The sequence below is a fragment of the Schistocerca gregaria genome, chromosome 7, assembly GCF_023897955.1.
Source record: "Schistocerca gregaria isolate iqSchGreg1 chromosome 7, iqSchGreg1.2, whole genome shotgun sequence".
Lineage (NCBI taxonomy): Eukaryota > Metazoa > Arthropoda > Insecta > Orthoptera > Acrididae > Schistocerca > Schistocerca gregaria.
Genome location: NC_064926.1, coordinates 568,454,383 through 568,598,561, shown reverse-complemented (window position 1 = coordinate 568,598,561; position 144,179 = coordinate 568,454,383).

Genomic DNA, 144,179 nt, shown 5'->3' with positions numbered 1-144,179 from the left:
AGGAAGAAATGATGGAAATTCGCTGATGACATTGCTATCCTGAGTGAAAGTGAAGAAGAATTAAATGATCTGCTGAACGGAATGAACAGTGTAATGAGTACACAATATGGTTTGAGAGTAAATCGGAGAAAGACGAAGGTAATGAGAAGTAGTAGAAATGAGAACAGCGAGAAACTTAACATCAGGATTGATGGTCACGAAGTCAATGAAGTTAAGGAATTCTGCTACCTAGGCAGTAAAATAACCAATGACGGACGGGGCAAGGAGTACATCAAAAGCAGACTCGCTATGGCAAAAAAGGCATTTCTGGCCAAAAGAAGTCTACTAATATCAAATACCGGCCTTAATTTCAGGAAGAAATTTCTGAGGATGTACGTCTGGAGTACAGCATTGTATGGTAGTGAAACATGGACTGTGGGAAAACCGGAACAGAAGAGAATCGAAGAATTTGAGATGTGGTGCTATAGACGAATGTTGAAAATTAGGTGGACTGATAAGGTAAGGAATGAGGAGGTTCTACCCAGAATCGGAGAGGAAAGGAATATGTGGAAAACACTGATAAGGAGAAGGGACAGGATGATAGGACATCTGCTAAGACATGAGGGAATGACTTCCATGGTACTAGAGGGAGCTGTAGAGGGCAAAAACTGTAGAGGAAGACAGAGATTGGAATACGTCAAGCAAATAATTGAGGACGTAGGTTGCAAGTGCTACTCTGAGATGAAGAGGTTAGCACAGGAAAGGAAGTCGTAGCGGGCCGCATCAAACCAGTCGGTAGACTGATGACAAAAAAAAATAAAAATAAATTCTATCCTACCGACCGCAGGACATGACGGGGCCGGTGTGTTGTCACCAGGCTGTTGACCGACGGTGGCTCAAGAAAGCATCATCAGTCAGGCATTTTATTAGAAAACAAGCTGCAGCACTCGTAGTATTGTTCCCCAGTGGAGGCAACGCTCCGCTGGCACGAGCTGGCAGCAGAGAGCGCGCTGGCGCCGATGCAACGGGTGGCCTGCTGGCAGCTGGGCCAGAACGCTGGCGCGTGACCAGCTCTGGGCAGGCCATACCGGAAGATGTAGACACCCCCAATGGTTCTTGTAGAACAAGACAACCTCCACTAATAGAGTTCACTACGTCGAATGGAGGAGTACAGCATCAGTTTTCCTGGACAATGTGCGGGCTATGTTACGGCTGAATCGCCCAGGTCTCCGGCTGGCTTTGGCTGAAGCAAGCCTGGAGGTAGCCCACCACCTGGGAGGCGCCAAGTCGACAAACTGGACTTAGAAGCAGCAGCATGCTCGAAGAATGTCGTATTACCACCTTGAGCTACTGGCCAAATACTTTATTTATACAACCAGTTTAGGTCATCTGACCATACAGGTCATAAAAGTAGTCATACCATCATATTAGGTGAAATACAGAATCGTTATCGTCAGGTGTTAAAACTATGAATAACACACTTTTATCGTATCAGAACCGTACTAGGATGTGTACACATTTTTTTATGGACTGATCAAACAGAACACTATGGCCACCTAGGTAATAGCCAATATGTTCCTCTTTGACGGCGAGGATGCGTCGTGACGCGAAAGCAGTGGGGCTGGCACCACATCTGCTCACCCAAGTCACCTGATTGCCTTAAGTTGTGGAAAAGGGGGGGGGGGGGAGGCTGATGGGCTGTTAGGCCACGTTCAGTCACTTCCCAGATGTGCTCGATTGGGTTTAGATCTGGCGAGTTGGGGGCCAGGAAATCAACTGTGTTCCTCGAGCCTCTACACCAGACTCCTATCCTTGTGACATGGCTCATTGGCTTCTTGAAAAATGCCGCAGCCTCGGGAAATATGGTCGTCATGATGGGGTGTCAGTGGTCTGCAACCAACGTATGATACTCCTTGGTCGTCATGGTACCTTGCACTAGCTCCACTGGATTCATCAGATCGTGCAACGCTCTGCCACTGCTCCACCGTGCAGTGCCGATGGTCACGTGCCCATTTCAGTCGTAGTTGCCGATGTCGTGGTGTCAACATTGGCCCATGCATGGGTCGTCAGCTGTCGGGGCCCATCGTTAGTAGTGTTCGGGGCACTATATGTTCGTACTGAGTTGTACTCTGCCCAGTATTAAAATCTGGTGTTAGTGCCAACGCAGTTCGCCGCCTGTCCTGTTCTACCAGCCTAAGACCTCCGACATCTGTAATGAGAGGTGGCCGCCTAACCCCACGACATCCGAAAGTGGATTCACCTTAGTTTCGCCACGTTTGGAAGACACTCACCACAGCACCTTTCTGTCACCCTACAACTCGTGCAGTTTCCGAAATTCTCGTGCCGAGCCTCCGGGGCATCAGAATGTGCCCTCAGTCAAACTGATAGATCGCGCGCCTTCCTCGTTCTACAAACGGACAACACGCTGACTGATACTCCGTGCACCGCGTGTGTGTCTGACCAGGAGTCATTTCTCGTAAGGTGCCGCTGCTATCGCGTGGGCGGGTTTATATCGATAGGTCGGTGATCATAATGTTCTGGCTTTTCAGTGTAGATTGACGACGTACTTTATATTATAACCAGATAACAGTGTATTTTCCTGGTTTTATCACCTGACGATGACGATTTTATATTTCGCCTAACATGATGCTAGGAATAGTTTTATGATGATGGTCAGACTACTGAAACTGAGCCGAGTAAATAATTTTATCACCAGCTCGAGACGGTAATCTGACCATTTTTCAAATAAATAACATCTGTGGGACACCACCTCCTGGAAACATAGCAGCAGACTCGTCGGTGTGGAGCACAAGTGTCGTAGCGCACAAACGTGTTGCCCCGCAACCTGGCACAGCCCTGGCAGATGGTGCTGTGAGACGGTACGGCCGAGGCGCCGCTTCAGACCGAGCCCGCCCAAAGCGGGGCAGCGGTCAGTGTGTGTGTGTGTGTGTGTGTGCGTGTGTGCGTGTGGCAGCTGGCACGCCCTCCTGGTGTACCGTCGGTATTGCGGGCGCTGGTGGCCGGCTGGCAGCGTGGAAACAGGCTGGCGGTATTCCCGCATGTGACGTGATGGTGTCCTGGTCAGCTGCTCGCTCCAAGGCTTCCACGGCCCCTCTGCAACAGCTGTGGCAGCGCTGCTAGCTCTCTGCGTAGCGCCGAAAAACTAGCGGTGCCACTGTGGTTCGCTGCATGTGTGACACACCACCGAAATGTTGTTTGTTTTCCCTGTGGTGTATTCAGTGTGATATCACGAGAGCTGAACGGTGACTAACGGGAATTTCGGGTAATACTCAACCAGAGTTAAAAAAACATCATTAGTCTTTTTATTACACAGTTTTACTGGCCATTAAATTTAACGATTTAATCAGTGATTACATATTTTGCGCAAAATGGTCACTAAACAATTTCACGATATACAGAGATTCTGCGTGCAGTAAGTTAACATGGAAGGCAATTAAGAAAATAGGACATCAAACGGGCCGACTTGGAGCAGGAGAGGCACCACAGGACATTTTAATTTCCACTGTCTGTACTTTTACAAATAAATTCATAAAGCTTTGTCACCATGACGAGGAAGGATTCCGGATTCACACTCATAATAGTGTAAGTTTAAAAACCTAAGAAAATAAATTTTTTTACATATGAAAATTCATCATTTTTTTTACTTTCTGTTGACCGCATTTGTTGCCGTAGGTACAGTTTTCTTCATAAGTAAGAGAGAGAGAGTCGTCCATGAATTTTGCATAGCATACAAACCATAGTTACAGGTGTACGAAACTCTAAAATTTTCCAAATCTATTACAAACTATGGTAAAAATTGAGATAATTAACTGTAAAGTTTGAGTATTTTTTAAACATGAAGTTTAAAATCTAACAGCTCATTCGTATTTTCATAAATTGAACAAATTCTAGAGTTTCAGGCGCCTGTAAGCATGGTGTGTATGCTGTGCAAAATTCGTCGAAAAATCCCTCTTACTTGTGAGGGAAAGTGTACCTATAGCAACAAATGCAGCCAATAATAACTGAAGAAATGATGATATATCATATCTAAAAAAAATTATGTTATTATGTTTTTGAACTTCTACTGCTATGAGTGTAAATCCCGATTCCTTCCTGCTCATACTGACAAAGTTTTATAAATTTATTTGTAAAAATACAGACAGAGGAAATTAAAATGTCCTGTGGTGCCTCTCCTGCTCCACGTCGGTCCGTTCCACATTCTACACCCCCTTAAATCCCAATGAAAACAAACCCAATTAGTTAAGTATAATTATAATATCAAATAAATCTTTGGTAAAAACCTGGAACACAATTTTATCATAAAGAAACAGATCTTAAGGCTTCAAGGGGCTTACAGGACAAAGCAAGCTCTACACTTATAATACCACAAACAGCATGGCGGAACAATTCCTATTAAACAAACACTCAGCATTGCATGAATATTACATTGCCATCAGTGAACAGGATAATAAGATTGCCGATACAGCTCCCACAACAGGAATTTGAACGTACTGGAAGAACAAAGTAAATAGTGTCCCCAATAGAGGTATACAGTGTAATGGCTAAGTCCTTAATGGATCTCTTGATACATTAGGACTAGAGTATTTTTGGGGTTCTGAGACGCTAATGGCTGATGCCAAGATATATGAAAAATATTTGTTAAGGGAACAGGTGGGAAGAGTATACTGAAGGCCTATATGCCAGGGAAGATTTGTGTGGCTTGATATAAGAACAAGCAAGAGTAGGTTTAGAAGAGATAAGAAATGCAGTATCAGAAACAGAAATTTAAAAAATAAAGCCGAAGGGATATGCAACATTCCATCGGAATTTCTAAAAATCATTGGCGGAAGTAGCAATAAAACGACTCTATAATGAAAGAATCTGGCGACATACCATCCGACTTTCGGAAGAATACCATTCACACAATTCCGAAGACTGCAAGATCTGACAAGTGCGAGAATTGTCGCACAGTCAGCTTAACAGGCCACGCAACTAAGTTGCTGACAAGACTAATATATTGAAGAAAATTGATGATGTGTTGCATGACGACCATTTTGAGTTTAGAAAATATGAAGGCAATTCTGACGTAATGGAAGCAACACTAAAGAACAATCAAGACACGTTCATAGGATCTGTTGATCTAGAGAAATCGTTCGACAGTGAAAATGATGAAAGATGTTCAAAATTCTGAGAAAAATACGGGTAAGCTATAGGGAGACTCGGGTAATATAGAATATGTACGAGAGCCAAGAGGGATAATAGGAGTGGACGATGAAGAAGGAAGTTCTAGAATCAAAAACGGTGTAAGAAAGGGATGTAGTCTTTCTATCCTACTGTTCACTCCGTACCTCGAAGAAGCAATGATGGAAATAAAAGAGAGATTCAGGAGTAGGATTAAAAATCAAGGTGAAAGGATGTCAATGATATGATTCACTCATGGCATTTCTATCCTGACTGAAAGTGAAAAAGAATTACAGGATCTGCTGAATGGAATGAACAATCTAATGTCGGAGTCGAAGAAAGACGAATGTAATGAGAAGTAGCAGAAATGAGAAAAGCGAGAAACTTAACGTCAGGACTGACGGTCACAAAATAGATAAAATTAACAAATTCTATTACCTAGGCAGGAAATGACTAACGACGGACGGAGCAAAGAGGACACTGGCAAGAAGGGCATTCCTGGCCCAGAGAAGTCTACTAGTATGAAACATCGGCCTTAATTTGAAGAAGAAATTTCTCAGAAAGTACGTTTCGAGCACAGCGTTATATGGTAGTGAAATAAGGATTGTGGGAAAACAGGAAGAGGAGAGAATAGAAGCAGTTGAGATGTGGAGCTACATAGGAATGTTGAAAATTAGGTGTACTGATCAGGTGAGGAATGAGAGGGCTGTGCGGAGAGGATAGTAAAATGTGGAAAATACTTACAAGGAGAAGGGAGAGTATGGTACAAGATGTGTGAAGACATGACGGAATGACTTCCATGGTACTAAACGAAGCTGTAGAGGGCAAAAGCTGCGAAGGAAGACAGAGACTGGAATACATCGAGAAAATAACTGAGGACGTAGGTTGCAAGTGCTGCTCTGAGATGAAGAGGTTGGCACAGGAGAAGAATTCCTGGAGTGCGCCATCAGACCAATCAGAAGACTGATGACTTTAAAAAAAATTGCGTGGCTTAGTCCCAAGTTTCGCGACCGAACACAGGACCACTGAACTTCTACCACGTGCACGACTCGTCCACGTCATAGTCAGATTTCATTCGGCCAGTACGAAGGACCAAACAGGAAAGGAAATACATAAAGAAATTTGGTCGGATGATGCTCAGCAAATCGGACTATGACTAACGTAATCGTGAAGCGGCTACCTCGCATACAAACCACATTCAAATAATAACGTTAAAGATAGCATACAAAGACTAGATATAACAAACAAGAACTGAGAAGGCAATTTATTTATATGATTCAGCACCTTCGGCTACTCTGACCCACTGACTTATAATCGATCATAAATTCGAACTGAAACCTGAGAAGCAATATCTACTTACACATGAACACACAAGAACCATGATATAGTTAATAACAAGGCCTACTTCCGCACTAAGTTGAACGAAATGAAACATTATCTATATATTGTCAAGGCTTTAAGGGGACCGCACCGTGGTTCAAGTCGAAAAAAATCGATTTTCGGTTTTGATCACATTTCGATAGATTAAGGTTTTACTTAAGTACTCTGAAAAGGATTTTGCTGAAAAAATTTTTTTTGAGCATTTAAAGAGCGTTTTCCTACCACGTGTGTTTATGTGTCACGCAGACTTTTCTGTCACCCACATTTCTGCATATATTTTAGATCTTTATAGCCCCTACATTGCACGTCAGGGATTCTTTTTTCCTCCCGAGTGTGTTGGCTATCCTTGGATTGTTTCTGCTGTTTGTAAACAACACGCTTTCAAACATGCGGGTAGTTTTGTTCAAGTGTGATTGCGAGTAGTTGTTATACTTACGTTTGTAGTGTTGTTTACGTTTGTTTTGTTGTGTTTGTTGAAGATGACGAAACGTAAAGGCATTTTCAAGAAACGACAATTTAGAGGAAACAAGTTTAGAAAGCTTTCTGTACAAGAGGTTATGTCGCCTGGCAACGATGTTTCTAATTGTAATTCTTCAACAAGTGCATCATCAAAGAAGCTTTCACCATTTCAAGAGAGTTACAACGAATTTACTGTAAGTAACAAGGGGTGCAGTAACATTATTATAAAATTGAGAATATTATAAGATGTAATTTTTAAATTTGTACCATGTAGACAGTGTGGTGAGTCACAGATTGTGAAAACTTGTGAGAGTTCCAGTGGAAGAAATGGCCTAGCAATTTCTTTGGATTAAATTTGCACTAAGTGCTCATCTGTGATTTCATTTATGAGTTCTTTAAACCCAGATGCAAATGGCCCTTATGAAATCAATACTAGATAAGTTTATGCCTTAGGATGCATTGGTGAACTCTAACCCATATGCAGATGTCATTAATAGCAAAATGGAATCTGTAGGTCATGTTCAAACACGTTCGGGAACAAGGCTGAGAAAACTAACTGTTGATACAAGAGGAAAAAATTAGAAGATGGAAATTTGTTGATCGGACGGGGTCGGTTAACTAAAACTTAAATAGAAAACTTGCAGGTATACTATGGTCAGGCAATTAGGAGAAATAAAGAAAATCTGGAGACAATGAAGAGAGGTTTTTGGCCATGTTGTTCCTTAAGTCCTTTACTGATGAGGTAAGCTCAGGTAACTGGAGAATCTTATTCTTACTAGCATTCTCTTCCTGCTGCTGTTATTACAGCAATTAAACCTATTTTCAGAGACTTGGCTCATCCTGACATTCTAAGGAAATGTCTACATGGGCAGACACAGAACCCAAATGAATGTTTCAACAGCATAATTTGGAACCGCCTTCCTAAAACTGTATTTGTAGGCATGCATACAATGAAAATAGGAGTTCATGATGTTGTTATTACATTCAGTTGTGGTGATATTGGAAAGGTACTGATAAAGCTGGGAATTAATCCTGGTGAAAATATGATCACTGGGCTGCAACATCAAAGGAGGATAGTCGATGCAGATAGGACTGCATCTAATATGGCAACACAAACATCCAGGAAGGTGAGAAAGAAGCTGAAAGACCTCCTAGAGACCAAAGAAGGGCCATTGCATGCAGCGGGACAGTTTTAATTTAATGTAAGTAACAAATTTGAAATGTTTTTTCTTTAAAGTCAATTTCCCGCAAACTAAAATTTTCAGTACATATGTCCCATTATATCAGAAACTATCATAGATAAATTAATGAAATTTTCAGAGACCCTGCATAACAAAAAAGTCCACCTCTGGTACTACATGATTAATATTCCCCCGTTAGGAAGTTCACAAAAAAATATTTTCTGCAGAAAAACTTAATATTTTTTGGTAATAAATTTAAAAAGTATTTCTTAAAAACTATAAAATGGATAAAGTAGAGTTTATTACAGTTGACTCTATTAGCATCATGTAACATACAGTAAAAATATTAAGATCCTGCATCAAATGGTTTCTTTCAGAAATGGATAAAATACTTGCCTTAATCAACATGGGTTAGATAGGCAGGGTTTGGTCCCCTTAAGTCAGCGACGGGACGCCAGTCGGGAACGACAGGGAAGAGAAGGCTAAGAGAAGAAGCCAGCCAATCGCACGCTGACATCCCTCCCTCCAAGACGACAACGGGACACCAGCGGACCCCTACGTGAAAACGACGTAAGCGCCTCGCACGACTGGTGAGACCCACTGCGATAGCAGCGTCAACGTTAGCCACTTCGTTAGGGATCTCCATGTAGGACAGACTTGTACTTTCCTGTTCTGAAGTAGACCCCTTGATTGCGACACGTCTATCAAAGTGAAGTATTGTATTTTTTCTTGTAATAAAACTCATTAAAACGAGAACATATTAAGGTACATATTTTGTGTTCAGACATAATGACCTTTCTAGACTCTGAGAATTTCACCTGCAGAAACCAGCACGGTTTTTGGAAACAGCGGTCATGCGAGACACAGTTGGCCCTCTTTGTGCATAATATACAACAGGCTTTAGATACTGGCTCCCAGGTTGACGCCATATTCCTCCACTTTGGAAAGGCGTTCGACTCAGTTCCGCACTGTCGCTTGCTGTAAAAAGTGAGCGCTTACTGTCTAACCGGTGAAATATGCGGTTGGATAGAAAGCTTTATAACAGACAGAGTGCAGTATGTCGTCCTGAATGGGGTGACTTCAACAGAAACAAGTGTAACTTCAGGTGTGGCCCAGGGCAGCGTAATAGTGTAAGTAGGCTGTTTAGGATTTTTTATTGGTAACGCCGCCGCCACGTAGCGCTCTGTATGAAAATCACTGGATGTGCTGTGCGCAGTCTGTGTTTAGTTCGCATTGTTGTCTGCCATTGTAGTGTTGGGCAGCGGCAGCTGGATGCTAACACCGCGTAGCGTTGGGCAGTTGGAGGTGAGCTGCCAGCAGTGGTGGACGTGGGGAGAGAAATGGTGGAGTTTTGAAATTTGTAAGAATTGGTATCATGAAGTGATATATATATTATGACTACTAAGGTAAATACATTGTTTGTTCTCTATTAAAATCTTTCATTTGCTAACTGTGCCTATCAGTAGTTAGTGACTTCCGTAGTTTGAATCTTTTAGTTAGCTGGCAGTAGCGGCGCTCGCTGTATTACAGTAGTTCGAGTAACGAAGATTTTTGGTGAGGTAAGTGATTTGTGAAAGGTATAGGTTAATGTTAGTCAGGGCCATTCGTCGTAGGGATTTTTGAAAGTCAGATTGCGTTGCGCTAAAAGCTATTGTGTGTCAGTTTAAGCACATTCGTGTATAATTGTTCAAAGAGGACGTTTCACATAGACCAGTCTTGTATAATTTTTCTAAGGGGACGTTTCATATGTCGACCCTTAGCCAAGGATACCTCATTGGAATCTTCAGATTTTTTTCCTTGTAGTTTGTGTAATTAGTGTAGCTTTTGTTTATTGCTAGCGTGTAATCATAGAGAGAATTTCCTTTGTAGTTGCAGTCTTTCATTGTTGTACAGTAAAATAGTTGTGGCATGCATGTAGTTTTGCACGAAGTTTTTCTCAGCTGCACTTGCAATTAACTAGTTATTATTTTCAGTGCTATGTTAATGTGTTTTCTTATTTTGCTCTTCAAATTGTGCTTTTCTGTGTTGTCGTGTGAAATATTGTGACTATAATGGCGTGTAAAAAACTACTAGGCTCCAAAGTAAACTGAGAAATGACAGTGAAGACGAAAGCAGTATGTTAGCGCCACCATGTAATGAATTAACTAATGTTCAAAGTAGTAATTTGGTAATTGTACATAGGGAAATGGAGCGGGCTGCAAACAGTGGTTTAGACAGTGAAACAATTAGTGAACAGGGAAGCATTATCCATCGATCAGTTGGCAACAGCTCGCCTCAGGATTCCGAAATGACAGGACACATTCTTGCAAATACTGTAGATTCAGGTTTTGCATCCTCACCGTTTTCTCAAATAAGTCAAGACACATTTTCTGTTTTTCAAACTGCGAATATTGCCGGTTCAAATGCATTGCCAAATGGCACTGAGGAACATGTTTCAGACACCAGTGCACTGTTATTACAGTTAATGCAACAAATGGGACAAAAGCTTCAAAAGTTAGAAACAATGGAACAAAATCTTCAAAAGTTAGACACAATGGAACAAAATCAGAGACAAACTCAGCAACAGTTGGACATAATGGAACATAATCTTCAAAAGTTAGACAAAATGGAACAAAATCAGAGACAAACACAGCAACAGTTGGACACAATGGAACATAATCTCCGGAAGTTAGACACCACACTTGAACAAACACGTGAAGACTTAACTACTGAGTTATATAACATTGAATCGAAATGTCAAAAAATCTGTAATGACGTAAAAACACAAATTTGTGAGCATTTTCAACCTATGTTTTTGCGGCATGAAAATGCAGTACAGAATCATGAAGCAGCCATAAAAAAATTGCAGTTGCATCCACCGATTCGGTTACGCAACTTGCAAGAACTCAGGAAAACTTAAAGGTCACAGTAGATTCGATTTCAACACAAATGGACACTCTGAAACTTGGTTCAGAAAAACACACTGAGGAAATGTGTTTACTATCGGAGAAAGTAGCCGAACTTTCAGATCAGTTCACTAACTTATCTACAAAGGTAGATGATGATCTGAATGATACAGAAGAGTGCGAACAAATTAGGAAATTCAAACAAAATCAGAATCAAATTAATACACAACACCAAAGAGAAATCCGGGAAGTGCAAGATCAGCTGACACAGGTAATACAAGAATTACGTATTTCAGAGGACAGTCGCGCTCCAACACGGGAAGAGGGACTTATAAATACGGAAAAGCCACAAAATAATAACACAGGGCATTTCGGAAATTGTGAAAGAAATTGGCATGGTGCACCGAATTTTGAGATGGAACTGCCAACACGACGTAACAATGAACGATATGCTACCCGCCGACACGATGATTTTGACTATAAGCTGTTCATTACTGCACGTAAATTCAGAACATTTAAGAATTCTGGCAACGACATTCATCCACAAGCGTGGCTCCATCAATTCTCTCATTGTTCTCCTCCCAACTGGTCATTAGAGCACAGATTAGAATTTATGTGTGGCTACTTGGAGAATGAACCAGCTGTAAGAATGCGATCGGTCATTCACGATTGTCACAGTGAAGGAGAATTTTATTATGCCTTCCTCTCAGCATATTGGTCTCAAGCTACAGAAGACCGAGTAAAACATAGCATCATAATGATGAAACATTTCGAACAATCTGAATTTTCCAGTCTTGTCAAATATTTTGAAGACATGTTTCATAAGAATCAGTATCTTTCAAACCCATACAGCCCCTCACAACTCATCGGCATTTGCTTAATCAAATTACCTGAACATTTACGATAGATTATTTTAGCAGGACGATGCAAAGACGACATTGAAGCTTTTCAGGGACTGTTACAAGAACTGGAAATTGACACTGACAATCGCGGAACGCGAAAGCAGGAGCACAACAATTACAGGCCACACCTGTCACAATTCCACGATGACAGAAGTAATACACGACAAGGCTATTCGTACAACGTAAATCGTGACCAAAACAGACACCACCCGTATGACAACCGTTGGCAGAGTAGTAATTATTACAGGGAAAGATCACCTCTCCGCGGTAATGACTATCACAGAGACAATCAGAGAAACAGACAATATGGAAACCAAAATAATTATTATGAAGGGAGACGGAATAACTTCAGACGCAAGGGTCCACCACGCAGTGATAATTCAGGGAGAATTTCTCCACCACATGACCGACAAACAAGAAATTACATGAACTACCGACATGACGACAGACGATATAATCATAATGACAGACCGGAAATCCATCAGAACTGGCGAGCTTCAAACAGGGTAGGGCCCTCTCGGCAAGGTGAATTTTTAGAAGTTAGGTGGTCCCCTAATCCCATTAACGGTGCGCCCCAACAAAGAGACAGACAATGACTCGCACCGCAGGCAGCCGCGTGCGCCGGCGGGCTCAGAGAAAAATAATATAAGCTAACCTTGAGCAAGATTCCAGTGTTCTTTACTGCCGTGTACCACATGATGATTGACTTCAAGTTGATTTGCTGCATACTGAGGAAGGGTAAAGGATTGCAGCACATTTCACATGTAAAACCGTTTATTTAGAGATAATCTGTTTTTTTTTTTTATACTTTGTCTTTGCCATAAAACATTTCACTTCACATTTCTAGTGTGCTTTGTCACACTGAGAAACTGTTAACATGCAACAATGTCAAAAGTTTACTATCCAGTCTAGAACCTACGGAACATATTTAGACAGTATTTACGAGTGCATTGTTATAGTGAACAGACATCACTGTGTTATTGCGTGTGTACATTCTTGCTTGTTAGTTGCACGATTACGTAACGACTATAAGGCTCACATACTTAGAACATTTACCAGTATTGCTAACGAGATTTTAATGCAACATCTTGGTTTACTTGAAAATACATTCTGGAATTAAAGAATTTTCTGTGAGATACCAGATGACACAGTGGTTAGTTTATGTGACAGCTACACGATTTTATCACGACGCTACTAATGAGTGACAATTTACAATGTTGCTTTTGCAGTTTATCTGTTTTATATCTGCACAGTTTTTCTGAATTTTTCTGGAAAGTAGAACATGTTTTAGTAGTAACTTTTGTGGTATAGCTACAATGAGACAGCCTTTTCTGTAGCACAACAATACGTACAGTACAGTACTTACTTCATCATGGCAATAAGCGTAATAACTAAGATATCTATACGCAAAGCATTTCAATTTCGTTTATCATGAGGTAAGTACATTGACTTCTGCAGAACTTAGCTTTCAGAGGACAATAACTATGACACTTCCACAGAGATTGTCTGACAGCAAAACGCACATTTAGCACTACAGGGCACGCATTTGAATGATTAATTTGGTACTTAAACCATTTATTTATCAATATTGTTGAATTAAAAAGAAAGTTTTTTGTTATACATTTCATTCCATTGCTGTAATCTGTAACACCTGAGGATATAATTACATTAATCCTCAGGACGGTACACGACTACTTTGTGTACCATGTGTGTGGCAAGCACAAGGAGCCCTAGCTAATATGGTATTTGCTTATACAACTTTACACATCGGTACCATATTTCTCTAACACATAAATTACACAGCTATCTGAACATTTAACTGAGAGAAACAAACATGTACTTTACTACATCAGTGACAGATGTTTACGTAATTACACAGTTGGATAACTTCACACTTATGAAATTGTATTTTGTTACTTCGTGAAGTGTTCATACTTTTTCGGAACCATTGTGACACCATGAGATTTGAATGACGTATTTGGTATGGGATCATGATTTTTAATAGTACGGTTGATGTATATGACACTTTTGACATGAGCAGAGAATTTTTTTTTAGGTTTTGAAATTATTGGAGGAAGCTACGACGATTTTGAGAGTTGACTGAGGTGTTATGATATTATTACAATGACTATGTGTATTACGCTGTTGCGATATGTTTATAATGAATAAGCTGATGCTATATGAGTTATTTGATTATGCTACTTATCTGTTATGATGGAATATTGAAGAAGTGTCGACGAATAAGGTAAGAAATAAAGAGTAGAGGTTAGGGACTGGTTTGTGAAAAAGGTTGTTGGAAACCAAGAATTGTACTTTAAGAGTTATGAAATGTATGTAAATGCGTGAATGTATTACAATGCCGACGAAAATTTTTGGACACTGTTATATAAATAGGATTTTGTTTCTACTGATGTGTAACGCAAATTCTTGAACTGTGAATTTTTTTATATGAGACTGCCACTGTAGCGGAAACTGGTGTCGTAAATATTTCGGTAAGACAGTTAAGTGAGCACCTGCACGTAATGGGTCGTGGGCACCCAGCTGGGCGACAGCCACCTCGAAACAAGCCATTAGTGTGTGCCTTTCAGAGGCACAGGTAAAAAAAAAGCCATTATCCTCGCTATTGACATTTCTTTGTAGAAAGCGTCGCAAATACGACACCCTCAAACTTGAAAACATATGATTACACTTTGGAGTTCTTAATTTATGATATTTACTGAAATGAAATGATGAGAAACATTCCATGTCTATTGTCTTGCTAGTTAGAAGATTGTTTACTGCACTATGAAACGCCATGTGGCTAGCGAACGACGTTTCACGCCTTGCTTCTCCTATTTTGTTTAATATCTAGTTTCTAGCTGCCCTGCAGCATTGGTTAAAGTAAAATTTTATAGATGTACTAATATAAATATTTTATGCCTATAGACCCAGTAAAGAATAACTTCGTGATATACTTCCAAAAAAATGAGGGAGCACAAAAAGACATTTCCCTTCACAGGAACTGCATACATAATTTTCCTTTCAAGTACTTGGTAATTTATTTCATTAAATAAGTAGTGGTGCACCATTTTCATTACATAGACATTAAGATATGAATATACATTTCCCTTATCTGCGTTGTTGTCATTAGTGTACTATTTTTTCTGCTTGAGCTTTGTCATGTTTAGGTATAAGTTATAGCATTTGCTGCGGCTGTTTGCCATTCATAGTGCTACTGAATGTCACTTTGTAATACTAGGTTAAGCCAGTTTTATTACTGATTTATTTTTCTTGTTTGTTGCGCATTGCCTTATATTAGTTGTAATATTGCTACCTTTTTTGCCAATTTTCATTTTTTTATCATTGCTATTTGTATTAATTGTTTTGTGCTGCTGCATTGCCTCGTCCCTTAGTTTAGCATCTGAGCTCAGTAGGTTTAAGTTAGCTTAAGAGGGGGTAGACTAAATAAGAAACTAACTATGAGGAATTGGAAGAAATGCATTGAGAAGTTACAAGAAAATGATTTGGCCAAAAAAGTAGTGTATTGCAGTAGTTCGAGTAACGAAGATTTTTGGTGAGGTAAGTGATTTGTGAAAGGTATAGGTTAATGTTAGTCAGGGCCATTCGTCGTAGGGATTTTTGAAAGTGAGATTGCGTTGCGCTAAGAACTATTGTGTGTCAGTTTAAGCACATTCGTGTATAATTGTTCAAAGAGGACGTTTCACATAGACCAGTCTTGTATAATTTTTCTAAGGGGACGTTTCAATAGGTCCTCTGCTTTTTGCGATTTACACAAACGATCTGGTTGATAGTATTGATAGCAGCCATGGACTGTTTGCCTATAATGCTGTAGTCTACATTAATGTAGTATCACACGATAGTTGTGAACAAACCAACGAGGATTTGCAGAAAATAAATGCGTGGTGTAATGACTGGCAGTTACCTCTCAGTATTACTGCGTATAACAAGGCGAAAATCCCCATTACTGTACGAGTACAAAATAAATGCCCAGTCTTTGGAAGCAGTAACATCCGTCAGGTATCTGTGTGTGACTATTCGAAATGATCTCAAATGGAATGATTAGATTACACAAGTAACGGGCAAGGCTAACTCTAGATTGCGGTTTATTGGTAGAATCCTGAATCGATGCAGTCCTTCAGCAAAGATAACTGCTTACAATACGTTAGTTCGTCCAGTTTTAGAGTATTGTTCGTGTGTATGGGACTCTTACCTGTTGGGTCTGATTCAAGAGATTGAGGAGGTCCTGAGAAGAGCGGAAAGATTCGTGACGTACATTTAGCCATCGCGAGAGCGTTACAAATGTCACTGAAAGTTTGAAGTGGGACACACTTGCAGATAGACGACGCGCTAAACGGAAGGGGCTGCTCACTAAATTCCGATCTTCGCCGAGGATGTAGAGCGTATATCATAACGACCAAGTTTCAAATCGCGCAATGGTCACCATTCAAAGATAAGGGAAATTACAGCTTGTACTGAGGCGTTCAGACAGCCGTTTTTCACTCGCGCGATCCGCGATCGCTTGATCTAGTATTGAGTCATTGAGCTGAGGAAAAAATTACTGTTTCGAAGAACGCGCCGCAGCGCGTTGTGTGAAGCAGTCGCCCTCCGCTTCTGGCGGTGGCGCCGCTGTGGCAATCGCAGCCTTGGTGTCTCCCTGTTGTGGGAAAGGGGAAAGGTTGCGCAGCGGTTGGTCAGTCGGAGTGAGTCTGGGTCAGTCACACGTCACCAGTTGCTGGTCTGTCTCTCGTTCGCATTTGTCATGGAGTTAGTATCTGTCTGTCGTTCGGAATGTGTCTGTCGTTTGGATCAAACTTTAAAGCCGGCAAAATGAGATTCTTGCCACTCCGCCAGTAACACAACCCAGCTAGTGGTCGCCCGGTTGGAGCTGAGTTCTTGCATCTGAGTCTGCGCGTTTAGGCCGCCAGTCTGCTCGAGTTGCTCGGGCAACGGTCATTGGCGGTTGGATCGATCGGTTGGTCGGTCGCGCACTGAGACACAAGATGACTTGTCCCTCTTGAGCGTCGGCGCACGTGATGTCGCCACGTGAGTCCAGTGGACCGCGCCGTATAGCGAGGCGTAGTGGCTTCGCGGCCGACACGAGAGCAACAGGAGTCAACCCACGACGTCGGTCTGGCCGGGGCGAGCTGCGACGCCGTGAGACGGGAGATCGGCGCGCCTTCCTGCGTCCGTTGAAGCGGCTGGCAGTGGACGGTTCGGAGTGCTGCACCAGGTCTTCGCCAGAAATCACAGTTTATTAGAAGTTAAGTGATTGGAGATATGTTGTTTCATTTACTTGCTAAATTCTACTTGTTTTCTTGGTGAGGTCACCAGCCCACCAACGGGAAGGTGGTTATTTATGAATTGGGTGGTCTGTTTCTTCCTTGTTGAGTAGGGGTGCGTTAGAGCAATCTGCGGTGGGTTGTTCAGTAATCTCCCTGTCAATTTGCCATACGTTATTAGCAGCCTCTGTCATGTTTGTCGGATTCGGTGTTAACGAATTTATTGCTTGAAGTGTAACGGCCGAATTCCTGAAATATATTTTTATCTTGCCTATCATCTTGAGAGGCGGTATATGTGTAATGTAGAGCATGTTTGGCTAACCATGTATATTTTATGTAAGAATGCCTGTCATGGGTTTTTATTTAAATGATTATTATAGTATATAAAGTTGCCATCCTTCCACCGTAAGAGTTTTTTTTCTAAAAAATCAAGTTGCACCTGTGGTGGCAAGTTAATCTTTTTAATGTTAGTGTTTTCTACTATTTCCATTCCTCTTATGTGGTGCATAGTTTATGCGGCTGTGTGAGTTGTTAAAATTTTTAGTTTTAAGTAATCTGGTGTGTTGCAGATTTGCACCAGTGTAGTCTTTCAGAGGTTGTTGTGAGCGGTCGTGACTACGGCCGTGTCAAAAGGGAGAGGCAAGGTTCTCAGCCCGAAGGCTCCTACTGTCAAAAATCTGTTCTTTCTGCCTTTGAATAAATTGTAACTTCATATTTAGAGGGTGCTGTCTGATTATAATGTTAAATCAGTTTCTAAGAAAAAGGAGTTTTAGGAATAAAATTTCCATTTGCTGAAAGAAATTTAATTAGTTTTCATCAGTTACCTACTGGCAACTACTTTGACGCTCACATAGTGTGATTAAATGCGTTAATGTTCTTGATGAATCGCTAGCAAATAAAGTAAATTCTTAAGAAAACGTTTTGAAAGTAAATTCGCGGTTCAGTCATTTAAAAATATAAATATATATTTCAAACCAAACTTTGAAAACACTTAAAAGACCAGATTTGTTTATTATCCCAGCTTACTGCAGAGTCACATGAATGCCAAGATTAGTGAACTACGACTAATTGGATGCATACAGCACTTAATTTGTTATATTAAATAATACTTACGATAATTCCACACAAGGGGAGATATCACAGTGAAAAAGTTAAACCTCTGAGCAGGAGAAACAGATTAAGAAATATGTCAACTGCTTCCTGGTGCACAAAGTAGCCCGCAACAGACTAAACCAAGATTTTAGGGGAAAAACACTTTAAAAAACAAATTTGTATGATATAACATATAAATGGCGCATATCACAGGTAGAATTTTAATAGCGCGACAAATCACTTCGCGACACTGTCCGGCAACAGACTAACGGATCAATCACTTCTTGTAGCCGTCGAAACATACAACTAACGGTCTATTCAAAACGTTGCAGATACGTTAGAGACAAGTCCACTGCGGTAGAAAGTACGGAGACGAGAACATATATCACTAGAAACAGGAGAATTTGCCATCACTTAAACGTGTGACTTCGGCTCCACATCTAATATAAATAAAAATAAAAATTAAAAGTAAAAATGGGAAAACCAAGAAGCGACAGCCGCAGGGGTGGTGGCGGTGATGCGGGCGCTGCGGGAAGGCACTGGTGGCGTGAGTTGGAGGCTCCGCTGACGTTTGCCGGGGACCCCGTATCGGTGGCAGCAGCAGCCACTGGCTAAATCCAACATGCGCTTTGGCGTAATCTGGTCCGTGAGAAGGTTCTTGCGGAAAAATCTCTGGTGTGTGTGAGAGAGAAAACGGGCTCTTCTCGTCCACTAACGACCTAGAGCAGTGGTCATCAAGTTTTTTGCTCAAAAGCTAATGACGACATCGTGGAACACCACCTTCGGCAGCATATAACCGAACTTACAGTTAAGAGTTAACCTATTCAAATAAATGAGACCACCGCCTGTGTCGAAGTGCAATAATCACTCACTGTCTGAAGGTGGCAGCACAGGCAATAGAGGGTGAGTAAAACGTATGTTGGAAAGGGGGGGGGGGGGGGTACAGCACTGCAGTTGTGGCAAAGCGGAAACGGGGTGATTTATCTGACGTGAAGAAGGGCGTGAGCATAGGTTTTCGGACCAAGGGTACAAGCATTTCTGAAACGACCAAGTTTCTAAGTTGTTCGCGTGCCGCTGCGGTTTATGCATATTGTGAATGGCAAATGGAGCTATCCAAAACAGGTGTCGAGGCAACTGTGGTGGGCCGTAGAGGGTAAACGACGGCTGCGAAGATGTGTATAGGCGAAGAATAGAGGTGCAACCGCTCGGCAACTGACCACCCAGGTGAACCAAGGGGCTACCAAAAGCGTCTCCGTAACGACCGTTCAGCGAACATTGTATGTAAAACCCTCCACAGGAGGTGTCTGGTTCAAGCACCCATTCATTGGTAACGAAGGCTGGAATTTGAACGAGAATACCGCAACTGGGCGTCCACTGGGGGCGACCGGTGGCCTTTACAAACCAATCAGGTTTTATACTACATTGGACACGTCTGTATCGATCGTGGGAAGGTTTCAGACTCGAGGAGGTAGGATTGTGCTCTGGGTAATGTACTCGTGGCATTCCTTGGATGATCTAGTCATTGTGGAAGGCACAATGGATCTAGTCAAGTAACCATCTAACCTTGGGGACCATGGCCACCCCTACATGCAGTTTGTTTTTCCTCAGTACCATGGCATCTACAAGCATGACAATGCAACGTGTCACGTAACTTGCAGTATTCGTGCTTAGTTCGAGGAGCACTGGGATTATTTGGTTCAAATGGCTCCGAGCACTATGGGACTTAACATCTGAGGTCATCAGTCCCCTAGACTTAGAACTACTTAAACCTAACTAACCTAAGGACATCACACACATTCATGCCCGAGGCAGGATTCGAACCTGCGACCTTAGCAGCAGCGCGGTTCCGGACTGAAGTGCCTAGACTCGCTCGCCCACAGCGTCTGGCCGCACCGGGATTAGTTTACCGTAATCTCTGGCTGCCAAACTCTCTGGATTTAAGCGCAGTCCAGAATCTGTTGGACCACCACGATCGGCCTGTGTGCGTCGTGGGTCATCAACAGAGAAACCCAGCACAGCTTCCCACGGCACTGGCCACGGCCTGGCTCCACACCCCTGTCGCTACCTTTCAGAACCTCACTGACAGTCTCCATGAACGTCTCGCAATATTTCACTCTGCAGAAGGTTGTTATTTAGGCGTTTGACTGGTGGTCACATTGAAACGTCCCCTTAGAAAAATTATACATGACTGTGCTTAAACTAACACACAAATTTTTTTGCGCAACACAATCTGACTTTCAAAAATCCGTACAATGGCCCCAACTAACAATAACCTATACCATTCAAAAATCACTTACCTCACAAAAGTCTTCGTTACTCGAACTACTGCAATAAAGCGCGCGCCGCTACTGCCAGCTAAATACACTCCTGGAAATGGAAAAAAGAACACATTGACACCGGTGTGTCAGACCCACCATACTTGCTCCGGACACTGCGAGAGGGCTGTACAAGCAATGATCACACGCACGGCACAGCGGACACACCAGGAACCGCGGTGTTGGCCGTCGAATGGCGCTGGCTGCGCAGCATTTGTGCACCGCAACCGTCAGTGTCAGCCAGTTTGCCGTGGCATACGGAGCTCCATCGCAGTCTTTAACACTGGTAGCATGCCGCGACAGCGTGGACGTGAACCGTAGGTGCAGTTGACGGACTTTGAGCGAGGGCGTATAGTGGGCATGCGGGAGGCCGGGTGGACATCTACATCTACATCTACATCTACATCCGTACTCCGCAAGCCACCTGACGGTGTGTGGCGGAGGGTACCCTGAGTACCTCTATCGGTTCTCCCTTCTATTCCAGTCTCGTATTGTACGTGGAAAGAAGGATTGTCGGTATGCTTCTGTGTGGGCTCTAATCTCTCTGATTTTATCCTCATGGTCTCTTCGCGAGATATACGTAGGAGGGAGCAATATACTGCTTGATTCTTCGGTGAAGGTATGTTCTCGAAACTTTAACAAAAGCCCGTACCGAGCTACTGAGCGTCTCTCCTCCAGAGTCTTCCACTGGAGTTTATCTATCATCTCCGTAACGCTTTCGCAATTACTAAATGATCCTGTAACGAAGCGCGCTGCTCTCCGTTGGATCTTCTCTATCTCTTCTATCAACCCTACCTGGTGCGGATCCCACACTGCTGAGCAGTATTCAAGCATTGGGCGAACAAGCGTACTGTAACCTACTTCCTTTGTTGTCGGATTGCATTTCCTTAGGATTCTTCCAATGAATCTCAGTCTGGCATCTGCTTTACCGACGATCAACTTTATATGATCATTCCATTTTAAATCACTCCTAATGCGTACTCCCAGATAATTTATGGAATTAACTGCTTCCAGTTGCTGACCTGCTATTTTGTAGCTAAATGATAAGGGACCTATCTTTCTATGTATTCGCATCACATTACACTTCGCTACATTGAGATTCAATTGCCATTCCGTGCACCATGCGTCAATTCGCTGCAGATCCTCCTGCATTTCAGTACAATTTTCCATTGTTGCAACCTCTCGATACACCACAGCATCATCTGCAAAAAGCCTCAGTGAACTTCCGATGTCATCCACCAGGTCATTTATGTATATTGTGAATAGCAGCGGTCCTATGACACTCCTCTGCGGCACACCTGAAATCACTCTTACTTCGGAAGACTTCTCTCCATTGAGAATGACGTGCTGCGTTCTGTTATCTAGGAACTCCTCAATCCAATCACACAATTGATCTGATAGTCCGTATGCTCTTACTTTGTTCATTAAACGACTGTGGAGAACTGTGTCAAACGCCTTGCGGAAGTCAAGAAACACGGTATCTACCTGTGAACCCATGTCTAAGGCCCTCTGAGTCTCGTGGACGAATAGCGCGAGCTGGGTTTCACACGATCGTCTTTTTCGAAACCCATGCTGATTCCTACAGAGTAGATTTCTAGTCTCCAGAAAAGACATTATACTCGAACATAATACGTGTTCCAAAATTCTACAACTGATCGACGTTAGAGATATAGGTCTATAGTTCTGCACATCTGTTCGACGTCCCTTCTTGAGAACGGGGATGACCTGTGCCCTTTTCCAATCCTTTGGAACGCTTCGCTCTTCTAGAGACCTACGGTACACCGCTGCAAGAATGGGGGCAAGTTCCTTCGCGTACTCTGTGTAAAATCGAACTGGTATCCCATCAGGACCAGCGGCCTTTCCTCTTTTGAGCGATTTTAATTGTTTCTCTATCCCTCTGTCGTCTACTTCGATATCTACCATTTTGTCAACTGTGCGACAATCTAGAGAAGGAAGCTGAGTGCAGTCTTCCTCTGTGAAACAGCTTTGGAAGAAGACATTTAGTATTTCGGCCTTTAGTCTGTCATCCTCTGTTTCAGTACCATTTTGGTCACAGAGTGTCTAGACATTTTGTTTTGATCCACCTACCGCTTTGACATAGGACCAAAATTTCTTAGGATTTTCTGCCAAGTCAGTACATAGAACTTTACTTTCGAATTCATTGAAAGCCTCTCGCATAGCCCTCCTCACACTACATTTCGCTTCGCGTAATTTTTGTTTGTCTGCAAGGCTTTGGCTATGTTTATGTTTGCTGTGAAGTTCCCTTTGCTTCCGCAGCAGTTTTCTAACTCGGTTGTTGTACCACGGTGGCTCTTTTCCATCTCTTACGATCTTGCTTGGCACATACTCATCTAACGCATATTGTACCATGGTTTTGAACTTTGTCCACTGATCCTCAACACTATCTGCACTTGAGACAAAAATTTTGTGTTGAGCCGTCAGGTACTCTGTAATCTGCTTTTTGTCACTTTTGCTAAACAGAAAAATCTTCCTACCTTTTTTAATATTTCTATTTACGGCTGAAATCATCGATGCAGTAACCGCTTTATGATCGCTGATTCCCTGTTCTGCATTAACTGATTCAAATAGTTCGGGTCTGTTTGTCACCAGGAGGTCTAATATATTATCGCCACGAGTCGGTTTTCTGTTTAACTGCTCAAGGTAGTTTTCAGATAAAGCACTTAAAAATATTTCACTGGATTCTTTGTCCCTGCCACCCGTTATGAACGTTTGAGTCTCCCAGTCTATATCCGGCAAATTAAAATCTCCACCCAGAACTATAACATGGTGGGGAAATCTACTCGAAATATTTTCCAAATTATTCTTCAGGTGCTGAGCCACAACAGCTGCTGAGCCCGGGGGCCTATAGAGACATCCAATTACCATGTCTGAGCCTGCTTTAACCGTGACCTTCACCCAAATCATTTCACAATTCGAATCTCCGTCAATTTCCTTCGATACTATTACACTTCTTATCGCTATAAACACGCCTCCCCCTTCACTGTCCAGCCTATCTCTGCGGTATACATTCCAATCAGAGTTTAGGATTTCATTACTGTTTACGTCTGGTTTCAGCCAACTTTCTGTTCCTAGTACTATATGGGCATTTTGACCGTTTATTAATGAGAGCAGTTCTGGGACCTTTCTATAGACGCTCCTGCAGTTTACTATTAGCACATTAATATTGTTATTCCTTGTTGCATTTTGCCTACTCCTGCCTTGCCGCGTCTCAGGAGGCGTCTTGTCGGGCCTAGGGAGTGAATTCTCTAACCTAAAAAAACCCCATGTGCACTCCACACGTACTCCGCTACCCTCGTAGCCGCTTCCGGCGTGTAGTGCACGCCTGACCTATTCACGCGGACCCTACATTTCTCCACCCGATAGCGGAGGTCGAGAAATTTGCACCCCAGCTCTCCGCAGAATCGTCTGAGCCTCTGGTTTAAGCCTTCCACTCGGCTCCAAACCAGAGGACCACGATCGGTTCTCGGAACGATACTACAAATAGTTAGCTCTGATTCCACCCCACGAGCGAGGCTTTCCACCTTCACCAACTCCGCCAACCGCCTGTACGAACTGAGGATGACCTCTGAACCCAGACGGCAAGAGTCATTGGTGCCGACATGAGCAACAATTTGCAGTCGGGTGCACCCAGTGCTCTCTATCGCCGCCGGTAGGGCCTCCTCCACATCTCGGATGAGACCCCCTGGCAAGCAGACAGAGTGAACACTGGCCTTCTTCCCCGACCTTTCCGCTATTTCCCTAAGGGGCTCCATCACCCGCCTAACGTTGGAGCTCCCAATAACTAATAAACCCCTCCCCCCGTGTGCCTGCTCGGACCTTGCTGAAGGAGCAGCCACATGTCCACTCACAGGCAGAGCGGGCGATGCCACACGGCCAGCCTCCACATTGACCCTCCGCCTCGTGCGTCGCGAACGCCGCTGAACCCGCCACTCCCCTTGGGGAGAGGGTGGCCCAACCGCGCCCGGTACCCGCGAAGATGTCTCGACAGCAGGGACAGTGGGTGAAGCATCCAACACCTGGGGCGCACCATGCGACGCACCAGACTCCCCACTGCCGCTACACTCCGAGGCAGCAGCCTGAAGACGGCTGACCGCGGACATCAACACGCTCAGCTGTTCGCGAAGAGTGGCCAGCTCCTCCTGCGTCCGTACACAGCAGCCACACATCCTATCCATCCTAAGAAATCAATTTACTATAGAGTGTTAATCAACTTTTAACTAGACTGCTAATTCACTAAAGGCGGTTGATTATTGACTAAACTGTGATTTCTAACCACTTCTTGTAGAAACAACGAAAATAGCACTACCTGTCTCTGGACGGTATTGAAAACAAACACTAGCACTACTAGCACTATGGCTGACTAAAGGGACTCTCTGACTGTATTCAAAACAAACACGAGATCTATGGAACACTTAATAGCACTCTACTATTAAAGCTTCCTAAAAGCAAAAACACGCAGAAGAAGAAGTGACAAGTGAAAATACAGATAATACTTAAATTAAGGTAGCTCGCTGCACAGCAGACGTGAAGCAGACGGCGGTTAGGGCGACACTGATACCGCCGAATTGCTCAACACGTGGGGCGTGAGGTCTCCACAGTACATCGATGTTGTCGCCAGTGGTCGGAGGAAGGTGCTCGTGCCCGTCGACCTGGGACCGGACCGCAGCGACGCACGGATGCACGCCAAGACCGTAGGATTCTACGCAGTGCCGTAGAGGACCACACCGCCACTTCCCAGCAAATTAGGGACACTGTTGCTCCTGGGGTATCGGCGAGGACCATTCGCAACCGTCTCCATGAAGCTGGGCTACGGTCCCGCACACCGTTAGGCCGTCTTAAGCTCACGCCCCAACATCGTGCAGCCCGCCACAATCAGGACTGCATACGACCGAGGCACACAGGGCCAACACCCGGCATCATGGTGTGGGGAGTGATCTCCTACACTGGCCGTACACCTCTGGTGATCGTCGAGGGGACACTGAATAGTGCACGGTACATCCAAACCGTCATCGAACCCATCGTTCTACCATTCCTAGACCGGCAACGGAACTTGCTGTTCGAACAGGACAATCACGTCCGCATGTATCCCGTGCCACCCAACGTGCTCTAGAAGGTGTAAGTCAACTACCCTGGCCAGCAAGATCTCCGGATCTGTCCCCCATTGAGCATGTTTGGGACTGGATGAAGCGTCGTCTCATGCGGTCTGCACGTCCAGCACGAACGCTGGTCCAACTGAGGCGCCATGTGGAAATGGCATGGCAAGCCGTTCCACAGGACTACATCCAGCATCTCTACGATCGTCTCCTTGGTATAATAGCACCCTGCATTGCTGTGAGAGGTGGATATACACTGTACTAGTGCAGACATTGTGCATGCTCTGTTGCCTGTGTCTATGTGCCTGTGGTTCTGTCAGTGTGATCATGTGATGTATCTGACCCCAGGAATGTGTCAATAAAGTTTCCCCTTCCTGGGACAATGAATTCACGGTGTTCTTATTTCAATTTCCAGGAGTGTAAAAGATTCAAACTACTGAAGGCTCTAACTACTGATAGGCATAGTTAGCAAATGACAGATTTTGATAGAGAACAAACAATGTATTTACCTTAATAGTGTTCAAAAGTCATAATATATATATAGCAGTTCATGACATCCAGTCTTACAGATGTACTGTCTCTGATGGACACACGTCCAGATCATCCGCTCTCAAAATTCCGCCATCTCTCCCCCCACATCCACCACTGATGGCGGCTCACCTCCTACTACGCAACGCTACGCGCTGTTAACAGCCAACTACAATAGCCAACAACAATGCAAACCAGCCAGAGACTTCACGCAGCACAGCCAGTGATTTTCATACAGAACGCTACGTGGCGGTGGCGTTACCAATATAAAAACCTAAACAGCCTACTTTCAACATTAACGGGAATAGACAGTGCACTATGATATGAGCCGACAATAGAAAGGCGATAGTATGGGCGCGATAAGTTGGACGCCAGCTCCCAGCTACTGGCTGTTAAAAGTCAGCTACATTCGGAACACTTCGTGTTGACTGTTCTATGTTTCCGATTGCAGCCATCCTCAACGACTCCAATGTATAACACTGTATTTGACTGACTTCATACTGTTATATTATATTCATTGTTGTTGTGTTTTATTATGTGTTGGTGTTGGAACGTTATCTGGACGAGATTTTGGTTTGTATTGTTGGCTTTCAAGTGATGTAGTGTTAACTAAACTCGTCGTTTGCGTAATATGTTGAGTGACGAAATATTGGCAAAGCGCTGTTAACGCTATTTAATTGCGAGTTCTTGAGTCTATAAAGCATTGCCGTGTGATTGCAGATTCATTCGTCACGTCTCCAGCGTCTCTCCAGATGCATGTTGATGAAGATATCTGTAACACTCTAGATAATTATGACAACTTAATTGTAGAAGAATAATTAATTTCGAGACTCACCTATTAATCAGTTGTGATGAGCTCTTTTATTTCTTCTGATGCAGTACAATCTATCGATAGAGCTGCATTAGTTTCAAGATAATCTTAACGAGAACAGTAGTCCGAAGAAAAATAGAATAATTAACATTCCAGATAACGACAAAAATTATATATAAATCAGAAATGACAATATTGGTCATACCTCTCTGCAAGGTTATGCATACATCACACAGTGTCAAACAGTCATGTCACTGATAAAATTGTTCATAATAAATTTTGACATTACGATCTTGTTGCCGACGACTTCTGCATCTCATTCAGCTCAACGACTACAGGAGTCGCCGAACGCAGGCTGCAAGCAGCCATTCGCAAGGCGGCATCATGGGCTCTGACTCATGGATTTCAGTTCTCTGCGGCCAACACTCGAGTTATACACTTCTGCAGGCGTCGGACGGTCCACCCTCATGCGGAACTTTACCTCGACGGCCACCTACTTGAAGTGGTGGACACTAGCCGCTTCTTAGGACTCGTCTTTGATGCCCGGCTCACATGGGTTCCTCATATTACTCAGCTGAAGCAAAAGTGCTGGCGGCACCTCAACGCCCTCCGCTGCCTGAGCCATGCGTCTTGGGGTGCAGATCGCAGCACGCTGTTGCGATTGTACAGAGCCCTTGTGCAGTCCAGGCTTGATTATGGGAGCCTGGCCTATGGGTCTGCATCGCCCTCAGTGTTGACGTTGTTGGACCCCATACACCACTGTGGGGTTCGGCTTGCAACTGGTGCTTTCCGTACGAGCCCCGTGGATAGTCTGCTGGTGGAGGCCGGGGTTCCCCCGCTGCGGATTCGCCGCCACCGACTGCTCGCCGACTATGCTGTCCACGTGCATTGCTCACCGGGCCATCCCAATCATCGCCTGCTTTTCCCTGCCAGGGTCCTCCCTCTGCCCGACCGGCGACCTAGGTCTGGGCTTTCCATTGCTGTCCGTGTCCAGTCCCTGCTGTCGGAACTGGGGTCGTTCCCTCTTCTGCCGCCCTTCCGGGCCTGTGCACCCACGCCTCCCTGGTGTGTGCCCCGGCTGTCCGTCTGCCTGGACTTGGCACGGGAACCCAAGGACTCGGTTCCGCACGTGGCCCTCCGTCACCGTTTTCTTGCGCTCGTCGCCTCATTTTCAGGCTGTGAGCCTGTCTACACCGATGGTTCCCTGGTGGATGGTCGTCCTGCCTACGCTTATGCTCACGCTGCCCATGTTGAACAGCGCTCCTTGCCGGCTGGCTGCAGTATTTTTACTGCAGAGCTGGTGGCCATATTGCGCGCTCTTGAGCATATGCGTTCCTGCTCAGGTACGTCCATCGTCATCTGCAGTGACTCCCTGAGCAGCCTCCAGGCTATCGACCGCTGCTATACCTCTTCTCCTCTGGTATCCTTTATTCAGGAGTCTGTTTTTGCCATTACCCGCTCTGGTCGTTCGGTGGTCTTTGTTTGGACGCCAGGTCACGTTGGCATCCCGGGGAATGAACGTGTCGACAGGCTGGCCAAAGGGGCGGTCGACACCCCCACTTTGGCGATCGGCCTCCCGGCTCGTGATTTGCAGCTGGCGTTGCGCCGTAAGGTGCTTCAGATGTGGCGTGACGAGTGGCGTAGCCTGACTTCTCCGAATAAACTGCAGGCTGTTAAGGAGACGACCGATGTGTGGCAGTCCTCCCTGTGGGCTTCTCGCAGGGACTCTGTCATCCTGTGTCGGCTCCGCATCGGCCATACCTACCTGACGCACGGACATCTTTTGCGTCAGGAGGATCCCCCCCCTGTGTCGGTGTGGGTCCCAGTTGACGGTCGCCCATATTTTGTTGGAGTGTCCCCGCCTGCGCACCCTCCGGCAGACTTTCAATCTCTTGGGCACGTTGCCTTTGGTTTTATGCGACGATGCCTCCATGGCTGACGACGTTTTAAATTTTATCCGTGGTAGTCCTTTTTATGGTTCCATTTAGGGGGGACCTGTCCCTTTCCCTTTCTGTGTATCTTGTCCTCGAGTGTCCCACTGGTCGCAGATTTTAATGTGTGTATTCCCATGGTCAGTCAACCAGTCTCCGGCCCTCTTCTTTTCTTCCGTTTCTTTCTGTCCAGTGTTCGTCTGTACTCATCTTGTCTCTAGTGTTCGCTGCCACATTGGTGTTCTTTCAGTGACTGGGGGGAGGGGCGTCTCCTCTCCCCTTGGGGTTTTACCTGCTCCGTAAATTTTATTTCGCCGGTTTTTTGGAATGGGGGACTGATGACCTTAGCTGTTTAGTCCCCCTTAAAAATCCCAACAACAACAACAACAACAACAACGATTTTGTTGTCTTGTCTGTGTGATCAAATGATCAATTCATTAACAACAGTAATTGTACTTTCGTTTAAATTCGTTGTGAAATGTAAGAGACGACCCAAAATGTTTACCACAACCTCTGACTGATATTTTTCTTACACTCACTGCGTTTCACTACAACAGCCTCAATTTCAGTTCACATTCCTTGCTGCAAACAAGTACCCATTTGAAAATGTTGGTGTCTGTAATGCGCACTCGTGAACCCATGTTTCTTCCGTATCAAAATTTGAACCATAGCAGCCGAACAGTACGAGTTGTCGTCGCCCGTGAGTTGTCAGTACTGGAAGACAAACAATTAAACATTCCCGTCTCTCACATCTTCTGACCCTGCTGTTGCCGCGCTACTTTCCCCTCTGTTCCTACGATAAGCGACCAAGCTTACTTAGCTCAAGGCCGAATTCACCAACGTCAGTTAATATTAAGCACACGTCAAAATATTACTGTGTCTGACAGTATGTTTGTTTCATACTGAACGAGAAAACTAAACTCTTAAGAAGCTTATAACATTAGTTGGCATTTCTGGATTCGATTGTTATTTGCTAGATGCCTATTCCGAGCGGGATTCAGTAGATAATACAGCACAATTTTTGAGAAAGCAGGTTGGTCTTATTCAGGTTTCCAGTATACCATATTATTCCTCACTCTTTTGGCTAATACACCCTATTGTTCAAGATAATCTCCACTGAATGCGAGGGCCTACCACCACCTTACTTTGAGGGCCTGTAAGGTACCACTCTATTGCAGCCAGCGACTTGCTGCATCAATAACCTCCACATCGCATTATTCACTGGGCCAGACAGATGGAAGCCAATAGTTGCGAGATACGGGCTGTAGGGTGGATGAGGAAAAACAGTTAACGCGATCTTGTTTCGATGGTGATAGACGCCTCATCCAGTGACTCACCATGATTTTTTTCGTTGCCAGGTCTCTGTAGACATTATGTAAGCGCCTATGAACATTTGTGATGCTCTGGGTTTCTCCCAAAAGAAAGTCAATTACAGCTCACTGCTTGGAACGCACCTGTACTACAAACATCATTCTGTAGGCTACGCAAAGTGGCGCCACCTATCGGAACATCATGAAACTGAAGCTAGAGCGGAAATGTTCCATAATGTCCCACAAGAATTCTGCATGTTTTATCTCGAAATTGACGAGAAAAATTGTATTGGATTACTTATTGAACGCTCCTCGCATTATAAAATACGGGCTGTGAATCGCGTATCACAAGTATGCTTTACTTAGAGTGCACTTTGATGACCATTGAACAAGAGCAATACTATTCAACTTTCATAGTCCTGTCATCCACAGTTACGTATAATATTTCAGTATGTTGATAATATTTATTTTTGTACAGTCTAATTACAAATGAATGAAAAATAATTTTCGTGCCATACACGTTTCTCCCTTATTCTTTGCAAGACATCTTCAGTGGCAGGTTCTGTGAATGATTTTCTACATGTTGTGGTTTTGTGCTGGCGTATGCTGTCTTGATAACCACAGACGGGAAGGAGGTATCAAGAAGACAGATAATAGGCGCTTAATTCAAGAACGCTTATCAGGGGAGAGGCCAGACACAGAATCGCAAGCAACGCGCCGCCAACGCCCTCTCGACTTCCAGTATTTAGATCGCCGCCACGAACCAGAGGTTCAAATGGCTCGCAGCAGTACGGGACTTAACTTCTGAGGTCATCAGTCTCCTAGAACTTAGAACTGATAAATCTAACTAACCTAAGGACATCACACACACCGATGCCCGAGGCAGGATTCGAACCTGCGACCGCAGCGGTCGCGCGGCTCCAGACTCTAGCGCCTAGAACCGCTCGGCCACCCCGGCCGGCCGAACCAGAGGGCTGTGTCAGTCACAGACATTCAGCACAGTCGCAGACAGAGTCAGCGGCAGTCGCAGTCAGAGGCACCGTCTCTAGCTCAGTCAGTCAGTACCTGGCGACCAGAGAGAGTAGTGTACATAGAGGGACTTGTACTTCAGCAATAGTGAGGCTAACGTGGATTATCACAGAATAGCTTAAAGCTAAGTAGCTTCCTGTTTAGGTAAATAATGAACCCTGTTAATACATGTGTGCAGTTTTGTTGCAGAAAGAGGATACCAGCCATCAAACACCATCATCTCCCTCGCTTCCCCTTGTACAAGACTGTACAGTGTCAACTACCACGACACAAACGTTTTTGCTCGATTTTTGCCGTTGTTCTTCTTCTTGTAGCTACCATTTGAGTTTTTGTCATCCACACTTCACAGCACTAAACAAGTGTTCAGTTCCCAGTGCTGTGAAGTAAGAAAAACAAAAATCCAAATAGCAATTACAAGAAGAAGACTAGCGCAAAAAATGGAGCAAAAACACAACATGTAGAAAATCATCCACGGAACCTGACACTGCAGGTGTCTTTCAAAGTATAAGGGCGAAACGCTTATGACACGAAAATTTGTTTCATTCAGTTATAGTTAGATTCTACAAAGCTAGCAGATGTCAATAAACCTAGGCCCATATTCGTTGACGGCTGAGTGGCTGAGTGGCTTTTTGGAGGCAGCACGGTAGCTCAGCGTGTTCGGTCACAGGAATCGCCACCGTCTGCAATATAAAAAACAGAAATAACTGAGTGAAGCTCTCCACGATAGAATGTGAAACACGTCATGAGATACGCGAGAAGAACCACTGACAATATAGCAACAAAGAAACAGATCGAAGAGAAGGTGGTAAAGTGCCAGACTAGAAATCAATAGGTCTCGAGTTCAGCCTGTGGTATATCCTAGAATTATTTTTATCTGTCACTGATCGCTCTTTTCACGTTTGGCAATGTTTGTTGAAGCGAGAAATGCGCCCTGGGTCGTAATCCACGTTAAACTGTAGGTCCTCCTAGAACTGGATGGGTAAGTCAGTTCAAAGGTCGGAGGAAGCGAACCCCTACCTCCTCCAACAGGACCGTACCTAGTAAAGCACTATGGCCTTCAAAACAGTACTCGAGCCAATGACTGCTTTCTTATTTACTTTACCAGGAAACTGATTTGCTGCAGAATTCTTGAACATATTCACAGTTCGAATACAATAAATTTTTTTGAAATGGAGAAGTTTCTCTGCACGAATCAGCTCTGTTTTAGAAAGCATCGCTCGTAGGAAACGAAGTTTCCCCTCTTTTCGCGTGATACCATGTGAACAATGGATGAAGGGCAACAGGCAAATTCCATATTCCTTGTGTTGTTGTTGTGGTCTTCAGTCCGAAGATTGGTTTGATGCAGTTCTACATGCTGCTCTATCCCGTGCAAGCCTCTCCATCTCTGAATAACTACTACAACCTACACTCTTTTTAATCTTCTTACTGTATTCGTCTCTTGGTCTACCTCTAAGATTTTTATCTCCCCACATTTGCTTTCAGTAGGCGACCCCTTGGAGTCACAGATTGTATCCTATGAACCTACCCTTCTCCTAGCAGTTGTTTGCCACATATTTCTTTTTCCCCAATTCTGTCGAGTAATTCTGCATTAGGTACTTGACCTACCCGTCTAATCTTCAGTATTCTTTTTGTAGCACCACATTTCAAAAGCTTCTAATCACATTCTGTCTACACTGCTTATCATCCATGTATCACATCCGTACATGGCTACATGTCATACAAATATCATCATAAAGGCTGTCTGATACTTAAATCTATTTCGATGTTAACAAATTTCTTTTCTTCAGGAACTTCTCTCTAATTCATGGATCATAAGTTATTTTGTTGCCCCAATAGAAAAACTCGTCTACCACTTTACGTCTCACGTTTCCTAACCTAATTTCCTCAGTATTACATGATTTAATTCGGCTACACTCAGTTATCCTGTATTTTTGAAAAAGCATTTAACACGATGTCCCACTGCACACTGTTAACGAAGGTACGAGGATGCGAAATACATTCTCAGATATGTGAGTTTTTTGAAAATTTCTTAAGTATCATAATCCAGTAAGCTGTTCTCAAGGGCGAGCCTTCATCGGAGACGAGGCTATCGTCAAGAGTGCCCCAGGGAAGTGTGGACCGCTGTTATTTTGTACATACTTAAATAACCTGAGCAGCCTTCTGCGCCTGTTTGCTGCGTGCGAGAAACTGTCATCGTGGGGAGACTGTATGAGGGTACAAGACGACTAAGACAAAATTTCTCGCTGGTCCGATGAATGCCAGCTAGCTCTAGACGTCGAAAAATGTAAGTTGATGCAGCTTAGCCACATAAACAAGCCCTTAATGTTCGAATAGAGCATTGGTAGAGTGTTGCTTGAGAGAGTCACTTTGTTTAAATATGTAAGCGAAACGTTGCTGAACGATGTGAAATGGAGCGAACGTGTAAGGACTGACGTAGTGAAGAGGAGTGATTGATTTCGGTTTTTCGGCGAATTTTAGGGAAGTGCTCTTGACTTGTAACGGAGACCGCATATAGGACGTTAATACCACCCATTCTTGAGTAGTGCTCGAGTGTTAGCGATCAGAACCATGTCGGATTAAAGAAACACATCGAAGTAATTCACAGGAGGGCTGCTAGATTTTTTACCTCTAGGTTCGAACAAAACTCAACTACACTATGTGATAAAAAGTATCCGGACACCCCCAAAAACATACGTTTGTCACATTAGTTGCATTGTGCTGCTACCTACTGCCACGTACTCCATATCAGCGACCTCAGTAGTCATTAGATATCATGAGAGAGCAGAATGGGGCGCTCCGCGGAACTCACGAACTTCGAACGTGGTCAGGTGATTGGGTGTCACTTTTGTCATAAGTCTGTACGCAAAATTTCCACACTCCTAAACATCCCTAGGTCCACTGTTTCCGATGTGACAGTGAAGTGGAAACGTGAAGGGACATCTACAGCACAAAAGCCTACAGGCTGACCTCGTCCGTTAACTGACGGAGACCGCCGGCAATTGAAGAGGGTCGTAATGTACAGTAGGCAGACATCTATCCAGACCATCACACAGGAATTCCAAACTGCATCAGAATCCACTGCAAGTACTACGAAAGTTAGGCGGGAGGTGAGAAAACTTGTATTTCATGGTTGAGCGGCTTTTCATAAGCCACACATCACGCAGGTAAATCCCAAATGACGCCTCGCTTGGTGTAAGGAGCGAAAACATTGGACGATTGAATAGTGGAAAAACGTGTAGAGCGACGAATCACGGTACACAATGTGGCGATCCGATGGCAGGGTGTGGGTATGGTGAATGCCCTGTGAACGTCATCAGCCAGCGTGTATAGTGCCAACAGTAAAATTCGGAAGCGGTGGTCTTGTAGTGTGGTCGTATTTTTCATGGAGGGGCTTGCACCGCTTGCTGTTTTTACATTGATGTTTTAAGCACCTTTCTGCTTCCCACTGTGGAAGAGCAATTGGTGGATGGCGATTGCATCTTTCAACACGATCAAGCACCTGTTCGTAATGCACGACCTGTGGCGGAGTGGTTACACGACAATAACATCCCTGTAATGGACTGGCCTGCACAGAGTCCTGACCTGAATCCTACAGAACACCTTTCGGATGTTTTGGAACGGCGACTTCGTGCCAGACCTTACCGACCGACATCGGTATCTCTCCACAGTGCAGCACTCCGTGAAGAATGGGCTGCCATTCCTCAAGAAACCTTCCACACCTGACTGAACGTATGCCTGCGAAAGTGGAAGCCGTCAACAAGCCTAATGGTGGGCCAACACCATACTGAATTCCCGCGTTACCGATAGAGGGCGCCACGAACTTGTAAGTCATTTTCAGCCAGGTGTCTGGATACTTCTGATCACATAGTGTATTACGGAGATGCTGCGTTACTTACAATGGGAATCCTTGTAGTAAAATTAGTAACGAACGTACCTAGACTGAAAGACGTTACATAAAATCACGCGATACAGAACAGCTTGAAACGTCTCTGTGAAGTCGTTTCATAGGACGGTTGTCGAATTCGGCGCAATTTATTCATTTTACTACCTGATTTTAGCTCAGTTCATGAACTATTCCAAAAAGACTGAGCACTGAAATAAGGCCTATCGAAAATTATAAGTGTGTTTTAATGTGGGGCTTCGACTTTTGTGGGAAACGCTGAGTTGGTCATCGTCTGCTGGGAGCAGACGATGTTGCTTCTCGTTCGAAGGAGAGCACAGGATGACCAGCTTAGGTTTCCAATACCTGAACAGAGAGGTTTACCCATCTTAGTTGAAGGCTGTGTCGAAGGCTGTTTTTGTGTGTGAGGTTGGTGACGGAGGGCTACCCCTCTGGTAGCTTCCGCTGCACGGGGAGCGAGGTAATCTCGAAAGAGAAAGGGGCACTCTTCCGTGTACGCTTGGTGAGTACGGATCGTAGCTCTTAAGGGGGGTTTCAGGCGATAGGAACAGGTTGAGTTAGGACTTCGTTATGTTTAAGTGTTGAAATCCTTAAGAACTTCAGCTTAACTGAGGCGTGTGAAACGAGTATGATTTTTAATCTTATATTTTGTGAAAGTTGCTTTTGTCTTTGTGTGTCGATTTTGTGCCACGTGTTTGGTAACCAATGACGCTCCTAGTCCACCACGGCACCACAATAGGCTTTATTTTAACAGTTTGCTTGTTTAATGATCTATAATTTCAGCAAGAGTATCTGTTCTTTTGTGCGCTTTCTCCAAAGCAGCACAACAGTTTGATTCGGAATGCACCACGTGCTTCAGTTCGGCCGTTTGAAAGCAGCAGACGCAGTTAGTATGTTGAATAATTATCGCACAACCTCGTGCATAGGTTAAACCTCTGTCCGGAATAGTGCATGCGTAGAATCGTAATGCGAATCTCACTGAGATGTTTTTATGGTATGAATGCGAAGGAGATGATGGTATCATTGTCTCCAACCCCGTTTTTTTGTGTTTCTTCTGTAGTTAACTTGTGCTCTGTCACATTCTCACGTAATTCTTACTTAAATATTTCTAGTTAGGCACCAGTTATGTGTAGTTAGGATGTGCAACCAAATATTTAGATACACTAAATAATGTACGTGAAAATTAAATTCTGTGGTGTTGATCTTACCCACTTACTCCGATTTCCAATCCTGAATTAATCAAGTTGCTTCACGCACGACATGGAGTGCTATTTATCTGGCTACTTAAAGAAATTTGCGTACTTGTAATTCAATTATTGAAGTAATTAAACTAATAATTTTATAGCTCCGTTTTTTTCTAAATGTATAGGAAGGTCTTGTGCTGGTGGTGACCCTGAATTTCTGAATTTTTATCATTATTTGTGTAAGAGTGAAACGTCTCCTTAGAAAAAGTAATGAACTACTGTGCTGATAAATCTCTTACATTATTTGATTTTCAAACAGCGGAGCAGAACTGAACGTACTAAGACATTTCACTCTTTATCTATTCTGATCAACACTAAAATGACACACAATATTTTTAGCGCAACGCTATCTGACTTTCAAAAATCACTACAATGGCCCTGACTAACAAAAACCTATACCTTTCACAAATCACTTACCTCACAAAAGTCTTAGTTAGTCGAACTACTGCAATACATCGAGCGCCACAACTGCCAGCTAAATAAAAGATTCAAACTACTGAAGGCACTAACTACCGATAGGCATAGTTACCAAATGAAAGATTTTGATAGACAACAAACAATGTATTTACCTTAATAGTGTTCAAAAGTCATAATATATATATATATATAGCAGTTCATGACATCCATTCTTACAAATGTACTGTTTCTGATAGACACAAGTCCACATCATCCGCTCTCAAAAATCCGCCATCTCACTTCCCCACATCCACCTCTGCTGGCGGTTCACCTCCAACTGCGCAACGCTACGCGCTGTTAACAGCCTACTGCCCAACACTACAATGGCAGACAACAATGCAAACTAGCCACAGACTGCACACAGGACAGCCAGTGATTTTCAGACAGAGCGCTACGTGGCGATACCAATATAAAAACCTAAACTTACAAGAGAACCAGCTAGAAACGTGAGATAACGTATATGGCTCGATGAGAAACGGCGTATAGATAGTAATACGTTACAGACTTTTGTTCGCTGCAGAATTGTACGTTTCCTCTTCTGTTATACTTCAGTGTCTTATTGACTGTTCTGCAGTACATCTATTAATAAATACTAGTTGTTGGAGACTTAGCAGTTTTCATACGAATAAATAATAACAAACCAAACTGAAATTTCTTTGGTGGCAATTCTCTTCTATTGTAACAGCCATCAATTGACCAGAACTAATTGCCTCAGAACAAGTGAGGAGTCAGCCTTCGGAGCCACTGCCACCAGTTGCAAATTTGGTGATGGCGCTTCACGTGAATCTGTAGTTAACAGTTGACGTATCGGTATCTCTGGGGTACCTAACAATAGTAGCATACCGCTGAAACGCCAATGAGGAGCAAATGTATACATGAAGACAGTAACTGTCTCAAAAAGAACAGAATACTGTTGATGACTGTGCAGTTTTTCCCTGGAATAAATGATGACTAACTGAAACCCTCAGTTGCCGACAGGTGTTGTTGATATACCTCGATGTGGACAGCTGAAAATGTCTGCCCCGACCGGGACCTTCTGCTTACATGGCAGACGCTCTATCCATCTGAGCCACTGAGGACACAAATGAATAGCGCGACTGCAGGGACTTATCCCTTGCACGCTTCCCGTGAGACTCACATTCCCAACTGTCTGCCATGTAAGCAGGAGTCATAATTTATTCCAGAGAAGCAAATGTTTCTGCGGCTTCAACAGGAGCGTTCACAGCTGTGAGAGGATATTCTTCGTGGTAGACGATCACATTCCCGTGGATAGCTACAGCGTAACAGGCGCACTATAAATGCATACCAGTGCTGTATTTTTATCTATCTTCTAATCGTTCCATCTCCTTTCTTCTTCTGACTGAAAGAAGTACTGTATTAGAAGAAATGGGAGGTAGTGCCGCCTCTGCGCGTATCGATATTCTTTTGTCAGTTATCGTTATCGCTCATTCAGTACTTCACATTCGTACCAAATAACTTTTTCTAAGTGGGCAGTGAAACAGAGAAAGAAGTGCACAGGCGGCGTAGCATGCTTTTTGGGTTTCGCAGGGGTAGTAACGCAACATTGCATTAGGCGTCCCTAAATGCCGGTGGCTGTCTAAGTTAAAATCAGTCAATTTTGATCTTATCGACTCGTATCAATCAGGAAGACCGACTACCTTAGACAATGACATGTTAAGGGCGGGCGTGGAAGCAATTCTGTGCCGAACAGTCGAGGAACTGCGGAACACTCTTAATTTATATTGGCCGATCATCCAAGAATGTTAGCAGCAGATTGGTAAAGACGAAGCTAGCCGATCCGCAACAAGTAACGCACCGCTTCAGCGCCCCTGCTCAGAAGCATTTAATGTGCAACAAGATAAAACAAGGGAGCAGTGCGCGGGACTAACCCTCGAAAAAATTAATGAATTGGTAGCTATTGCCTCACCCGCCATACTTGCACGATATTGTGCAATCGGATTTTTATTTACTCCAATCACAAGGACATTTCCTAAGAGCCAATGTGGACGATATCCAAAATACCAGCGATAAATATTTTACTCAAAAACCAATTGATTTTTGTCGATCCGGCATTCAAAATGTGAACACTAAATTGTAAAAGATTGTTGATGATAAAGATTTTTACACCACCTGTTAAAAATAACTATTTGTTAAGATATTATCTGCTTGAATTTAATGTTAAAAATGACATTACTTTCGTGTTGCCCTAATATTTCATTTCCGGCATGCTCGACAGCTTGGCAAGTATTCCGAACTGTTGATACGTTAATGACGACGCCGCGGTACCTTAACAATGAGGTTGCAAACATTCATCTGTATTAATCATTTCGCAGGTGAAGTCCCAACGGCCCGCATGATGAAATGGATACGTTAAATTCCTTACGACAGACTCGCTGCTCAGAAACAGCGCGAAACCTCAAACCCTGTTAACTTGCCGTATGCAGAGCCGTGCGTACGGTTCAGTGAAGCCCGGAACACGCTGTAAAAGACCTTTGTGAAATATCTCTTATAAAGGTCATTTCATACAACCGTTGACGGTGTACTGGGTTACATTTATGATATCCTTTACAAAAATTGGAGCATTGCGCCCTTAAAAGATTTGTCAAAGTACTTTGACAGTGTAACTCAGGGCTAACAGCAGGCGGATGTGAGTGAATACGAGTTCTGCTGCCACATTGAAACTTTTACTGCAGATTTCGCCATAAAGCCGTACGAGGCTGGTGGAATGGCGTCACTCACACCTTCACTAGCTCATATGTTAAAACATAAGAGTTGGCCCCCGCTCGCAGAACTGCTGGAATGAAAGGGAAAAAGCTTCATAACTTTTGGAGGTCAGCTTCAGCGAGAAACCCCGCGAATGCCGCCCACGGACTCACGGCAGAAATGGCGTCAACCTTTCTCCAGGAACTGAATGAATCATGGAATTTTTGCAGCGAGACTTCTAGGAAAGGTAACAATGAAATCCAGGTGATTTTAATTGCCCAATCCTTGTACACAAAGAACGACTATACTCACTACTGCTTTATCACTAAAAATACTATACTACTGCTAGATCGAGAATGAATCTACACGAACTCAAAAAAGCATAAATTAAATTAATTTCCCTGCTTGTATTGTTGACTTCGGACTGTCGGTTTTCGTAACGACGGAGACTAATCGTGGAAAAATTACCACCCCGGTGGGACAATTCGAAAGCAATCTATTTTGTAGGCGTATATTCATTTCAAATACTCCGCTAACTAACTCATTAAGTTCAAATACAACAGAGTGCATCACAGACAGTAAAAATGAGATAAATCTAAGTGAAAAATTAACATGAATGTTCAGTCTCGTTCCGTAAGCAAACGGCCAATCTGGTAGCTTGATTATTCTCGCCCATAATGGCTATGTTTGTGAACCGTGACAGTGTGGGATAATTATTTATTTGTAATTTCTGCTACCAGACTTTTTTTATTTAAATACGTTTAATCTACCATAATACAACGCGTTTTGAACATGTTCTGTTCATCTTCAGGCACACATACATACATACAGGAAATGTTACTTAAAAATAAGCCATCTTAAACTATGTAAAACCACCAGATACAAGTCTTGATGTATCTCGCATTTACAAAATTACCTTCAGCCAATGTAATAAATATTATATCGGCCAAACAGGCAGAAATTTCAGATCCCGATTCAGAGAACATTTACACTGCTACAGGTTTGATAAATGTAACAAATCAGCACTAGAAACTCACATTACACACGCAGACCACCCTTTGAAAATCGAACACAACTTCGAAATTTTACACAAACTAGGAAAAAGTAAAAGAATGAATATCGTGGAAGAAATGGAAATTTTCATACATAATACGAAGCATTGAGATAACATTCTTAATGAGATAACCGAATTCAAAAACTCAAAATTCTTCAGCAGTCTTAAGCCAGTTCTAACTCAATAGTTTCCAGATGTGTCAATGTAAATAAATGACTACTCTTCTGTCATTACCAAGAATATCAATACAAAATCTCGATAATCGATACTGACTCACATGCTAAAAGTCCGCCATCTCGTGTTACGTGGATAATGTTTAAATGTATGTCGAAGCAATTTGTGCAGTGAATTACGTTGGAAATAAGTGGCAAAACACAATGTGCAATAGCGTAATGTTAATCAACAGCTCCGCCATTACACCAGTGATGCAAGTGAAGCTGCAAGGTGATGAAATCGTAAGTGATCAACTACTATACAAAAGCCTTTCACACTATTTTCGTAACATACAACTGATGTAAAACTATCTGCATCCTATACAGGCTGTGAGATCATACATAGTCAACAACAAGAAAGAAAAAAAAGCAGCAGAAGACATCACGATTTCGATTTCTGGCCATCGACTGTCCCTCTCCTCCCCCCCCCCCCCCCCACTCCAATGCCGCACCAGGAGCTACAAGCTACAGTAACAGATAATGGACGAAGAGTTCTAGATTAATCTAGTTTAAGAAGGTTCATTTTTAAGTAACATTTCTCTGTATGTATGTTTGTATAAACGCCTGAAGATGAACAGGACATGTTCAAAGCGCGTTGTATTATGTTAGATGAAACATAAAACAAAAAATAAAAAAAGTGGCGGGTAGCAGAAATTACAAATAAATAATCATTCTGCTAGCGTTTTATGCTTATACATTTTTTCTTCTTTTTCACTCTTCCCAAACACCTAGAAGTGTGAAATATACAATGTTCCGAGTTACATGTGCTATTCATTAAATCTACATCTTGCAATGGAGACTCCCCATCGCACTCCTGTCAGATTTAGTGGTAAGAGCGCTCAGTGGACAGCCATCCAGAAATTGAACACAGATCGAGAATTAAAATAGGAAGAAGGTGTACTGGACTGAGAAAAAACATAGTAACATTGAACGGTCGAAGGACAATAAGTGTAACACACAGCAGCGTAAGACATGCAGAGGCATCTTGGTTAAAGTGGTCATCGTGTGCGACAGTCAAGCGTATGAGCCGTGTTCAAATCCCACTCAGGCTAATTTATTTGTTTCCCCCCTTTTCCGCTGTTCGCAATGTTCACATTTGTGTCTGTGGCGTGCTGTAACGCCCGTTTGCAACAGCGAGGTGTAAGGAAGGTGCCCATTATGACAGTTGATTCTGCACATCTACTCTGTTACCAGACGAAAGAAAATGACTTTCAAATGGGAATCGCAAATGTTTGATGACAGACGACAAGTTAACCGAATCCTCCACCGGAAAACACGTCTGGTGCGTCATACAAGTGAGATATGCCTCCTCGTCCAGTTTAGGTGCTCGTATGAATGGGAATGTGATTATTCACAAGGAAATGATGAAAACAAAATAGTTTGTCACATAAGCTGCTACAAACAACGCAACAGTTTCACAATCACACACTTTGTCTGCGCTCTGTCAAAACATACTTTTTTAGTATTTTTTAAGTTGTGTTGCGTTTTGGAAGTTATGACTCTAGAATTCCTTTGTTGTAACATAGTTCACATCCGTTTATTTGTTGTCTTCATTTCTGTGAGATGTCTATGTGGTATCTCGCCTGCTCTCACTATTCATGACCTTTTCTTGCGACGGTGGCGTATTCTTATTACATGACTAATATTCTACTAGTCCATTGTATGACTACTGCCGAGACTACAGAAACTGAAAAAAACATTTCAATGACCAGACGGACAGCTCATAACGTTGTGAAAAACAGCAATTGACATGAGATAGATTTTAACATGGCTTATTCGGATCACAGGTCTAAATGTGATCGCTTAACCACGATGTCGCAGCTATTTTTATTTTTTTTCCTCAAAAGTACAACACTTCAGCTTGGACTGTTCACTGCCTCTGTTTTAGCCTTTTTCACATTTCAGTAACCTTCTTCCTGTTTTCATGCTTGATCTGTGTTCAGTTTTTCCACATCTACATCTACATGGATACTCTGCAAATCACATTTAAGTGCCTGGCAGAGGATTTATCGAACCACCTTCACAATTCTCTATTATTCCAATCTCGTATAGCGCGCGGAAAGATCGAACATCTACATCTTTCCGTACGAGCTCTGATTTCCATTACATTATCGTGGTGATCGTTTCTCCCTATGTAGGTCGGCGTGAACAAAATATTTTCGTATTCGAAGGACAATGCAGGCGATTGGAATTTCTTGAGAAGATTCCGTCGCAACGAAAAACGTCTTTCTCTTAATGTTGTCCAGCCCAAATCCTGTATCATTTCTGTGACACTCTCTCCGATATTTCGCTATACTACAAAACGTGCTGTCCTTCTTTGAACTTTTTCTATTTACTCCGTCAGTTCTATCTGGTAAGGATGCCACACCTGGCAGCAGTACTCTAAAAGAGGACGGACAAGCTTAGTGTAGATAGTCTCCTTAGTAGATCTGTTACATTTCATTAGTGTCCTTCCAATAAAACGCAGTCCTTGGTTAGCCTTCCCCACAACATTCTCTATGTGTTCCTTCCAATTTAAGTTGTTCCTAATTGTAATACCTAGGTCTTTAGTTGAAAATACGAGTTTTGGATTAGACTGATTTATCGTGTGACCGAAGTTTAACGAATTCGTTTTAGCACTCATGTGGATGCCCTCACACATTTCGTTACTTAGGATCAACTGCCAATTTCCGCACCATTCAGATATATTTTCTAAATCATTTTTCAATTTTTTTGGTCTTCTGATGACTTCATTAGTCGATAAACGACAGCATCATCTGCAAACAACCGAAGACAGCTGCTCAGATTGTCTCCCAAATCGTTGACATAGATAAGGAACAGCAAAGGGCCTATAACACTATCTTGGGGAACGCCAGAAATAACTTTTGTTTTACTCAATGACTTTCCGTCAGTTATTACTAATTGTGACCTCTCTGACAGGAAATCATAAATCAAGTGACATAACGGAAACGATATTCCATAAGCACGCAGTTTCACTACAAGCCGCTTGTGTGGTACAGTGTCAAAATCCTGCCAGAAATCCAGAAAAGCGGAATTGGTCTGAAATACCTTGTCAATAGGACTCAACACTTCATGTAAATAAAGAGGTAGTTGTGTTTCACAGGAACGATGTTTTCTAAACCTATGCTGACTGTGTGTCAATAGACCGTTTCCTTCGTGGCAATTCATAATGTTCGACCACAATATATGTTCTAAAATCCTGCTGCATATCGACATTAACGATATGGCCCTGTAATTTAGTGGATTAGTCCTACTGCCTTTCTTGAATATTGGTGTGACCTGTACAACTTTCCAGTCCTCTGGTACGGATCTTTTGTCGAGCGAACGGTTGTATATGGTTGTTAATGCAACAGCATACTTCGAACGAAACCTAATTGGTATACAGTCTGGACCAGAAGACTTGCTTTTATTAAGTGATTTGCTTCACTACTCCGAGGATATTTACTTCTACGTTACTCATGTTGGCAGCTGTTCTCGACTCGAATTCTGGAATATTTACTTCGTCTTCTTTTGTGAAGGCATTGCGGAAGGCTATGTTTAGCCACTCTGCTTTGGCAGCACTGCCTTCGATAGTATCTCCATTTCTATCGCGCAGAGAAGTCATTGATTGTTTCTTGCCGCTGACATACTTCACATATGACCGGAATCCCTTTGGATTTTCTGCCAGGTTTCGAGACAAAGTTTCGTTGTGGAAACTGTTATAAGCATCTCGCATTGAAGTCCGCGCTAAATTTCGAGCTTCTTTAAAAGGTCGACAATCTTGGGGATTTTGCATCTGTTTAAATTTGGCATGTTTGTTTCGTAGTTTCTGCAACAGTGTTCTAACCCGTTTTGTGTACCAAGAAGGATCAGCTCCGTCGGTTGTTAATTGATTTGGTATAAATCTCTCATTTCCTGTCGATATTATTTCTTTAAATTGAAGCCGCATCTGGTCTACACTTCTATTATTAATTTGGGATGAATGGAGATTGTCTCTAAGGAAGGCGTCAATTGGATATTTATCTGCTTTTTAGAATAGGTATATTTTTCTCTTATTTTTGGAGGATTTGGGGATTACAATATTCAATCTCTCTACGACAACCCTGTGTTCACTAATCGCTGTATCGGTTTTGAAACTCGTTGTTAACTCAGGATTATTTGTCACTAAGAGGTCAAGTGTGTTTTCACAACTGTTTAATATTCACGTGGGATCATGAACAAACTGCTCTAAATAATTTTCAGAGAATTCATTTTGCACAATTTTGGATGATGCTTAAGGCGTACCTCCGGAATTAAACATGCATTTTCGCCAACATATCGAGGGTACATTAAAGTCACCACCAAATATTATCGTATAAGTTGGGTATGTGTTTTAAATCAAACTCAGATTTTCTTTGAACCTTTCAGCAACTGTATCATCTAAATATGCATGTCGGTAAAAGGCTCCAATTATTATTTTACTCCGGTTGCCAACAATGACCTCTGCCCGTACTCACTCACAGGAAGTACCTACTCTTGAACATTATTAAGGTAAATACATTGTTTGTTCTCTATCACAATCTTTCATTTGCTAACTATGCCTATGAGTTGTTAGTACCTTCAGTAATTAGAATCTTTTATTTAGCTGGCAGTACTGGCGCTCGCTGTATTGCAGTAGTTTGAGTAACGAAGATTTTTGTGAGGTAAGTGATGCAAGAAAAGTATAGGTTATTGTTAGTCAGGGCCATTCTTTTATAGGGATTTTTGAAAGTCAGATTGCGGTACGCTAAAAATATTGTGTGTCAGTTTAGTGTTGATCAGAATAAGTAAAGAGAGAAATGCCTGGGTACGTTCAGTTTTGCTCAGGTTTTTCAAAATCAAATAACATAGAGGTTTATGAGCACAGTTATTTGTTAATTTTTCAAAGGGAACGTTTGAGTTGTAGTAAGTGTCCACAGATTCTAACTTTTAAACCAATTATGGTCTGTATTACATTTGTATTTATTATTGGATTATCGCGGGACAATTCATTCCTTACACAATCAAACCACTTATGCTTGGGTACTTCAGTTTTTAGAACACTTTCTCGCGAAAGGTAAAGGTCCCGACTTCGAGTCTCGGTCCGGCACGCAATTATAATATGCCAGGAAGTTTCAAACCATCTGTATTTCAGTGGTACCCTGTAGCATTACATCTGAGGCCTTCTGTCTTCCCCGTTGTCACTGTCCCAGACCCGTGCTGGATTCGGGCCCCACTTGTTGATGACACCTCCTGCTTACGCGGCGAACGTTCAAAAGCATGATTCGCCTCTCTCCGCCCACGGTAGCTCAATGGCCAGCGTGACGGATTGTCAATCCTCCGCGTCCGGGTTCGATTCTCGGCCGAGTCGGGTAATTTTCTCCGCCCAGGGACTGGGTGTTGTGCTGTCCTTACCATCATCCTATCACCCTCATCGACTGCAGGTCGCCGAAGTGGCGTCAGATTGAAAGACAGGCACCCGGTGAACTGTCTGCCCAACGGGGGGCCCTAGTCATACGATGAAATAAATAAATTCGACCTTGAAGGTATTTGGTAGTCCATGCAGATATTTATTATCAGTGCTCTGTGACGATCTCTCCTATCTATGAACATCCCAAACAAAATTCTCATAGTACAATGTGCAACACAATTGCAATGCTATTTTTTCGAAACATCGTATTTGTCTCCGATTGTGACATAGCAATTTCAACTTTGACTCAAAGGCACTTACAACCTTCCTATGTTACGATGAAAAAACATCGCATCGTCCAACGTCTTTCACGGTCTCGCCGATGCTTCAAACAACAATGTGTAGACACAAGTGAAAAAAAGCTAAGAGCTCAGATGTTCAAGTGAGTTGTTTGGTAGGTTAATGGTGTCACACAGGCACAAAATTTCAACACTTTTCTGCCCAACGCTACAGTGGACGTGACACACAAGGTTCTTGCACACCTTCCTACGCAAAATCCACCCCTTCTTTTGACGCCTCTGCGATGGAGTGTCAGAATCACGATGCCCAGAGCTGAAATCCCGCTTATTTCTTACGCGCCGGTGAAGACAAAATTATAGACACACCGCCTCTGAGAACCGACACGCAAATGCTTAGGGGTGACGTAAATAGTGTTAATTAAACTCCCCGTTGCCTTGAGGCGTTGATTCGCACACATTACACTTACGAAAACGACATTTTGCGGTGATAACGTTAGAAATTGAAGAAGTGAATTAAAATTTGTCCTGCAGCCGAGACTCGAACCCTGGCCTTCTTGCTTACTAGGCATATATTCTGACCATTACACCACCACAGCATTATGGTTAAAAAGACTGCACGAACTACCCAAGTCAAATACCCTCCCCAACACAAACTCCAGTTCCAACGTTATCGTAGATAAATTAGAGATTTAAATGTCTCAGGGAAGATTTAATTTAAGATTTTGGGTTGAGGTGTGCAATAGAACGCTGTTCTTGACAGTCTCTGTCACTGCTGACATACCCTCAACCCGCCCCCCCCCCCCCCCCCCCCCCCTCTCCTGGACGATTCATCCGAAGGACATCGTGGGCCTAGAACACCACACTGAACGTGATGGCACGCTTTTGGAATGAAGTGAGACTGCAATTTTTGCTCTGATGTGCAGGGTATACCCACTACGGACCATCCAAAACCATTCGACGACATTTTAAGCATAATAGTGTGCGTATGCTTTGTGCAGAGTAGAATAGCAGGGGGTGGCGCGAAACATGAAACCTGAAAAAGCATGAACAATTTCTGCTGCTTCTTATCACGTTCAAATTTCGTCTCCCTAGTGGTTCCACCCTGTATACGAAAGAAAAAAAAATTGCGGTAGCACTATTCTGCAAAAAGGTCAGATCATCTTCCGTGGCGTTTGCAGCCTCGCGATGTCTTTAGCGAAGGTTGAACCGTCCGAAGGATGTCGGCGGCGTCAAAGGTTATCAAGAACATATGTTCTACTTCTCATGGTGCTGCGAGGTGTTAATTTCGACTGCGAAATGACTGGGAATCAGCACCTAAATTGTTTCATTAACGCCCTTTACGCCACCTCCTATAGATTAATCTTGTCATTTATAAGTGGCGTTGTGAGTATTTTCCTCGGCCACTCGTTGGATAACCGCGCTATTGAGAAGCTTGAAGTAGCAGTTCTAACCTCCATCGCAAAGGCGTCAAAAGAAGAGGTGTAATGTGAGTAAGAGGGTATGCGACAACCTTCCCGGCTCGTGACATGTCCGTGGTGGCGTTGGGCAGAATTGTGGTGAAATCTGGTACCTGTGTGACGTCATCAAGCCACCATACATCTGAAATCCACTTCTGTGTTCTGGCCTTCTTTTTCGCATGTGTCGACACCTTTCTTTTTGAAGCGTGTCTCAGTACTAGGGTGACGTAACAGGGCCGCCAAGCTTTTGCACCATTACACAGGAAGGTAATAGGCACCTGTGAGCTAAATTTGAAACTACTGCTTAGCGGTGGGGGACAGGGACAGTTACAGGGTTTGGAAAAAGTGACCCTCTAATTGTGTTGAGCGATCGAGTTACGTAAGGATGACATTTGTCTTTTTTAAAAAAGGTGATAGAAAACGTTTTTTAATTACAGTTAAGGAATCCACAGTCTCAGTAATGAAGTCGAGTTATATGAGGTCGCATGTCGGACATCCATCACACATTTTTAATGTGCCCAGAATGAGATTTTCACTCTGCAGCGGAGTGTGCGCTGATATCAAACTTCCTGGCAGATCAAAACTGTGTGCTGGACCCAGACTCGAACTCAGGACCTTTGCCTTTCAAGGGCAAGTGCTCTACCAACTGAGTAACCCAAGCCCGACTAACGCCCCGTCATGGCTTAGCCACAGTCTTGGGGATGTTTCCAGAATGAGATTTTCACTCTGTAGTGGAGAGTGCGCTGATGTAAAGTGGCTAAGCGATGTCTCCACAATATTCTTTCTTTCAGGGGTGCTAATTCTGCATGGTTCGCCGGCGGGCTCTTCAGCAGATGGTTGGTGACGCCGTCAGCCCCGCCAGCCTTCTTGGTGTTGAGTGCCGTTATCTGCGCGGCCACCTCCTCATCGGTGATTGGGTCGATCTCGTCCGCATCGTCCCTGGCTTCCAGGAACACCAGGGAACGACCAGAGCGGCAGGGGAGCGCCACTCGCGGGTGCGGACCGACAAGGGAACACCGGGAGGTCACGACCGCAGTCGGAGGCGGCCAGTGCGGACGCGGACTGAATAGGGAACGTCCAGAGTAATGACGTCGAAATATCGTGTTTGGAAGACGCTGATATCCGGCAGAAAACCCGATCTCCACGAGATTCCAAGTCTTATGGGACCAAATTACTGAGTTCATTGGTCCCTAAGCCTACGCACTACTTAATGTAACTTAAACTAACTTACACTAAGGACAACACACACACACCCATGCCCGAGGGAGGACTCGAACCTCCGACGTGGGAGTCGCACGGACCGAGACGAGGCGCCTGACACCGCGTAGCTACCCCGCGTGGCGGACTCTTGATGACTGGACACATGTTGCCTTATCGGACGATTCTCACTTCAAATTATATCGAGCGGATGGACGTGTACGGCTGTGGAGAAAACCTCATGAATCCATGGAACCTGCATGTCAGCAGGGGACTGCTCAAGCTGGATGAGGCTCTGTAATGGTGTGAGGCGTGTGCAGTTGGAGTGATACGGGACCCCTCATACGGCCATACGCGACACTGACAGGAGCCATGCACGTAGGTATTCTGTCTGATAGCCTGCATCGATTCGTGTCCATTGTGCATTTCGACTGACTTGGGCATTCCAGCAGGACAATGCGCCATCGCACCAGGAACACTCTTCTGAGTTTAAACACTACAGATGGCCACCAAACTCTACAGACATGAACATTATTGAGCATATCTCGGATGCCTGGGGTGCTGTTACGAAAAGATCTCCACCCTGTATTACTCTTACGTATTTATGGACTGCTCTGTCAGGTTTCACGGTGGCAGTTGCCTCCAGCACTGCTTCAGACGTTAGTTCAGTCCATGCCACATCGTGTTGCGGCACCTCTACTCGCTCGCGGGGGTCCTACACGATCTTAGGCAGGTGTGCTAGTTTCTTTGGCACTTCAGTGTATCTTCCTTCGCTCCAGCAGGTTATCAAGTCGTTCTTACGTTCCTTTTAAGATCACTGTTACTTTAAATATTTCACCAGGAAGTGTCCTCTATTCCAGTATGTAGTTAGAAATATAATGTATCTTTCCGTCCACTAACTGGAGAGAACGTTACCCATACCTATTATGTTACTCATCTCACTAATGTGAATTGCTACGCGTCTTGTTGGTGCTATATGAGAATATCAGTCTCAGAGTTGTGAACAGGCCCACGTAGCGCTGACGACATGTAATTAGAGTTGAAGTGAATCTTCAAGTTAAAAAACTCATACTTTCTAATTTCCTTAAAATTTTTGCCTTATATCTGAATTCGTTTCCTTAACCCAGAGAGTTCGCTTTGATGACACTTCCTTGGCTGAGATGTTCTAGTCGCTCCTGGGGCCGCTAATACCAATTTCGTCACCCCTTTCATCCTTTGCTCCATAGTGAGTCGCTAAATTAATACTCCTTGAAAAATACCTCCATAGCGTAACACCATTTACTCCGTAAATCACTACTGACTGTTCACATGCTGGCTAGGAACGTTCTCCCGCCCCCAAACTCGTCTATCGTGTTGTCAAAGGTCGTACCTTGATTCATCACTCCGAATCAATTCCTTCTATTCATCCAGGGTCCACCGTCGTCGCTCTTTACAGTGGCTCACGGGTGTTTCCTTTCCATTCTGGTGTCACCTCTTCTTGACTGACGATACAAGACTGCCCAACTCCCTACCACGAACCCTCCCACCGTTACAAATAAAAAGTCATAAATCGTTCTCGTGCACATTTTAGGAATCACTTTGCGAGGAGGTAGGGAAGTTCGTAATGACACCTAAAAACTAGAAAAAGCATACTAATCTGGTTCTTGTAGATCTTTGTAGAAATTGTGGCTCGTCCAATAATCGTTGTCTAGTGGGTACGATGACTTCGTTTGTCGACAAATAAGCACTCTGCGTAATGAATTTTCATTCATCTTTTTTTATTGTCTTCATGTTGTAAATTACAAGAAATAAAGCCTCTGTTCGTCTCTGAAAATGGACTCCGCAAGCAACCTGAGCTATCAGCAATCGGAATCTAACCTGCATAAGACTGTGTGCGTGTTGTATGAGCGTCAGTTTCACTGACATTTAAGCCATCAACAGATCGTCACATGAAAAACTTAAAACTATTATTTGGAAAGCCATCTGATGGCGTTTTTGAATATGAATTTATAAGTGATACAAAATCTGACTTGTGCAGCGGAATTTACTGGACTAGACTGCATGATGTGTTATGGTGTGTCAGTGTCTACGTTTTAGCCCTAAGTTTTGAATTCACCTCTTTAGATGACGGCCTTTTTTCAAGTGGTTCACAGAAATTCGCAGCAGCATGCAGCAGCAGCGGCTACTGCTAATTGTTACTAAGAATGAATTTAATAAAAAGAAGTTTTCTTGGGTCCTGTTAACTACTAAATAACTGGTAAGAAGGGATTTCATAAATTAAGTCTATTTAAAAACTTCGGAAATTATCATAACCAATAATACACTCCTGGAAATGGAAAAAAGAACACATTGACACCGGTGTGTCAGACCCACCATACTTGCTCCGGACACTGCGAGAGGGCTGTACAAGCAATGATCACACGCACGGCACAGCGGACACACCAGGGGTCGTGGTGTTGGCCGTCGAATGGCGCTAGCTGCGCAGCATTTGTGCACCGCCGCCGTCAGTGTCAGCCAGTTTGCCGTGGCATTCGGAGCTCCATCGCAGTCTTTAACACTGGTAGCATGCCACGACAGCGTGGACGTGAACCGTATGTGCAGTTGACGGACTTTGAGCGAGGGCGTATAGTGGGCATGCGGGAGGCCGGGTGGACGTACCGCCGAATTGCTCAACACGTGGGGCGTGAGGTCTCCACAGTACATCGATGTTGTCGCCAGTGGTCGGCGGAAGGTGCATGTGCCCGTCGACCTGGGACCGGACCGCAGCGACGCACGGATCACGCCAAGACCGTAGGATCCTACGCAGTGCCGTAGGGGACCGCACCGCCACTTCCCAGCAAATTAAGGAGACTGTTGCTCCTGGGGTATCGGCGAGGACCATTCGCAACCGTCTCCATGAAGCTGGGCTACGGTCCCGCACACCGTTACGCCGTCTTCCGCTCACGCCCCAACATCGTGCAGCCCGCCTCCAGTGGTGTCGCGACAGGCGTGAATGGAGGGACGAATGGAGACGTGTCGTCTTCAGCGATGAGAGTCGCTTCTGCCTTGGTGCCAATGATGGTCGTATGCGTGTTTGGTGCCGTGCAGGTGAGCGCCACCATCAGGACTGCATACGACCGAGGCACACACGGCCAACACCCGGCATCATGGTGTGGGGAGCGATCTCCTACACTGGCCGTACACCTCTGGTGATCGTCGAGGGGACACTGAATAGTGCACGGTACATCCAAACCGTCATCGAACCCATCGTTATACCATTCCTAGACCGGCAAGGGAACTTGCTGTTCCAACAGGACAATGCACGTCCGCATGTATCCCGTGCCACCCAACGTGCTCTAGAAGATGTAAGTCAACTACCCTGGCCAGCAAGATCTCCGGATCTGTCCCCCATTGAGCATGTTTGGGACTGGTTGAAGCGTCGTCTCACGCGGTCTGCACGTCCAGCACGAACGCTGGTCCAACTGAGGCGCCAGGTGGAAATGGCATGGCAAGCCGTTCCACAGGACTACATCCAGCATCTCTACGATCGTCTCCATGGGAGAATAGCAGCCTGCATTGCTGCGAAAGGTGGATATACACTGTACTAGTGCCGACATTGTGCATGCTCTGTTGCCTGTGTCTATGTGCCTGTGGTTCTGTCAGTGTGATCATGTGATGTATATGATCCCAGGAATGTGTCAATAAAGTTTCCCCTTCCTGGGACAATGAATTCACGGTGTTCTTATTTCAATTTCCAGGAGTGTATTTTGACAAGTATTAATAATGGCGAAATGCCTGACAATGACCTTGTAAGTATCGATAATGGATGAATGCCAGAATAACAAATTGTTTCAATTTCAAAGTTACATTAACATTTAATAACCATAGCATATGTATGAATTAGATGTGGAGAGTAATCATTATTATTTGGGTGATAAGGGGTCTTCTTTAACGGACAACCAAAACGTGGGATTATTGCGTACTCTGACTAACGATCACTATCCTGAACCACCAACTGCTCTTTACTTATGCTTGTGAATTTTACCTTGAATGCCACCTTAAAGCGTAGTTAAGCTATCTAAATCCCTACTGGCCATATAAATGAAATCAGACCTTGAGTGTTGAAGATCTTCCTTCACCGAACTGTGGGCAGCGTGATACGTCTTCTGTATCTGAGCTCTCGACCAATACTACTGAAATTATACTCTTGCAGACAGACCTCGTCTCACAACGATGTCTAGAATAGGGCTCCCATGTTTCACCCTCAGATTGTTACTCTTGATGTCTGACTGTTTATTTATTTCCGATCTTACAGAATGCAAAGAATAGCCTCAAGTTGGCTACATTGTTTTCAGTACATCATCATCATTATCATCTTCATTTAAGAATGATTATGCCTTTGAGCGTTCAGTCTGGAGCATAGTCCCCACATTTACATGGTTTGCGACAAGTTTGTGATTACCTTTTATATGAAAATATGTTTAAGACTTTTTATTTTTTCCGCATCGTTGAGGCCATTTTACATAGTATCTTTGGAAGGAACATTTGCGCGCAACTTTTGTGGTAAATACATATCATGTATCATTTATGGCAAGTTTCACACCCTAGAATATCTCCTCAGTGTACATCTACTGAACTGGTAGTAGATCTAATGTAAAGTCGTCAAATACCGCCCATAAATATGTATTCCGTATAGTCGTAAAAAAATTATGTAGAAATAAGTACACTCACCTTTCTTTCGACTGACGTGCATATTCCCTGTTACGTTTGTAATTGTCACGTCAGCACTTATGTAAGCATTTAAATTGATTCAGTGCTTTTGAACTGCGCCCAACGTATAAGTGGAACCACAACTAATGTCTCTGGTTGTAATCTTAATTATATTTTGATCGTGCTACGTTCCCTGATAGTCTCTTAAATAGTTATTTGCTCAAGGACAACGAAAATACTGTTTGTAATTTTTTGAGTGTTCCTTGTTTTCTATGTTGAGGAGACTATCGGAGCCATTTGATGGCTGTATTCGCAGTGAAGTGACCCGCAGTCTCCCTATATCTATACCTGCGGAACTACTGTCGATGCCAAAAAGGACGAAAAGCCTCCATGCGTATTGCCAGCCGTGGATGATGCATTCTTGATTTTTTTAAAAAAAATCACATTTCCGTGATTCAATTCGGAGTCACCGTCCGCGTATGCAAATGGACCGTAACGGGAAGATAAGGACTCGCGACTACCGCGTGTGCCATTTCCTTCTCTCTTCGTTCTCAAACTTTCCTCCGGGGTCGCGACGTTCGACTGTAGATTCCAGTTTCCATGAGCGTCCAATGGACAGAATATACCCATAATGCTGGTAACGTGTGTTTACTATCATCATTAACAGCTCTGCACTGTGTCCTAAGCGTGAATGGTGGCGGCTTCTTACATTACAAAATGATTGCTTTGTTGCTTACGTCCAACGGCATTCTGTCACGCATTTTCGATGCTGTTCAATCTGTACTTGAAGCTGGACACCGTTCAACACTCACTTTATTTTTATTTATTGTTTATTTACACGTCTAATTCCATACTTCCAAAGTAAGAGTGATTTCAGATGTGCCGCAGGGGAGTGTCATAGGACCATTGCTATTCACAATATACATAAATGACCAGGTGGATGACACCAGAAGTTCACTGTGGCTTTTTGCAGATGATGCTGTGGTGTATCGAGAGGTTGTAACAATGGAAAATTGTACTGAAATGCAGGAGGATCTGCAACGAATTGACACATGGTGCAGGGAATGGGAATTGAATCTCAATGTAGACAAGTGTAATGTGCTGCGAATACATAGAACGATAGATCCCTTATCATTTATCTGCAAAATAGCAGGTCATCAACTGGAAGCAGTTAATTCCATAAATTATCTGGGAGTACGCATTAGGAGTGACTTAAAATGGAATGATCATATAAAGTTGATCGTCGGTAAAGCAGATGCCAGACTGAGATTCATTGGAAGAATCCTAAGGAAATGCAATCCGAAAACAAAGGAAGTAGGTTACAGTAAGCTTGTTCGCCCACTGCTTGAATACTGCTCAGCAGTGTGGGATCCGTACCAGATATGGCTGATAGAAGAGATAGAGAACATCCAACGGAGAGCAGCGCGCTACGTTACAGAATCATTTAGTAATCGCGAAAGCGTTACGGAGATTGTGGTGTCACCGCCAGACACCACACTTGCTAGGTGGTAGCCTTTAAATCGGCCGCTGTCCGGTAGTATACGTCGGACCTGCGTGTCGCCACTATCAGTGATTGCAGGCCGAGCGCCGCCACACGGCAGGTCTAGAGAGACTGCCTAGCACTCGCCCCAGTTGTACAGCCGACTTTGCTAGCGATGGTTCACTGACTTCTACGCTCTCATTTGCCGAGACGATAGTTAGAATAGCCTTCAGCTACGTTATTTGCTACGACCTAGCAAGGCGCCATGATCAGTTTCTGTTGATATTGTAAATCATGTAATGTCAAGAGCGACGTTCGTCATTAATGGATTAAAGTTAAGTATTCCACCAGCTACGTCCGTTTTTCTCAATTCTAATTCCCGTGTCATGTTCCAGATCTCACGCCAGCCTGCGTGAGCTAATTTCGGCCTGCTTTAGTAACCCTGTGTTGGCTCTCCTGCCGACCACAACAGAGATTACAGATAAACTCCAGTGGAAGACTCTGCAGGAGAGACGCTCAGTAGCTCTGTACGGGCTTTTGTTAAAGTTTCGAGAACATACCTTCAGCGAAGAGTCAAGCAGTATATTGCTCCCTCCTACGTATATCTCGCGAAGAGACCATGAGGATAATATCAGAGAGATTAGAGCCGACACAGAAGCATACCGACAATCCTTCTTCCCACGAACAATACGAGACTGAAATAGAAGGGAGAACCGATAGAGGTACTCAGGGTACCCTCCGCCAGGTGGAATGCGGAGTATGGATGTAGATGTAGATGTACATAGCACCAAACGGAAGAGCAAATCTGCAAGGTCATGGAACGCGTCAGTGCATGAAATTACAACATAAAGGTAATAAAAGGTAAACTGAAGTGTTTATGAACGCAAAAACGTCAAGCCATAAGTTTAAGGGAACGCAGTGAAAAATAGAACATAAGAATCAGCTTAATCTTTCAAGGGACTCCTCAACAGAATAGGAGTGACCCTTGAGGAAACTCTTCAGTTTCGATTTGAAAGTGCGTGGATTACTGCTAAGAGTTTTGAATTATTGAGGTACCTTATTGAAACTGAATGCAGCAGTGTACCTCGCCCCTTTAGGCACAAGAGTTGAGGAAGTGCGATCCAAATGCAGGTTGGATTTCTGCCTGGTATTAATTGAATGAAACCTGCAAATTCTTGGAACAAAGCTGATATTGTTAACGGGAAACGACAGTTAATAATATATATCGATACTGAGAGGCCAATGTCAGAACACCGAGTCTAGTGAACAGGGGTCGACAAGAGGTTAGCGGACACACACCACTTACTTCCGAGCTGTCTGTTTCTGAGCCAAAAATATCCTTTGAGAATGGGAAGAGTTAACCACAAAATATAATACCATACGACGTAAGAGAATGGAAATAAGCCAAGTACACTAATGTTGGTGTCGAACTATTACTTGCCCAGATACCGTTCGAATAATTAAGAATGGCACCATTAAGTCTTTGAACAAGTTCCTTAACATGGGCTTTCCACGACAGTCTACTATCTACCCGAACACCTAGAAATCTGAAGTGTTCAGTTTCACTAATCATACGACCATTCTGTGAAATTAAAACATCGGGTTTTGTTGAATTGTATGTTAGAAACTGTAAAAACTGTATCTTACTGTGATTTAGTATTAGTTTATTTTTTACGCCATGAGCTTATGTCATAAACCGCACAATGTGAAATAGAGCCAATGTTGCACACAACATTCTTTACTAACAGACTAGTGTCATCAGCAAACAGAAATTTTTAGAAGTACCCATAATACTAGAGGGAATATCATTTATACAAATCAGGGACGGGAATAGCCCCAACACTGATCTCTGGGGCACCCCTCATTTGACCTTACCCCACTCAGACTTCACGTCACAGCCTTTCTCAACATTGCGAATTATGACCTTTTGTTGCCTGTTGTTAAAGTAAGAGGTGAACCTACTGTGAGTTACACCCTGTATTTCATAATGATGCAACTTCTGGAGCAATATTTTGTGATCAACACAACCAAACGCCTTAGTTAAATAAAAAAGTATGCCTAGCGTTCGAAACGTTTTGTTTAATCCATCCAGTTCTTCACAGAGAAAAGGAAATATAGCATTTTCAATTTTTAAACGACTTCTAAAGCCGAACTGTACTTTTGATAGCAAATTATGTGACATAAAATGATGAATTATCCTTACATACACAGCCTTTTCCATAGCTTTAGCAAACACTGATGACATAGAAACAGGTATAAAATTGTCTACGTTATCCCTTTCTCCCTTTTTATAAAGCTGCTTTACTACAGAGTACTTTAATTGTTCAGAAAACTGACCATTCTTAAAGGAAAAATTACAAATGTGGCTATGTACATGGCGAACGTCACCACCAATGCTCAGAAAATGATTATTAAATATTGTACATATATCTGACTTATCAGTAACAGAAATATTTTTACTATTAACTGACTTTATATCATTGACCTTGTGCAACTAACCAGAGACTTCCATCACAAGAGACCACACGGTTTTAATTGGTTTTAATTTTATCCTGTGATTATTCTATTTGCGTACCAGATACTCTTTGCCTTCCTAATAACATTTTTAAGCACCTTACAATGCTGTAGCTTGATTGTGACTACTTCAAACATTTTGATATAATTCCGCCTTTGTTCTACATGATACCCTTATCTCATTATTCAGCCACCCAGGCTGCCTTTTACTGCTAGTACCCCATTTAGAACGTTGTACCGGAAAGCAACTCTCAAAGAGCACGAGCAATATGTTAAGGAAAGCATTATTGTCCTCAATGTTATCGACAGTATAAACATCCTGCTAATCTTGTTCCTTAACGAGGTTTAAAAAACTCTCTATTTTCGTTGGATTAGTTTTCCCATATAGTTTGTAATTATATGTGGCATTTGTTTCAACGGCCATTCACCCTATTACTAACAGAATGCCCATCTAGTAATGAAGAATGAATAAAAATATTGTCTATGGCTTTGCTACTGTTTCCCTTCTCCTGGTTCGAAAAATCACCGTCTGCGTCAAATCGTATGAGTTTAGGAGATCTAACAACATCCTTTTTCTCGCACCATCATATAAAAAATCAATACTGAAGTTACCACATATAACTAATTTTTGATACTTCTTATAAAGTGAACCAAGGATCCTCTCTAGCTTGAACAGAAATGCTCTGAAGTCGGAGTTAGGGGACTTATAAACAACAACTATTGGAAGTTTAGTATCACTCAATTCAACTGGCCCTGCACAGAATTCAAATATCTTTTCAGTGCAGTATCGTGATACGTCTACGGGAACAAATGGAATACTGGTTTTTACGTGCGTAGTCACTCCCTCAACCCGCAAGGAGCTCCTTGAATAACATCAGCTAATCTGTATCCTGGTAGAGGAAGCCTCGGAATTGTGAAATTATTTAAGTGGTTTCACCGATATACCAATAATGTCAGAGTCAATATCTATAAACAGTACACTTGCTTTATCTCTAATATCTCTTATGTTTTCATGAGATATGCTAATTCCTTCTCTACTAGGATACCTGACATCCTCTGAAGGTGATTCCTTTCTTACAGGGACTTCCTTCAAGTAGGCATACCTGTCATTTGACTTCAGTCTAAAAATGATGCAGCTTTACCACCAACTACTGCAGGAATTTTTACATGAGAGATCCCACCACCACCCACTACACAGTCACCTATAAGCTTTGCCAGCCTCCACTTCCCATACCTACTGCGGTACAGGCGATGCCTAATGAAACCCGCTCTGCCAGCCGTTGTGGCCGAGCGGTTCTAGGCGCTACAGTCCGGAACCACGCGGCTGCTACGGTCGCGAGTTCCAATCCCGCCACGAGCATTGATGTGTGTGATGTCCTTCAAGTAGTTCTAGGCCTAGGAGACTGCTGACCTCAGACGTTAAGTCCAACAGTGCTTAGAGCCACTTGAAACCCGCTCTATTAATAGACTCAAGTGGCACCACTGAAACGTGATCCATGCCCTCTGCCACCCTATGGTGACAAGCCCAACGACAACGTGCACATTAGTGCCACCAGTTTGAGTAGCTACCTTTACCAGTCACCACCTATATCATATTGCTGTGCTAATGTCATACGTGTCAGCGACAGCATGAAATACATGTCATCTGTGTGGACAATAATAGTTACTATGCTAAACACCTGCCACGCTTCAGTTTTAATAAAGTATCATTAATTTGTGTATGCGCTGTTGTACATGCTCCACCCCTCCTGTACACCCCAGTATCTGTTCATTGGAATGAGATGACATTAACAACATAAAAAACAAGACAGAGAAAATGAATTAAAATTGCCTATGACCATTTAGTAACGTATAAGGACTTAATAGGAACTGAAACCCTCTAAAGAAAGAGGACTAATCAGTTATACGACTGGGACAACAACGGCAATGAAGAGTGATTGAAACAAAAGAGGAAATATCAGTCGAGCACAACATCATTGCATCTGGGAAAAAGGGCTCTCCGGTCGACTTATCGTGACGCAGGGCATAAATGGGTTTGCGGAGGGGACGAAGGGCGGTGCAACTATAATTGTGCAATGAAAGCTGCACAGATTAGAGCTGTCAGGTGCGTGGTCCCTTCCACAAATGGCAGACGTCAAGTAATTCATCTGGTGTATCAGTTTCACTTGAATTCGTTCCAGTTTCATCCATCGTGCACGATTCCATATCACTGGCGTCATCATGTGCTACATATTCACCTTCACTTGCCAGAACAACATTGATTATTATATTCCTTCTTGCTTCTTCCGTCAACTCATCTCTGAGCCAGTAACTATTTTCAGTTTCTTTTACATGATCGTTGGTTATGTATTTTAGGGTAGTTAAATTAATGGAAGAAACGGTTTTCCTGCAGTTCTTTATCGTGTTCGAGGTTAGTTCTATAGGATTCAAATCAAAGCTGTATGGTGGGAGTCTCAGAACAGTAAACACCTCAATCTTCGAAACAGCATCCGCTTTAAAAACAGGGTTTCGCTTAAAGCACATAATTTACAACAGTTCATTTCTCGTTAAGCTCGATTCAAAACTAACTTTGTTCTGAATGAACCATTCAGTTATGCCGTTTTTGCTAGTTGCAGTAGTGAGGGATCTATTTGTCTGAACAGTATGATACGATGCATAATCACAAAAAGCAATACTCCCAACTGTTAGGTCAGAAATCATTTTCTCTGCTAACCATTTGTGATAATTACCCCCATTCATATAATCGTGATAATCTTGCTATTTATTTCCCGAATCGTATTTTAATTCTGCTCCCTTTATGAAACCCGTCGTTCCTCCAGCTCGTACAACAATATAGCCCTTTGGCCTGCACCGCTTATAGTTCGTTACGTCCGTAAATTCTTCATACTGCAAACACTTGTTCAAGGTATACTGAGTATAATGAGTATACCACTGGTTTACTTGGCACCTTTTCATTATTTCTGTTTGCTCTCAGGTATTCTGTACGCTTTACAACAATGTGGAACGTTCTGATTGGACGATTTTATTATTTTCAAACGTTTTAGAAAGGATATCTCATCTCATTCAATTACCTGCTCCCCACAGAAATTGCATCTCAGTTTTCGAAAATACAGGCAGCTTTCTTATCGCTGAGATTTCCTTCTTCTGCTCGCAACGCTTGAAAAATTTCCTTCGAATATTTGCTATGTCGAATTAGTCTAGAGAAATCACTTTTGTAGAACGCCTTTGTTTTGGCCATTGGGAAGTCGCGAATCCTTCGTCTTTCAGGGGAACAACTCCTTGATAGCTGCACTGATGGATGGAGACAACCTGGCGCCGGCTCCATTCTGCTCTGGGGAACATTCACGTTGGCATCCACAGATCCAGTGGAGCTCGTGCAAGGCAATATGATGGCCAAGGAGTATCTTACACTGGTTGCTGATAATGTATACCCCTTCACGACAATTATGTTTCCAGATGGCAGTAGCATTTTTCAACAAGATAATGCGCATGTCACAAGGCCGGTAGTGTGGTGGAGTGCTTCGAGGAATACAACGGAGAGTTCCAATTTATGTACTGCCTTCCCCCCCCCCCCTTCCCCCCCCCCTTACCCAAGTTGCGAAATCTGTGCCCGAGTGACGCCATATGGGATGTGATTGAATGTGGCGTTAGTGCTCATTGCCTCCTTCTCCGGAATTTCTGGGAATTACGTGACTTGTCTGTGCAGATGTGATGCCAACTCACTCCAGTGACCTATCCCACAAGGCCTCCTTGCTTCCACGCAACGACGCATCGCTGCTGTTATCCATATCAAAAGTGGAGTTATCGGCTATTCAGTAGGTGGTCATAATATTCTAGATGTACTTCTTTACTGTAAGGTCACCATGTGTTCCTTTAATGGCCATGCAAGGCAAAGTGCTACAATATCGTGGTTGACTAGTGAGTAGGAAAAATGTTTGCTTATCATAACATGCTTTTCAGTATAGTTTGGAGCTCTGCCTCTTATTTCATTATAAGGTTGAGAGGGTTTAAAGCAAACCAGATCACGTATGTTATTAGACCGGTCTGCTAAGTAATAATATTTTCAATTTCAACGTAGCAATAACAGTATGGCGCTTCAGAATAATTTCTTATGTCAGGACAGTATTTATAATTGTTTGCGATGAATCTTGCTTGCTCCTGGTTATTACAGCAATAAAAATGACACACGGTGGTCTCCTGCCTCAAAAAAAAAAAATAACGCTAGCCAAATCCCCAAATATTCGGCTTCTTTCCTCAGAAAATACAGGCGACGTAAACGGCGTCTTCTACACTTGAGGTTATTTCTTTGAATTAGACCTACTGGAAGGCTCCTAAAAAGAATTTAGAATGCTGGAATCAGTTATTGATATGTAACCGCAGGCGTCCACTCCAGGGGGCTCGAGCCCCCTCAAAAATTCGTCTGGGTGGGGGGGGGGGGGGGGGGAGGTGAGGGAATATAATTATTACGGTAGTAAGCAGGTTAACTGAAAACGAGTGGTGCGAATCATGATAGCGTTTTGGTGCTGCAGGCACACTTAGAATTTGTCGCTGTGCTCGAGCTTTCGGGCCTGACGCCGAGGGGCAGAGCTTTTGCCATGGCGACATCAAAGGGACTGGAGCAGAAGCGCCTGTGCTCCTCCGCCTCACGTCGCCTTGACGCTTCGACACATCACGACGCCGCGGCTATGTGAAGCCCAGGCCCACCCTGCTGTGGCAGTCATTCAGTGTGGATAGTTTTGTTCAGTGCATGCTGCAGATGTGTTTCGTGTTCCGACTTTAGTGTCTAGTGGACTATTTTATATGAGTGTATTTTATTCGTTTACTTTAGTGTATTGTGAATTAAGTTTGCAATGGATAAATTTGTTACCAAAAAGGCGCGCTTGGAAGCTGATGATACTGCAAGTCAACCGCCAACAATTATTGCGTCGTCAACTGCTTCGTCGTCTTCAGGCGAGAACCGTTCACAGAGGAAACCTGGAGAATCCGGTAAGGGAAGATCATTTCAGAAGTCTTGGTTGATCAAATATAGATGTCAAGAATATGAGACATCTACCGAAAAAGTTTTTTGCAATACCTACGAAGAGGCAAATGCTAAAAATCTATTACAATTTTCTTCAAAAAAAGAAGATGCATTTACTTCCGTAGGTTTTAATAACTTGAAAAAGGCTTTGGAAAAATTTCCTCTTCATGAAAATTCGTTTACGCATAAAGAAGATGTTTTGAAACTATATTCTATCACTAACCGAAGTGTGGTCTCCCAATTGAATGAACAGATAGACAGCGATATGAAGAAAGACCGTTTAGCTCTTGAGACAAATTTTACTACCGTGCAATTCCTATGCCGAGAACGACCAGCGATTAGAGGGCATGAAGATGTAAACTCAAGTTTATTTCAGTTGTTGGAACTCTGAAAGAATGACATGCCTGAGTTTAAAGATTGGTTAGGGCTTCAGGGGTATAAATGGACGTCCCACTATATTGATCCGTTAGGAAAGTCTGTGTTGAGAAACCTGTTGGCTGCGATCAAGAAAACTGAACATTCTTCTATTGTGGTTTACCAAACAAGTGATTCTTCGATTCACGAACAAGTGTCATTTTGTATTGGTACAGTCGATTATTCCTTAATCATCAACGAAGACTTTATTTGCTAATACAAGACCACAACACTGCATCACAAACTCTGGTTAGTATTTGAAAAGAGCTTTTTCCTCGTCTTGATTTCTCAATGGATAACTTAAGAGGACAGTGCTGTGATGATGCCTCCAATATAACAGGTAAGTTCAAAGGGCTAAGTAATTTGGTTTTGGATGTACAACCAAAAGCACGTTATGTTCTCTGCACTGCTCACAGTTTAAGCTTCGCAGTTGTAAACAGTCTCCGCCATCTTACGTCTATGAGGGAAATTTTGGCTTTAGTCAAGGACTTAATAAACACTGTAAAGGAATCCAACAAAAGGATGGGACTTTTCAGAAGCATCCGCTGTGAGAGCACCAACGACCAAGCTGGTCTACGACCCCTTCTCCCCACTCGATGGACCATGCCAGCTGCTAGTATCTTGAGAATACTGAAAAACTTTGAAGAACTTCTAGAGTTTTTTGAAACATTTTCTGCAGAGGACAATACAAACGCAGTTCCAAATGCGCAGTCTGCCTTGAGTCAATCTTACAATTCAAGATTTATTTCTTTTTACATCTTTATTGCTTTGCAGTGAACCCAGTAGAGGATGTCAATGAAAAAATTCAATGCCCTCATATAAGCGTTGCTGCTCTGGAAAAAATATATGAGGGCTTGATTTGTACATTGAATGGAAGGCGTAGTAGATCTAAACAATTTTGGGAAGTGCGTTTAAAATAAAAACCTTCACATTTGATCCTTCTCTTCCTTGGAATCGAAGTATACCAAAGAAGTGTGAAAACAATGAAGTCAGCTACCTGCACTCTAATAAAACCCCAAATGAATACTACAAAGCTATTTACATTGAAGTCTGTGAAACGATGCAATCTTGCATTACTAAGGGCTTTGCTTCAACTGGACTCACACAGTTCATTGCAGTTGAACAAGAGTGCTTGCTTTTAGTAAACAGAAGTGAAACAGACTTGGAGAAATCAACTGAGTTTTTCAAAACTGATCTAGACATTACAATTTAATATGTTAGCGGTATTAGTAATAAAAAACACCTGGTCTTAAAAAAAAAGCATGCATGATGTGAGAATGTACATGACACAAGAGCCTGCAGTTGCAGTAATGTGATGTGCATTAAGCTTCTCTAAGTAGTTCCAATCACAATGGCAACAGCAGAACTGCCATTTAGCACCCTTAGACGCTTGAAGTCTTATGTCCTATCAACAATGGGATACAAGCGATTGAATAACTGTTCTGTATGCCTACCGACATGTTCTGAATGAATTGGATATCCGACCAGTCATCATCGACTTCATATTCAGTAATTCAGTCAGACGGTCGACATTTGAGCCTTTCTAAAGGCACTCTAGCCCTAACAATGGCATTTAGAGCAATAATAAATATCTTTATAAAACAGAGAATTAAATTCATACATAATGTTAAATTTTCAGTTTTGAAATATTAGTACTAATTTAGCACTGTATTACTATAATACTATAGTTATTTTCAAATACTTAAATTTTTTAGGATTTAAGACCCACATAAAACCCACTATTTAGATACTTTGTGACTGAAAGTATTAGGCATACTGTATTAACTTTATTGACTATATTAAAGCATTAACTTTGAGATATTGTTTTTGTTTAATGAACAGCGAGCCTTACTCAAAGTAAGCTTAAATTAGCTATTTCATTTATTAATCAAAGTGCTATTACTGTGCAGCGTGTTTTATTCTTTTAATGATAGTTTAGGATTTATTTAAATATAATTTTATTCTTTTCAGAGGTATATATTCACTGATCATATGATTCTAAAATGCTTAGAAAACTTTAAAACTCATTTTTCCTTCTAAAATTTAGAAAATTTCCCGGTGCAACACCCCAGTATTGCCCTCCCAATCTAATATTTTTATAAGTAGACGCACCTGTATGTAACCCACTTATCTGCAACTTCCTTTCCATATACAGGATGGGTCCATTGATAGTGACCAGGCCAAATATCCCACGAAATAAGCATCAAACGAAAAAACTACAAAGAACAAATCTCGTCTAGCTTGAAGGGGAAACCAGAAGGCGCTATGGTTGGCCCGCTAGATGGCGCTGCCATACGTCAAACGGATATCAACAGCGTTTTTTTTTTTTAAGTAGGAACCCCCATTTTTATTACATATTCGTTTAGTAGGTAAAGAAATATGAATGTTTTAGTTGGACCACTTTTTTTCGCTTTGTGATAGATGGCGCTCTAATAGTCACAAACGTGTAAGTACGTGGTATCACGTAACATACTGCCACTGCGGACGGTATTTGCTTCGTGATACATTACCCGTGTTAAAATGGACCGTTTACCAATTGCGGAAAACGTAGATATAGTGTTGATGTATGGCTATTGTGATCAAAATGACCAACGGGCGTATGCTATGTATACTGCTCGGTATCCTGGACGACATCATGCAAGTGTCCGGACCGTTCGCCGGATAGTTACCTTATTTAAGAAAACAGGAAGTGTTTAGCACATGTGAAACGTCAACCACGACCTGCAACAAATGATGATGCCCAAGTAGGTGTTTTAGCTGCTGTCGCGGCTAATCCGCAAATCAGTAGCAGACAGACTGCGCGAGAATCGAGAATTTCAAAAACGTCGGTGTTGAGAATGCTACATAAACATCTATTGCGCCCGTACCATATTTCTATGCACCAGGAATTGCATAGCGACGACTTTGAACGTCGTGTACAATTCTGCCAGTGGCTACAAGAGAAATTAAGGAACGATGACAGATTTTTTGCACGCGTTCTATTTAGCAACGAAGCGTCTCTCACCAACAGCGGTAACGTAAACCGGCATAATATGCACTACTGGCCAACGGAAAATCCACGATGGCTGCGACAAGTGGAATATCAGCGACCTTGGCGGGTTAATGTATGGTGCGGCATTATGGGATGAAGGGTAATTGGCCCCCATTTTATCGATGGCAATCTAAATGGTGCAATGTATGGTGATTTCCTGCGTCATGTTCTACCGATGTTACTACAAGATGTTTCACTGCATGACAGAATGGCGATGTACCGGGTGATCAAAAAGTCAGTATAATTTTGAAAACTGAATAAATCACGCAGTGTCGGCCGGCGTGACCGAGCGGTTCTAGGCGCTACAGTCTGGAACCGCGTGATCGCTACGGTCGCAGGTTCGAATCTTGCCTCGGGCATGGATGTGTGTGATGTCCTCAGGTTAGTAAGGTGTAAGTAGTTCTAAGTTCTAGGGGACTGATGACCTCAGAAGTTAAGTCCCATAGTGCTCAGAGCCATTTGAACCATTTTGAAATCACGGAATAATGTAGATAAAGACGTACAAATTGACACACATGCTTGGAATGACATGGGGTTTTATTGGAACCAAAAAAAATACGACAGTTCAAAAAATTTCCGATAGATGACGCTTCATCTGATCAGAATAGCAATAATTAGCATAACAAAGTAAGACAAAGCAAAGGTGATGTTCTTTACAGGAAATGCCCAATATGTCCACCATCATTCCTCAACAATAGCTGTAGTCGAGGAATAATGTTGTGAACAGCACCGTAAAGCATGTCCGGAGTTGTGGTGAGTCACTGGCGTCGGATGATGACTTTCAGCATCCCTAGACTTGTCGGTCGATCACGATACACTTGCAACTTCAGGTAACCCCAAAGCCAATAATCACACAGACTGAGGTCTAGGGACCTGGGAGGGCAATCTTGACGAAAGTGGCGGCTGAGCACACGATCATCACCAAACGACGCGCTCAAGAGATCTTTCACGCGTGTAGCGATATGGAGCGGAGCACCACCCTGCATAAAGATCTTACGTTCCAGCAGGTGTTTATCAGCCGGGCTGGGGATGATGCGATTCTGTAACATATCGGCGTACCTCTCACCCGTCACTGTAGCAATTACAAAACCAGTACCACGCATTTCCTCGAAGAAAAAAGGCCCGATAACGGTAGATGTGGTAAATCCAGCCATTACCGTGACTTTCTGGTCGTGCAATGGAGTTTCCAAGACATTTATAGGATTTTCGGTAGCCCAAATTCTGCAGTTGTGGGCGTTGACAGACCCTCGGAGCGTGAAATGAACTTTACCGGTCCGCAACACGTTACTCAACCAATCGTCAACTGCCGCCATCTTTTGAAAAGCCCACGCCACAAATGCCCTCCGCTTCACTAAATCGCCAGGTAACAGTTCATGATGCCGCTGTATTTTGTACGGATAGCATCGGAGGGTACGCCTCAGTGCCAACCAAACAGCGACGTGCGACTGCACGAGCGCTGACTTCCCCGTGCATAGACGAACCCGCAACTGCCTCCATTTCTTCCTGAACAGTCTCAGCAGCATTACGTCCTGTGCTCGGTCGGCCACTACGGTGTCCTTCGTCCAAACAACCCGTGGCTTCGAACTTCGAAATCATTCTCGCCACAGCTGCATTTGTCAACGGACCTTTTCCCGTTCGAATCCCCTTCATGTGGCGCTAGGATCGTAACGCTGAACTAGCACATTCCCCATTCTGATAATACAGCTTCACTAAAAGCGCCTTTTCAGGCAACGTCAACATGCTGCGACTGCTGTCGCATCTGAGTCTCTCTCTCTCATTACAGCTCCTTTTATACACGGTTGTCATGCGCAGTCACTGACGTTTTTTCTGTCCAGCGCCTTTTGACGGTCATTTTGTGAACTTAGTTTTTTTTTTTTTGGTTCTAATAAAACCCCATGTCATTACAAGCATGTGTGCCGATTTGTACCTCTCTATGTACATTATTCCGTGATTTACTCAGTTTTCAAATTTATACTGAATTTTTGATAACCCGGTACTTCCAACATGATGGTTGTCCGTTACGTAGCTCGCGTGCGGTTGAAGCGGTATTGAATAGTATATTTCATGACAGGTGGATTGGTCGTCGAAGCACCATACCATGGCCCGCACGTTCACCGGATCTGATGTCACCGGATTTCTTTCGGTGGGGAAAGTTGAAGGATATTTGGTGTAGTGATCCATCAACAACGCCTGACAACATGCGTCAGCGCATTGTCAGTGCATGTGCGAACATTACGGAAGGCGAACCACTCGCTGTTGAGAGGAATGTAGTTACAGGTATTGCCAAATGCATTGAGGTTGACGGACATCATTTTGAGCATTTATTGCATTAATGTATTATTTACAGGTAATCACGCTGTAACAGCGTGCGTTTTCAGAAATGATAAGTTCAAAAAGGTACATATATCGCATTGGAACAACCGAAATAAAATGTTCAAACGTATCTACATTCTGTATTTTAATTTAAGAAACATACCTGTTGCCAACTGTTCGTCTAAAATAGTGAGCCATATGTTTGTGACTATTACAGCGCCATCTGTCACAAAGCGAAGAAAGTGGTCTAACTAAAACATTCATATTTCTTTACGTACTACGCGAATATATAATGAAAAATCGAGATTCCTATTTTAAAAAACGTAGTTGACATCCATTTGACCTATGGCAGCGCCATCTAGCGTGCCAGCATAACGCCATCTGGTTTCCCTCTTCAAGCTAGACAAGTTTGGTTCTTTGTAGCTTTTTCGTTTGACGCTTTTTTCTTGAGGTATTTGGCCCGGTCACTATCAGTTGACCACCCTGTATAAATATATATATGAACCTCTTTTATTTCATTCTCACAATACATACCCGAGTCTGTCTCCGTAGCTTAGTGGACAGCGCGGATGACTGCCAGGTTCAATTCCCGGTAGTGCCACAGCTTTCTTGTTTTTTTTTTTTTTTGGGGGGGGGGGGGGGGGAGGGAATGAAAAATGAGGAGCAGTAGCGACCCCAGGTGACGAAAACTGACAAGGTCTGGGAGAACGCTGTATTGAGACCACGCCCTTCCACAGCGCATCCAGTGATGCCACTAGTAGAGAGTGACACGGCAGTCGGTGGCTACCTGCAAACCCGCAAACGACTGCAGAGCTGGCTTACGTTTGCTGTCACTACGTGAGGTATAAGATCGTAACAGAATTATGGTAGCACAATCTTCGTAGAATAAAGATTCTCTAAATTTAGCCTTCAGGGTTGCGGAAAAAACATGTCGTCTTTTTTTCCAAGAAATTCCTTTCAAATTCCCCGAGAGTATGTGTTAGACTTTTCTATGAGCTATACCGTACTGTCACGGTTCTGTCATTACGTCTGTGTTTCCTCTGATGTCTGTTGTCATACTAACTTGGTAGAAACACCAAATATATTTGACAATTCGATGCCCTAGTGAATCGATTTGAGTTTAGAGATGCATTGCATTTTTCTACAGCTCCTGGTACAAATATACTTTCCAATCACGTGCATTAACAGTGATTCTAAGTAATAGTCCCATTTCATGTCGTCAGTTTCGCCCCTAAAGTGATACAGTGTCACGTGTTACAGATGTTGACCAGAAATTAAATACTATCGGGTTCTTTCAAGGAGAGTTGATGTTCACTGCATGAAGCCACTATATGATACGTTGTGTTACACAATAGTTTTCCCACTTTCCTATCCCTTTTCAGATGATGCCTGGGTAGAAAATTGTCAGTTCCCGTTGTACAGCTGCAACTGTTTTCCAACTGTAGAGTAGTAATTCCTTACATGGGATGTATAACGTAATCAGTCTAACCAAACATTAATCCATCGTAGATGAAATTTCATTTCCTTCTTAAATCGGGTGCTCACTTTGATGATCCTGAACGCAGTATGAGAGCGTCAATGTTAATGTTGTGAAACATTTGACTCTTCGATTGTTACAATTCAGTCTGCAGCATGGATGAGGCGCTCCAAAACGACTACAGGCCGAAATCGATAGAGGATTTAATTGAATATCAAACCAAAGGCAGTTGCCTGTCGATAATGTCATTACATTTAATGTGTGTGTTCATTTGGGCATACATTGATATATTTTTCCGGTAATAAGAAAACGGTCAGTTTCACCAGTTTATTATCAGTGCACCATTCGTCCTTATTGTACAAATTTATGTGTTATGCAATACTGTTGTTCGTTCTGCTCCATTATGAATCAGATGGGTCCAGATTGTTTACTGGTGTTACCCTAATTGATTACTCTATGACGTCCACATTGTCGTTCTACTTCTTGTAACGAAAAAACAGGGGCATAAGTACTACCAATACCAATAGCAAAAGCAGTAAAAGGAACTAGCATCAAAAGCAATTGAGCACAGCAGTAGATATGTAGGAGTAATAGCACAGATGGGATCTATTTCTGTATTCCGCAGGCCACTCTACCTTGGTGTGTTTATCCGACGTAATTTCTTCCCATTTGACTTACAATTACGAAAATTTGTCGTGCTCTAAGGCAGACGATTAAAAGGAGAGATTGTTGAGTATTGACGTTAAGACACACTAAAAAAAACAGTTTTGCAGGAATATCACAGTCAGATGATTTAGAGACTATCAAGAGTTTAAAAAAAGAAAGATTGGGAATTTCTGTAATGAAGAGAGAATATTATGAATGAAGAAACGCACTACAGTGGTATAATGTCGTATTCTAACAGCGTCACGTGTTTTTTCAATCATTAGCTATCAAATATCGTATCAAGAATGAGCGGAACAATCAGTTAATGTCAAGATAGAATATTTAATCACGGTCCATTCTGCACTACTGATCGGCACACACGTTGTTCAGCATCGGGAAGAAGTTAGGATGCCTCTGCTAAATTTCCTGTGGGGTTTTAGCGTAGCGTGTAGCAGGTTATCTCGCAAGGGTAATTAAGTGAGAAATAGTTTTGGTTTTCACCCGTAACAGTTCCAACTAACTGAATGGCACACGACAGCGAGCAGTGACGCATGCAGTGACACTCAAGACATCAAAACGATTTCACTCATACATGGAACACTGCAGTAGCAAAATGCTGTGACCTGGATTTTCATCTCCTTGTGGTAAAGGCACTCGATTCAACGCAGTTTGGGGGTAAGTGAATTTGCAAAGCTACCCCAGAAGCTGTGGCTACGAGTGACTCAACGGAAGCAAGGTGAAGGGAAGAGGGGATGGCTTTTTTTTCACTGTAAGGTGACACACGTTATTGACCTAGAAGACAAAGTCTGACCAGACAACCATGAAAGATTAGACTGGACATTCGATAATACACTGTAATACAGAAAGGAAAAATAGCACCACGTTGTTTAGACAAAGAAATGATTATAACTGACGAATTTTTCTCGGGTTATCAGCCGAGTGGTGGCGTCATATTATCGCAACGTTTCAATGTGTTTCGTACCCATCATCTTCTGGCGAACATTAAAATTTCAGAAAAAGTGGATGATTGGTCCATGAGAAAGAGCTTCACAAATTGAGCAACTCAGTAATGTGTTGGTTCATCTCTGATCCTTTTGCAAGCAGTTATTCATCGAGGAATTCATTGATAGAGTTGTTGGATGCCTCCTGAGGGATATCGTGCCAGATTCTGTTCAACTGGCGAGTAAGAACGTTAATATCCCGACATGGCTGAATGGCCCTGCCCTTAATGCTACAAACTTTCTCGATGGGGGAGAGACCTGGTCACCTTGTTGGCCAGGGCGGGGAGATGGACACAACAAACAAAGCAAAACAGTAGATACTCTCACAGTTTGCGGGTCGGCTTTATCTTGCTGAAATGTAATCAAAATCAATAAAATTCAGCTGCAAATTATGTGCTTCATGTTTCCCAAATCTTTACGTTATACACTGTTACATTTGACAAAACCTCCCATACTTCCAAATTCGTGCACAACAGAATTAATCCTGCACTAAGAAATGTAATACCTTATAAATTATACTTTACATGAGATATTTCAGATAACTGACAATAGATTAATTATTTAATTCGTAACAAAGGTTTTATATTTATGAAGTACGAAATTTCTCATAAATACAGACACACAGTAGAAAAAGCCAAATTTTCATTTTCTTAAGCTCGTGAAATATTCCGAAATCTTGGAATTTATTTTTAAATTTATTAACAGAAACTATACTGCTAAATTTATCCTTACAATTTTGTTAAGTCAAACATAGTGCTCCGTGCCCTGCCCTCGCTGGTGATTCACCGCGTCCTGTTACTCGTCCACCGCGCCGCTCGGAGCCACAGCACAAAGTTTCGACTCCTGATGATGGGCATGTAATAGCTCGAAACTGGTCGTGAATTAAATAAAAAGAGCCTTGCAGCTGAAACAGTACTGTCAACCTCTGAGCTTTAGAACAGTTGAAATTCCCTGATAGATTTGTTGCTCAGTTAATGTTCAGCGACTAGTCCACACCTGACCGTCTCATTCTGCTCAACTAATAGCATGAGCCTCCCATCCTCGTTTTATACTTGCAGATCCGCCTCTGGCTACACCTAGTGCTGAATTCCACATTACATGTGCGTGTCTGGATAAAGTTCATCCCTTACTGTTGAAAGGTGGCTACACTGGGTCACAGAGCCAGAGATTGTGCCAGAGATTATTATTCCGCCGCCTCCACTGGCGCAGTATTAGTTCAGAAGATGTCGAGAGCAGTCGTTGTTCTGTTGGGCGAGACAGTAGACGATCTGAATGTTGACTGAAATGTTGTACTTTTCGGTTGGTGTAATGTGTAGATGGAAGAAGATGAAGTTGTCAGAATATATTTGAGAAAGGAGATGGGCTTTTGATTGATGATGCTGCTGTAATGGAATATTTTCGTGAATATGTAATGAGGTAAAAAGATATTACACTTTTCTTTAATAACAATCCCTCTTACTCACAGGTCCAGTCAAGAAAGCATCTGACTCGTGTTCATTTATTAGACTTGTAATTCTGGTTTATATTTTGTCGTATTGAGAAAGAACCGAGCCAGTCACACTGTCACACACAGAACAGTTACACTTGTGCTCTGTTGTTTCGTAGCTTTTATAGTTGCAGGGGACTTAATTAATCAATTGTGTTAATGGAAATTCCTTGTCGTTCTTTATTTTTATTTTATGCAGTCAGATTGCGTGCCAATAATAGTCAGGGCCAACCAGTTACGAGACTTCGTAACCGGTCACACAGCTAGTAAAGTTATTGCATTTATTCATTAATATTAGTCTTTTCTTTTTATTTAAGCCCCCATGCACGTGGCGACCGCTGCTTCGGATCGTCCCTTGGAATTCTTTTGATACTAAAAATAGTAGACTGTAGTATTATTGTAGTAATTTGTAGTTCAGTAATTGTAGTCTATATTGTACATGTAGATTTTCTAATTGAACATTTGTAGTTGTCTTGTCATTCTTATAATGGTATTTTTGCAGAATTTAATTTTTGATGTGCCGTGTACGGGTTTGACAATTTTGTGCAATTGTGAAGGTTTTAATTGTTTGCTAATCGTGTTTGTCGGGGAGCATTTCGTGTGAATGATATTGTTGGTGATAAAGTGTTATATTGTGTGTATCAATGAAAAAGGCAAGAATAATGGATAGTCAGAATAGTGAAATTGTTAACATGGCGAACTCTCCAACACAGGAAAACAGCATGGTGAATAGTGAAGTAGAAAACAATTAAAGAAACCGGGAAAACAGTCCGGAACCAGTTCAATTTTTTTCACAATCGGAAAATTTTCAGAATACGAGATTAACGATAGAAGATTCTGGAATAGTATTGAACACAGATAGCTTTACGGCTATTGCGAAGGAAGTTAGTTTTACGGGAAATGTTAGGGACGAAAGGAATTTCGAACCAGTTAATATGGAGCATTTGATGAATGCAATATTAAATTTTGGATCACAAACAGGAAGAATTAAAACTGGTATGGGAACAATGGAAACATGGTTAGGATCTGAATTTAAAACAGAGATAGGAACAATGGCAACAGGATTAGCCTCATGAATAGGGACATGTTTTGAAAACATGAAAGATGAATTAAAGAAAGAAATTAGAGAAGAAGTACAACCAATTTTGGATACTCACAATAATATATTAACTTCAATAGAAACTAGACAAAAGGAAAAGGATAGAGAACACGAAGCTAGAGATCGCGTGATAGTACAAATATTTTCAGAGTTAAATTTACAACGTCCACACGATAAGGAAGAAATATTTAAAGGAATCCAGGAATCCATACCAAATGACGGAATAAATACCTAACACAAGAATATGAGCAGTTAAATACTAAATGTGTCAATACTGAAAACCGAGTCGCGACACTTACGGAAGACGTAAATAAACAGAAAGAACAAATAGGTGACTTAACGGAAAAAGTTGAGGAGATTCAGATAAATTGACAAGTCTTAGTTTAAATGGGGACAGAGATTCATATGATACAGCTCCATCGCCATTTGCAGAAACAGAAGAGTAACAGAATATAAATAAACGTGTCGAAAATCAGGGAAAAATTAATGAATGCTTTAAAAGGGAAATTGAGACTTCACGAAAACAAGTTAAACGAATTGAAAGTGAAATAGGAGGAAAAGACTGTAGATGAAATTTAGAATCAGCGGTAGTGGGTGGGGGGGAGGGGGTTTAAAGAAAATAATTTATTTCATTTACGAGGAGCAACAAGAAAGCACCAGGCGCGCGAACTTGACAATTATCGAAATTGGGACGGGGACAGACGCGGTAGGTCTTTGTCGCCACGAGGCGAAAACTTTGACTATAAACACTTCTTAACTGTTCGGAAATTTAAGATCTTCCGCAATTCTAAGAATGACATACATCCATGTTCATGGTTAGATCAATTTATGTACGCACTTTCGCCAAATTGGGGACTAAGTCACAAACTGGAATTTATGTGTGGATATTTAAAAAATGGACTGGCGACGAGCATGCGCGCACTTATTAGAGATTGCAATAATTTAAATGACTTTTATCATGCGTTTCTATCGGCATATTGGTCCGAAAACACACAAGACACAATCAAACATAGTCTTATTATGCCCCGTAATTTTAAACTGAGTTCCGCACGCCGGCAGAACACTTTCAAGACATGATGCGAAAGAATCAGTTCCTTTCCAACCCTTATAGCCCGACTGAATTAATTGGTATTTGTTTAACTCAGCTGCCACAATCGATAAGACACATTGCTTTAGCCGGAAGATGTTAAGACGACATTGAAACTTTTAAGACTTTGTTACAAGAACTTGAGTATGTCAACGACGACGGAACTTCTTGTGATTTTTTCAGTAACGGTAATCAATAGATTTTCAGAGAAAAGGGATAATGATCAGAACGGACTTTATAACGGTAATTTTGGAAGTGACAGACGAAACAGAAAGGACAGTAGATACCAGGCTTATGACGATTACAGACGTTCTAATTGAAATTACACAGACAATTATAATAACAGAAATTCTTACCGGATTGATCAATCATATGGAAACAGTAATCGGTATCATCAAGACAGGAATTATACATACAATAATAGAAATTCTTACTACAGAAATAACCAGGGTAATAGACCAAATAATCATTTCAGAAGTGACAGTCGAAATTACACAAGAAGTAGTCATGCAAATAGCCGTGAAAATAGAAATTTTAATAACAGACTCAACCAAAAATATACATCTAACAGACAGGAGGGACCTAATTGACATCCTCCATATGACAGAAATTCAGAGAGACAAGTGCAAATCGTAGAAATTGATCCGCGAAGTGACTCGAATAATCAAAGACGTGACGCAAACAATCGATAATGTAGCTTCGGCTTCTGGCAGCAATACAGACGGCTCAGAAAGTAATGACACAACGACTTTACCCTATGTACGCTTGGAAGACATGAGAGATATTTTGCTAGACGAAAAGGAAAATAATGTAGACGCATTTTTACATCCTGTTATTGAATTATGTGTGAGTAAGAATAAGTTCACTGCGGTTTTAGATTCTGGGAGCCCATTGAATGTTATTAGTGAATCTGTTTTTCGTATATGTGTATGAACTATTGCTTGTCCTGTGTTACCTGTTTCTAAAACCACAATTCGAGGAGCTATTTCTGGAAAAAGTGTGGAAGTCAAACAACAGACCAACTTAAATTTCATTTGTCAAGGATATGAATTTTCTGCTAATTTTATTATTGTTCTGTCACTCAAAACACAAATTATATTAGGTATGGAGTTTCTTATCACATATAAAGCAATTTTAAACTTTAAGGAAGGAAGTGCGAACTTGACTGTTGCTGGAATTCCGAGATGTTTGAAATTTTTCGAGTGTGTAACGAAATCTGAATCAGACACAAATTGTTTAAGGTTTCTTACTTCTGATGTTTCTGCTGAGTATTATGACGACAATGTGTTCATTTACGACAACGACAATAGATACAGAGACACGATGGATGATATAATTAATAGTGAAGAATTAATTAATGAAAAGTTTAACAAAGCTGAAGTGACAGATGACGTTGTAAGAGAAGAATTACACAAAATTTTGAGTTCACATGCTATAGTACTTAGTCATCACACAGGAACTATACAAGGCTTATAATATTTATTTAAAGTAAAAGAACACACACTATTTCAGGGAAAACGTACGCTGTTCCTTTGGCTTATGTCGTTCTTAAAAAGGATTGGTCAACTTGTCTGGTTCTGGATTCCAGACAGATGAATATCGTCATTCCTAAACTGACCGTCCACAAAATTGAGATGAACTTCTTCAACATTTCCATGGAAGTAAAGTTTTATCCACAATTGATCTTCACGCAAGTTTTTGGCAAATTGAACTACATCGTTATTGTAGAAAATATACTGCTTTTTTAGCCTTTGGTAACTGTTATAAATTTCAAAAATTACCGTTTGGACTTACTGTATCTTCAGCAGCATTCATTTGTGGTTGAAATGAAATGTTAGCTGTTTATCTTCGTAATAATATTACCTCATATGTTGACGATATTCTTACTGCTAAACGTTCTTGGAGTGAGAATAACAAAATTTTGGATTCATTTTTACGTAATCCAATAAATTTTGGGCATTTGCAGCCGCGCAAATAAAATTTCTTCCACTGACATTTCGGCCGCGTATCGTCCGACCATCCTCAGAGCGAGTCACAAGACTGACGACAAGGTGGCAAGCGCGGCCTCATATGCTCCACGGCGGCGGTACTGCGCATGCGAGTCACGGATGCTGGCCGGAGGCAGAGACGCACGTACGCCAACACATGCGCCGCCTGTGGCGAAGCCGTGCAGACATTCTATTCGCTTATCGATGTTTGATCGGCGGCGGTGACACGATGACGACTTCTCTGCAGTTTAATTACTCCAACAGCCGGATTCCCTGCCTTGTCCGAATTAAAACCATTATTTCTGTTTATTACATTGTTGGCTAATCTAATTTCTATAGCTTCATTGAAGACAGATTCCAAAAAAGAAGAGATGGATGTCAAAATCTTCACATCAGTGTAATTTGTGGAATCACCTGTATCAATACAATGTTCGCCACAGCTCACTTGTCTGGCTGTAATAAGCGTGTGTATCTTCGATGCTCCACATACCTCTCATGAACGGTCCGTGTTATTTGACCTATGTACGACTTCTCGCAATTTCCGCAAGGAATCTGATACACACCCGCTCTACGAAGCTGTAAATCATCCTTCACTGAGCAGAGTAAAGCTGCAATCTTTGTGGTGGGCTGGAAGATCACCTTAACACAGTGTTTCTCAAGAAATCGGCCTATCTCCGAGGAGGGAGCACCCACATAGGCCAAAGACGCACTACATCTGAAGGAATTATTATCTTCTTCCGTACCACATACCTGCTTTTTAAGTTTTGCATCGAATGCTCTACGAATTTGTTGCGGAGAAAATCCATTCGATTTAAAAATGCTCTTGAGGTATGTGAGGTCTTCTTGCAAATTGTCTTTATCGGATATACAATGGGCCCGATGCACTAAGGTCTTTAGGACAGCTATGATCTGTAAAGGGTGATGGCAGCTACTGGCATCACTCAGCGAACGACAACATCCAAAAAGTGGAGGCAGCCGTCTTTTTCTATTTCCATAGTAAATTTAGTGCTAGCACGGATGGAATTGAAATGCTCAAGAAATCGATGTAATTCATTCATTCCATTGGGTCATACCACGAATGTGTCGTCCACGTACCTCCAGAAGACCGTAGGTTAAAAACTAGCGGAGTCCAGGACAAGCACTGCACTCAGCAAGTTTTAAACCTACGGTCACGTGGACGACACATTCGTGGTATTTCTCACAGAGCACCGTTGTTTCCTATCATTCCAGCGAGATTAAAGGCGATGGCCGCAATCGATTTGTTCGGTCCAGTGGTTCGTTCTACTAATGGTTTTCCTTACATTATGGTAGTAGTGGGAGTGACATCAAAATATGTCTGTTTTACAGCTTTACGCAAAGTAACAGCTCGTCAGTATCTAATCCTTTCATCAAACATTTTCGTAAAGAAGTGGTTCATGTTGATAAACTTATATCAGATAATGGATCACAGTTTCGCTCTAAAATTTAGCTTCGTACTCAACGGCGTCGTAAGATTAAACCAATTTTCATTTCACGTTTTCGCCCTCAATCTAACGCACCAGGAAGATTAATAAATTAATAAATTGTGTCGACTTTATTGACATCATAATCACAGAATGTGGGATCAGTATCTTCATATTTTTCAAAACATTCTGAATGAACTCTCTAATGATTCAACTTCTTTACCGCCTATATTGATATTAAAAAATAAAGCACCGACAAATCGCATTTCCGAAATCGTTCCTTATTCACCCACCGGAAACTGCGGCATTCTGAAGTTGTCAACCTAACTCTACAAAAATTGCATCTGCGGCTGCTAGAAGAGAGAATTCATCTAATCGTTCTCGTCATTTAAAAACTTTGTCAGTTGGACAATAGGTATTAATTAACTCTCATTGTTTGTCTCACAAAGGAAAAGGCTTGTGTCGTAAATTTTTTCTGCTTTATAACGGCCCTTATAGATTTCGCAAAATTATTCATGATAACACTGCTGAAGTAGAAACTCTTAAATCATGGCGCTCTAAGGGAATACAGCATATATCAAACGTTAAAATTTTTGTGTGGAATCACATACTTTTGAGAAAATTAACAGTTACACATAAACACGCAGAGAACACAGGGATACCGCACAATGTTGTAGCGGCAGCACATACACAAAGCGACAATCAGTCCGCGCGCCGCACAAGAGAACCGTTGACCGCAAACAATTACTTCCTACGTCACGCCTACCTACAGCTGATCGAGCGCTCAGTACAAATGCACTGGCAGCCATAGACGAATACACAGTGTAATTTCTCCGGTTAAATTCAGTATAAAGCCATAATGACTTGACGACTTATCATGTTATTAATGTTCAGTTTTTCCAGGATACAGTTGTATAAAATCTGTAACAACTACAGGTAAATTCTGTGCATGTCCAACATTAAGAAGACTTGCTATCAAGAAAATTTCAGGAATAATGTAATTGCGAGGAAGAAAGTAATAAACTAAAAAGGTAACTATTAATTGAGTTTATTTTTCAGGTAACATATTTCTACTTAGGTATGTAATTTGTATGTAATTTGCTGCTTACTATTATGTGATTTACACTTTGTGTTGAATTTTCAGCTCTATGAATTTACTTGTGAAGCGACATTCTTGGGTACATTTGCTGATTTTGACGATGTTTTATTAATGAACAGGGTTGTTACTTGTGTATATTATGCATCGCTTGGCTGCTATGCTTATTCACTGATGTCATATTTTTCATTGTGTGCCTGCTGTGCCTATTTATTTAAATTATATTTGTCACCTAATTAGATGTGCTGATTTGGCTATGTATGTAAGTTATACTTTGTGATTTATGTGCTTGCGCTTTCATGTTTACTTATTAAGATTACATATGAACATTTATTTGCTTATGCTGATATGATGCTAATGACTTATTTATTATGTAAGATATATACTTGCTGCTTTGTGTATTGATTGCATATTTACACATTTCTGTTTTGTTGCCATAACTACTCTTTAATTTAGTACATAGAAATGCTTATATACTTTGTACAAACATAGAGTTTAGGTTACACAATGGTATTAATTATAGATTGTTCGCTTGGCAGAGCCTCGTTTTAGGGATTGTGCTGCATCCACTTGTTGGCATTCTGTCTCTACTGGTATTGAATGTTTTGCTTACGCTCAATGCTTTACATTTTAAAACAAGAAAATGAACTGCTATAGGTCTACAAACTATATGGATACTTAAACTTCATTGAAGTCACATGAACTGGAGGTTTTATGGAAGCTGTATACATTCATTATTACAGAAAGGAAGCTGACCGACATGAAATATCAAGACTAGCTTTAGACTATTAACATTTATTACAGTGCATTCTTCGTGAGTGATTGAAATAACAAGTGACACTTGACACAAAGATATACTCCACATGTTTGCTTCTGTTTTGCCATGATTCTTGAAGTGGTGTACACACTGTGTAATATTACGATTTGTTCATTTAAATTCTTATATGATCATTAACACTGTATACTCAGACCTATTTACTAAAAGTTATTCAAACTGAAGGCTGTTAGAGGTCTTGTATTCATTTCTTTTATTTTATGGTGGACAAGGTAATCAAAATATATCTTATAATTCATAATGAGTAGAAGATTTGGCTCAGATGGATTACACAGACAGTGTGTTTGGACATTGTGTCTTCAGATTGTATGGGATGATGAATCGAAGTTTGCACTAGGATTTTATCTGTACTTGTTCAAGGAGACTGACTAGAGGAAAGAGTAGTTATGGAAGTGAAATGATGCTGGTGATAAGATTTATATGTATCGACGAATTGAAGAGGTATTATTGAAGTATTGAGATTGTGTGATGCTGATGATTATTGGAGTTTTGGTGGATAAGAGGTAAGGTAAGTGAGGAGCATATACATATACATATACATATATATATAGTTGGTTTATATAGAACAAGAAGGATCAAGATGGCAGACTAGAACACTCCAGTCGGAGGAAGATTGTCTACACACACACATTGTTAATTCAATAAGCAGTATATATATATATATATATGCTTTTTTTTTTGGAAAAGAAGTATTTGCGTATGTTGGGAAACTGACAGCTGTTCACCAACCGTATATTTTGATGTGGCTTGGCAACCGTTGTGATGACTATGATGTTGACTAACTACTAATGACTATTATGCACTGCTACCACTACTAATCTTGATAAACATGTTTCACATCTAATTTTGACAGAATTGCATTTACACAGTTAATATTATTCAATTACACAATAGTACTTAGTATGTGGATGAAAGATGAGTGAGTGCGTTTTGTGTGTTTTCCTTTCCTAATTCCAAATAATTGGTACCGCCCTACCTCCTAAATATTATTTTACCTATTTGTTGTGGCTTGCACTGACACCCATAAATATTATAGGTTTACTGATTTTTGTGTATCTGTGATAATTAAGATGATATCATTTGTGCTTTTATTATAATTTGTATGTTTAGTGTAAGAGCATTGATAATAGTTTTGTAAAAGCAATTGTGTGTGCATTCAAACTGTTGTTCATGCTTACATCTGTCATCATTGCTGGGTGTCACTGTTGGAACTGCAACCAATGATGTGATGTAACTCATTCCTGCCTGCACCTATTCGCCATTGCTGGTGCCTTTGATTGAACTGTTTAACTACTCTGAGCAGTGATGCGTTAACTATTATGTAAAATCATATGTATGTAAGCATTTGTATTCCTTACTGAATTTTTATGTAATAGGTTATTGAAGGGTCAGTGCAAAGCTAAAATTTAATTAGTTATGTGATATTTACTTATTAATATCATCTTTCATTTTTGTCTGTGTTTTTTGGACGAATTTGGTGGTATTTTCACCACCAATGGTGCAAAAATACCACCAAATTATAGCCTGTAGAGGAGGGCCACATGAAAGGTGGCTACACTGAGTCACAGCGCCAGAGATTGCGTCAAAGGTTATTATTCCGCCGCCTCCACTGGCGCAGTAGTAGTTTAGAGGATGTCAAGAGCAGTCGTTGTTCTGTTGGGCGAAAGAGTTGGCGTTCTGAGTATTGACTGAAATGTGTACTGTTCGGTTGGTGTAATGTATAGATGGAAGAAGATGCAATCCCTCTGGCTCACAGGTACAGTCAAGAAAGCATCTGGCTCGTCTCATTTATTAGACATGTAATTCTGGTTTCTATGTGCAATTATAGTATTGCTGGTTTTTCAATCAATTCATTGTAAATGGTGTTTAAAATATTTTGTCGTATTGAGAAAGAACCGAGCCAGATACAAGTACATTGAGTCACACTACCTCACACAGAACAGTTACACCTGTGCTTTGTTGTTTCATAGCTTTTATAGTTGCAGGGGAGTTAATTTAACAATTGTGTTAATGGAAATTCCTCGTCATTCTTCATTTTTATTTTATGCAGTCAGATTGCGTGACTATTATTAGCACTGACTGCATACAACCTGGTAGGCCAATTTACGAAAATTGTGATACTGACGTACGTATTTCATAAAGTTTGCGCTGCAACAAGTACAGAGGCAGCATACGAATAACCGAACCACTATGTCACAGCATGGCAGGCGTTGAAAGGAATGTCCTCGGTTGCTTGAGCCACACGCTGTAAGAGTACTTAGTCCGTGTCTTTGGCATTCATTGCACACGTCCCGCCACCTGTGCCAGTACGACAGAGACTTCGCACGGTGAACTCATTTAAACTTTTCCTATTTCCTTAGGTCTTTTCGACTTGACAGAAGAGCAGTGCTTAAAATGCGTTCACAAGCGCCTAGAAAGCGGCTGCCTTTGCCGAATAGGTTGCAACTTACTGGAGTAGACCTCCTACACTGTAAGCTAGAGGGGTTGGATGAAAACATGGACATACCGAGACTAATTCTTTTGTGGACATAAATACAGAAGCTAGACAAGCGCGAAGGCTGCGGTGCTCCATTTCACCACTAATGGCACCTGGACAATGTCTCAATACGTGGCGAATGACAGGAGTAATCAGAACAGTGTTCTCTGTAAATGTGAGAGAGTTGTGTCGAAGGTAAGTAAATGCGAGTGGATACACATTGTTGGTGCTCGCATGGAAATTTGTGGTAAGTTTCTATCGGACCAGACTGCTGAGGTCATCTGCGCCTAGGCTTACACACTACTTAATATTACTTAAAGTAACTTACGCTAGGGACAACAGACACATCCATGCCCGAGGGATGACACGAACCTCCGACGGGGTAAGCCGCGCAAACCGCGACAAGGAGCCTCAGACCGAGCGGCTACCCCGAATGAAGGGTTCTTCTGTCACCAAGGGAGTCGAAGTGTTTGGTGTTCCAAGAGGTAGCGTATCGAAGATTTATGCCGCATGCAAGGGTAACTGAAAAACATGATCGGCTGAGTCACAATGCGGACGAAAGTGTGTGTTGAGTGATCGTCAGAAACGGTCGAAGCAGAGAACGCTATGACGAGAAATAAGGGGTTGATAGCTGCTGAAGTCATTGTAGAACTGAACGTAGCACTCACGAACATTCGCAGCACCAAAACAGGAAGGGAATTCTATAAACAGGCAATTGCTGGGCAGGCTAGAACTACAAAACAACACATCACTGATACAAACGCCTGTAATAGAAAAACGTGGCGCCGAGCCCATAAAACCTGTGGAGCGACAGAAGAAAGTCATTTGGTCGGATGAGTCTTGTTTCCACTGCTTCCATAATTCTGGCGGAGTTTACGTCCCAAGAGTGCGACAGAGTGAGCGTCGATATTGATTTGGGTATACATTTTGTTCTATTTTATGAGCCCTAATAGTTACTCTGCAAGATCGATTTACTGTCAAGGATTATGTGACAATTTTGGCTGATTGGGTGCGTCCCTGGAACACTGTTAGTATTGTGTTCGAAGACGACAAGCTCCTGTCCATAGAGCTCATATCATCAAGGATTGATTTTGTGAGCACGAAGATGAATTTTCGCATCTCCGCTGGCCACTACAGTCATCAGATCTCAACGTCATTGAGCCATGATGATCAGCTTCGGGGAGAAGCTTGCATGGTGGCTGTGCACCTCCACCGTTGTTACCACATCTTCTCATAGCACTTGCATTTATCCACTTTCAAACGACTGGGAGCTGTTTTGAGTGCCAATGGGTTTCCAGCACCTTATTAAGTATAGTTATGTATCGTATTTCTTGTGCTTCCACATTTTTGTCCACCCTCTGTACGACTTTGAATTCCTGTTAAAAGGAATACTTATACTGCGGATTACGAAATAAACCGGTATGGGTATGCGTATTCAAATACAATATATGTAAACAGGCAGAACGCGGCGCTGAGATCGGCAACGCCTATGTAAGACAACAAGCGTCTGGTGCAGTTATTAGATCGGTAACTGCTGTTAAAATGATAGGTTATCAAGATTTAAGTGAGTATGAAGGTGGTCGCCGCACGAGCGATGGGAAACAGTATCTACAAGGTGGCTATGAAGTGGGGATTTTCCCGTACGATCACTTCGCGAGTGTACCTTGAATATTAGGAATCCGGTAAACGGCTGGTCCCTGCGGAGGTTCGAGTCCTCCCTCGGGCATGGGTGTGTGCGTTTGTCCTTAGGATAATTTAGGTTAAGTAGTGTGTAAGCTTAGGGACTGATGACCTTAGCAGTTCAGTCCCATAAGATTTCACACACATTTGAATATTGTTTAATTCGGTAAAACATAAAATCTTCGACATCGCTGTGGCCAGAAAAATATCCTGTAAGAGCGGGACCAATGACGACTGAAGAGAATCGTTCAGCGAGACAAAAGTGCAACCCCTCCCCAAGCTGCTGCAGATTTCAGTGCTGGGCCATCAACAAGTGTCAGCGTGCGAACCATTCAAGAAAACGTCATCGATATAATCTTTCGGAGCCAAAGGCCCACTCGTGTACCCTTGATGACTGCACGACACAAAATTTTACGCGTCGCCTGGGCGTATAAAGACCGACATTGGACTGCTGATGACTGGAAACCTGTTGCCTGGTCGGACTAGTGTCGTTCCAAATTGTATAATGTGGGTGGACGTATACGGGTATGGAGACAACTCCATGAATCCATGGATCCTGCGTGTCAGCAGGGGACGGTTCAAGCAGGTGGAGGCTCTTTAGTGTCATGGGGAGTGTGGAGTTGGTCATATGGGACCCTTGATACGACTGGGTACGACTCTCATAGGAGACACGTACGTAAGGATCCTGTCGGATCAGCTGGATCCATTTGTGTCAATTGAGCATTCCGTCGGACTTGAGCGATTCCAGCCGGACAATGCAACACCCCACACGTCAGGAATTACTACAGAGTGGCTACAGGAACACTCTTTTCAGTTTAAACACTTCCTATGGCCACCAAACTCCCCAGACATTGCGAGCTGACATCCCAAAGATTTTCAGAGCTGATATGGGGTTGCTCTTCATCGAAATTTCTTGGCTGAATCTCGTCTTGGGGTGGAACCGCACGTGTCGCACTACACGCCCTAAATTATACATTTGTGACCCTTTGGTTAAATTGTCTGGATGATGGCAAGTTTGCGAAATACAAAGTCAATGTAACGTATATTAACAGTAATAACACTATCGGGACCTAAATTAACGACCCATAAATGATGTAGGCTACACAGTTGCGATTTGGTTAGAATGGTGTTTATTCAGAAAGCAAACTAATAGCGAAAGTGGTCATATTTAGAGTTACTATTACACTCGAGCACACACCCATCTGACACAGTTCGATCATTCACAGTCTAATCGCGAATCACAAGTCCAACATTCCGCCTCGTTAACTACGGGAAAAGTTGGAGTTCACACCAGGCGCGCGGCTGCTCACCGCTCAGAGACTAGTCCCGCGATACCACACAACGAGGAACTTTCTGTCGTTTACTTTCTAGCTACCTAAAGACCGACGGTCCGCTTTTGCCTCACTACCAGCACTGTATCCTTTGGTGTCTAGACCAGAACTGTCTCTCTGCAAGTCTCCTGCAGCTTCCCCCACGTGCGGAACGTTGTCAACTGAGTAGGGCAGTCCCCTTACCTGAAGCCGTCCATCTGATTGGCTACAGCTTATTCTATATTGTTTTACTTTTTAACACACTTAAATAATCTAAGCGTGACCACTTTAACGTCCTAAATAAAGTAAAAAAATATCCATTACATAATAAACGTTAAATTCTTTTACATAAAACCAATACAGTTTCCTTCTTAACTTTGAATGTCACGGCCAGTAGCTTCGCACCAATGTGCTTTCTGATAAATAAATAAAGAACAAAAGTAACTATTATGCACTAAACATGACAACAAATATTCTACTACCTAATGATTCAATAAGGTGTCATGCTGTCAACGTTAAATGGGTTTTGTGTAGAGGAGATGATGATCTGCTACTTAACTGAATATACTGATAAATTTACTGCAACTTTTAAACAAATAAAGTGACAGAGTTGATATTTATAACGTTTGTCATTTTAATTATGCGCTTCTATATGAAATGTCAATCGTTACGATTGACCAAAGCCTTCAGATTTTAGCATTCATTTCTTTGTTACAAAACTTGTTAATTTCACTTTAACAGTAAACCCTAAACTATTATAGGTATAATCAGTATTCAAGTTCTATTGGGATCACCATGAAGATTTATGTAGGATGGTGGATTAAAATTACTGTGGCGTTATTCCCTAAATTACTACAGAAGTAAATAGTTTTCATAAATGTTTCCCTTTATGGCCGACCTTAGGTCTGCCATATTTAACACCGGTACACCTGCTTGGTCACAAACGACTTCTCCGGGGTTCCCCTACGATGCAGGTTCGCGCCTGTCTCAGTCGCACACTCACCACTTAGGCCTCATTCAGCACAACAGACTTTAGTGAGTTTCCCCACCTCGTGGTGAATCTGCGCTCTTTGTGGCAAGCAGTCCTGGACGACAGGGTTCGTTTCACAATTCCTGAATGCTGATTCTTTTGGCCATATATTTAAATGAGAGCGAAATGCTCGTTGACTCACAACAAGCATAACTGGGAAGCGTTGCAATGTGTCGTTCAGAAGAGATCTCTACTCCTTCGTACTCTTACGGATTTATGGACAGCCCTGCAGGATTCATGCTGTCAGCTCCCTCCATCACTAGTTCAGACATTCGTCGAGTCCATGCCACGTCGTGTTGCGGCACTTCTGCGTGCTCGCGTGGGCCCTACATGATATTAGGCAGGTTCCTATTCTTAAGCATTCAATTTCATGGTAAACTGCGTTACGTGATGGGGAGAATATCCATCTGTTTACAAATAACCGTAGGAGGAAAAACGAGTTAGGGACAAGCCAGATCTGAGAACTGCTTCAGCGCTCTGCTATTGAACGCAGAACTAAACTCTGTGCTTCCGTAGTAAATTATTTCCTCTTATTCGTTATTTGTTTTATTAATATGTCATCGAATTCGCACAGCTGCGAGAGCTGTAGTAATCTCTCGTTGCAGATGGAAGAGATTCTATACCAATGTGATTGAAACCTTTATCGACGGTTTTCCATGTTGAGCTCTTGTCGGACATTAACCGAGTACACTGGCCCAAGTATAGCGAAGAAGTCATCGGGGCAGAAGATTGCGAATAAGAAACTTGCCGAAACATCTTCAAACGTCTTTTAGTTTACTCTGATGATATACCGAGAAAAAAATCATCATACTACACTAGTGTTCAAAAGGAGGCTCTGTTCCGAACTGAGGGTACATTTTTTGGAACTGGTGCTTCTTAATGACAGCACTGCTCACTCAGTATGTAGTTACAAAAGTTCTGAAACTTAAAGTGCATATTTACCAAAACGATCTGCCAAAATGGACAGCGTCTCTACAACAATGCGGAGAGGGCAGGGAACGAGTTTGGTCCTAGTCTGAAAGCTTCCCTTGTTTCTATCGTTGAAAAAATGAATAAAAATAACCGCGTGAGCTCGGACAAATGTGTTACCCTAATATTGAATCTCGCATCACACACCGACGAGGATATTCCACCAGCGGGCAGCGTTATATAGGTCGAATCGATTAGTCGCCTCGGTAGCGAGATTAGCCACCGGAAAATGGACTTGGGGCAGAGGGGCAACAGAAGCCACGAGTGTTGTGGGGGGGGGGGGGGGGGGGGAAGGATACATATATTACTGTTAGGAAGTGCATTTACCTCTTGAGACAGAGTAATTCACTGCATGCCAATTACTCAGATTAGTCGCCTTGATAACGATCGTAGCGACCGGAAAATGGACATTACTCCGAGGGCCAGTTTTGTTATTTTATGTACTGCATATTGAATGACCTGCTGCGTATTTTAAAAAGCAGGTCGTACATTTTACAATTCTGCATGTGACAGTACGTTGTTCCATATTTCTACCTTTTTTTTTCTCTTGAGCAACGAATCTAGAGTAACAATAGCGAATTGGTACTGGAATAAAATGCACATAAATTGAGGAAAAGGAAACAGAAATAATTTAAAAACTTAGGAAGAAGGTAATAGATGATATGAGAGGTTTTTAATGGAAAAAGTGTCCCACACTACCTGGCTGTATATTGGTGTATATTTCTCATATTAAATTCACTGCTGATTACTGGCAATGTCATGGTTTTCCCTGTGGGAGGGAAGTAGTCCAGTGAAACTGTCAGAAAAAAGCCTGTACCTTGCAAAAGGTGGGGTATAACAGTTTATTTTTTTAACTCGTTAATATTGTTGGAAAGGTTAGGGTTTGCCAACAAAATTTCTCTTGGGAAAACTTTCTGCAGCCTAAAAACATTGAAAATTACAGATTTTTTTCAGTTTTTCTCAGGATATCTCAGTTTCATTTGCTCCTATCACTTTGACGTCTATTTTCTTTTTTAAAGAGCACAAAATTCTCTACAAATTTGATTCTTACCATTTCTTCTACTCCCAGTATCTAAGGTGCAACAGCGCGTAAAAAAATACCAATTTTACAAATTTCGAGCAAAAGAGGGGGAAAAGGCATAAAAAGAATAGTTCGTGACAATTTACACGATGTAAAGTTCCGTAGAAAAGATAAAGTTGTGACTCTCCTTTCTGCGTTCAATTCTGTAAAAGCTGGGAGCACTAAAATTACACCTGTTGATCCTTTTACTCTTTTCCAAAGGATTTGTTTCATGAAACAAAGTGAAGAAGAGTTAAAAGCCTTTCTGAAGTATGAACTTACTCCTCACCCAATGTCCCTAATCTCAGAAAAAGGCATGCGAAAAGGAACAAAATCTTCATTCTACAATGCCTTCTTTCCAGTGGAAGATGTGAAGTCAGGTGCACCGAGTAAATTTTTTGTCGTTGATGGAGGGTATCTTATCCACAAAGTGACTTGGCCTCGAAATGTCTGCTTCAAGTCAATAGCCCAAAGCTATGTTTCTTACCTGCAACGTCATTTTGGATCTCAATTTGCTATTGTATTTGATGGGTATTCATGTGACGGAGACAAATGTAGCACAAAGGGTGCTGAGAGGATTCGTAGGTCCAAAAAACATTCTTCGGTTGACGTTGTGGTTGAATCAGAGATGGTGAACGAATCCCTCAGGACAAGTTCTTACACAAGATGCGTTTGACCACACTTCTTAAAAAGGAATTTATGGAGTGTAGCATTGAAGTGCACCAGGCACAAGAAGATGCTGACGTTATGATTGTAACATCTGCCATTTCAAAAACCAAAGGTTTTGGAAGTGTTGTCATTGTAGGATAAGATGTTGACCTGCTTGTGCTCATGACTGGTTTGGCAGAAGGCATTGAAAACTTATTTTTCTTAAAGCCAGGAAGAGAAAATGCAGAAGAGAAGTGATTTTCCACTGCAAGTTTGACAGTGAATATATTCTGTTCACTCATGCCTTTAGCGGATGTGATACAACATCTGCTTTTTTGATCAAGGAAAAGTTAAGTACTGTGCGGAAAATGAACACCCAACCTCAGCGCTTTGCAGATTCAATAAACTACATGCTACCCGTGAAGAAATAATGAGAGCAGGAGAACAGGTTACTATCGCATTGTATAGTGGAGGTGTCAGCAGTTCCCGCACAGCAGACCATTTGCGGTACCAGCTATTCGCCAAGTTTTCCACAAAAAGCAAACTGAATCTTGCACGGTTGCCACCTACACAAGATCCTGCACAACATCATTCTTTGCGGACTTACCAACAAGTCCAAAGTTGGATGGAAAACTGGAAACCTCCTGAGAAATGGAGCTGGAATCACAGTGACCACGGTCCAATACCCGTTATAATGAGCCAAGATCCAGCACCTGCAGCACTTCTCCACATTGTTTCATGCTCATGCAATCTCAACTATGGCGGAGCGTGCTCCTGCAGAAAAGCGGGTTTTGAAATGTTCTTCAGTTTGCAAGAAATGTATTGGCGTCACCTGTGAAAACGTGCCAAAATTTTTACATGAAGACAGTGACGAAGATGTTATAGAGGATGTTGAGAAAACAAAAAATTTATTGGGGTCAACTGTGAAAACGTGCCAAAATTTTTATATGAAGACAGTGAAGAAGATGTCATGGAGGATGTTGAGAAAACAAAAAATGTATTGGGATCATCTGTGAAAACGTGCCAAAATTTTTATATGAAGACAGTGAAGAAGATGTTATGGAGGATGTTGAAGAAACCGCTGACGAAAGCAATGAACTTGCTGAGGATGACTCGCTGTTTAAAAAAGAGGTCAATCTGGAATCAACTCTATGTACGGACCCTGAATCCCTAACTCAAGGTATTTCTAGTGATACTGAAGAACCTGGTCCATCAAAACGTTGGAACTGATACTCATATCTGTCTCAAGTGCGCTAAAGTTCTATATTATAAGTATTACACACCGAAAACTGTCAACATTTTTTAGTAAGTGACAATGAATTTTACTTGTAATAAAGCTACTTATTCTTAATGTTAACTGTGTGGCTTTTATACACAAGAATAATTACCTACCTAATTAGGTTGTCTATTACACTAATAATAGTTCAGTTTCCTGAGACAATTTTATTTGGTTGCGTGTGTATGTATGTATGTGTGTGTGTGTGTGTGTGTGTGTGTGTGTGTGTGTGTGTGTGTGTGTGTGTGCGTGTGTATGTCTCTTAATGATGTATTTTTATATTTATAGTTTTACAAATACTAGGCCTGAGGTGGCCCATAGTGGACTTCAGGTAGTGATGTAAGAATCACAATAGTTGGGTGCCCAGCAATCCTCATGTTGAATACAGAGAAATTTAATACCTGAAAGTGAGGTGCTAAATACCAACATATAACATGATGTATAATGTATTTACACTACACAAACAGAAACTGAAAAAATAGTGTTCAAAAATAAGGTATCTTGCCACTATGCTCAAAATTTGGAAAATTGTTATTTTTGGAGGCACTGTAGCGCCTTAGATATTGGGAGTAGAAAAAAATGGCAGCAATCAAATTTGTACAGGATTTTGTGCTCTTTAAAAAAGAAAACAGACGTTAAACTTATAGGAGCAAAAAAACTGAGATATTTTGAAAAAAACTGAAAAAAGGCCGAAATTTTCCACGTTTCTTGACTGCAGAAAGTTTTCCCAAGCGAAATTTTGTTTGCAGAACTCGGTTTTCTAATCTTTCCAACCATATGAATGAGTTGAAAAAAATAAACTCCCCTACCCCACCTTTTGCAAGGTATATCTGCTATTTGCCTGGACTAAAGCCTCGGAAGTCGGTCGAGCCTGACCTCAACAGGAAGTTTCAGCTCGGTGCATTTCTGTAATGTACACCGTTACGAAGTTTATCAAGGAAAAGTATCTGACCACCACCTATGAAATGAAATGATCGTGTGGTATTGTTGACCCGGAGACTCCAGTGCAGGATAGTTCGGCCGCCGGGTTGCAAGTCTTTATTTCGCGTGACGAGTGTCTGTGATCTGATGAAAGGATGATAAGGACAACACAGCACTCAGTCTACAAGTGGAGAAAATCTCCAACCCAGTCGGAAATCGAACTCGTGTCCGCTGCTTGGTAGCCAAAGACGTTACCACTCAGCTAAGCAGGCGGGCACCGCCGCTTCTGTCCGACGTCAGCGTGCAGTGACCACTCACCGGTGGTAGGCGGTAGCACTAGCATTGGAGGGTGTATGTAGCGCACCAGGGCACACGGGACACAGTCCGCTCCTCGTCGTAATGCTGAAACGGAGCAGTTGGTCTGACATTTAAAAGGGCAAGATCATCGGCTTTCCGTCCAAGGGTGGAAGCATTTCCGAAACGGCTAAATTTTTAAACTGTTTGCTTGCCGCCGTGCTTAAAGTATCCCGTGCATGGCAAAATGGCGCTATCCAAAACTGGTGCCGAGACAACTGTGATGCATCACTGGCCATAGATGACGTGGCCTGACGACGGCTGCTTACGTGTTTACAGACGAGTAACAGAGCCTCCTTTTGAGCACTATACTTGGAGTCAAGAATGATGGCGGTCGACTTTAGTATTGCTCTGCGCATCTACAGCCAATGAACGTTCAGTGCGTTCTGAGCGCTCTACTGTCAATGACGTAGCTAATGCGAGCACTAATCGTAAGCGTAGCGAGCTGTTTAGTGAATTTCGATTCCATTTCCTGCGAGTTGTCATCGCACATCGTGGTGGTAAGCGAAAATTCTGCACAAGTAAGCGAAAGACATAATTTGCAGGATATGCGCTTCCTTCAATCGGAAAGCCCGCGCAAGCGCGTAGCGCAACTGTCACTTGGAATCGTCAACAATGCAATCCCGAAAGAGCTCTCGCAGTTGTGCGAACTGTTGAGCAACTAACCACCCAGGTGAACCAAGCGATTGTCAACAATGTCTCCTCAACGACCGTTCAGCGAATGTAGCTGCAAATGGGCCTCCGCAGCAGACGCATAGTCCATCCACCCATGCTGACACTTGCTCATAAGCGAAAAAGGTTGGTATTAGCACACTAGTACCGAAACTGGACGTCAGTTGAATGGCGCTGGCTTATCATTTCAGATGAATCGTATTCTATGCTTGGCCAGGTTGCCGTTGGCGTGTAGGGCGTGAAACGCCTGGAATCAAACTCCCAGGTTGGGGGAGGGAGTGTTATGATCTGGGGAATGTTTCCGTGGCCTTCTGTGTGTGATCTCGTCATTCTGCAAGGGACAATGGCTCAACACAAGAGTTCATCGATCCTGGGGGGACCACGTCCATCCCTACATGCACCTATTTTTCCTCAGCCCGCTGTCATATTTCAGCAAGACAACGCAACGTGACACGCAGTTTGCAGTATACGTGAGTGGTTCAAAGAGCTCCAGGGTGCGTTTACCGTATTCCCCTGGCCACTAAACTCCTAGGAATTAAAAACCAATCTAGAATCGGGGTTTTCGCACCATGGATCTTCAATCGGCAAAACTAGCGCAGCTGCCTTCAGCACTGGAAACGTCAGGGCTGCCTGCATATGTCTGTCGGTACTTTTCAACACCTAAATGAGTCACTTCTTGCACGTCTAGCGGCGGTTTTTGAGACTTTGGAGAGGCGGGCACGTTAATGAGACTTGTAGAACAATGAGATGTTTCAAATTGGTTCAAATGGCTCTAAGCACTATGGGACTTAACATTTGAGGTCATCAGTCCCTGAGAGAACTACTTAAACCCAGCTAACCTAAGGGCATCACACACATCCATGCCCGAGGCAGGATTCGGACCAGCGACGGTAGCAGCAGCGCGGTTCCGGACTGAAACGCCTAGAACCGCTCGGCCACAGCGACCCCCAATGAGATGTTTCATGCTGCTTCATACACGGGAGTTCAATTCTTAAAGAAATCGTAAGTTTCCTGATTTTGAATGTTTTGTAAATTCAACCGTCTAGATCCCATGAAATACGTCTTTATTCATAAAGTGGTTTCGGTTGCTGCTATTATCAGATGTATACTTAAGTATAAGGAAACATAATTTACAGCAAACCCCTTTCGTTCTCAATGTTCCTTTAATCTTAATCACAGATCGCAGTAGCCTAAACGACGTTAAGAATAAGGACATATACAGGGTGTTACTAAAAGTTACGGCCAAACTTTCAGGAAAAATTCTTCATACACAAATAAAGAAAAGATATTATGTGGACACGTGTCCGGAAACGCTTAATTTCCATGTTAGAGCTCATTTTAGTTTCGTCAGTATGTACTGTATTTCATACGGGATACTCTACATGCGCTGATAGAACATGTGCCTTTACACGTACGACACAACATGTGGTTCATGCACGATGGCGCTCCTGCACATTTCAGTCGAAGTGTTCCTACGCTTCTCAACAACAGATTCGGTGACCGATGGATTGGTAGAGGCGCACCAATTCCATGGCCTCCACGCTCTCCTGACCTCAATCCTCTTGACTTTCATTTATGGGGGCATTTGAAAGCTCTTGTCTAGGCAACCCCGGTACCAAATGTAGAGACTCTTCGTGCTCGTATTGTGGAAGGCTCTGATACAATACGCCATTCTCCAGGGTTGCAACAGCGCATCAGGGATTCTATGCGACGGAGGGTGGATGCATGTATCCTCGCTACTGAAGGACATTTTGAACATTTCCTGTAACAAAGTGTTTGAAGTGACGCTGGTACATTCTGTAGCTGTGTGTGTCCATTCCATTCCATGATTAATGTGATTTTAAGAGACGTAATAAAATGAGCTCTAACACGAGAAGTAAGCGTTTCTGGACACATGTCCACATAACATCTTTTCTTTCTTTGTGTGTGAGGAATGTTTCCTGAAAGTTTGGCCCTACCTTTTTGTAACACACTGTATTAAGCGTTATCGTCGGTTTCATTCACAAAATCTGCCATTCGCGCCATCAGCAGCGCTAACTCAGAATCATCTTGAAACACGCAAATGTTTGACACTGCACACGACAGAAGCAGTCGGTCCAACTGCAAATGAACCCCACTGACAGAAGAGCTCAAATGAGACCCGCTGTCAGTGCTGCTGCTCGCCCACCCCTCCCCCTCTCCCCCTCCTACCCTACAACCATGGTATCTTCTTGTGTGAAATTTTTAGGCGGTGACCCTAAATCTTGTCATCTGATCCAGGCCAGTAGCAAGTTTAATAAAAATTGGTGACGTGGAATTCTGATCATAATTCTTACTGCAACTGTTGGCTTACAGTTCTACCGTGACAACTGCTATCAAACAAAACATTATCTCTCTTTACTGACTTGCATAGGTATTTTGACCGATTTTTTTATCGGTATGTTGTGACACGAGTATTTTTAGAGGAGATGTAGACATGATTCGTTTTAGCATTACTGAAGAGCATGTCTTCCAGTCCTACTCATTCAGCTATACTGGGAAACAAAGTTTTAAATTTTTGTCCGCCAGTTTTAAATAAAAACTCATCTACGAAAATGGAAAAGTTGTCTAGAACAAATGATTTTTAAATCTTTCTTTGCTGCCTGTCATGCATTTAATGTTATTTGGCAGAAGACGAAAGAATTTTTTATGCATATTGAACTGCTTTCTAAGCCACTGAGAATTTTAATAATGGGTAGTAAAGGTAATTTTTTCAACTAGTTTTGGAGATGTGCATATCAATATTCTACTCAAATTGTGATGGATAATTTACGAAGAATTTAACCAGTGAATACATGTATGCAGTTAAAATGCATAACTCCTTGTGCAGATAGCTACAGGATGACTGCAAGTGAATACCACCCATTATTCTTGCCGCTCACTTTTGTGAAACCATAACTTCTAGCTGATGAGGTATCACAGTATATATTCCATAAGACATTAGTGTGTGCAAATATCGAAGATATTTTACGTGGCTGAATCATTTGTTTACAGTCACAGCAGTTATATGAAGATAAAATATAACTAAACTCAATTATCTGAGCAACTCAGTAACAAACTTCTTGCACTTCACGTTTTCACGCATATATGCGTTCATGTGCTTCGTGATTTGTTGGTACGACTTTGCTGTACGAAATGTACTTTTTGGCTAAAAAATTAAGAAGAATATATTTTAGGAACTATTTAATAATTCTCTGAAAACTTCTTCAGTTGCTTTCTTTTCGATAGAATTTATTGTGAGAGTAGCATCGTCTATAAAAAGTACAAATTCTACATGCGAAATGTTACGTGGATGGTGATGCATGTGAGTAACTATTAGTGATGAATCAAAAATTTAACCCTTTGGGATTCCCTTCACAATTTCTTCCAGGTTGCAAAAATTTGAAAATCTTGCAATAATGTTTGAATTATTCAGCTAAACATTTTGCATTCTGCTTGTCAAGTGTAATTTAGACCAGTTGTTTGTAAATGTATACCAAAAATTTACACACTAAGGCATTACTTTAACAGTGATAAATAAATTATTCATTGCTGTATGAAATTAACGGGTTTACATTGTGCAGCGTTAATCTGAAGAACTGCCAGATGTATTATGAGAATACTCTGCCCTGTGGTAGACAAAATACTGGAAGTTGTTGTATCATTCGATAACTTCCGTGTTATTTCTTTGAACATTAGAAAATAATTTAAATTTGGGCAGTTCTTGTTAAAAGAGATTTATGGCTCGTATTTCTGAGTTGTCGCCGTTTTAAAATTAATCTCTGGTAGAGGCCTACATCGTGCCAAAGAGTTGCCGTCCAACAGGCACATTAATTCTCGTGCCCCTTACCAGTTGTGACGTATGGCTGTCACCGGCTGAGTGCTGTTCGTTGTATGGTAGCCGCTGCGTCCAGTATAGCAACTGAAGGCCGCAATCGTTTCTCCATTCTGGGTAAAACAAACAGCTGCATTTTTAATGTCATTCGTAGTAACAGCATTGTTTTCTGATGTATTTATTCTGTCAATACGTAATTGATGTTTTATGTCACTTGCGGATGACATAATTTTTGTATTACAGCTATACTGATCAATCAAAATTGTTAATACTCATAAGAAATAGACAGTATTTTTTTGTGCAGATGGATAGGTTACAGAAGTAACAATTCCTTGAAATTTTTGAATCCAACCGTTCTAAAGGAATGACAGTTTCACACTCAAGATACAAGTAACGCAATTAGAGCATCCTTAAAAGAAGTTGCGTACTAAATACATACTGGTTATGATGCTGCTATAAACATATTGACAGAATGGCTATCCAAAAGTAGATATTGTTTAAATAGAATCTAGAGCAGCAAGAAAGAGGAACTCATTTATAAAAAATTTAAAACTAAGACTCACTGCAGTTAGTCAACAAACAACCACTGAAGAGTCGGAATAGAATTAAACACGAAACCAACATCAGGCAGGTCACGTTTATTAATAATTCCTTAGTTCTGTTCAATTTACTTGCTAATGTTACATTTCAGTTGCGCCCAATTCGAATGTGCAAAGAATATCGTGAATTCAGTGTTTTTATTTACTTTTGCTACATAAATAATTGTATTGGTGGTTACCAGTTAAAGAATCCACAATTTTTTCTCTTCACACAGCAGTAGCTGGGCAGCATTTCAATACTTGTCTTGTTAAACAATGCTTTTAGCAGTCTTTAAATCTATCAAACTGTTCTAGACACATATTTATCGCAGAAATGAAAATAATACTTTATGAATACGTCTTACCATCACATATTAATGTGGCAGCAGTCTCATCACTTTCTCGGTTATTGCATAAATACGGGTTCACACGCTACACAGAGGAAATTTCTCAGCAGGACGCTTGTAGAAATACTTGAGAGCGCTGGGGCACGGGCATTTTGGGCTAAGGGTGAGTAGGCGACTCTTATACTGGCACAGCTTTAGCTTGTGATATCTGTCCACGGCAGTTATAGACAAGACAGTCAAATCTAATTTTGCAAACTTGGATCTCAATGAATTTCATAACTCAAGACACTGAGAAGTCTCATCAGATGACGCTCAAACGTTCATATATTTGTCTCGAATTCTGTAACATAATTCATATTTTTAACTGCGAAAAGGTTTAATTTCTATATAGATTAGTAGTAACCGAGGCCTACTATAATTTTTAATTGGTCTCCCTGTGAAAATTACGTTTTTAGCTAGAGACGTACAGACCGTTTACGCAATATAGCAGGACAGACCAGGTAAGAAAATGACGAGGTTGTCGCTTTGAAAGCATATTTAGGGTGCAAACTCAAAGGAGCTATTTCATCTGGTGAGAAGCATACTGCCTAGTTCCCTTGTCAGGAAACACTAGTCTGAGAGATGAGGCCAACCTGGCTTCCGAAAATTGACAGATTTCTACGTATTTCAGCACGATCATCTCAGAAAAGTATGTATTGCTTGTGCAGCGAAAGCTTAGCTCCACTAGAAGCAGTTTTCGAACACAAACAAATGTAGATAGACTCGGTGTTGAAATGAATTTATAAGTGAGAAAGGCCCATAGAGGCGCATTAACACCCACCAACTCGACAGGGCGAGAGGGCGGAGCTATCTACATCAGTGTGTGCTCTGATTGGATACTTCGTGGCAGATTAAAATCTAACCCGGTTTCTTTGGTTTTTGCAGGCAGGTGCTCTGCCTACATGTTCGCAATGGTTGCCCGTGGAAGCAAAGGTCTCAGGTTTAAGGCCTAGACAGGCACACGGTTTTGGTTCCAACCAAACCAGTCTCAGACGACACCACTCCGTGTCCTGACACCATTCTCCGCTGTCGACGTCCCAAGTCTCCAGCTCCAGATGAGCTGGAGAGGACTGGAGTCCGTCACATTTACTGGCCCCACTACCACCGCTTGGGTATCTGCTTTTGCCCTTGGGTTTTTCTACAGATGCTGGTTTTCCATTATAGTTTGGCGCATGAGCAATGTATGGTAGACCACTATCGCCCAAGAAGCTTGTAAACATATCTTTTTGTACTACTGCAACTCAGTGTTAACAGTCGTCCACTACGATATAGGTAATCACTCCGTCGTCAGGTCACTAGTGGCCTATCGGGACCATCCGACCGCCGTGTCATCCTCAGTGGAGGATGTGGATAGGAGGGGCATGGGGTCAGCACACCGCTCTCCCGGTCGTTAGGATGTTCTTGACTGAAGCCGCTACTATTCGGTCTAGTAGCAGCTCAATTGTCATCACGAGGCTGCGTGTACTCCGAAAAATGGTAAGAGCGCATGGCGGCGTGGATGGTCACCCATCCAAGTGCCGACCACGCCCGACAGCACTTAACTACGGTGATCTCACGGGAACCGGTGTATCAACTGCGGCAAGACCGTTGACGATATAGGTACTTCATAAAAGTATTCTGGGTATCATGTAAGAAGCGGAGATCGCAAGGCAGCTAGTTCCTTCAGCTTGAATTTATTTTTTTAAATTTTTTGACTTTTTAAATATTTTCCTCTTTTTTAGTTCACTTTCTGCTAGCATAATTCGGTTAGTTCGGCCGTCTTGCGTATTCGAAATTCCTCTCACCACCATCTTGCACTTTAAATTTCTTGTTAGGACCATCTTGTATTTTTAAATTCCCTACCAGCAACATCTGGGATTCTGACTACAACGTTGCAACTGCAGTGCCAACTAGTGGCCGATGCTTGAACAGTATGCCAGAAGGAACATAGCCCGTCTAGTGATGTGTGTGGATGTATGGAAAATAAAATTTTTAAAAATGGCTGCACCAAAGCCCAACATAACAGTCATGACAATCCGCCTGCGTTTTGTCACCACTGCGATAGCAGACCGCCAAACCGATACTTGCGGACGCAATATCGCTCGAGTGCTAATACTGTCGTGCATATTGATTTTAAGATAGTTTATACAGTAGAGATTTTATATAGTGCAACAAAAATCGACAATAACTAAAAAAATACAGCAGTTTGTCATTATTCTGTTTCCTAAGAGGTTCGAAACGGCTCCTTACAGAGTAGTTTATTTATTCTTTTCTTGTAACATATAGATATTTGCTGAAGAATTTCGTTCTCCTTCAGTAAAAAAAGAAAAAAAATTGTAAACACCAGAAGACCATACCTTTTGCAGGCACACATCGTGTATCTACCGAACAACGTGAAGATTTGTTTACCACACTTTCATCCAAATCAGTGAATGTGGAATTTAGAAAAGCTGTAGGGTACGCAATACCTACATTTTTCAACATACAAAACAAACCACCTCGCCTGTAGCTGAATGAAAAGCCACACAGACGCCATAAAAAAAAGTCAAGGGAAATAAAACTTTTTCCCAACACGGAAGGAACCAGTTCCAAATTAGTTGCTACATCTGAACTACAAACAGCAAGAATCTTCAACATATTCGCTTTCGAAGAAAGTGTAATTACATTTACAAAAATATTCATTATTAGAAAATCGAATGAAGTGTAAGAATGGGAGAATCATTTCAGTGGATTAAGCTGCAGTTATGCAGTTATTATAATCTACTTCTTCATCAGTAAGTTGTAGTTTATGTCACTGAATCACCGAGATTTTTATATTTCTTTCGCGATAATTTATATCTGTAATTTAATAATATATGGAATGGAAACTGCAACAGCTATTTCATTAATTAGAAAAATTTGAAAACAATCATTGTCTTTGCGCTAGCTTGATGGGCGTCACGTATAATACTGGTAATATCGTTGGTGAATGTTTGGTATCTGAATCGATTGTGAGCCAGCAGCGATGTTGTAAGCTGTATCGCAGAATTTAAGTGAGTATCTCTGAGCTGCACGAGGGTGCATGGTTTATCTTTGACAGAGAGAGAGAGTCGAAGTTCAGCTGTGTTAGACTTAGGCAAGTGTGGAAGCTATGGCAATATTATGATTCAAATTTAATGTCTCAATTTATCACTTTGTGAAGGAAGAAATCTAATGGAATATCAGGTAAATACAATAATGATATTACTTTTTTCTCATTATTGCTGCGCCATCGAACTAACTTGGTTATTCTACTGAAAGTTATTAGATTTGAGAGACAGGAAATTGTTTTGTTAGGATGTTGAGAATGCCATTAAATTTAAAATCTGCCTTGTGCACTTTTTATCAACATACGAAAAAACATAGTGTTCTCATTTTTGCGCATATTTCTCATCAAATTTTCTCTTACAATTCTTTTAATGGATAATCCTACTGAGTCTGTTCGAAAAACATTTCGATTTGCAATTAACAGAGAACTTATTGCACCACTCGAATTTCTCTATGCATATACAGCAATTTGCAGCTTTAGCATAGCGGCGGGCTACACAGAGCAGTACTGCAACGCGTAATTGTTTTATTTATTCAGAGACAGCTTTTGTGATCAAATTTTACAAAACCAATTACTCTAGGTTTCATGTCCAAATTATTCAGGTAGTTTATACTGTTCAAAATTCTTGCAGTCAGATTGCTAACTTCCACAATATGAAATAATTCCCTTTCCATTGTGACAACTAATTACTTTTACAGTGCATCTTGGCTTTCACATTACTACAGTTCATTTATTTCACAGGTCAGAGTGTACAATAAGAAACAGAGTACCTCAGTCCATATTTTTATTCATTCAGATGACGTTCACAAATTTTTTATATTTATTTAGATTACTTTCAAGATGTCTAATTTCTCACTGACTGGAGCACCAGTGTCGCTCCAGTTGTCAAACTGTAACAACTTTATATGATTATATAAAGTAGGGCAGTGGATCCATCAGCTTCAGTGCGGATGCACAGATACGTCCGACATCCTGTGGGGATCTCAGAGAGAGAAAATGTAGGAAACTGGCAGCAGCTGCGGGCAGGTGGCCCTCGGTGGGAGTGTGGGTCGGCCATGAGGCTTGCCGAGGTAGTCCGGGCTGTTGCAATAACGCAGTGTCCCTGATGGCGTAGTAGTTAACGAGCCTGCCTAGTAAGCAGGAGATCCCCGGGTTCGAGTCCGAGTTGGGTACACACACTCGTCGCGGGTGGCTCCGCGCTATGTCCCGCTAGAGCTGACAGCAGTGAGTGTGGCCGAGAAGTTAAGTCCCATAATGCTCAGAGCCATTTGAACCACTTGACAGCAGTGATCCCCCCTTTCCTTTTTTATCTTCCCCTCTCTGGCTCAGTAATGGTGGGCGTTATGTCGGTTGTCAGCTCTGTGTCTATCGACCCCGTGGAAGTTACGGTGGACAGAGGAGAGATGACAATCAAGTGTGAGATGTCTGTGGGGCGTGACGTAATGAAACGTGTGTGCAGCAAGAGATGGTACGGCGGCTGATGTTCTGTGACTGATGTGGAAATCTGCAGTGATAACTGTGCTTAAGTGTGAGAAGGCTAGGACTCACTGGCGTTAGAAATGAACGGGACCGTGTAGCATGGAAATGATGATATGCTGCTTTTCATGTAAAGTGGTAGATCGGAGCACCATCCCGTCCTGTAGTAAGGGCACTATCATTGTCCTTACGACGCAGGTGGCTGCCTGGTTCCTCATCGCCTGGGCCGCTGGTCTCTCTCCAGCTTTGTCCCGGTAACAACTTTCGCATCAGAGCTATTCTGCCTTTGAACTGCCATCGGTCATCCTTGCTGTCAATGCTTTTAGCCGCAAACTCATGGGCGATGTAGTTGGTCTTTGCATCACGGAGTTGCCGGCATTGAAACCTGCGTGTTTTTTCAGGCATTACTTTTCTTGGTTTGTCTCATTCCCCATTTTAGATCACCTCAATTCAAGCCACCCGAGTATAAGTTTCATGATGGAGAGGGAAAAGAATAACTGTCTTCCCTTCCTTGATCAGTTGGTGAGGACGAATGTGGATGGTACGTTGTGACATGCTGTCTATGGGAAGCTGACAGTTGTCACCATCTGGCTCAAAATGAAAGGGTACTCCGTATCTCGGTTCACAGGACCCATGACACCTCGGACGTGAAATCTTTTCAGCTGAGTTAGCCTACCTCCAAGTCACCTTTCGTCAGAATGCTCACAGTGCAAGACAAGTTGGACGTGCGTTGCGCTATCTACGAGCTGTGAACCAGGTGAGTGATGATAATACCGAAGTGTCCACAAAGTCTACGGCCTTTTTGCCTTATGCAGGGAGTATTTGGAACAGGAGTCGTAGTATTTTGATGAAATATGATGTGAAGTGTGATTTCCGACCAGAAGCTAAGATCGTCATCATTTCAGGTATCGTAAAGGATGGGATTGGTTTGCGTAAGGCGAGTATCTTCCTTATTCCTTGCAGTTGGTCAAACTATGAGGACCGTGGAGGACCAATGTACTGGGTATAAGCGGCACGCACGGTTTCAACTGCCAAGCAAATAGGATATTGCATAACATTGTCTTGCCACCGGTGATCTTATAGAAAATAGCAACAGGGATGTTGTAGCATGTACTTCCAGCTGCTGGAACAGTTTTATTAAGGAAGATGTTGAAATTAAACTAGCAAATATCTCCACAAATAAAAGCGGTGGTTTTTGTCTAAATTCTGCGCGGAATTTTGCTCTCTTCCTTGTCAAAAGACAGAAAGGCAGCGTCTATGCTACCTCATTCCTAGATTATTAATTTTATTATCGATAACTTCTTAGTTTGTGATGGTGCTATTGGTTACAGTGTATGTATGTGTGTCAATGATTTGTCTTTATGGATTTGCTTCGAAAACCGAGTTTTTAAATTGACTTTCACAGAGCTTACTTGATGCAGTTTTGCCCTGAAAATAGCAGAGCGTGCTCCTGTCGAAATATCTGCGGTTGTCCAAGACGTCACCCGGCTGCATTCCTATAATATATTTGACCGTTATAGAATTCAGATTACGGAACAGACGTTATTAGCGATTGTCTGCTTATCAGGTTAGTGGCTTGCTGTAGTGTGTAGTGTAACGACGTAGAGTTTTGTATAAATTATTTTCTTTTGACATATAACCATGTGCAGACTTCGTCACCAACGTCAGTTACAAAACACTTCAGAAATATTTAAACTCTTTTTATAAGTGGTCGCTGAATGGTTCTTGAACGAGACTGTAATTAAAACATCATCATTTGAGTCGCCTGCGCAGAATTACGTCACTCAGTCCAATTGGTTTGCGCAAACGTTTTTCAATTTAGATGTCATTTGTTTTTTCTCAGACATTATGTTAACGCAAGAATTTGCTTTAATAAATATTAAAACCACATTGAATAAGCTTTTAAGACTCAAACTCGCGATGAACGTTGTCAAAATTAATAATCTTGTCAAATAAATTAATTATCCTTCATAAATAAATTCTCGGAACACGTATTGAAACTTTTGTATTATATGCTAGTTTATTATCTTCCTATATACTACATATAGACGTGAACCTGAGCCTTGACAAGATAGGACTGAACATTTACAACATGATTAAACTTTCTATGACGTCATTGTTGTAGAAACATTACAAATTCGTATTTTTTCAGTTTTTAGAAGCACGACGCAACAACTCGGTTTCAGGATCTGTCGACCCGCGACGTATAGTGGCCAGCAATTTTCTCTCTGGTCCCGGCAGTGAAGATGCTGTCTCCGTTCGTTGCGCCGCCCTCTCCGTACATGAAACATAAAAATAAATACAAAACTTTAGACAATTCACAACAATTATAAATATTACAAAATACCTAAACAGAACACTAAATTAAACTTACATTCACGTGCAAACTGGGCTGACACTGGTGGATGGGTGACGCTGCAATTTCACGTCCCACTGCATACCCCACCCACAAGCTCCGTTTGTCAAGTTTTAACAGAAAATAGAACTTCTTCTATATACAATATTTAACCATTAATATTATACATTTTTCTCACATTTTCCGTAATCTAAAGTCCTTGCTCTTAGATAGATTCAATCCTTTTATGACGATATTGTTGTGACTATTTGTCATTTACTTTTAATTGTGCTATTATGGTAACTCATAACCGAATATATGGAGATTACTCCTTTTCATTTAATAGTTGCTAGTAAATAATAATTTAGTACGTTCTTTAACGTTGTTACATTAGGACAGAGCGTTCAAATTGTGATAGGTTAGTTCCAGTTTTATCATTTACTAGAGTTATTCTTTCCAAAATATATATTACTAATAAGCTTCTTACAATAAGTAATAGTACTATTTACTTTACGTTGTTCTTTTCCATAATGCTTTATTTATGTCTGAGGTCAAGAAGAAATCAAGCAAAACTTTCTTTAGAATCTCGGCACGGCTTTCTTTACCTTCGGACACTTTGTTGGGTTATGGCAATTTATTTAGCAGAAACAAGCGAGAGAGCCCCGTTTGGTGTGTTCTATATTAACACTATTACAAATCTCTATTAAAGGCACTCTGTGAGCCATATAGCTTTGGATTCCCATGGTCCCTAAAATCATTAACCATCCCCTTTGGTTCCTACTATCCGAGTAAATATAAAATATAAACAATTCTTTCTGACATTATAATAAAAATTTCTTCCAAATAAATCCCCTTTTAGTTATCTTTCCCTTTTTGAAGTACCGGTAGATTATTGTAGAACACTTGTCTAAACTTCCTGTCATTTCTTTAAAATAACACGTAACTATCACGAAAAACTTCACATGAATAAACTATGAACACTCATCCGTATGTAACATATACTAAATATTAACTTATTTAGGAATGAAGGATTTATTTGATCGACACTACATAATCCTTTAATTACACCTGATGAATGTTCCATGAGAACTAACGCTTTGGGAAGCACAATCTTATGGACAACATATGGACCTTCAAAGATAAAGAAGAATTTTCTACGTTCCTTATTGGTCTTCGAACTTTTAGGATGGGATCGTACTAATACAAGGTCTCCTTTCCTCGTTCGGATAGACAATTCGTAGAATAACATTTTTCTTTCCTTTACATAATACCCTCCCCCCCCCCCCCCCCCCCCCCCCCCCAATGAACCATGGACCTTGCCGTTGGTGGGGAGGCTTGCGTGCCTCAGCGATACAGATGGCCGTACCGTAGGTGCAACCACAACGGAGGGGTATCTGTTGAGAGGCCAGACAAACGTGTGGTTCCTGAAGAGGGGCAGCAGCCTTTTCAGTAGTTGCAGGGGCAACAGTCTGGATGATTGACTGATCTGGCCTTGTAACAATAACCAAAACGGCCTTTCTGTGCTGGTACTGAGAACGGCTGACAGCAAGGGGAAACTACAGCCGTAATTCTTCCCGAGGGCATGCAGCTTTACTGTATGATTAAATGATGATGGCGTCCTCTTGGGTAAAATATTCCGGAGGTAAAATAGTCCCCCATTCGGATCTCCGGGCGGGTACTACTCAAGATGACGTCATTATCAGGAGAAAGAAAACTGGGTAGCTACGGATCGGAGCGTGGAATGTCAGATCCCTTAATCGTGCAGGTAGGTTAGAAAATTTAAAAAGAGAAATGGATAGGTTAAAGTTAGTTACAGTGGGAATTACTGAAGTTCGGTGGCAGGAGGAACAAGACTTCTGGTCAGGTGACTACAGTGTTATAAACACAAAATCAAATAGGGGTAATGCAGGAGTAGGTTTAAGAATGAATAGGAAAATTGGAATGCGGGTAAGCTACTACATAAAACATAGTGAACGCATTATTGTGGCCAAGATAGACACGAAGCCCACACCTACTACAGTAGTACAAGTTTATATGTCAACTAGCCCTGCAGATGATGAAGAAATTGATGAAATGTATGATGAGATAAAAGAAATTATTCAGGTAGTGAAGAGAGACGAAAATTTAATAGTCGTGGATGACTGGATTTCGTCAGTAGGAAAAGGGAGAGAAGGAAATATAGTAGGTGAATATGGATTGGGGGGAAGAAATGAAAGAGGAAACCGTCTGGTAGAATTTTGCACAGAGCATAACATAGTCATAGCTAATACTTGGTTCAAGAATCATAAAAGAAGGTTGTATACATGGAAGAATCCTGGAGATACTAAAAGGTATCAGATAGATTACATAATGGTAAGACAGAGATTTAGGAATCAAGTTTTAAATTGTAAGACATTTCCAGGGGCAGATGTGGACTCTGACCACAATCTATTGGTTATGAACTGTAGATTAAAACTGAAGAAACTACAAAAAAGTGCTAAATTAAGGAGATGGGACCTGGATAGACTGAAAGAACCAGAGGTTGTAGAGTGTTTCAGGGAGAGCATAAGGGAGCAATTGACAGGGATGGGGGAAAGAAATACAGTAGAAGAAGAATGGGTAGCTTTGAGGGATGAAGTAGTGAAGGCAGCAGACAATCAAGTAGGTAAAAAGACGAGGGCTAGTAGAAATCCTTGGGTAACAGAAGATATATTGAATGTAATTGATGAAAGAAGAAAATATAAAAACGCAGTAAACGAAGCAGGCAAAAAGAAATACAAAAGTCTCAAAAATGAGATCTACAGGAAGTGCAAAATGGCTAAGCAGGGATGGCTAGAGGACAAATGTAAGGATGTAGAGGGTTATCTCACTAGGGGTAAGATAGATACTGCCTACAGAAAAATTAAAGAGACGTTTGGAGAGAAGAGGACCACTTGTATGAATATCAAGAGCTCAGATGGAAACCCAGTTCTAAGCAAAGAACGGAAGGCGAAAGGTGGAAGGAGTATATAGAGGGGTTATAAATGGGCGATGTACTTGAGGACAATATTATGGAAAGGGAAGAGGATGTAGATGAAGACGAAATGGGAGATACGATACTGCGTGAAGAGTTTGACCGGGCACTGAAAGACCTGTGTGGAAACAAGGCCCTGGGAGTAGACAATATTCCATTAGAACTACTGACGGCCTTGGGAGAGCCAGTCATGACAAAACTCTACCATCTGGTGAGTAAGAAGTATGAGACAGGCGAAATACCCTCAGCCTTCAGGAAGAATATAATAATTCCAATCCCAAAGAAAGCATGTGTTGACAGATGTGAAAATTACCGAACTATCAGTTTAATAAGTCACAGCTGCAAAATACTAACGCGAATTCCTTACAGACGAGCGGAAAAACTGGTAGAAGCGGACCTCGGGGAAGATCAGTTTCGATTCCGTAGAAATGTTGGAACACGTGAGCAATACTAACCATACGACTTATCTTAGAAGAAAGATTAAGAAAAGTCAAACCTACGTTTCTAGCATTTGTAGAGTTAGAGAAAGCTTTTGACAATGTTAACTGGAATACTCTCTTTCAAATTCTGTAGGTGTCAGGGGTAAAATACTGGGAGCATAAGGCTATTTACAATTTGCACAGAAACCAGATGGCAGTTATAAGAGTCGAGGGGCATGAAAGGGAAGCAGTGGTTGGGAAGGGAGTGAGACAGGGTTGTAGCCTCTCCCCGATGTTATTCAATCTGTATGTTGAACAAGCAGTAAAGGAAACAAAAGAAAAATTCGGAGTAGGTATTAAAATTCATGGAGAAGAAATAAAAACTTTGAGGTTCGCCGATGACATCGTAATTCTGTCAGAGACAGCAAAGGACTTGGAAGAGCAGTTGAACGGAATGGATAGTGTCTTAAAAGGAGGATATAAGATGATCATCAACAAAAGCAAAACGAGGATAATGGAATGTAGTCGAATTAAGTCGGATGATGCTGAGGGAATTAGAGTAGGAATTGAGACGCTTAAAGTAGTAAAGGAGTTTTGCTATTTGGGGAGCAAAATAACTGATGATGGTCGAATTAGAGAGCATATAAAATGTAGGCTGGCAATGGCAAGGAAAGCGTTTCTGAAAAAGATAAATTTGTTAACATGGAGTATCGAGTTAAGTGTCAGGAAGTCATTTCTGAAAGTATTTGTATGGAGTGTAGCCATGTATGGATATTTTGTTCTAACCTTTTACAATTATCAGCGATCTTATTCGTAAGTCCTACTGGTTTTTCCTGCATTTCAACTTTAGAAGCCTCCATTGTATTACTTAACTCTCGACTGGTTTCATTAAGATGTTCCTAACCTGTCTGTAGATTTTGTTACCTCCCCTTTAAGTTCCTCTTTTAATCTAGCAGTAGATTCTTCGTTAGATTGTTTTAATTCCCCTTTTAATCTAGAAGTAGATTCTTCGTTAGATTGTTTTAATTCAGCTAAAAAATCCCCCTTAGATTGTTTTAATTTAGCGATCGCCCTAAAAAGGGATCTCATGCTCTTATCGGACACCGATTGCTCTTCGTCTGACATTTCACTTGCCGACCTTACTGTAAAATATTAACTAGTTACACCCGCAGACTTGTAACCAATAATCCTGTTAAAAGCACACTCCCTATGTACAACACTCCACTTCCAACTTAAAACAGACTCACCGGACACTAATATTGCAGTTTGTAGTTCTCAGTGATCAGTGTGCTACTATGGGCTGCAGACGTAAGAGCCGTCGATGCAGCCGCTGAGATGCTGCGACTCCGCTTCCGCAACCGGCAGGACGCAGAATCGAACACCGGAGACGTCGGTGGCTGCAACCACACCCAGCCGCACCGTAGACAGGCGAAGACCTCAGCAACACTTCTAATACCAGCCGGAGGAACGCCCCCCAGATGACGTACTAGGCCTGTTAGTCTGCTTGGCTACGCTCCGTCAGATGCCCACACCCGCGAAGTCGCCGCTGGCTGGCGAAGGCTCCACGAAGACTCGTGTTGACTTCCAAAGGACTCTTGATGTTTTGTTTCGTACCTGTGTACCTTAGTTGCACACAAGTCCTGTTTATAAGGTCGCCACGGTGTAGTGTAACGACCTAAGTTTTGTATAAATTATTTTCTTTTGACATATGACCATGCGCAAACTTCGTCACCAACGTCAGTTACAAAACACTTCAGAATTATTTAAACTCTTTTTATAAGTGGTCGCTGAATGGTTCTTGAACGAAACTGTAATTAAAACATCATCATTTGAGTCGCCTGCGCAGAATTACGTCACTCAGTCCAATTGGTTTGCGCAAGCGTTTTTCAATTTAGATGTCATTTGTTTTTTCTCAGACATTATATTAACGCAGGAATCTGCTCTAATAAATATTAAAACTACACTGAATTAACTTTTAAGACTCAAACTCACGATGAACGTTGTCAAAATTAATAATCTTGTCAAATAAATTAATTATCCTTCATAAATAAATTCTCGGAACACGTATTGAAACTTTTGTATTATATGCTAGTTTATTATCTTCCTATATACTACATATAGACGTGAACCTGAGCCTTGACAAGATAGGACTGAACATTTACAACATGATTAAACTTTCTATGACGTCATTGTTGTAGAAACATTACAAATTCGTATTTTTTCAGTTTTTAGAAGCACGGCGCAACAACTCGGTTTCAGGATCTTCTGTTGGTCTTTGGCTGTCGACCCGCGACGTATAGTGGCCAGCAATTTTCTCTCTGGTCCGGCAGCGAAGATGCTGTCTCCGTTCGTTGCGCCGCCCTCTCCGTACATGAAACATAAAAATAAATACAAAACTTTAGATAATTCACAACAATTATAAATATTACAAAATACCTAAACAGAACACTAAATTAAACTTACATTCACGTGCAAACTGGGCTGACACTGGTGGATGGGTGACGCTTCTATTTCACGTCCCACTACAAGTGCGGCTATCAAAGTCTACAGTACGGGGATATGGGGAGTGAGTTATTGTGCATTTTTAGTGTCAGATCATTGCCACCTTACTGTGTCGTGCTAATTGTGTCATCGGACCTCAAAGTCCATTTTTCAGTATCTTATTGGGCAGAAGGAGCTCTATCTTATACACTGAAGAGCCAAAGGAATTGGTACACCTGCCTAATATCGTCCAGGGCCCAACGAGCACGCAGAAATACCACAACACGACGTGGCATGGACTTGAATAATGTCTGGAGTAGTGCTGGAGAGAATTGACGACATGAATCCCGCAGAACTGTCCATAAATCCGTAAGTGTACCAGGGGGTGGAGATCTCTTCTGGACAGTACAAGGCATGCCAGATACGATGAATAATGTTCACGCCTGGGGAGTCTGGTGGCCACCGGAAGCGTTTAAACTCCGAAGAGCGTTCCTAGTGCCACTGTGTAGCAATTGAGGACATATGGGGTGTCGCATTGTCCGTGGGAATATGCAGTGGACATGAATGTATGCGGATGATCAGACAGGATCCTTGCGTACGTGTCACCTGTCAGAGTCGTATCGAGACGTATCAACGGTCCCACTTCACTCCAACTGCACACGCCCCACACCGTTACAGAACATCCAGCAACTTGAACAGTCCGGTACTAACATTATGAGTGTCTCACCATACCTGTACACGGCCATCCGCTCGATACAATTTGAAACGAGACTCGTCCGACCAGGCAACATGTTTGCAGTCATCAATGGCCCAGGTAGGGCGTAAAGGTTTGTGTCGTGCAGTAATCAATGGTGCATCAGTTGGACTTCGGCACCAAAAGCCCATATCGATGATATTTCGTTGAACGGTTTGCAACCTCACACTTGTTGAAGGCCCTGCACTGAACTCTGCAGCAATTTGCGAAAGGGTTGCATTCCTGTCACGTTGAACGATTCTCTTCAGTCGTCGTTCGTCCTGTCCGTTCAGGATCTTTTTCGCCCGCAGTGATGTCGGAGATTTGATGTTTTACCGGATACCTGATATTCAAGGTGCGCTCGTGGAATGGTCGTACGACAAAATCCCCACTTCATCGCTACATCGGAGATACTGTGTCACATCGCTCGTACAGCGACTATAACAGCACGTTCAAACTCACTTAAATGTCGTTAAGTTGCCATTGTATTAGCAGTAACCGATGTAAGAGCTGCGCCACACACTTGCTGTACTATATAGACGTTGCCGACCGTATTCCGGTTGTTTACATAGCTCTGTATTTGAGTACACGTGTCTATACCAGTTTCCTTGGCGCTACAGTGTATTATATCAGTTACAGATAATCCTTAGGTATGGTAACTACCTGTTACCTGTGTGGACAATAGGTAGAAAGGCTTGAATAAATAACGGCCGTTAGGTGAGTGGAACTGGTGATAAAAGATGCAACTGCGTGAGGCACTTCGCCGAGGTTCACAAGTTACCCAAATGTTTGTTTTGTATTCTGATGATCCTTACGTCTTATATTAACATGCATCTATTACCGGTGTTACGTGAAAATTAAAATATAGATATAGAACGACTGGGAGAACATTCACACACAGTGTGTTGGAATAATACTGATATGGTCTCGTTTTGGAGACATATATATGGCGTTTTAGTATTACAGTGTTGTTATTGTCACTATCAAATGTGGGAGAGCTTACATGTCTGGAAATAATTGCGAGAGAACCTGTGCGGTGTTGTTTTCGAATTTAAGCAGAGTTGAAGCATCATTAACTCTGTCTTTCTGTAACGGTTTATTGCTCATAAACTGTCCCTGCTCGGGAACCTAATCGTATATCTTTTCTATGAAGGTTTTGATATGAGGATTTTTGTAACATACTGGACAAATGTAATAGTAATGTTTAGTAAATGTCACTCTGTACTCATTTTCCTAGTTTAATTTAAATAGTTTAAGTTCCACTGCACAACATAAGAAACCTTAAAGGAGTGGATGACACAGCCAACAAGTTGTAGATCCATTAACCATGGTTTCGAGAAATATAAATTTGTGTTCGTGAGAAGGAAAATAGACTCGTAGAATCACATATTGAGAAGAATGGATATTGGAGCCAAAAGGCTGTTATCTTTCACGGTCATGAGGATGTAGGATAACTGGCTTAAGTCCCCATCTGCTAACCGTTGGTTATAAACTTGTGCCTTCCAAATGCATTAGCATATTACGTTCCACCCATTCGCCAAGTTGAATAGTTAGTCATACAGCTTTTAATGAAAGTATAATTAGCGTCCTGTTTCACCCTAAGCGCATTTCAAGAATATTCCAATAAATAATAAACTACGTGTATATTGGTGTTCATACCACTTTTGATCATGACCTGTATAGACGTCGCTGACTGGAGAGAGTTGAGACCTTACTTCTGAACTCAAGATCGGAATCCAAACTGTTATGCAACACAAAACTTGGGTTTACTGATTGAGATTCAGTGTTGATCAAAATGAACACGAAACACGCTTGGCGCTGCAGTTAAAATCATCGGTATACACGACTATAGCGCTTCGACTGCAGATTTCAGTCATATATTTTACATATATTATATCTATTCTTGGAGCTGTCGTGCTGAAAACTGGAGGAAAATGAGCTAGAAAAGGTGTGCGCTTCAATTCCACCATAGCCAAACAATACTTAGAACTGGAAATAAAACTGGGTCAGTATGAAGACATAGTACAAGGCAAAAAACACGTTAAGTTTACTATGGCTAACAAGGGAATGACGTGGAAAGAAATTCCTGTTGACTGTAGTTCACGGAACATAGGGACATAACTGTCACTGGAAAAGACTGAAAATTTGTGTGACAATATAAAGAAAATGTCAACAAATCATTGACACAAAACAAGGTATAAATATAAGATGCACTTTACATTTACTACATTTCATCATTTGTAGTTACATTCTCCATCCAATTTCGAGCAGAAACACTGCCAAATCTATTGAAGGTTGAAATAGGTAACACTGCAGCCGATAATTTTATCAGGCTGTGTGTTCCGGGAAGTGAAGTCATAACATATTCTTACAACCAGAACTTTGACGGTGCGGATTATCATCATGACGTAACGAGCTGTCATTTATTTGTATTCTAATATTTTCCGATTAATTTTTTGAGACGAATTTGTAGCGCAATACGGTAGTTTTTTAATATTATTTATTATGCTCTCGTTCATGTCTTATTGGGATACAGATTTATGTAACACTGACTGTTGCACTGCAATCCCAAAGTCAGTAGGTGAGAAGATGGCTGTATCTTCCAATGAAAATTTGGTTCTCCTCGTTCATGGCAATGAAAATAAAAGTGACAAAGTTTACGTTGAGGTGGTAAGAACGGTGGTGTAAGTTATCTGTGACAGCAATACATGCCGTGTTTTGAACTAAAAATAGTCTCTAATTCAAGATGTAGAACATAAGTCAGGATTCTGCTATTGAAGCTATAGTGTTAAAGGAGCAGGAGAAGAACTTAGTATGTTCTCTATGTTACCAATGTTACAAAAGTGCCTCAAGTGAGAAGATAAAGTCACAGAGCATAGGCATGAGACAATTATTAGAATACTAACCATGAAAGTTTGAAAGTGTGCAGGGAAATTAAAGAACTGGAACAAAAAGAAATGGGAAGAAAATTAGTCTTTAAAAGTAGCAACTTGTAAATTTATTTAAGTTTTTTAAACTGTTTTTATGGGAATACTTGGTTAATAAACGTCGACCCAATTCCAGCGTACATCCTGTTAGCTTCATTTTCTGTAGTTACTGCGGTTTCTTAGTGGAGTTTCTCAGAACTGATACTGTTTTCCGTTCCAGGCTCCTCATCTGATGCGCGGGCAACTACACTGCGCAAGAGAAATGCTACTACTCTAACAATTCCGAATAACCAACTTCAACATCTCGTTATTTTGCACGCTAACGAACTTTGCCACAAGTGAAAAAGCTATATGTGGCACAGTAAACAATTCCCGAGAGCTAACCAGAGATAGAATCTCACGCCTGCGGGATTGTACTCTAGAAAACTGCAACTGAGCCCACGGAAAATTTTTAGTTTTCCTGGCATTAATTTTGTTCCATCATTTGACCTACAAGAAGATTCGTTTTTTTTCTCACCAGATGTGTTTCGCTTTATTGAAGAAAGCGTAGTCAGTGGTCTGTAATTAAAGATTTTTAAAATGTGATTTGTTTTCTTGATCGAAAGACAGTTCGGTAGTAAATTGTTGGTTTTTATTTACGGTAATTTCTGCATGGTTTTCCACCTACATCAAGAAATGCCGTCTGCTAGCACGTCTTTAGTTTCTTTCTTCCATAAACATTGATACTTGAGGTCAAATTGTACTCTGCTTTGCAGATTTGTGTATATTTTTAGGTATAACACAGGACAGTTTTTCGTACACCACTGTTCGCTGTTTATTTGTATATTTCTAAGTGTGTATCGCCTTTTAGTTCCTTATATGTGTTATAACGTATTTGCTGTGTATTTACATACTGTGTAAGAGTAATGGAGGAATAGTGATGGAGGCTTTCTTTGTCAATGGGTGGGGGGAGGGGGGGGGGAAGGGGGAGAGAGGCCAAGATGAATGAACATAAGTGCGTAGCAGTAAGATGAAGAGTGAGTTGAAGAAAAGGTGAGGGGGCAAGAAGTGAAAAAATGAATTTGATGGAGGAGGGGGGTGGGGGGGAGAGCTGAGTGGGAGAGGGTGATGGCTGGAAAATACCCTCTCCTTTTTCATGTGATTTCCTTAGTCATTTTATGTAGTGTCCGGTTTCCAATTCATATTTGATCACTGAGCAACTGTTTATTTTGTGTTAATGCTTTGTGTATTTGTAAATTTTCTTGAAAAGGGAGGAGGTGTCTTTCTTTCTTGATTCTCATGACGTTCATATCTTTTTCAATATTTCTTGGTCCGTGGTATTCCTGGTGCTGAGAGGTTTTCGCTGTATTCCAGTTCTCTGATGTGTTCTTTAATGTCTTGACAGTCATCACAGTGTATGTTTTCTCACAGTCCCTACAACTTTTGATTTCAGTTTTCAGATGTTCTTTTGTATTGTTTTTTTTTCTAAACAATTTTTATGCTTTATTTTTTTAATATGGTATCCCCATGAACAATGGACCTTGCCGTTGTTGGGGAGGCTTGCGTGGCTTAGCCATACAGAGGCCAGACAAACATGTGGTTCCTGAAGATGGGCAAAAGCCTTTTCAGTAGCTGGAAGAGCAACAATCTGGATGACTGACTGATATGGCCCTATATCACCAACCAAAACGGCCTTGCTGTGCTGGTGCTGAAAATGGATGAAAGGAAAGGCAAACTACAGCTGTAATTTTTCCCAAAGGCATGAAGTTCTACTGTATGGTTAAATGATGATGGAGTCCACTTGGGCAAAATATTCCAGAGGTACGAATAGTCCCCTATTCGGATTTCCAGGCGAAGACTACTTAGAAGGATGTCGTCATCAGAAGAACCAGAACTGGAATTTTACAGATAGGAACCCTGGAATGCTAGATCCCTTGATCGGACAGGTCGGTTAGAAAAGTTAACAAGCGAAACCGATTGGTTGAAGTTCGGTATAGATGGAGTTAGTGAAGTTAGATGGCAGGAGGAATAGGATGTCTGGTTAGGTGAATACAGGGTTAGGGCAGAAAACCAGAAAGAGGTAATGCAGGAGTACATTTAATAATGAATAAAGAAGTACCAACACGGATAAGGTACTATTAATAGCAAAGTGAATGCATTATTGTAGCCAAGATAGAAACGAAGCCTACACCCACCATATAGTACAAGTTTATATGCGAACTAGCTCCGCAGATGATGAAGAAATTAAAGAAATGTAAAATGAGATAAAAGAAATTATTGAGATAATTAAGCGTGACGAAAATGTGATTCTGATGGAAGATAGGATTTCGACACTATGAAAAGAAAGAAAAAGAAAAATATTAGGTGAATATGGAGTGCGGAAAAGGAATGAAGGAGGAAACCACCTGATAGAATTTTGTGCAAAGCATAATTTAATAATCGCGAACGTTGGGATTAAGAATCGTGAAAGAAGATATTCAACTGTATGGCATTTCAGTGGGCAGATGTGAACCCTGACCACAGTTGATTGGTTATGAACTGTAGATTAAAACTAGAGCAACAGCAAAATGTAGGAATTTAAGGTGATGTGACCTCGATAAACTGAAAGAAACAGAGGTTGTAGAGAGTTTCAGAGAGATGATTATGGAACAACAAGGGAAAAGAATATAGTAGAAGAAAAACGGGTGTCTTTGAGAAATGAAATAGTGAACTCAGCAGAGGATCAGACATGTTAGACGACAAGTGCTAATAGAAATGGTTCGGTAAGACAAGAGCTGCTGAATTTAGCTGACAACAGTACAAAGTATGAGAATGCAGTAAATGAAGCACTCGAAAGGGAATACAAACTTTTAAAAAATGAGACTGACAGGAACTGCAAATTGGCTAAGCAGGAATGGTTCGAGGACAGATGTAAGGGTTTAGAAACATATATCATTAGGGTAAAGATAGATAACGCCTAGATGAAAATTTATAGACCTTTGGAGAAAAGAGAACTACCTGTAGGCAGAAAACCAGTCGTCAGAAAAGAAGGGAAAGCTGAAAAATGGAAGGAGTGTACAGAGGTTCTATACAAGAGAAATGTACTGGAGGGCAGTATTATGGAAGTGGAGGACTACGTGGATGAAGACGAGACGGGAGATATGATATTGCGGGAGAATTTTGTGGAGCACTGAAAGATATAAGTCGAAACAAGGCGGCGGGGGTTGATAACATTCCATCTGAGTTGCTGATGGCCTTGCGAGAGCCAGCCACGAAAAAACTCTTCCATCTGGTGAGCAAGATGTATCAGACAAGCGAAATAACCTCAAACTTCAAGCAGACTGTAATATTTCAAATTTCAAAGAAAGCAGATGCTGATAGATGTTAACATCACCAAACTATCAGTTTAATAAATCATGGATGCAAAACACTAACACAATTTTTTTACAGAAGACTGGAAAACTGGTGGAGTCCGACCACGCGGAACATCAGTGTCGACGGTGGAGAAATTTAGTCACACAAGAGGCAATACTGATCCTACGACTTACCTTAAAAGACAGGTTACGAAGAGGCTAATCTAAGTTTATAGCATTTGTAGACTTACAGAAACCTTTTGAAAGTGATGACTAGAATATTCTCTTTCAACTTCTAAAGGTGGCAGGGGTAAAATACAGGGAGCGAAAGGCTGTTTACAATTTTGTATAGAAACCAGATGGCAGTTATGAACTGAGGGGCATGAATGGGTAGCAGTGGTTGACAAGGGATCGAGACAGGCTGTAGCCTATCCCCAATGTTATTCAATCTGTTTATCGAGCAAGCAGTAAAGGAAATCAAAGGAAAATTTGGAGTAGGAATTAAAATCCAAAGAGAAGAAAATTAAAACATTGCGGTTTGCCGATGAGATTGTAATTCTGTCAGGGACAGAAAAGGACTTGGAACAGCAGTTGATCGGAGTGGACAGTGTCCTGAGAAAAGATTACAAGATGTACATCAATAAAAGGAAAATGAGGATAATGTAATGAAGTCGAATGAACTCAGGTGATACTGAGGGGATTAAGCTAGGGTATGAGACATTTAAAGTAGTAGGTAAGTTTTTCTGTTTCAGCAGCAAAATAACTAATGATGGGCGTAGTACAGAGGATGTAAAATTTATACTAGCAATGGCAAGAAGGCGTTTCTGAAGAAAAGAAATTTGTTAACACAGAGTATAGATTTAAATGTCAAGAAGCTTTTCGTATGGGGTGTAGCCATGTACGGAAGTGAAACACAGACGATAAACAATTAGGACAAGAAAGAAGAGAAGCTTTGCAAATGTGGTTCTACAGAAGGAAACTGAAAACTACAAGGGTAGATCACGTAGCTCATTAGGTGGTACTGATTAGAACTGGGGAGAACAGCAATATGTGACACAACTTGACTAGAAGAAGGAATCATTTGACAGGACACATTCTGAGATATGAAGGGATAACCTATTGTGTCCTGGAGAAAAGTGGGAGGAGGGGGGGGGGAGGAATCCTGGAGGGAACCAAGAGATAGTGTAAGCAGATTCGAAAGGATGTAGGTTGCAATAGTTACTCGGAGATGAAAAGGCCAGCACAGGATAATGTAGCATGGAGAGCTGAATCAAACCAGTTTTCGGAGTGAAGACAACGACAGCAACAAAATTTATTTTACATATGATTGTGTTGTAGCAGAGCCTTTTCCACCCTTCACCCACTGTCACTCAACTACTCCCCCCCCCCCCCCCCCCCGCCCCTGTCACTAGTATGCACTTATGTCCACTCACTTTGCCTCTCCGCCCTCCCCCTCCCCCCCCCCCCCCCCCCCCCCCGCAGTCACCACAAAACATTGCATCGCTATTCCTTCAGTACTGTTTCACTGTATATTTATATAAAACAACGTAATAAAATAGAATAACACACATATAAGGAACTACATATATATATCGAGGAATAACTAGTGAAAATGTTGGCAACACTACAAAACACGATAAACATTTACAAGTACACAAATAAGCAGTCAACAGTGATGTACGAAAAAGTGTGCTATGTTATGCATACGAAATGCATGGGTCACCGAGCCGCTTAAAATTAGACCACTAGTATCAATGCCTAAAGAAGAAAGAATCTGAACTGATTTAGGCGAAAAACCAAGCAGCTATTACCTTAAGTAAAAACCAACAATTTGTTAGTGAACTGTTTTCCGATCTGGAAAACAAATCGGATTGAAAATATCTTTAATTACGGAGCACTGACAATGCTTGACTTCAGTAAAGCGAAATCCGTCTGGTGAGAAAACATGCATTTTATTGTAGTTGCAACGACTGAACAAAAATACACTCAGTAGCTGTAAATCAACTGAGGACGATAGAGCCCTACAAATGAAGAATTTTCATTTCATAGCTGGATAAAAAAATTACTTTTCTAACTGACGATATCTGATCGAGCTTATCTGGAACACTCCTAAGTAGTGGTGAACTGACCATTACAGCTGACGAGAGGCAGATGCACAAATACAAATGGGGAGTACCATTTTGTTGTCAGCAGAGAAGCTGTTAACGGAAGAAGGGGTAAATCAGGCGAATGCACTGAGTTCTAACGTGGACTACTCAACGAATGCCACTTCAGTAACAAATACATCAGTGACATTTCAACCCTTCTGTGGCTCCCCGAGTCGACTGATAGTAATGATACTGTGAAATGGAAACACGAAGGCACAACCATAGCTAAACCGAGACCAGGAAAGCCTAATGTACTGACGAAAAGAGACCATCGAGCTTTCCGTGGGGCGGGGGTAGTTGTAGAAAATAAAATCCGGTTAAAGGAATCACTCGTGAACTCCAAAGTGCTACCAGTAGCCCAGCTACCACAATGGGTCCGATTCTCTTATTGTACTCAAGAGAACACGAAATGCGACAGAATATGAACACGTTTTACAGCACTGTGTACTACAGGACTAGTCCGGAGGCGACTACTGATGGAATCATCTTGGCAATGCACTTTGTCACATCTTGACAATGCACTTTGTCACATCTTGACAATGCACTTTGTCACATCTTGACAATGCACTTTGTCACATCTTGACAATGCACTTTGTCACATCTTGACAATGCACTTTGTCACATCTTGACAATGCACTTTGTCACATCTTGACAATGCACTTTGTCACATCTTGACAATGCACTTTGTCACATCTTGACAATGCACTTTGTCACATCTTGACAATGCACTTTGTCACAAAGCAGCATGGTATACGGACAATAGCATCCCTGAAATGGAGTGGCCTGCGTCCCGACCTGAACACATTGGAACACTTTTGTGACGAGTGAGAACGTTGACTTAGCTCAGTAGTCCAGCACCGAACATCACTACCTTCTCTGCTTTAGGCTCTTGAGAATGAATGAGCTGCCATTTCACCAAAGCCATCGAAACACCTCGTTAAAATGTTCCCATCAGAGTCTAGGTCGTCACAAAGGCGAAGGTTGGAGACACCCCACATAAACGTCCACTGACAGATGTCTGGATACTTTTGATGAGAGAGTGTATGCTTATTACTATTTCTGTTCATGAGGTGTGCAGTTGTCAAAGCAAATTAAGCACGTGTTCCGTTGTTAATAATTTAAAATAAACTTTATAGTTCGACTCTACAAAGTATTTTTATGATAAACGTTCCATTCATATTCACTGCTCCAAAGCACCAGGTACATAACAGTTCACCGTAAATATCGCAACTTTCCCGTACATACTCTTCCCTACGTTTCTAGCATTTGTATACTTAGAGCAAGCTTTTGACAATGTTGACTGGAATACTCTCTTTCAAATTCCGAAGGTGGCAGGCGTAAAATACAGGGAGCGAAAGGCTATTTACAGTTTGTACAGAATCCAGATGGCAGTTGTAAGAGTCGAGAGGCGTGAAAGGGAAGCAGTGGTTGGGAAGGGAAGAAAAGTTCGGAGTAGGTATTGAAATCCATGGAGAAGAAATAAAAACTTTGAGGTTCACCGATGACATTGTAATTCTGTCAGAGACAGCAAAGGACTTGGTAGAGCAGTTGAACGGAATGGACACTGTGTTGAGAGGAGTATATAAGAGAACATCAACAAAAGCAAAACGAGAATAATGGAATGTAGTCGAATTAAGTCGGGTGATGCTGAGGGAATTAAATTAGGAAATGAGACACATAAAGTAGTAAAGGAGTTTTGCTATTTGGGGAGCAAAATAACTGATGATGGTCGAAGTAGAGAGGATATATAATGTAGACTGGCAATGGCAAGGAAAGCGTTTCTGAATATGAGAAATTTGTTAACATCGAGGATAAATTTAAGTGTCAGGAAGTCGTTTCTGATAGTATTTGTCTGGAGTGTAGCCATGGATGGAAGTGAAACGTGGACGATAAATAGTTTGGACAAGAAGAGAATAGAAGCTTTCGAAATGTGACGCTACAGAAGAATGCTGAAGAATAAATGGGTAGATCGCGGAAGTAATGAGGAGGTATTGAACAGAATTGGGGAGAAGCGGAGTTTGTGGCAGAACTTGACTAGAAGAAGGTATCGGTTGGTAGGACATGTTCTGAGGCATCAAGGGATCACCAATTTAGTACTGGAGGGCAGCGTGGAGGGTAAAAATCGTAGAGGGAGACCATGAGATGAATACACTAAGCAGATTCAGAAGGATGTGGGATGCAATAGGTACTGGGAGATGAAGAAGCTTGCGCAGGATAGTGTAGCATGGAGAGCTGCATCATACCAGTCTCAAAACTGAATACCACAACAACAACAACAACAACAACACTCTTCCCCAAAGTGCCTTTTAAATTACCATTAAACTAATTACATTAATGACGAGTCGTCTCTAATAACCGTTATGAGGTCAGCTGAGGAGCTGAGAGGACAAGTGGTACAACTCTTTGCTGAAGCGAAGTGACCGCCAATGTTAAGGGAGGTAGGATGTCAAATGGGCCGACTTGGAGCAGGAGAGGCACCACAGGACATTTTTATTTCCACTGTCTATACTTTTACAAATAAATTCATAAAACTTTGTCGGAATGACCAGGAATGATTCAGGATTCTCACTCATAGCAGTGGAAGTTCAAAAACAAAATAAAATAAATTTTTTTACGTGTGAAATTTCACAATTTTTCACGTACTACTAGCTGTATTTGTTGCTATAGGTATACTTTTCTTTATAACTAAGAGAGATTCTTCGATTAATTTTTCACAGCACACAAACCATTCTTACAGGTGTACGAAACTGTAGAATTTATTCAACTTATCAAAAAATGAATGAGCTGTTACGTTTTGAACTTGACGATCAGAAAAAATTCAAATTCTATAGTTATTTATTTAAATTTTTACCACAATTTTAATAGATTAGGGAAATTCTAGAGTTTTGGATGAAGGAGTTTGTGTTTAATAAGCATACCAAGTTTGAAAGTAATAGGATATTTAGTTTTGATGTTATATCTACATAAGTACAAAAATTTGTGTTTTGTGGAAAATGCCCATTAAAATTTCTGCTTGTATTAGGCGTTCTTTCAGAAATGTCCAGCACTGGCTTTCTAGACCAGTCTTCTTCCTTTTCACATTGCTATAATGCACTCTTCTGGATTTTATCACCTCCAAAAATGATTTGTCTGCTTTCACTACGCGCTCTCTGCTCATGGTTTGGATCGTCTGCGAGAGTTCCTACAACGTCTGAACTCCATACGTGAAAATATAAAATTTTCTATGGAGTTAGAAAAGGAGGGTTGCCTGCCGTTCTTAGACGTATTGGTCATTCGATATATAGAAAGCCCACTCACACAGATCTTTACTTACAAGACGCTAGTTGCCACCATCCGGCACAAACGATGGGTGTTTTGAAGACATTGATTCACCGAGCACATGTTATCTCTGACACGGATAGTATGCAAACGGAACTGGAGCACCTGCAGACTGTATTTCTGAAGAATGGGTACTCGTCCCAGCAAGTGGAGAGAGTGCTGCAGACGTGTAAACGATGGAACAAAGAAGAGGAAAAGGCCTTTTAAACGACTGCCTATTTACCATATATTGGTAATATTTCAGCGCAAATAGCCAGAATACTAAGAAAATATAAAGTGAAAGCAATATTTCGCCCTCCTCCAAAGATTTCGTCGCTGTTGGGATCTGGCAAAGACGACCTACAGCTGCGCAAAGCAGATGTTTACAGGATTCCGTGTGAATGCTGCAAATCTTACAGAGGGCAAACGACGCGTTCTGTCCAGGATCGCATTGTAGAACACCAGCGACATACTCGCCTTCTTCAGCCTTGTAAGTCTGCCATCGCCGAACACTGTATTTGCACTGGTCATGCCATGAATTACAATGAGCCAAAAATTGTGGCCCATACGTCTAACTTTTGGACTTCTATTATTAATGAATCCGTGGAAATACGGCTGTCTGACAATGAGTCTCTTATTAATCGTGACGGCGGTTACCAATTGAATTCGGCATGGATTCCTTTGTCGAAAAGTTCGTGTCCTCCGTAGCCGGCGTAGTTCTGTGACGGAACCGTAGGAAGACAATCGAATTGATATCGATGCGGCGACTTTTCACCACGGAGGCCGCGCGACGCAGCGCAATCTGACGCGCTCCAGTAGTGCACGCGTAACGACAAGTGAATCCACCACGCATGTGCCGGAGGGTCCTTAAATACCAGAGCTCAGGGAGTTTCCGCCAGTATCACCTGAAGATGGCCAGAAGACTCTGCGCCGAAATATTGCGACAGGAAGTTGCAAACATCTGGCAGTTCGCCCGAAATTTTGTGGAACGATATGTACGCCGGGAAAACTTTAAATCTCTCAAGTTGATGTAGGTTCGTACTGCACAGGCGATGTGGTCATTATTAAGACAGCATGGGGCAGAGTGCCAACTTGCCGACAACTGCCTCCTAGCGCTCAACTTTTGTCACAGCCGTCGCGTTCCGACACGCCTCCCCCTACCCACCAACCCCCAAATCACCCTCCGTGACATGTTTGGGAAAATAAAAAATGGAAATGTGGGCAGCAAATGGCCCACAAATACGAGAAAGGGAGAAATGCCTCGCTGTAACAAGACGAGCGGAAGCGGTGTTTGTTTAAAAACGAACCATCAGTGGGTGCCCTCATGAGTGCTTTTATTACAGTATGGCCGCCACTGCACTCAGAACACGACAGTGTTTACAGCAGAGGGGAGCTCGTAGACCATTTGGAGTGAACCAGAGCTAGATGATTTCTAGTTTCTTAAGTGCAAAGAACCTAAGGCAAAACGGTTATATCAAAAACGTGAAGAAATCGAAAAAGAAATGACTGTCGGAAGGACATCCTGAGCATATATAAAAGTAAAAACTGTCGTGTCCTGATTGTGGTGGCGGCAGGCAATATTACAAATACAACGGGAATTCCACTGTTAAATGCAGACGAGAGAGCGGATGGGTGCAAAGAGTACATTGTAGGTTTCTCTGAAGTGGAGGACTTATCTTATGACGAGATAGAAGAACAAACAAGAGTTGATACGGAAGAGATAGGGAAGGGAAGTAGGCAAAAAGGAATATAGACGTTTAAAAAATGGGTTTGGAAGAGCGTACTAAATTATTGGAGAAGCACTGTAAAATTGTAGAAGCATGCATGAGTAGGGGGTGAGACAAACCCACCTATAGAAAAGTTAGAGACCTTTGGAGAAAAGAGGAGTGGATGTATGATTATTAAGAGCTTAGACGGCAAGTCCGTACTAAGCAGAGAAGGGAAGACTGGAAAGGGAAAGGTGTGTAGAGTGCCAACATAGCAGTAACGTTCTTGAACACAATGTTAAACAGTGAAAAGAGGAAGTAGATGAAGATGCGACAGGAGATACGACAATGCGAGAAGAATCTGACAGAGTACTGAAAAGCCAAAGCTGAAACGAGGTCACTTATGTAGAAGACATTCGCAAAGTACTACTAAGAATGTTCGGAAAGCCAGGCAGCATGAAACTAGATATATGACAGGGGAAGCATTCTAAGGCTTCAACAGCAAGATGGTAAGTTCTGTTCAAAAATAAGGCAGGTGCCGACTGGCGTGAACATCACAGCCATCAGTTAGTAAGTAATGACTACAAACTACGGCCCATAGTGCTCCAAACGTTCTCAATTGGGGAGAGATTCCGCGACGTTTCTGTCCAGGGCACGGTCTGGCAAACACGAAGACAGGCAGTAGAAAACTGCCGTGTGCGGGCTGGCGTTATCTTGCCGAAATGTAAGCCCACGAAGGCTTGCCACGAAGGGCAACAAAACGGGGCATAGAATATCGTCGACGTACCGCTGTTCTTTATGGGTGTTGTGGATGACAAGAACACCCCTGACCATCACTCCTGGCTCCCTGTATGCGGTACATATCTCCGAGACGCCTTTTGAAACACCCAATACCATTCCTCCTTTTCTTACGGAAGCACCCAGAATAGAAGCACCACCAACTTGTCCACTTACGAATTCACTTAGCTCCGACATGGTGCACTCACAAGTTCAATGAACACTCTTCTGACCGCGTCTGACACTTGCAACGTGTTGTGAACATTGTAGAGGTGCCATTCGTCGTCAAATACAACTGCGCCATCTGTAGGCTTGACAAGCGTCTGCATTTATGTACAAGCATGCATTTCTCGCTAGGTTTCCATGTTCTTCTCCAACCCCTGTAGGCGTTCGATACAGTTCCCTACCGTCGTTCAATGAACAAAGTAAGAGCATATGGACTGAGACCAATTGGACTGAAGAGTTCCTTGATAACAGAACGCAGCATGTCATTCTCAATGGAGAAAAGTCTTCCGAAGTAACAGTCATTTCAGGAGAGCCGCAGGGAAGTGTCGTAGGACCGTTGCTGTTCACAATATACATAAATGACCTTGTGGATGACATCGGCAGTTCACTGAGGCTCTTTGCGGATGACATCGGCAGTTCACTGAGGCTTTTTGCGGATGATGCTGTGGTATATCGAGAGGTTGTAACCATGGAAAATTGTACTGAAATGCAGGAGGATCTGCAGCGAATTGACGCATGGTGCAGGGAATGGCAATTGAATCTCAATGTAGACAAGTGTAATGTGCTGCGAATACATAGAACGAAAGATCGCTTATCATTTATCTACAATATACCAGGTCAGCAACTGGAAGCAGTTAATTTCATAAATTATCTGGGAGTACGCATTTGGAGTGATTTAAAATGGAATGATCATATAAAGTTGATCGTCGGTAAAGCACATACCAGAATGAGATTCATTGGAAGAATCCTAAGGAAATGCAATCCGAAAACAAAGGAAGTAGGTTACAGTACGCTTGTTCGCCCACTGCTTGAATACTGCTTAGCAGTGTGGGATCCGTACCAGATAGGGTTGATAGAAGAGATAGAGAAGATCCAACGGAGAGCAGCGCGCTTCGTTACAGGATCATTTAGTAATCGCGAAAGCGTTACGGAGATGACAGATAAACTCGAGTGGATGACTCTGCAGGAGAGACGCTCAGTAGCTCGGTTCGGGCTTTTGTTTCGAGAACATACCTTCACCGAGGAGTCAAGCAGTATATTGCTCCCTCCTACGTATATCTCGCGAAAAGACCATGAGGATAAAATCAGAGAAATTAGAACCCACACAGAGGCATACCGACAATCTTTCTTTCCTCGAAACAATTCAAGACTGGAATAGAAGGGAGAACCGATAGAGGTACTCAAAGTACACCTCCGCCACACACCGTCAGGTGGTTTGCGGAGTATGGATGTAGATGTAGACTAATGGTTCAGGGAACTGCCCACTGTTAACGGTATATCATAATCCAATTCCATTGTGGTTCAAATTTCCAGTTATACAACTTATTAATGGAGTTACAATAATAAGTTTGATGATGATGATGATGACGATAGGTAACAAGGCTCAAACTGTGTGTCTCGATACATTCAAGACGTCGCTTGACCCGTGACGCCTGCTCGGAGTCGGACGTCCACTGCGGGAGTAGCTGGCGGTCCACGGGACGGTGTGGCCGCCCGTTACCGCAGGTGGGACACGTGGGACGTGTAACGGCAGGTAGGGGAGTCAGGACCTCACTGGCACACTGCCCGCTGCAGCTCAGCTCACACGCCGTGGCTCGCTCGGCAATCATATAGAACCACTCGCTCACCGATAGATCTGTACCTGCAGATTGGAAAATTGCGCAGGTCGCACCAGCGTTTAAGAAGGGTAGTAGGAGTAATCTATCGAACTACAGACCTATATCATTGACGTCGGTTTGCAGTAGGGTTTTGGAGCATATACTCTATTCAAACAATATGAATCACCTCGAAGCGAACGATCTATTGATACGTAATCAGCACGGTTTCAGAAAACATCGTTCTTGTGCGACGCAGCTAGCTCTTTATTCGCACGAAGTAATGGCCGCTATCGACAGGGGATCTCAAGTTGGTTCCGTATTTCCAGACTTCCGGAAAGCTTTTGACACCGTTCCTCACAAGCGACTTCTAATCAAGCTGCGGGCCTACGGGGTATCGTCTCAGTTGTGCGACTGGATTCGTGATTTCCTGTCAGGAAGGTCGCAGTTCGTAGTAATATACGGTAAATCGTCGAGTAAAACTGAAGTGATATCAGGTATCCTGGGACCTGGGTGACAATCTCAGCAGTTCTCTTAGGTTGTTCGCAGATGATGCTGTAATTTACCGTCTAGTAAGGTCATCCGAAGACCAGTGTCAGTTGCAAAGCGATTTAGAAAAGATTGCTGTATGGTGTGTCAGGTGGCAGTTGACGCTAAATAACGAAAAGTGTGAGGTGATCCACATGACTTCCGAAAGAAATCCGTTGGAATCCGACTACTCGATAAATAGTACAATTCTCAAGGCTGTCAATTCAACTAAGTACCTGGGTGTTAAAATTACGAACAACTTCAGTTGGACGGAACACATAGATAATATTGTGGGGAAGGCGAGCCAAAGGTTGCGTTTCATTGGCAGGACACTTCGAAGATGCAACAAGTCCACTAAAGAGACAGCTTACACTACACTCGTTCGTCCTCTGTTACAATATTGCTGCGCGGTGTGGGATCCTTACCAGGTGGGATTGACGGAGAACATCGAAATGGTGCAAAAAAGGGCAGCTCGTTTTGTATTATTACGTAATAGGGGAGAGAGTGTGGCAGATATGATACGCGAGTTGGGATGGAAGTCATTAAAGCAAAGACGTTTTTCGTCGCGGCGAGACCTATTAACGAAATTTCAGTCACCAAGTTTCTCTTCCGAATGCGAAAATATTTTGTTGAGCCCAACCTACATAGGTAGGAATGATCGTCAAAATAAAATAAGAGAACTTAGAACTCTAACAGAAAGGTTTCGGTATTCGTTTTTCCCGTGCGCTGTTCAGGAGTGGAATGGTAGAGAGATAGTATGATTGTGGTTCCTTGAACCCTCTGCCAAGCACTGAAATGTGAATTGCAGAGTAATCATGTAGATGTAGATGTAGATATACTGACTAAGATGGAGGGGTGGCTCCTTTGTGATGGACTACAACCAAACAGGCAGTTCTTCAGCCTGAGTCCACACCAATACTTTTTTTACATGATCCACATGAGTTCCGAAAGAAATCCGTTGGAATTCGATTACTCGATAAATAGTACAATTCTCAAGGCTGTCAATTCAACTAAGTACCTGGGTGTTAAAATTACGAACAACTTCAGTTGGAAAGCCACATAGATAATATTGTGGGGAAGGCGAGCCAAAGGCAAAAAGATCAACAGATGATGTTAACACCTGAGCATTACAAATAATACACATGACAAAAGAAAAAAATGCTGTCGGAATTGTAATCGATATCGGAGGTTTGTTTGATCACCTCTGGTGCCCTGTGTTGTTCGCTAGATTGCGAGAGATGAGTCTTCCAACTGCCCTGTATAACAGTTTACTTTATTATTGGAAAACTACAACAGCAGAGTGAAGAGGACACCAAAATGTAGTCCGGAAAATAATGAAAGGACGCTCTGAGGGCTCAATCCGTGGACAAATATTTTGCGACATTGCTACCGAAGCACTCCTAAAAACTTAAATACATTTGACAGGGTAATCGGGGTACTCATATATGCGGATGACTCATTACTTGTAACACCAAACTCAAGAGTATGCCTAAAAGCAAAAGCACACAATTTTTCACAAATAAGCCAAACCAGACTCAAAATAGCAGCGAACAAAATAGTATATCTATTACTCAAAGGGGCACTGAAACGGAATTCAACTGTTAAACTGGATAACATTGACATAACAAGCAACACGATATTTAGAAGTACACATTGATGAACAACTTATTTCCAGTGTGCACACCAAACTGTCAACTGATAAACTGACGAAACTAATGCACAGACTTGCATTGGGGATGGAATCTATTTTGGATCTGTGTTTGGTGACAGTAAGAGAAAATCGGTAATTACAGAGCATGACACTTTCATTTGTTCTTAAACCACGAGGTTGAATCCTCAGAAAGGATGGACGGACACGTTTTCTACTAACGGATATATTGTTTTGCAAGAATAACTATACTGTATTAATTGAAAAGTTCCCTTCATTTAGTTAACAAATCAAGAATATCGACATGAGATTGCTAATACCGACATGTTTTGCGTCAGGTATGCGACAGACATAAGCCATGGTGCGGAATGAGCACAGTAGTAATAATTCTCACAAGCTCAGGGAAACGTACTCTCGTGCATGGTAGGATTCTAGGGGTACTGAGCTGCCGTAGTTAACAGGCACTAGCATGGGTACTGTGCCGTCATAAAGAAGTACGTTAAACTTTACAAATGAGAAAAAGATGTTGAAACCTTGAAGCATGTCCGTATTCGTCATACCCATAACCTCGCGTACTACAATTCGGAACACATAATTATTTGCTAAGTGCAAGATAAAAGACGCATGGCGCGGTCTGATCTCCATGACTATGTTCAGAATGGTTCCAATGGCTCTAAGCACTATGGGACTTAACATCTGGGTCATTAGTCTCCAAGACTTAGAACAGCGTAAACCTAACTAACCCAAGGACATCACACACATCCATGCACGAGGCAGGATTCGAACCTGCAATCGTAGTAGCCGCGTGGTTCCGGACTGAAGCGCTTAGAACCGCTCGACCACAGCGCTCGGCTACTATGTTCAACATTGTAAGTTAATTCGGTTTAAATACACGCAAGGCAAGATAAGTGAAATAAATAAATTCCATCACAGGAGGTGATAATCTTTTCATTTAACTGATTCAGAACCAATTTCGACTGACTGTGATGCCACGTGGCAAAAGATCAAAATCATAGCCATTGCTTATCATGTTAATATTAGGTGAATATTGTACCAAATATCTCTGAAAGCTTTGTGAACAAACAGACATTTAATTTACAAATGAAACAGTTCACGAGATGCTAAATATGTGGATTTATGGAAACACGTGCTTCCGCCTGATCGCGGACAAAGATTTCTACACTGAACCGGGCCTTACACATAAGATTCTAATAACTGTTAACAAAAAATCTAGTCGCGAAACAATGCACTGACTTGCTCCCCTTATCGATACAAATGGAAGTTCACTACATGGTAAAAATGAAACAAGCCACTGCACGCCTCACCAGTAAGGTAGGTTATCGTTCCACACTGACGCGTCTCCGAACCTCTACAATTTCGTCCGAACGCCTTCCCTGTAAGTGGCGGAGACAAGCGTACAATTAGTTGCTGCCAACTGCAGTTCAGCGATGTTTAAGGGGAAAAGCGCTTCTTTGTCTCAGACGGCGTTTACCGCTAACTGTCAAGGATCAGAATGCGCTTAGGTTGGTACAGCTAGTCCCTCGCGAAATTTTCAAATAGTAAAATTCATTCATGCACTCTATCATATATGATGTATAGGAAGAAACGTGGATTTGCAGGTTACCAATACATTAAAAGTAAACACATTTTCCTACACATTTTTTAATCAATGCCGTCACAACAGTAAAAAAATTAGGTGCAGTGTAACTCACATGTAAGCTCGGATATTCTCAGCGACAAGTCCTATGGAACGGAGCCAACAGCATAGTTCCACCAACATGCGAACGGTGGCTTAAGATGCTGATGAATGGTGTTTCATTGTGTTCAGCGATGAATCTGCACTGTCCCGGATGACCATTATAGGCGATTATGAAGTGTTCCCATCCTTCCAGTGTTTTGGCGAGATACAGCTGTGATAGTCTTGGAATCAATGGGTATGGCTTCAGACGATCGCCAGTGATGACTGAGAAAAGTCTAACAGAGCAACGGTACATCACAGCCATTCTGTGTCCTCATGTGTTACATCTCAAGCCACAATGTTCAACTACACAAGGCAAGTGTCTCTTTGAACTGCCTGTGTTATGTTGAGATACACCTGTGGCCAGAAAGATCTCTAGATCTGTCCTTGACAACTCGGGTGTGGAACCAGCTAGGATATCATCTCCACCCCAGTGACAGTATTTGGGATATCACGGACCACTTAAAACAGTTGTCGGCCATCTTGCCTCAGCAGAGGATGCTACGCCTTTACAACACTCCCCAACTGAATCAGTATATACACTACTGGCTATTAAAATTCCTACACCAAGAAGAAATCCAAATGATAAATGGGTATACATTGGACATATGTATTATACTAGAACTGACATGTGATTGCATTTTCACGCAATTTGGGTGCATACATCCTGAGAAATCAGTACCCGGAACTACTACCTCTGGCCGTAATAACGGCCTTGATACGACTGGGCATTGAGACAAACAGAGCTTGGATGGCGTGTACAGGTACAGCTGTCCATGCAGTTTCAACACGACACCACAGTTCATCAAGAGTAGTGACTGGCGTATTGTGACGAGCCAGTTGCTCGGCCACCATTGACCTGACGTTTTCAATTGGTGAGAGATCTGGAGAATGTGCTGACCAGGGCAGCAGTCGAACATGTTCTGTATCCAGAAAGTCCCGTACAGGACCAGCAACATGCGGTCGTGCATTATCCAGCTGAAATGTAGGGTTTCGCAGGGATCGAATGAAGGGTAGAGCCACGGGTCGTAACACATCTGAAATGGAACGTCAACTGTTCGATGTGCCGTCATTGCGAACAAGCGGTGACCGAGACGTGTAACCAATGGCACCCCATACCATCAGGCCGGGTGATACGACAGTATGGCGATGTCGAATACACGCTTCCAATGTGCGTTCACCGCGACGTCGCCAAACACGGATGCGACTATCATGATACTATAAACAGAACCTGGATTCACCCGAAAAAATGACGTTTTGCCATTCGTGCACCCAAGTTCGTCGTTGAGTACACCATCGCAGGTGTTCCTGTCAGTGATGCAGCGTCAAGAGTAACCGCAGCTATGATCTCCGAGCTGATAGTCCATACTGCTGCAAACGTCGTCGAACTGTTCGTGCAGATGGTTGTTGTCTTGCCAACGTCCCCATCTGTTGACTCAGGGATCGAGACGTGGCTGCACGACCCGTTACAGCCGTGCGGATAAGATACCTGTCATCTCGACTGCTAGTGATACGAGGCCGTTGGGATCCAGCACGGCGTTCCGTATTACCCTCCTGAACCCACCGATTCGGTATTGTGCTAACATTCATTGCATCTCGATCAAAGCGAGCAGGAATCCGCGATACGATAAACCGCAATCGCGATAGATTACAATCCGACCTTTATCGAAGTCGGAAACGTGATGGCAGCCATTTCTCCTCCTTACGCGAGGCACCACAACAACGTTTCACCAGGCAACGCCGGTCAACTGCTGTCTGTGTATGAGAAATCGGTTGGAAAGTTTCCTCATGTCAGCACGTTGTAGGTGTCGCAACCAGCGCCCACCTTGTGTGCATGCTCTGAAAAGCTAATCATTTCCATATCACAGCACCTCCTTCGTGTCGGTTAAATTTGGCGTCTGCAGCACGTCATCTTCGTGGTGTTGCAATTTTAATGGCCAGTAGTGTACATAGTAAAAATCACTTATTAGCAGATGGAGCCTCTTAGAATAGTTCAACCCATCATCAGTTGACACCAGTTGCCTTAGGAATTATAGACATCAGGTGTTGGATGTAGCAGTGGGTGGGGGAGTCAGGGCAGATTTATATTGATTTGACGGGACCTTGCCACAGTTGTACGGATTACACGCTACTGAGTATCTCTAGTTAAGAAGATATGCTTTAGATATTGTTGTTCCTGTCTGAGATCTGTAGACGTACTGATGCACAGCACATCCAATAAACTTTTAAAATTGTTGCTAGGTGCAGGAATCAAAGAATCAGAACTGGATCAAACCGTGTGTGTTTGTCGGTATCTGGGGCAAGCGAGGAGTGCCAATGTTGCAACAGGCAGGGCTCCGATTACAGTACATTTCGACGGAAGTCCAACCGCAACTAAAGATTGATAACGGCGCAGTATTACAGCAACCAATAGATCATTCTGCGAAACTTTCGCTAAGGAGTCATAAGAGTTGACCGCATTGCCGACCGTGATGACTTTACGTCCGTCCACCTTACATACAAACATTTCAGAAGCGTCACTCTAAGTGTCTGGTCGTCGACTCTGTGTCTCTGACTCTGATGGAACGGCGGTCTCGCTAGTTACAGGATAACTTGGTGTGCAAATCATGAAGTGCTTCCTGTTGCTGAGAGGGTACTTCATCTACGAGACCACAGCCAGCCGGCTGTAATGTGAATCCGGCGCTGCAAGCTGTCCCTGCTGTTTCGTTCCCCCCCGTGACTGATGGATGATGTGGACGCACCTTGGATTTCCCCTGGTGAATAGCCGTACTGACTGACTGTAAACTACTACCTACACCTTGTTATGCGAGACATCTGAGTACCGTCTCCCTGTCTGTATGTACGCCGGTGTCCAGAATTAAAGTAAGAAACGGAGATTTTGCAGGGCTGCTTTTATTTTGTCACGAAGCAGTATAAACAGGTGATAGTAAAGTAGAAACAATGTCAAGAATACAGAACGTAATCAACTGCAACAAGCATAACAGCAGACAAAAATGTTCTTCGTTTCTTTCCAACTTAACGGATTTGCACACACATTCTGACAACTGGTTAATGTGCTCCGTATGGGGTGTGACCACCTCTGGCGCCAATACAGGCCTGTCAACGACGTGACATGCTGTGAATTATGTCATCAACCTCGTGTTGAGGCAATAACGCCTATTCTTTCTGCAGAGCTGCTCACAAGTTTTGGAGAATGGTTGGTGGACGCTGAAGTGATGCAACCCGTCTCCCTAGTACATCCCAAACATACTCTATGGGATTCAAACTGGGAGAGCGAACAGGCCGCGCCATGCGTGCAATATCTTCTATTTTCTTTAAAAAAAAACGTCAACCACCAGTGCTGTATGAGGTCGAGCATTATCGTCCATCAATACGAAATCTAGACCCACGGCACCTCACAAAAACCGCGCATGAGATCCCAAGATCTCCTCATAGTGCCTAACATCAGTTAAACTTTGCTACTCACCCGTTCAAGTTCATGAGCAGGTGTTTGAATGGTCAACATAATCGTTGACCACTCCATTAAGGATCCTCCTCGATATTGGTCTCTTTTCATAATGTTTTCGTTCCGAAATCGTCTTCCAAGCGCTCTCAAGATGCGACTCGGTCGAGAATCTTTTTCCAGCCCAGATCGAGCCTCATCTGTGGAAAGCACATTGACCCACCGTTCGATTGACCGGGTGGCATGTTGGCAGCTCCACTCTAGACGTTCCCTTCCGTGAAGACACGTGAAGATAAACTGAAAGCAGCCCTCCAACGATAAAGGCGCCTTTGCTGAAGCCCTCTGTACACCGTTTACTTCGATGCAACAAGTCTGCGAGGTCAGATGTTAGTTGCAGTGCAGTAGTAAGGCAGTACCGTCGTGCCCTTACCGACAAATAACGGTCCACACATTCTGATGTCACATATGGTCAGCCTGTCCTGGTCTCCGTGACACAGTTTCGGTCTCTATAAACTGTTGCCTCATCCGAGAAACCACAGAACGATTCACATTAAGCCGTCGGGCCACATAAGCTCGTGACTCTCCTGCTTCCATTCTTCAAATGGTTCAATTGGCTCTGAGCACTGTGGGACTTAACATCTGAGGTCATCAGTCCCCTAGAACTTAGAACTACTTAAACCTAACTAACCTAAGGACATCACACACACACACACATCCATGGCCGAGGCAGGATTCGAACCTGAGGACAGTAGCGGTCGCGCGGTTCCAGACTGAAGCGCCTAGAACCGATCGTCCACACCGACCGGCTTCCATTCTTCCTATGGCCCTCCAGAGCAGAGACTGTAGGCACCTTCTCTGTGCGGTACTGCGCCGACTGTGACTGTACACAGCGACTGTGGATGTGGAGCAACCCTGTTTAATATTTTTGTGGAATCTAAAATTTAAAAACCTCTCCCACACCGGCCTGATTCAGCTTCACTGATCAGGATAGTAAAAACGGAATTTTCATGCACAAAGCAGGCTTCACACAGTTCAATACTGTTCTATCCTAATTAAATTGAGCTTCACTTAAATTCCATAAGGCAGTGAAGCAGTTTCGAAGTCTCGGTGCGACGAAAATTGTCCGTCGATCTCTTGAAAACTTTTGTAATAATTATTAACTTTTGTGATCACATGGGGAAGACCGGAGATCCGCTGGTAAGACAGTGTTAGCCTATTTATTTGAAGTAACTGGCTACCTTGAGCATACAAAACAGCAGGTTCGTCCAGTGTAAATCAGACGTTCCCCACTGATCCAGTGCAACACAGCGTAGTTGCAGACACTGTCAATAATAATCAGTTAAATAATACGCGAACACACTTACTTTAGTTTAGTTCATGTATTAAATTCCTTCTCATTCAGAATCTCATCAAGATGGCGACTAGCTCAACAATACATACATACACATACTCCTCCTTTCATGAGTCATCGGCAAGAATTCCTTCATTCTTTTCATAAGATAAAAACATAGATAGCGGAGAAGCTATTCCATGGAGTAAATGGACGCTCCAGACAATAATTGGGCTTGAAACTACTTTGCATTGATAATCGGTAAGATAAGAAGAGATATTTCGAGATGTGTACTGAGTTACATAATTTATAAAATTTCTGAAAATATCGCGGAGAGACCGCTGCAAGAGACATTACACCTGCAAACACTGCCACGCTTGATAGGTGCCTGAAGTCATCGTTGCCGTTCTTTTCCGTTGATCAGAATGCGATCTTCCGCGCGGAACACGATCGTAAAGACATCTTTTGACAGTTTGTATGGTTACATCGTGAGTTAGACACGGGAAATGGCAGTTTGTTGCTCTAATTGTTGACCCCAGTGTAGTACTGCACGAAGTGATGCAACCGTGGCTGTGAGCTGCGTTGCTTAATTGAGCTCTGCCAGTCTGCCTTTACTAGAGCTGCCGCCTGTCATATGCTGCTGACGCCGACTTAAGCGCACAGAGAGAGCGCTAGAGTGCGACCAGACGAGTTATTGGTAAACGACAGTAGGATCGCGCCTGCAGACTCGTGCTGCGACCACCCGCACGACATCGGCGCTGGTCCCTGAGCTACACCACGGTCGCAGTTAATGAAACGCTGTGTCCACATACCTTCTCGTACTCAAGTGCGTAAATTAGCGCCTTTCGCAGTGTCAGAGAAGGCAGTCTGTACTCTAAAATCACAAGTAATAAAATGTTTTCAGATAACGGTGTTTCACTCATGCCTTACAGCATATGACAGCCGGCCGAGGTGGCCGAACGGTTCTAGGCGCTACAGTCTTGAACCGCGCGACTGCTACTGTCGCACGTTCGAATCTTGCCTCGGCCATGGATGTGTGTGTGTGATGTCCTTATTTTCGTTAGGTTTGAGTAGTTCTAAGTTCTAGGTGACAGATGACATCAGAAGTTAAGTCCGATAGTGCTCAGAGCCATTTGCACCATTTGAACAGCATTTCACAGCGACTTGCACCAGTTCCCAAGTTCGTCCTCCTACACCAGCATCATCATCTCACCACTTCCACGCCAACTAAATATGTTGACCTGAAGGGTGGCCTCTGTAATATTTACACTTTTCCTAGTTTTCGTGGTGGCCAATAATAGCCTTTTGAAGTTGGCCATATCTACATTTTAGACTGTGTGTGGTGTTGGTTGTGTTGTGTTACTCTAAGGAAGCTATTTTTTGATTTCAGCTATTGACTTGGCGGGCCAAAGCCTGCCTCTCTGTTGGGTTACTCTTAAGAAGTTTCTTTGAATCGCATGTGGTCCTCTGGGTCAACATTCAAATGAATTTTGTGAATTTTGATTGCCACGATGAAATGTATTATTGACGATTACATACATTAAAATAATTAATGTGATTAATATAATATATAATATTAATACGTTTAATATATACTATCTAACCAGATGGCAGTTATAAGAGTCGAGGGTCATGAAAGGGAAGCAGTGGTTGGGAAGGGAGTGCGACAGGGTTGCAGTCTCTCCCCGATGTTATTCAATATGTATATTGAGCAAGCAGTGAAGGAGACAAAAGAAAAATTCGGAGTAGGTATTAAAATCCATGGAGAAGAAATACAAAACTTTGAGGTTTGCCGATGACATCGTAATTCTGTCAGAGACACAAAGGACTTGGAAGAGCAGTTGAACGGAATGGATAGTGTCTTGAAAGGAGGATATAAGATGAATATCAACAAAAGCAAAACGAGGATAATGGAATGTAGTCGAATTAAGTCGGGTGATGCTGAGGGAATTAGGTTAGGAAATGAGACAATTAAAGTAGTAAAGGAGTTTTGCTATTTGTCGAGCAAAATAACTGATGATGGTCGAAGTAGAGAGGATATAAAATGTAGACTGGCAATGGCTAGGAAAGCGTTTCTGAAGAAGAGAAATTTGTTAACATCGAGTATAGATTTAAGTGTCAGGAAGTCATTTCTGAAAGTATTTGTATGGAGTGTAGCCATGTATGGAAGTGAAACTAGTTTGGACAAGAAGAGAATAGAAGCTTTTGAAATGTGGTGCTACAGAAGAATGCTGAAGATTAGATGGGTAGATCACATAACTAATGAGGAAGTATTGAATAGGATCGGAGAGAAGAGAAGTTTGTGGCACAACTTGACCAGAAGAAGGGATCGGTTGGTAGGACATGTTTTGAGGCATCAAGGGATCACCAATTTAGTATTAGAGGGAAACGTGGAGGGTAAAAATCGTAGAGGGAGACCAAGAGATGAATACGCTAAGCAGATTCAGAAAGATGTAGGTTGCAGTAGGTACTGGGAGATGAAGAAGCTTGCAAAAGATAGAGTAGCATGGAGAGCTGCATCAAACCAGTCTCAGGACTGAAGACCACAACAACAACAACATATACTATCTCACCTTTCTACGATCTGCATTACTATTTAGGGAAATTACAAGCAACGTATTCCGAGAAATTGGTGTTGAAACTAGACTGGCAAATATAACCCATGTAAATTTGATGGGGGAAGTTTATTAGCTCCCTAAAATAAAGTCAGCCGTATGAAATGATGATGATTGTTCTTCCGTTCTCTATAAGTGTAAAAATATAGCAAAACCTTGGAACGAAAACATAAAAACATGTGAAAGATCATCAGTGAAAGTCAAAAAGGAGGAACATTTTATTGAAGTAAACGGCCTTGGACTTGCAGGCAGTTTTCATGAACTATATGAAAATCAAGCAGAGGTCTAATTACTAGCCAAGGTCTCTGAACAGATAGCCAGTAGATCAGTTTTAAGAATCTCTTCAGAGAAAACAAAATTTATCAGTAATATATGATATGCAAGAAAATTTTTTCGAACACACCTTGGTCAAACAGAAAATGTCGTTTCCCCTGGAAAAATAAATTAACAAGAAGCTGGATACAAGAAGTTGAAAAAAGATTTCGAAACACACAACATAAAAGTGTGTGGTGCTATCAAAAGATTTCGTAGTTGCTCTCTTATACAGCTTTCCTTACGAGCCAAATCAATTGCGACTTTACCTGATGTTGCTCGTACCTACGCAGTTGTGCTGCTCGCGACTGCTTTTAATGAAGAATAGTTCGATGTAGTCACAGGGTACGAAGCTGCACATGTCTGTTTTTATGCCTCACACCGAACCCGCTCAATATAATAATCTCTAGCTGTCATCCAGTATTCAAATAGCCTATGCATTGACTAGAATTGTGAGTCAATAAAATACACAGAAATATAAAATAAAAGATAAATGAATAATTTAATAAAAGGGTTCCTATTATAAGCTCTACAGTTGACAGAGACTACATAGAACTATGTTAAATAGTGTTTATTCAAGAAAATGAAGTTCAAAGAGATGGAAAGCGGTCCTACGATAACCATATACAATGCAGGCATAAATACTCCAGTTTAGTGAAGTTATGGTGAGAGCTTCACAGGAACGGTAGCGAAATCACCCCCAAACAGTCATCAAAGACCTGTGAAAACTAATCTCATTTCGTGATCACAATACACGAAATATTCGCCAGTTCAACATGATGCTTCACAAATTAAATCACGTGACACAAAGAACAGTAACTCATACTATTTCTGTTCTCACTTCCACAGTGCAAGTGGAGAAAGTTAGTTCTACTCTGGAGCACATCCAGACCTCTCGGAATGCGGACTGATCATTAATAAAGCCGACAAACTACAGGAACGAACTCGTGACTGGCAACGAAGGAAAACATGTGCTATGAACATGGGTCCGGAAATAGCGTGCTTGCACGGACAACAAATCGTCCCGGAACACAGTACAGAGCTGCTTCGGAATCTCTGAGTTCTGTCCTAAGGTAACCGCCACCAACCGCTGGCAATCATTCCTAAAGGAGAAGGAGGTTATACTGACACGTGGCTGTCAGTTAGCCTAGCCAAAAAAGAAACAGAAACAAGAAAAAAAAATCCCAGATTAGGTCGCTGGAGATAAAAAATGTCTGCAACATAAAGCAGTCTGCTGTCAACATTTAATCACAAAGACCACATATTGTTCTTCCAACATCTAGATTAGTACTGTAGCCAGCTTTTTTATTGACCACACAATGCAAATGTTTTATCCCGGGTCGACACGTCGGCACATAAGGTTTCCAGTGTCAATAATGTAAACACGTTCGATGCACAACGAAATCAAAGAAAGTTCAGCCATTTTACAGGAAAACTATCATTTTTAGAATGTAAATATTCTAAAAACAAAATAAATCAGTTTATATTTGACAGCTACTTTCTAAATTTTGTGAGTTGACTTATGAACTTTGTACGACTTGCTCTGACATTTTATCAATTATCGTCATTAAAAGACGAAGTGTGCACCGAAAAGTGAATTTAACTGGAAAAAATTTCCTACCAGTGATTTTTTACAAGTTTCAATCACCATTATCGCCTATGAAATGAGAAGGCCGGATCAGAAATGCATTTTACTAAGAACCCTCATCCAAAGTAACAACTTGTAACTGAGACAGTGAATGAAGAAGATACCGATTTTTCCTTAATGCTGAATTTCGTGAGCGACAAAAGAACTGCGGTTACTAATTAAAATGGTGTCACTGTTCTGGCAATAGTTGAAGAAGATCGACGGGCTTCTTATGAATTTATTTGGATGACATTGGGTGTTGGTGTGATTAAATCCAAAACGTTTTACATCAACAGTTAGACGTGACAAAACTTTGTTAGCGGTGGATTCCACGTAAACTGAATATCGATAAAAAACTGATTTACGCAAAAAACTCCTGAAAAATTCCAAGACAGGAAAATTAGAGAGACTTTTGGACAAAAAAGAACCACTTGTATGAATATCAAGAGCTCAAGTGGAAACCCAGTTCAAAGCAAAGAAGGGAAAACAGAAAGGTGGAAGGAATATGTAGAGGGTCTACGCAAGGGTGATGTACTTGAGGACAATATGATGGAAATGGAAGAGGATGTAGATGAAGATGAAATGGGAGATATGATACTGCGTGAAGAGTTTGACAGAGCACTGAAATAGCTAAGTCGAAACAAGGCCCTGGGAGTAGACAACATTCCACTAGAACTACCGAGAGCCTTGGGAGAGCCAGCCCTGACAAAACTCTACCATCTGGTGAGCAAGATGTATGAGACAGGCGAAATACGCTCAGAAGTCAAGAAGAATATAATAATTCCAATCCCAAAGAAAACAGGTGTTGACAGATGTGAAAATTACCGAATTATCAGTTTAATAAGTCACAGCTGCAAAATACTAAAGCGAATTATTTACAGACGAATGGAAAATCTGGTAGAAGCCGGCCTCGGGGAAGACCAGTTTGGATTCCGTAGAAATAATGGAACACTTTAGGCAATACTGACCTTACGACTTATCTTAAAAGAAAGATTAAGGAAAGGCAAACCTACGTTTCTAGCATTTATAGATTTAGAGAAAGCTTTTGATAATGTTGACTGGAAAATCCTTTTTCAAATTCTGAAGGTGGAAGGGGTCAAATACAGGGAACGAAAGACTATTTACAATTTGTACAGAGACCAGATGGCAGTTATAAACGTCGAAGGGCATGAAAGGGAAGCAGTGGCTGGGAAGGGAGTGAGACAGGGTTGTAGCCTATCCCCTATGTTATTCAATCTGTATATTGAGCAACCAGTAAAGGAAATACAAGAAAAATTTGGAGTAGGAATTAAAATCCATGGAGAAGAAATAAAGACTTTGAGGTTCGCCGTTGACATTGTAATTCTGTCAGAGACACCAAAGGACCTGCAAGAGCAGTTGAATGGAATGAACAGTGTCTTGAAAAGTGGATATAAGAAGAACATTAACAAAAGCAACACGAGGATAATGAAATTTAGTCGAATTAAATCAGATGATGCTGAGGGAATTACATTAGGAAATGAGACACTCAAAGTAGTACATGAGTTTTGCTATATGGGGAGAAAAATAACTAATGATGGTCGAAGTAGAGTGGATAGAAAATGTAGACTGGCAATGGCAAGGAAAGCGTTTCTGAAGAAGAGAAATTTGTTAACATCGAGTCTAGATTTAAGTGTTAGGAAGTTGTTTCTGAGAATATTAGTATGGAAGTGAAACATGGACGATAACTAGTTTGGACTAGAAGAGAATAGAAGCTTTCGAAATGTGGTGCTACAGAAGAATGCTAAGTAATATATGGGTAGGTCACATAACTAATGCGGAAGTATTGAATAGAATTGGGGGAACTTGACTAGAAGAAGAAATCGCTTGGTAGGACACATATTTTGAGGCATCAAGGAATCATCAATTTAGTATTGGAGGGCAGCGTGGAGGGTAAAACTCATAGAGTTAGACCAAGAGATGAATACACAAACAGATTCAGAAGGATGTAGGTTGCAGTAGGTATTGAGAGATGAAGAAGGTTGTACAGGATAGAGTAGCATGGAGAGCTGCATCAAACCACTCTCTGGACTGAAGACCACAACAACAACAACAACAAACTTGGCATAGAGCAAAATTAAAAACAGTATTTGGAAGTCCGAAACATCATCGGTAAGTACCGCCTCTGTATAGCCCTCGTCTAGCAAGTTGTGATCTCTTTATATTTAAAAAAATTAAAGTTTAAGTCCGTGGATTCACTTTTTCGTCGTTATAGGAGGCAGTGGCACATTTTAAAGCCCTGTTTTTATTTATATTTTAAATACTTCAGTATTTGGTTTCATCGAAATGAAAAGTGGATTGATGTTAAAGAGCAATATTTCCAAAAAGAAAACAACATTAAAATTTTTTGAAACTAATCTTTGTTTTATTATAAAAACATTTACAGTATTACCCTAGTATCCATCAGTTTCACTTAATGATATTAATGTCGTAGAGAACGGTAAAGTTCTGCTGTCGATCGTGAAGTATAGTTTGAAAGAAGTAAAATTCACCTAAGTGCAAGAAGCGTACATGATCTCAATCTGGAAAATGAAAAAGCTGGTCTCAGGAAAAGTAATGTGTACAAGAAATGGCAAGGAAACGGAACAACTATTTATGTAATCTAGTAGGTCAATAACACACCAGCGAGTAGTACTTACAATAACTGCAGATGTAATTTCGTTTTCTGTAGACTAGTGCAAATTATCTTGGTAGTGTTAAATCTGAGCCACTGGCCGCATTTTTGTTATTTATTGTGTCCCGCATGTTCCCAGGATTGACGTAAATATGATTATGGAATTTACCAAACACGTAGAGGACGAAGACTGAAAGTATTATTACTGAGTGGCAGATGAACGAGATTCTGTAATCCTGGGGCAGCCAAGAACAATTAATCTGGAGGTGACAACTCCATAGAGAGAGCAAAGTTTAATAGCGGTAGGCAGGTTCAGATAGATGTACTGTGCAGTAGTTACGCCGAGCTAAAGAGGATAGGAATAGACAGATTTGTGTGGAGACCTCTCTCAAATCTATTCCCTAAGTGAAGACGATAACAAGTTGAACGTAATTTTTATTGACTTATGATACCTCTTTTTTACCTTGCAGGATTAGGCCTTTACATGGAACTAGAAATCCTAAGGGGGTTAACATTAGAATACAACGCACATCAGTATAGAAACAGTACATGAGTTGTACGATATAAAACTAGAAATACTAATGAAGAAACAATATTTTAGAAATGTAGGTCGTATAAACGTAGTGTTACCTCAAGAGATTATTCATGATATTTAGATATCCATAACATTATGGTTTAATTCTTTGTGTCCTGTAAGCAGGCCACAATGGGATGAGCGGTAAAACAGAAGTGTTTACAAAGGAAAGGACACAGTTTCAGAGAATTAA